Source organism: Diadema antillarum, unplaced genomic scaffold, assembly GCF_040938485.1.
Source record: "Diadema antillarum isolate AM-2024a unplaced genomic scaffold, OU_Dant_1.0 scf00000159, whole genome shotgun sequence".
In the NCBI taxonomy this organism is placed as follows: domain Eukaryota; kingdom Metazoa; phylum Echinodermata; class Echinoidea; order Diadematoida; family Diadematidae; genus Diadema; species Diadema antillarum.
Genome location: NW_027271048.1, coordinates 595,824 through 717,719, shown reverse-complemented (window position 1 = coordinate 717,719; position 121,896 = coordinate 595,824). Strand labels below are relative to the sequence as shown.

Sequence of the window (121,896 nt, the reverse complement as noted above, 5' to 3'; positions counted from 1 at the left end):
TCTGCTTCAAATAAACCAAAGATTTCAGCAATTGTAAAAAAACAAAAACAAAGAACACAGAGAAATCACTTCTTTCCCCATATATCTTATTGAAAGATCTGAGCACATATTATCAGATATGAGATAATCGCAAACAGGACAGTGTCTCGTGTTTGGGAGATGATAGCCATTCTTTCAAATTATCAAAAGGGCGACTTCATGTAATTTAATTACCTGTATGCTGTTGATCCCCCGTCGATTTGTGGTAGATAGATTTAACCCTATCAGTCCTTTTGAGAGAATTGATTGTGAGAGAGTAAACTCCCTCCTTCTAACAGTGAAAAAAAGAATTCAGAGTATTACTATTGCAGAGAGAGAAAAAAAACAACAACGGCAGGAGGCAGAGGAGACACTGGCCTTCATTCAAGACTGATGTGACTTTGACTGTTTTCACAAAGGTCAAGAAATGTGATAGCAATGCTGAATTACACTCACCATTCCAATTACAATTAGAATTATTATCAGTACACACGACCGACGAAGGCTCGCCCATTCTGCAGTTTTGTTTTGTTTTTATTTTAGAGCAGGAAGAGGAGGTGCGGCTTCTTTCCGAGTTCCCATCATAATCACTCTTGGGTGGTAAGGAGCATGGTTTTTCTGCAGAAGTGGTTGAAAGGTCACTGTAAGCTCTGCCCCCCAAGAACATGATTTTAAGGTGAATTCGTACACACGACTGTTCCACATTTCTGGAGAATTGTCTCTGGAAAACACCTCTGGACCGTCATTTACGTAGCGATTTGAATTATGTTTCAAATCACCTTCCACGATTCCAGTTTGCATACACATGGCCAAAATGCGTCGTTTGAATTATGATTCGAGTAATGCATCACTAGAATCATGATTCAAATTACGCACTCTCGGTATGTGTGAAAACAACCTTAATCACACAAATGTGAACACAAACAAAAACCAACACTTTGGACATCTCCCTGACAGCAGTTAGAGAATTGTCAAGTACCACAGTATACTAGCTTAGAGCATTGTATGGAGGTTATTCCACAGCAGTTTTCTTGACCTCTTCACAAACATCCACACAAATGACTTTTCTTGCCTTCCACAATGAACAAGCTACCACTGTACTTCTATCAACAGCTTGCTATTCGTTACACACAGAACACCCATTTGCTTTTTCCGGACGCATAAAAATGCCTACAACAGTTTTCTCCACGCCTAATATGAACCATTGAACTATTCAAGTTTAGTGTTCTGTATACTTTCGGCACAATGACTTCCTGTAAAGATCTACTGCAGTGACATAGAAGCGATAGTGCATCAGAAATTTTGAGGAAAAAAACAGGAAAGTATGGACAAATGTATGACCATTCAATTTTTGTTTTGGCATTTTTTTTTTTGCACAATTATCAAAAATGTAAATTTCTTCACAACAAATAGATGTCCAAAATGTTTCATAGGCCACAATTTCATAACACAGACAAAATTATCACTCATGAAATTGCAATCATCTCAGAGATACTAAATGAACATGTAGAACATGCGTCTGCTTGACTTTTGAATCTAAACTACCAGTATGTATTCATCAAATTTTGATCACAGCTTCACTGAGCTGCACATTTTTCACTGTTTTTCATTTGATTTTTCTGTCGGAAGTTTCTATTTCTGGTGGTCATACCATCCAGGAGGAACTTGGTCCAGCTTTCTACCTCAAGAAGTCGCCAAGCTGTGTGTTACACAATTCAAATTCCACACTTGACACAATCATTTGCAAAAGCCTATTGGTGATTGGTGGACTATGAAGACCTCTCTGAAGGAGAGGGCCACAGGGCAAGGCCTGAATGCAACACCCCAAATCAACCATCAGATCTTGACCTCCCTTTCAAAGACAAGCGTTCCCTCTATGGTACTGTCGTCGTTCTGTTTTTTCACGAGACCTACAAAGCATTCAGGGAGACAACAAGGCACATTGTATCCACACAACGTAGAGATACTGAAGATCGAGACAACTATATTCCTTTCACAATCCAGTACGAACAGCTCCAACTAGTGGAATGAAATCCCACGATGCCACGCACTCGAGACATCATGGACAAACTCCCACAAGACTAACATTCAGAGAAACAACATTTGAATGCAGAATCAATTCTGCACACGGCGAGATGTAACAAATAACAGCTGCACGTCAAACTATATCTGCAGTCTTTGCTGGAATATGTCATTCATCCATACCTACAGTGCCGCTAATAACATCCTTTAAGTAGTGAACATTTCATCATTGAGGGTTCTATTCTTCACACAATCATTTACTGAAAGACTAAAAAGAATCTTCGTCTTCTTCTTTCATTAACCTTGTCGTCACTTTTGGTATTTGCAAATCCATGTTACTTTGAGGGACAGAATTATATAACTGGAAAATCACGGTTTCCACAGGATTGCCTCCATGAAATTACTGAGCGCTGTGTAAAGAAATTCCATTTTCATCAATTTTGTTTTAATACACGCTGTTGCTTTCTTCTTTGGGCATACTTGTAAAAGTCTTTCATAGCAATAGCCCATTTCTAAGACACCACACATGGTGGTTTGGCATTGCATTCTTTTTAGTACAATTTGCACTTACTTCATATTGGCAACACAAATAATGGGCCCCTTACTGCTATGTTTCCCTCTCAAATCGGTAAATTTTGGTACCAGCATTTATTCAATAATATTATATTGATATCCTTGCCTCCATAACAAACAAACGAATGACCAAACAAAACACACAAGCATACTCTTATAAAATAAATAGACGTATGAATGCATGTACACTTTTTACTTTAGTAACAAAGTAAATACAGTGAATGTGACGGGCCGAGTAGTGAAGCAAAGATGAAATGTACACTCGTGTAGAACTCATTCTAACTTGAAGAAAGGGGACACTCTGCCGCCAGTCACAGTCTTCCTTGTGTTACCACGGGCTTGCCACTGTCAGTGAGCATTTCATCTGAGCAGAGGACATCTTACATATCATGCTAACGCCTACTGGTTGCTCATTGGTGTCTTTACGTTGCTCGGGATGAGGACCAACACATCGTGATGCCCCTCGGCTGCACCCCCGTGCCCCAGGAAAAAACAGTCACGTTGGAAGGGATGGAGTGGAGGGTGGGGTGGGGCTCTTCAAAGAGATGGGGAGGTCCATCTTCACTGGATGTAGTGGGAGTAGGAGGCTCTGGAGCTGGGACTTGGTGTGGTTCTGCCCGCAGCCCGGCATCGCCATGACGACATGGATGCTCTCGTGTTCCTGCTTCCATCTCTTCCACACCACACAGTGGTATCGTAGCGACATCTGGAAAAGAAGCAAAAGATAAAAATAAGACAAAGTTCTTCTTTATTATCCGACAAATGATTATCAATATTGGGGAGGTTGATAATAACATGTTAACTCCAGGAAGGATGTTGTTTGTAGAAACGCTTTACTCATCTGGCTTCAGGGATCTAAATGATATGAAAATTTGAATACATCACATATTTTAATCTTAGAAACTTGGATATTTGAAAAAAAAAAAAAAAGGTTATAAAACAAAGTTGGAAGTAAAAAGAAAATGATGAGCCACTTTTCTTATATTTCTTGCAAAACAATTAAGAAAATGTTTGGGACTGAGCATTATGATTTCGCATAACACATACAATGTACAAATATAACTCTTGACCACTTCCACATGCAGTTATTGGTATAATTAGAACTTCATCAGTCTTGATATGCTGATGCTCAATGTCTATTTCATTCTTAGAAACTGAGAGCATACCATAAATGTCAGACATGCTTAAGTTTAAGATATTACTCATTAAAAACAGATGTCTGCACCCATGTAATGTTGTGAAGTCTTGTCGTCTGGCTACCATGAGACTACCTAAGAGTTCTGACCATATGAGATTGGGTCCACTGATTGATGGAGTTCTTGCCATTCTCTGGCAGTGATGCTAAAATTTGCCCATCAAACCCACACATGGTTTTGGCTTCACTGTAATGCTCAAGACCATAGATGGCGCTTTAGCACATTATGTATTTTTTTGCAAGCTCAAGTCTTGAGATTTTGTATTGCAGTACAAAAATCACCACTGTGCAGTCCACAAGGACAAACTGCTGTATGTGTCTGTGGGGGGGGGGGGGGGGGGGGGGAGGGGAGACACAGTCAGGATTTTTGAAAAACAATGAACAACACTATTTTCTACTATCATGAACAACACTATTTTCTACTATCATTCAAAAGGCATTTCATACTGAAAAAAAAATTCAAGTAATATTTGTAAATGATTTCATACAACAATACAATGCTTTAAATAATGCCTCCGGCGACACTTCGTGGCGGAGGCATAAAAACAGGGAAAATAAAATCTACGTAAGATAAGGTGCAAATGTTCATTGCAAAAACTGATGTTAATATAGAAAACTTGACATGAGGAACAAAGTTTTATATCTATTTCATGCTTTGTCCGGTATCATCACCAAACTACTAACATTAAGTCACACTGATAATCTTAATGAAACATTTCCCGAGACGCCAATCAAATTGATTTGCTGCTCATCAAGAATACAACTCACCTTTCCTAGACTACTCAGAAATGCCCTACTACAGGTTATCAAATTACATTTCGGGACAGAAACTTGTGCCTAATTTCCATAGACCATGTGAAACAAACCAAGACATCTGTGTATATCCTGTTGGAACGGGCAGAACTGCTTGTCTGCTAGACGTACAAAAAAAAATAAATGCTTGTTGTTCCTGATTCTTGCTTTCTTTGCAAATAACGGATGCGACAATCTCCTAGATGCTGCAAATCATATTTCGCAAGCAGTAATCCCTTGATTATGGCGAATGCATGGAAGATAGGGGAAAATGACATACTTATTCTAGAATCGAGATCAATTCATTCGGGTGACCACTGAATGAAATCATATTCTTCAGTTCCAATTTATTGACGGCTGAATGCATGCGCGTTGACTCATTTGCTGAGGAAGTGGGGCAGCAAATCAAATGTCTTTTGTTAAAACATCTGTCCAATTGAAATGGAAAGAGGCATCTACAAACCGCAGCCCCTTGGTTAGTGTGCTGGTGTCGGTAACACAGATGCGATTTTCCCATCCCCCACCCCTTCCCGATCTCCACCAACCTCCTTCCCCGGCTCTGCCCGTCTTCCATTATTAGATTCTCTCCCTCCTTTCTCCCCGGCGCAGGCAATTACCATACAATGGGCCGAATGTGACGCACAGACGACTTTTCATGAGATATGGAAATATGTCTCGATCCCTCTCTCCACGTTTATGAGCTGCCTCATTTCGTGGCCTAGATCCCGCCAAGTGATGTTGTTCTACCCACGCATTAAGTCTGATTCCCCTCGCTGTATTCACATTGGCAGCTCTCCGCCAGGTTTAGATGCTTGTCTTGACAGAGAGAGCATCGATAGCTGAGATTTTGTGCCTCTTTAGAGACGAGACACTACAACTGTCCATCCCAATATGAAATAAATCTCCCCAGGTTTAAGGTAGAAATGGCCTTCTGTTTCTTTACAGTAACAAAAACTTCATGATGATTAGACAAACAAACAAAAATTATGGTGCTGCTGCAGGTGCAGTCATGCTCCATTCCTTAAAAATAAAACATATACCGTTATGTGAAAAAAAGAATTAAAAGGAAAATGCTCAGATGCTATAGGTGGGACTTATGATCACGACCAGTTTGCACACTGCATCCTGACAAATAAAATGATGACAATGAATTATGCATATTCTTACCAAAATTGAACCTACATAGACAAAACTTTGATGCAATACACTCATTAACCCATTGAGGACGGGCTGATTTTGCTACAACACGCATTTCCCATAGACACTTGCCCGAGTATACTTGGGACTCGTCCTCAATGGGTTAAAATCTACAAATTAGAACAATTCTGTGCGAACCAAGTGCAGTTAGCTACTCTCTGTGCGGTTAAAACTACTCTCCTGTTTATTCTATAAAGTCTAAACGGAGAGAGATGGCCAAGCCCTTGCGCGCTTTTTATCCGTATGCTAAACCCTCAGCTGTAGGGCCGATGATACATTGTCAGTGTGAACACGCCCCGCCAAGACATGGAGTGAATAACCTGGAAGAGTAGAGCAGCCAGTGCAGAGAGGGCACATGTCATGTATCTATCAGAGTAATGCTATGCCTCTTTCTATCTATATCCACGCATAGAAAATGAGGCATGCAAGAACCCAGCTATCTATCTAGCCACGGTACAACAAAGACGAGGTATGGCTCTATACTGTATACTGCACAGATAGGAAGTAACCTTGTCAGAGTGACAATCTTTAGCCTTTCATCGATTAAGAAATAAAACAAAAGAGAAGAATGCTTGTGAGATAAATATAATTGACTTCCAAGAAGCCCTGTTGTCTGCAGGAGGGAAAACAAGATCTCTTGATATTACTGCACTCGGTCAATGTCAAAAAAAGAAAAACTTGAACATAGAATGACCACACCTTTATCAAGACAACAGTTGCATGCAAAGTAGAGGACTGTGAGATAAACACTTCTCCAGGAAAGACAGATATGTTGTCGATGGACAGATAGATAGATAGGCAGACAGATAAACAGATTGAACAAATGAAAAATGCACACCCACACATGAACTTTATAGTAACTCTTATGCATTTTTAAATGCAGTCATAGGAAGTGGCATTTACAAAGTTGAATACAGCCATAAATATGTACATACATAGGACATGATTATTATTATACAGTCACATATTTATGGGTGAAAAGTGACAGACAAACAAAAATAAACAAAAAAAAAAAACAAAACAATTACACACTGAACAACACCTGGCCTGGTTTTAAGATGTTGAACTATTGGAAAGAACACAACAGGTGTGTAATTGGTAAAGGGAAGAAGAGAGCATGGACGTATCAAATGTCAAACAGTGGAGTGTACACACACCGGTACTTGAAAATGAGGCCAGCTTTGCTTCCTATTGTCTGCCACACGAACGCGATGCAGAATTCAACATCGCGCTCATCTGCTTCTTTTTTTTCCCCATCGCAGGAAAGAAGCAAAATTTGTCCAGGAAAACTAAACAGTTGCACCTTCTTGCACAGGAGAATCTGCTTCATAAATCAAAACAGGACAGCCCAGAATACTTTAACCTTAAAAAGAAATTAAAAAAAAACTAGCACAAAACCTAATGATAACTAAACTGAGAGGCCAACCATGACAGCAAAACACTGCTTCTTATAAAATCTCATCTGTAGCTGTTAATGTAAATGTTAGACTGAAAAGAAAGAGTAGAATTTTACAAGCACAACGGTGAAAATTTGATCAAAATTGGATTAAAAAGAGAAAAATTAAAAATAGTGAAGTTTCACACATTTTCTAAAAACAGTTCTTGAACAGTCAATATGAATAACGTCACTGGGGCGACAAGACCTCGTATTGCTACAAAATGTCAAATGTTCAGGAGAGCAAAAAAACAACAACAAACAAACAAACAAACAAACAAAACATGGCAGCCAAAGCACTATATCAAATGGGATAGACTTTCTTTTGACATGCTGTGGTTGCTTCTTTTTTGGGGTAAGACAACTAGGATTTGGACAGGACGTAAATTAACAGATCATCTGACCATTAATTAAAAAAAAAAACAGTTTTACCAAAATCTGAGATACAAGGTCTTGTCACCCCAGCAATGATATGTAAATGAGTGAGCTGCTGACACCATCACCTCACAATTTTCCATTAATTGTTACATTGACAAAATTCAATTCTTCTGCGACAAAAATGTAAAACATAATGTTACTCCTGGCTGAATTAAGTTCTACAAAATACTGATCAGTCAGATATGATAGGATTAGAGACTGGAGTATAATTGAGTTTGAACAAAAAGGCTAGAAATGTCAAGATTTCATATACAAACTATGTGTATATGGCAAGTTGTGAGGCAACGACATCAACTCACTTATTTCCATATTCATAATGACTGTTCAAGAACTGATTTGTAAAAATTGGCAATTTCACACCTTCCCTAATTTTCATTTAATCTGGATAAAATTTTCACTGTTGTGCATGAAAAATTTCACTCTTTCTTTTAAGACTAACTTTTAACTTGTTCAGAATTCCCATTACAATGACATGCTTAGTTCTGAACATGCACAAAACTTAAATGATATGTGCAACAGGTATGCTAAGGTAAACTTATTGCCATAAATTTTGGGATGTCGGTGCTCTGGTCTTGCAAAAGCCAGTGCAAGAGCCTAATTTGCTAAAATTTTGTCCAATGTGATATTAACAGAGTAATTCAAGTGTCTTGAACTTTTGCCGAACCCTATGGACAGAGAGTAAAGATCATGGTGGATATGGGTTTGTGAATAATGTTAAACTACTTGGTATCAAAACAAAAGTGCAGTCTACTCTTTACTTCAACAGGTATCACCTGATTTCCTTTTTGACAAAATTGTGGCATAGCAGGAATGTACAGTCATTTTCATTTCAGTAGCTGAACAAAAATGATATAAAAACTGATCCAGTTCAATCTATTTTCCTTTCCACACATCTTCCACATCATGTGCTAACTTTTTCTGGAAAATTAAAGGGCAAAGGAGGCATGATGCAAAATTCTTTCCAGTATTTAAACAAAAAAAATCCATTTTATAACTTCACTCAGGTATGCACAAAGGAAATTGAAACACTGTGAAGACATTAAGTGTTCCTTTATGAATGTGTTTGTTTTGTTTGTAATACTGTAAAACGAGGAATATTTGCGTGCATTTTAATTTTGTGAATTTCGCGAGCGCCAAAATTTGCGAAATTAAAATGCACGCGAAAGCTTCTTGCCTACACAATATGCACTGGATGCCAGTGGCAATTCGCGAAAAATTCATGCTGCAAAAAAGGCCGTCAGCTCCAATTCGCGAAATTTTCATGCCGCGAATATATCATGTTTTACAGTATTACTTCTGATGAGTCACTCTCTTTCCCAATATACATGTCATACACTGAAAGAAGAAAGAAGTAGGAATTCTTTCCAGGTATTAGAGGCATGGAAGAAATCCACATGGGCAAAACTGACTATACGACCACTTCCATTCTCCTGTAAGACTGAACAAACTTGTAGATATAATGCTACACACTGAACTACCCTTTGGGGAGAAGCAAAGCAGCTCTCAGCTAACTGATATGAAATTCTTCTCACATGACTATATAGTCACATGACTAGTCACATGAATAGTGACACGTACAGACATTTCCTAGAATTGCTCTTTAATAAAAGTATGTTGCTGGCAGTATCAGTGCGAATCACCCAAATCATGTGTCATACTTGTCCTATAAAGTGGTCACCGTGTCCTGTCCCCTACACGTATCTGCCCTGATGATGACGTACTCCTGTCTGGATTAGGAGTGCCCACGGGTACACTGCATCACCAATCATTGGCAAAGATTATCAGCTGAAGGCTGCAGCTCAATGTGGTCTGACCCCAGAATGATGGGGAATAAGCTACCAGTGTTAAAGAGAACTTTAGCAAAGTGGAGAGCATTGTGAAAATGGATTTGGTGTCATGGAGATGGGCGACCATGACAACGACAGTGATGATGATGATGATGATGACGATGATGATGATGATGATGATAATAATGATGATAATCAGGTCTGTGATGATGATGAAGGTAAGGTGGCTAAGAATAAACCGAGTAAAAGTTAAATCTTCAAAAAAAAAATACCCTTTGTTTTGTTTGTTTGGGTTTTTTTTTAAACTCTTTTAAATCTTTAGAAATTGGTCATTCATACTGTATTAAACAAAAGGTGCATGATTACACTTTTACATAAACTGAATCTCACAGCATATTAATTTGATGATGTGGTTTGCAGAGAAAAAGTGAAAAAAATATCTCTTCCTTGAAATATACATGAGCTTCTACAAAGTTTTTCTTACACACACAAACACATGAATGTATAGCTATATGCTTAGGAGAGATCCCTTTATGCAATTTGGAAGAAATGATGAAATCCTGGCAGTTTGTACGATACATATCAACATGCAATATAAATCATCACGTGTCCTTGGAAATGTATAGGTAAACACTATTACTTTATAGTTTGATTTTCTTCAACTGAACTCCAACTTTTTTATCATTTCATGTCCTTGATCTACTTGTAATTGACTTGTCATTCTTATGAAACATTTATACACCTAAACACAAGTTTCTTTTTATATTTGCGCACGACACACTCATGCACATGTTCGCTAAAATTCCAGCAATTTACAGATGTACTACTGTACCTAGTATTCAAATTCTATTCTGTTTCAAAGCTGTCTATGGAGACTCCTTGGAGCTCACCAAAGGTTTACCTCAGGCTTGCCTGACCTTCTGATGACTGATCGTTTTGGGAGACCTACTTCAACGACAGACGTGGTCTGGAAGGGACCATGTGAAATCGACACCCTGCTTTGCATTCAGACATTTGGGTAAAAAAAACAAGACAGTTTCGATTAACGATGAAATTGTCTTTGTCTAACCTTTTGCACATATCTCCATCTTCCTGTATGTCCACTCACCATTTAAGGAAATAGTCATTCATCAAGAACTCTTATGTTCACACTTATGTCCCTGCTGTGTTATCACACATGCAAAAAATGGGTGGTATCGCAATACTGGGTAAAGATTACACAGTGTGTCTAAAATATGAAGAGATGCACGCATATCCCCCCCCCCCAACACACACACACACACAAACACTATAACGATAATCAATCAGCACCTCTCTTTCTCTTTTTTTTGCCATTTGTGTAGTGAGAGGAATTTTTATGCTGAATAATACAAAAAAGTATGTTTTTATGATTTTCTGTTAGTTTACCATGTAGCTGTATATTTGAAATTACTGCTAGGAGCAATTAGTGTTTTTTCTCTTGTAAACTACATGTTTATCTTACCATTTTGTTATACAATAAACTGTTTGCACGATTTGTCAAAATGCGAGGCTTGCTGCAAATCATAATGGTTAAATGATCCATTAATCCATTCATGGCAAATGTGCACTACTGGTGCATCAATGCTGAAAATCAACTTGTTAAATGCTGACTTGTGCTTCATCGCGATCACTCTGTTGGTTTCATCATTTAACCATTTCAGTGCCGATGAGTAAAATGTGCAGACATTTCACACACATACGTATGGACAAGAAATCAATATGGCATGCCGAGTACTAAAGGAGAAGGAAACCAAATGTGGACTAAGTAATACAGGATTCTTTGATAGTAGAGCACATCAATGAGGTTAGAGGAAAATCACAGTCTGTTCTACGGTTATAAGTTTTTGGAAGATTCAGTGCTGCCATGACTGGATGATAACACTACAACAGTTTGTGATGTCACCACAGGACATCCAGATCATTTAGAAAATATAAAGAGAACTTTATTTTTCATGAAAAGTACACATTCCCTGGACTGTTTATTGTCATACATTACCCCATGCTTTCTAAAAGAGGTACAATGTATTACTAAAATCAAGTGCTCTTTCGTTATGCCTGCAGAGTGAAAATATGTTGAGTTCTCTTTATAGTTTCCTCACATTGTTGTCCAGCAGTGGTATGAGGTCAGTAACAATTGTAGTCTTTTCATCCAGCAATGGCAGCACTGAAATTTTAAAAAATTGAAGCTTTTAAAATCTCCTATTGTACAATCTCCCCAACTGATGAGCTTTCTGCAGCTTTTAAATGGATAGTCTAATTTTCCTCAAATTCCACTGGTGTGTTCTACTAATACTGTATTGCTGCATTCACTCAAGCCACAAATTACACTTGGGTCAAGGAGGTTTTATACATGCGAGTTCCAACTGGCTGTAATTATTCAAACAGTTGTCAGATTTCTATTGATGTACAAAAGAATTCCACAGGTGCACTTGTGCCTTTGATGATCGATGTTCCAAGCCGCCGTCTTGCTGAGCAATCTGAAGATTCATTTTGAACGTTATCATAACGTTGGCCATATTTTGCTTATTTATTAAATGAAATAAAATTTCACTTAATAATAAAGCATGTAAAACATAAGTCAATTCCATTCAGAAATTTGCGCAAAAGTGTAAATCAGAGCTGTATTATGTGAAAATGTTTAAAACTGTACCATCCTGGAAAGCTGGTTTTATCACTTTTCGACTTAATTTCCATAGTGAAACTAACATGTAATAATCTTCAAGTATAATTCTTTATTGATAGATATATCAGATTAGTGCCCGCGTATGCCCAGTCGAGTAATTTTCATCTTCATTTCAGCATTTTTTCCTCAATTTCTGTTCACGCATCCTCGTGTCTGTTCCACCTAGCTTTTATAAGAAGGGATAGCGAAAAGTAATTACCATCACAAAGACATCACTTCCTTTGAAAGTGGCTGGTGATTATGCAATGAGACATGAGTCAATTGTCTTCGTATTGGCGCGGCAGATCCTGTTTGGCACATGCTTCGAATATTTTTGAGCGGCGGCTTCGAACATAGATCAAAGGGAATAACTCTGTTGTTACTCCATCTCTTCAACCTCCTTGCTTGGGTTTGGGCTGACAGTAGCCTTGTGAACGACATTTTAGATCAGCATTTTGGATCACCATTTCACAATGCTAATTCTGCCTTATTCGTAAATTGAGAATAAATGCACCCGGCAACACTTGCTTCTGGAAAAAAGAAAAAAAGGGTGATCTATTGAGAATGCATGCATCATGTCATTCCATCATTGGAACATGCAACAGCTGTTGCGTTTGCGGTGCACACTAAAGGCTGTTTGCACACACAGTGCAAATAACAAGATTGAGAAATCCAGGCATCAGCAGGGTGTGAAAGAAATATTACCACTTGACACAAGGGCTCAATGAACAAGTGTCCAATACATTTGAGCAAGAAACAGCCTACAATTTTGTGTTCCTGAAAGAAAGATTTACTTGTTTTGTAGTACGGAGGTTTATGGCTTAACGGTATCTGCATCAAGAATGTATTTATGTTTTTTTTTTTTTTTTTTTTAGAAAAAACAGGCATGACTTTAAAGACGAGAATGTGGATCTACTTTGGGAAGTGGGCATTGTCACACATGATGTTTACTGTCCCTGCAACGGAAAACAAAAGTTTCTACTGTGTGGTACCAACCATGGCGCTTTCCTATGACTGTCGGATTAGCTGTTTACCTTGTCAGTTGTGCTGAAGTATTATGTATACACATACAGATATTCATATATACAAACAAGCACATTATATTCATTTGATTCAGGCCATCTTGTCAAATACAGTTTGATGAAGAAAGCATGGAGGCCTATATATTGATCCTTAACAAATCAAATGGAGAAGAACCGTTTTTAGGGATATAAATTCAAAGCTAGGATTCTATTAAGAAGTTTGGCCAATTTCCAGACAAGTAAAAACAAATATAAGATGGACATTCAGTTACAATCCACTTATGAATACATGTAGGTCTACCAGTGACTCTCGGCCACTCTCTCTTTATCAGCTCAACATTTGTATTACGTTCATCTGTTTGGTTGGGGTTTTTTTTATTTACTTTAAAGAAAATATAAATGCTACATATTGAACAGTCATATCTCTAAATGAAACCAAAGCTACACATGGTCACACATAAAACGGGTTTCCCTATGAATGCCATCAGTGCACTATCACCATTACTCATGGACAGTTAACCATAGTCTAGGAGACTTTCACAATTACTGTATGTGTCAACACCTTTCAGACATAAGATTCATTTCACAATGTTATCACTTAAAATTGGAGTGACCAAGAATATATTGCACATGGATCTATCATGCACCAGACGAGAATGACAGGTCTACAATATTTAAAAACAAGAAGGTACTGCACTGTGTTGAAAAGAGCGAGGTGCTTTACTCATGACGTTGAATGTCTGATTCCCTTTTCGTTCTTCTGATAGCAATGCAAATGTGATCACTTCATCCTCCATGAATTCCATCACTCATGCCTGTCTGTTACCATGGTTACACATCATCGTCTGCTGCCGATCCAGGCCCCTCTCAAAACTATTGTTCACGGTGTGCTGATGGGAGTGTAGACACCGCACGCGATAGATAAAAAGGGGGGTAATTGACACCATAGCTTTAAGCCTTCACCCACACGCCAGGGTCCGACCACGCTCTCGCAGACACAATCAGCCAGCATGCAGGCGCCAGGCTGCGACATGTATAGCGTTGTGAAACTGGTTTTTAAAGTGTTACCTTGTCTGCACATAATTGCCAACTTGTTTCCAGACATTAAGAGTGCCTCCACCAGTTCTCATTATGCCTGACAAGACACTAAGACCCCCTGAAGGAACTAGACGTATACATTTCAGCGTCATGAAAGTATACCTTTCTGTCAAAACAGTAGCACCACCAACAGGAGACCCCCCTAGAACACCTACACCAGTGTGGGGAAAAACAGAGCCGTCACAACAAACGTCCATCTTACACACAGTAGGACCGGAAATGAGATACAACAGACAGGCAGGGGAGAGAGAGAATAAGAAAGTGTGTGCATATTTTAATGATAGCAATGACTGCATCATTCTGGAGTGATTCTACACCCCAAAATAATTCTCTGGCCGTAGGGTCAAAACTTTATAATCGACTAAATGGGGCTAAGGGGGGTCCTTAGCCCCACCGTTGGTACCGGACTTTCCTTAGCCCACTTTCTGTTTACACTTGTTTTTGCCAAAGTGGGCTAGCCCCACCGATAGTCCCGTACTATCTGGCCCTGCAAAATAGCAGGGTTAGCACCGCAATTGCAGTGCTAACCCCGCAATTGCGGTGCCAAGCAAGCGAGTGTAAACAGAACGAAAAAATAATCCCGGGCTAAGCGACGGAGACGAAGTCCGACCCCCACTGACCAATCAGAAATGAGGTGATCAAGTGCTGCCGGTGCGTGCGTGTACGTGTACAGTGCACAGTGTAATCATGAATATTCATGTGGTTTGGAAAGTACCGGACTAAGAAATACGAGTGTAAAAAGGTCAATTTTCTCCTTAGCCCCGGACAAGAGCTTAGTACGGGACTAATTGGCGAGTGTAAAAAGCTGAAAAACTTGGTACGGGACTAACGATAGTCCTGGGTCAGAGAAAGTACGGGGTTAAGAAACACACGTGTAAAAAGGGCTTAACAGGTAGCAGCCATTCTGGCAGGTATCCTCTTAAACTCACTGATTTCGCATGATGCAACGATCAGACACAAAAACAGAAGTTTCTCTTCAGTAATCGAACTTACTCCACACAAGCCTCACACGTGAGCCAACTTTCAACATCTGAGTTGTGCAGCATAAAAATTGGCTTATATATACCCTTAATTGCATTTTCCAATCTACTGCCATCTCTCCAGCATATTTGCCTAATCAAGTTTCAATTTGTGCTGATCTGTAGTTGCAGAAAAGAAAATTTCTTCCCACTTTCCCTTTCAAAAGTAAGCATTACAAGATCAAATTCAATTTTTATAAGCCTGGAGAACAGCTATTGAACATTTACCACAGGAGCAATCATTTCATTTACAACTGATTCTAGAAAGTACCACGATCACAGTAGCCATCCTCACCACTGCTTACAGAGATAAATGCATAATACTTCATTGATCTTGCAACAACTTAAAAACAAAAATGGGAAAATTATGGAAAAGAAAGAATGCTTTGCCAATGAAGATAAAACCCACAGTTGGGGGATACGAAGTGCTGGAAGGAAAAATGTATTACTGGTATATGTAAATTCTGGCTTATATATTTATATATAAAATATGAAAGAGTCAAAGATATTGTTACATCGTTGTGAAAAAGCAATTCTGCTTTGTGTCTCCTGTTCATCCAGGGTCTGCTTGATCTGTTTCAACTGAACCATCCCCCCTCCCCCCCCCCCCCCCGACCCAAATACACATTATTCATGCGGTCTATTAGAGACGTTACCGTGGGAACCAGACAATCAGGGCTCATAATCATCATTGCTATCCAATTCCATAAATATGTTTCCCCCATGAGCGCCACGCATTCCACATTATGTGTGTGTGTGTGTGTGTGTGTGTATGTGTGAGTATGGCTCTTGTGCATGCAGAGAACATGTACTGTGCACATAACATTAAAAGGGCTCACGACGCGGCAGACGAACAGACAGGCGGGCCAAGGCAGGTACACAACGCCGACAAGACACATGGAACATGACATACAGACAGGGGATAGACAGTGACGCAGTCAACAGATGGATGACAGAGGCTGATAGAACAAACTGACAGACAGAGAGACACGCGCACAGACAAGACGAACCAACATACCATGCAAACCGGGTAAAAAGGAGAAGGCAGAGACAGACAGGCACCACAGACAGACAATACACACAGTGGACAGACAGATATAAACATTTCCAGATGAGCCTCTCAGAAATATAGATTACCCATCAACTATTGAAAGCACTATCACCCCTCAATGCATGGGGGAGCACGCAATGCCAGGGATTGTAAAGCAGCCAGCATCATTAACGTCATCAACTGTTATCGCCTCCAATATCATCGAGGCGATATCTAGCTGCCTAATAAGGCAGGTAATTATTTTGTGGATCCATTAATCACACAGTCTGATGAGCATATGATCAGGTCGAGAGGTTTCCTGACACAGCGTCTGCTGAGGGCGTCTCAAAAGTGATAGAGGTGACCTTGATTGCCGGCGCGTGTTTTATCATTCAAAGGGCCCATTGTCACGACTACTCTGAAACTTTCGGTTTGATTTTGGGTGGATGTGCGACATTAAGACGCATTCAGTACACAACATTGAACAGCAAACAAAGAGAACAATATAGCAATAAAGTGTTTCTCAGTCAAAGGACACATGCCATAAATCTGTCTGTAACGTCTGACCTAATGTTCTGTAATTAATGCCACCCCACCATGTGACACCAGGAGGGACAACTGCAACAACATGGTGATGGGTTATCTCGATACATAATGTTTGCTTTTTCAGAAATATTTTTAAAACTTTTTGTTGAGAGAGCATGCACTGACACTTTTCCAAAATGTATGCATCATTGCTCAGAGACATTACGTGCCACACCCCTTCCTGAACGTTGCGATTTGAAGCGACTAAATTTCAAAACAATATGCTGCAACTCCATTTAGGGACGTGTTGCACAGCAAAGTGGATTAATTGGTGCCGGCAAATCATTTGCTGCTTCCAACAATCTGATCTGTAAAGCATTTCCACTTTCTGCATGTCATTATCATGGCACCATTAACCCGTTGAGGATGAACTGATTTTGCTACAGCACGCATTTCCCGTAGACACGTGCCCATGTATACTTGGGACTTATAGTATGATGCCCTAAGAGAAGCTATGCTCTGACAGAGTATGCTGCGATGACAACGATGAGTGATAGTAAATTGGGATTTATACCTAATTGAGTAAAAGAAAAAAAAAATCACTTAAAGCAGGGGGGAAAAAAAATCTCTGACACCAAACAGATCAAAATGACACTTTTTCAAAGGTATCCTGGTCCCTTCATTATTCAAACTCACTTCACTTCCATGAGCGTTTTCAGTATTCTACTTTAGCATTGCAGACACTACATTTCAGGTTCAGCTATCGTAAAGTTTGACAGGACTAACATATTTTTCACTTTCTACTTCAATGTGCGTAGAACTCTGCTTCGAGCCACCTGCAAGAAGTTCATCGCCAAGGCAGCACGTCAGACTTTCTTGGGAAGATGTCCTGCAGTCGTAACCATGCCATACTGTTCATCGATCCCAAAAGAAATCCTGATGACGTACCTTACTACCACGCTAAACCCCCAGGATCACGGATGACAATGGCAGGACCACTGTGGCATAGCAACAAGTGACGCCACGCACCCATTCTGAATATGAGAGGGTACTGTAAAACCAGAAACACTCGTGGCACGAAACTTTTGCGAATGAGAGCCGATGGCCTTTGTCATGATGGCATGAAACTTTTGCAAATTGCCACTGGCATTCAATGCTTTGTGCAGACAAACATTGTTCACATGTATTTTACTTTCGCGAATCTCGGCTCCTTGTGAAAGTTTCATGCATGCTAAAATTTCTGGTTTTACAGTAGTTGGACGTGATACTGCACCTGACACATACTCACTTTGGAATCCACAGTCAGTGGCTACCGATCAAGTCTTATGAACACATCACATGTCTACTTTCTTTTCACGTGGATGATTCTCCAGTCTCTTACCAGGCTCCAGAAGAGATAGATGAGGATGAGGATAGTTGCCAGGACAACCAGGCCCAGGCCCTCCAGGCCACGCCCTTGGTAGACGTTCAAGTAGTGGTAGGCTCCATTCAAACACAGCCAGGCGGAGATGCACACCAGTGGAGTGAGGAGAGCGAAGCATCCACAATCTGTCAGGATGTTCCTCCGGTCTCTGGTCCTCTCGGGCTGGGTTATCCACTGCAGGACAAGAGATGAGGATAAACAGTGTGAGAGAGAGAGAGATAAAGTGAAATTGAAGGTGAAAGAGACGGATGGAAGAGATTATATAACCAAAAAAAACAAACAAACCAAACAAATCAACAAACCCAGAAACAAAGACCAAAAGCGAAGTCAGTTATACAGTCAGGAAGAGAAAGAGGGATAGAGTTGAAAGTGAAAGATAGAGGCAAGCAGACTCTTAAAGACAGACTGACATGCAGGTAAACATTTATATTGATACTTCAGATAAACAGGAAAAGAGAAGCAACAAAAACAAAAATGAAAGCGAAAGAGAGATAGGAGTGAGGAAAAAGATATTGAAAAAGAGAGACAAAGACCCCAAAATGGAAACAGATGGACAGACACATGCATAAAGAGAGTACCAATAAAACATAAAAAACTAGAAAAGCACTCAGAGAGCGCAGACCTCTGCCAAGCAGCTCATTTCCACCCATGCACCCATGTGGAAATCACCAAATTTTCCAATGATAAAAAAAAAGTTAAGAGGTGTTTACCTCATCAGCTTCCTGCTGCGCGGTTCCTCGAGCAGAGCGTGCGCTTTAGTATGCGTATGCAAACCTCAAATATGCGCAGCTTAAACTCCGAAGTTCATCGATGACCCTATTTGCCAAAAGCAGCGCTGCACACTGGCTCTGGTCCAATGGTCCCTGACCAGCAAAAATCACTGTCGGACCAGTAACTTTTTCAGGAATGTTGAACAGTAAAAAAAGGAAAAATTGGGTACCTACTGGTCCGACAGGCAGGTCAGATCAGTAGAAAATATGGGTTAGTGTGCACCCTGCCAAAATATACAAAATCCTTCAAAATTTCACCCAAAAAAAATTCCTGGATCACCACCAACACTTCATCATCTGTTTGTGTCATTATTAACTTTTCCTGCAAGTTTCATCTCAACGCGTTCACATCTTTTTGAGTTATTTCGCACACAGACAAACTAACCAACACCACGAAAAACATACCCTCCTTGATGGAGGTAAAAAGGTACAATAAAACATGGACAGACAAAAGAGGGAAAGAGAGAGACACACACACACATCTATGATGAGTAAAAGAAAAAAAAAACAGTTCTTCAGACTTTAAGGGTGTTACAGTATTACAAGAGTCTGACAAGATTTCAAGTAATGACTAGTTGAACCTTAACAATCACACATTACTATCACATGATAAACTGTGCATGACACCAATTGCGCAAGATAAAGATGAAACATGTACCAGCAAGAATCTACAAATTGATTCCTTCCTATGTCATCGACTGAATGTTCATGTGACTGTACTGGAAAAGTGAACATTTCATGAGCATGGTTTCCCACTAAAATTTCATGAGCATGGTTTCCCACTAAAGTTTCATTGCAGAAGTAAGTGACTTCACACAGGATCTTGCTTCAGGTCTTTTACACAAGTCTGTAGCATTCTTCTTTGTCTGTTGACACTAAACTTTAATAAATGTTAAAAGGAAAGCCCAAAAAAACTAGAAATGTCGCTACAGCGACTGGTTATACCCCCGCCAAACAACATTTCATAAGCTTTGGTCAAAACAACATTTCATAAGCTTTGGTCAAAAAACTGAGGAAGTAGTTAAATCCGCAAGATCTTTCCTTGATCTTCTGCCATTAATATGCCGTTACCATGGCAACGTACTTTCGGGTACTGTCGAAGAATGCGTCTTGCACATCTACAACCAAAGGCACACATCTGTACCAAGTTTCATGGAAATTGGGCAAAAACTGAGGAAGTAGTTTGCAACACAAAATTTTCCATCATTTTGGCTCATAATATGTGAGCTGTTACCATGGCAATATACTTTTTGTCACTGTCAAGAAATGTGTCATGCTGACCTATATCCTAAGACAAACATTCAATATGAATTCCATGAGAATTGGAAGAACACTGATGAAGCAGTTTTGCCATGAAGCATTTTGCCCTATATTTTACCAATAACATGCCGTTACCATGGCAACGCACTTTTTGCCACTGCGGAAATATGTGTCTTGCACATTAACATATTCAGATGAACATCTGTACCTAATTTCATAAAAATTGATCAAAAACTGTGGGAGGAGTTCGCGACGCAAGATTTGTACCCATTTTTGCCCATAATATGCCGTTACCATGGCAACGTACTTTTGGGTACTGTCAAAAAATACGTCTTGCACATCTACAACCCAAGGCACACATCTGTGCCAAGTTTTATGGGAATCGGTTGAAAACTGAGGAAGTAGTTCGCGACGCAAGATTTGCAATGGACCGACCGCCCGACCGACCGCCCGACCGCCCGACCGCCCGACGATTCCTATATACCCCCTTCAAACTTCGTTTGGCGGGGGTATAAAAAGGAAACATAATCTGTTTTATCTAGCTCAATTCCTCATGCTCAAATGCACTAACTTGATTATGCATTCAATGTTAAAGCTGACTTTATTAAACAGAGTTTTAACATGCATAAAACAGACAGACAGAAGTTTCAATGAAATTGGACCCTAGGAAAGCAATGTGATTTTAAAGTTTTTGTGTTTTCATAAACAGTCACATCATTCATAACACCATAAATGCAACCAAGGCACTGCAGCAATGTCATCCTCCAAAAGACTACCTGGCTGATTGGTTCCCATTCCACCCTCTCCCCTCCAAAAAAAAAAAAAGAGCAAAAAATAAAAAAAATAAAAGAGAAGGTGACTGGTGGTTTTGGTCATTGTCTTTGCAATTACTACCTCTTCCCTATTAGAAGTCATCATTGCAAAATTTACTACATTTCCACAATAGCATAATATAAGGGATGCGATTATTTCTTTCTCATTACATTTCACAAGGATATCTATCATAAATGCAGGCATACATTAAGAGAAGAAACATAATAATCTGTGATGTGCATTTCAATGCTGCCACCCACCATGATGTGGTAAAGACTGCTTTAAAATAAAACTCCCACTTTGCCAATGATTTTGAAGGTTTCAGAATGAAACAAGAATAAAAAATCCCTTTTCAAGGTAAAAATCCCTTTTCACGGTCACAAATCCCCTTTCTGACTTGTCAGAAGGTATTAACAGAGGTGGACCAGCAAGTCATGAAATCTGCAGTGGTCAAGAAGTGGTCAGCCCAGATACCATACCTCCGAGAAGGCCTGCCCTTTGCGCTCGGTGGCGAATTGGAAGTGGCACAGCTCACAAGCACTTCTGCCCGTAGTCTGCAACCATTGCTCCAGACACTTGCGGTGTTGGTAGCTGAGGCTCCCTGCACACCGGCATGGCGCTATGAGGTCATTGCCTGGGAGGGGGCCCTCATGACATATCCTGCACATGGGAGCGTCGTTGACCATGGAGTTAAAACTGAGGAGAAAATGTACAATGTATGAAACATGGGCAGTGAAAAAAAAAAAATCCTAAAATGATATACATTATTGAATAGATGATCTGCTTTTTGTTCTAATTACAATCTAAGCAGTTTTTCTGTACTTCCAATTGTATTTTCACAATTTTCGATCTTTAAGCACGTCAAATATCTTAACAATAATCCTGATGACCATCTGTATGAGGTCTGACGTTTCAGCTTTACACTATCAACTCACTCTCTACAGCATGTCCTCCTTTGACATGGATATGTGCACAAATTGTTTGACCCTCTGGGAAGGAGATGCTTGGGTCAGAAGAAAGACCAGGAAGTAATTGCTTTAGTTTTCTATTAATATGTTAATCTAAATTCAGTAGAGAGCAAAATAAAGATGCATTCTTGCCCTCTTTTATCCACTTCATGCATTCACTGATTTTCCCATCTGCAAATGTCTGATAACCACCAATACGCTGATACACCACAAGGTGGCCTGTACTTTATTGAAAGAAGAAGAAGAAGTCCTCTGAAGGTTAGATTCATTGATTTCTTTCTTTTAAATGGAATCCATACTACTACATGTAAGTCCCCATTTAACAGCTATCATAAAGGCAAGATATCATAAAGGCAAGATGCTCTCTTTATCCCATTAGTAACTGAATTGCCTAAAACCACCGGTCCACTCTTTTTTTAATAGTTCTATGCTTTACCATTTTGATTGTTTTCATATAGAATATATCATGTAATTTGAAAGAGGTCAAAGGTCAAGAAAAGCATGCTAGAATTACTTAAACTATAACACACCTGTCTCTTTGTAAAGTCTTACTAGGCTTTCAAATAAACATAACTTATAATAGACAAGCAGTGAGATATTTTGCATAATTTAGAAAGTTGTCGAAATGAGAGTAATATTGCTGTACCCTCAAGGGAACAACGGGCCATTATGTACAGAATCTTCATTTGCTAAAAGGGTTAAAACGTATACCCCATCTGAGCTTCCCAATCAAGGCTCACACAATACAATCTTTATGAATGTAATTTTTCTGTCTCCACATCGAGCAACTGGTAGAGGGGGAAGTGTGTGTCCTTGAATGTCTGTCCCTCAAGGTCACAGCAAAAAAGATGGGCCTGATGGAAGCCTCCCATCGCAGAGCAGTAACTGCAACTGTGCTCTCTCAAATTTCAAATTGGCCATGATAGTGTATTACGCAAAGTGAGTTAATGCCATTATGACATCAGAAAGTCAACCTTTCAAAACGGAAATCATCTATTATGAGTGTTCAATGAGGGCACAATAATGGACGAGAAATCAATCAGGTTATAATGATGTTTGATTATCTGAATCTGGATCAGATGTGAGTCTATTTTCATGATGTGACCTTGTACAAATACTACCCAGCCAGGAGTGTATCAAACCAACGTACAAAGGTGTTATCTTTATTATATTGTGTGCATTGTGATTTGGTAGCCATGCCTGTTCCACAAGTCAGCAATTTTTGAAAATGCACATAATTATTCCTTGTCTTGACTATGTCTTGGTCATGCCTACATTCATTTTTTTTTTTCATCACAATTGCGATGCACTCCCCGGTACAAGTGTATGTTTAAAAAAAGAAATGATGGAAGAATCGTTTCATCCACCTGGAATACAATAGTATTTATCCATATTATGATCAGCTGCATGTGCACCTTGGCTTATTGCTATAAAGAATTCAGTCGACTCATTTTGCAAGTTGTTCAACATCCACCTCTGAGGGAGGGGATTGTCCCCTAGACAACTTTAATCAAACATTTGTAATAACAGTTTAGCCAGACCCCTTGGTCCTGATGGAGATGTATAATATGGATAAGCTTGGCACAAAATTCATTTCTTTGGTCCTATTTGTTTCAAAGCATTCTGGCAGTAATTATGAAATAGGCTGAGCATATAAGAGTTTGATCTAAAGAGGGGATACATGCCATTTCCAAACTTTTTAAAGTTAGTCCATCAGATAGAGCAAAATATTAAAACCTTTCCAATGATACTTACTTGATGACAAGGAGTATTCTGGAAGTTATGTTAAAAAATGTTCAATATGTCTTATTTTCTTTGTTTTTAGCAGGTTCAATAGCAATTATCTAAATCAGACAAGAGTGGAGTTAGCTCATTTTGCACTCAAACTCTTCACATCTGGTTGCTAGGCTGCGTTTATCTAACTTGAGAGAGAGAATCACGTTTCAAAACGCGTTTGGTACGGTGTTTGCAAACGTGGTTTGAAATGCGATTCTCAGGGTGCTGCGTTTATTTAGCCATCATACAATTCGAGTGGTGTCACTACGCAGCTGCTTTGCGCCGTTTGACCCGGGAAGTAAAGGTCAACTGCATACCACCGCACATGCCTCATCAGTCACACACATATAACGGGTAGAGAGCACAACCGGAAACAGCTGGGTTTGACCTTGAGATATAAACACGTTTCAAAACGGCAATGCGTTCATCTACTCATAGAATGGCGATCGTGGTCTCAAACGTGTTTCAAAATGCCCTTTGAAAGGTGTTTCAAAATGCCCTTTGAAAGGCGTTTCAAAACGGCATTTCTAAACGCGTTTGAAAACACGGTTGCGTTTATCTAACCCCTGAAAATGCCTCAAATGCGTTTAGGATCGTGATTCTGCCTCAGAATTTTTTTAGATAAACGCAGCCTTAGTTTCTGAGGAAGGTTTTCTATGTAGAGAGGGGCAAATCACTGCACAGTCTGAAGAACACACTAATACCTAAATTAGGAGATTAATGTATGACAAAATTATCAGGGTTTCATGGTCAGACAAATATAGTCTACAGTTTAACGAGGGAGAAGATAAGCATGAAGAGGAAGGGAAAGAAAACAGTATGGAAACTGCACACTGGTTGCATATAAGTGCCATTACAAAATGGCAAACGGCCGATTACAGCTCGCTATGCATAAGCATCGACCTTTAATGTGAGACAGACCAGGTTGAAACATCCAAGTTGTGGCTGTAACAACTTCCACTGACTACACTGTAAACTATTGCAATTTGGGAGGGGGGCAGTAAAAGCAAAAGAGCATGATAGTAGGGGCGCTTACATTGCCAAGGAAAAGCCATAATGTTTTACACACTTTTTTTGTGTGTTTTCTACACATTTCTTTTCAGTGGAAGTTGCTGGGCAACTACCTGTAGGCCTATGTGAGTGAAAACTGGAATTCAAAAACCTTCCTCAAAAGTGATTTTTTTTTTTTTTTAACTCTGCAGTTTAATCCCCCCCCCCCTTTTTTTTTGCCAGTATACATGCTCATTCCTTGCATCACCTGTCTAATTCCATTTTTTGGTCAAGTTAATACATCACCACCCCCCCCCCCCCCCCCCCCTTCATGGAAAACTCCAGCCCACCTGTTTACATTCAAAGACAGTGAACGGCAAGTTGCGCATCAAAGTGCGCTATTTCCCCAAAATCTGAATATTCCTCTTTTTCTTGCACGTGTGCATTTCCTGCCAAAACACGGTTAATTTTCTGGTTTTTCTAGCAGTGTGAATGGTACGTACATTGAAACATTCAGGTTTTCTACCATTCCATTTTCCCATATTTTTTTTTTTTTTTTTTGCAATGTAAATGCCCAGAAGTGTGAGCCTGCTAACAGAATTCTGAAAAAGGAAACAAAAACAAAATCACAAACAGAAGATTTAAAAATCATGTCTACATTTTTTTTTTTGGTGTCTGTCTTATTTGTCCACATAATAATGTCATAGTTTGATATATATATTCTATCATAGTTTGATAGTTATTCTACTCCTGTGATGATTTCATCAGAGTCACCAATCATGGCACATGTTTGAGCACATGAACATGCGGGCATCTCCACGTGATACTTGTCAGACCATGTAAAACATTTTTTTTTAATTTCAGTAAAGCGTATTGGTCTGAATGGAGACTATACAGCTGACACCTTGGGCTACAACCTGCCAGACAAGACAATACACTAAAGCCAGGCGAAGCCCTCCCCATTTGGAGGGCAGGAGCTTAATCCACCAGGCTCTTGCGCCAATCAATGGAGATGGCCTCCTTAGTCAGACACAATAGCACCTGACCTCAGACAACCGCCCAATCAACGTGGACTCGCTCTGTCCAAACATCCTGCTGGACTGCATGTGTGTATTTATGCACAAGTTGTAGGCATATGTAGGCAAGTGGGAATTGTCTGCAAGCTGCCGTAATTACACTCATGGAGATAGCCATAATTAAAAACTGTATGCCTTCTCTATCAGACAAGCATAGTATATTATCTTAATTTCCTGACACACAAATCATACTGGATTGGACCATATTTGCATATACAGACATGCATGTTATGTCCATTATGTATTTGTATTTATATTCATATTTAAAATACAAATATTGCACTTAATCTACACTGATCCTTCCTTTACTGATGACATTGGACACAATGAGAATCAGAGAATCACAGCCTTTTGTGTTCAAAGATGGTTTGGGCACTGCACAGTGTCAACAAACTTTTCATCGACTATTTTGTCTGCAGTTGAGTGAAGATAAACCAGGCACACCCAGGATTTGTAAAGAGCTTGTACAAGACAAGTAGGGCTTCTGGTATATGGTGTATCCCGTCTGTTGCCTCACACTATCTTCTTGTCTGGATACTACATCATCATCTTCTATAGATTTCAAGACAGGAGACGGGATGTGTTTGAAGATTGGTTCCACAATACAAAAAGCAGGTGATACACTTTCTCTTGGAACTACCTCTGCCACATATTATACACCGCCAAGATGTAAGAACATCGGCATGTGTTGATGAAAATATTGTTGAGAAAGTTATACACCTTTACCTGACACAAAATTCAAATCACTCTAAAGCTTTGTGAAAGCATTCGGTGTAGAACTAATTTCCTTCCATAAGTTTTGAAGTTAAGATATATAGACATTGATGTACAAATGTGGCAAAAGAAGCAAAGATATACATGTATACTACAAGGATGAGTTATCGATAACATTTTCATTACAGAAAAATTCATTAGATCTATTTATGATCATGAATATTTCAGTCAAAAGCAATTTTTTAAAGCAATTCTTACGTTTGTAAGAATCATTAAAGACCTCAAATATAATATGAGTTTGACAAACTTCCTTTTTGGGGGCATTTCTTAGGAATGCCATGTGACAGACTTATTAACTGACATATCCTTTGTTCTATATTTATATGCATCATGTCTTAACATATATATATATATATATATATATATATATATATATATATATATATAAATTTGAAACCTGCTTGTTTTATTGCATATTTATCCTAAAATGCTCTCTTCATCAAAATGATGCTTTTGCTGTTATGCACTCTTTAATTACAATGCAGCTCACCCCAAATTAAAAACACTGCTCACACAACAGTATAGATTATTAGTGGGGAGAATGAGCTGGACTGAAAAAGGCATCTGTAATTGATTCTACAACACTTGCAATGAATGAATGACCTACGAGGTATTGATCCACCCCCCCCCCCATCCCTGCCAGACAGACCCTGGACAAACAAGGCCTGTATCTTATCACGTGTGGACGAGATCTATTTTTATTTTTTTTGTGTGAGCTTTGGATTTTCATGTCCAATTAAGCTCTGATGAATGGCTGTGGCGTGACAGATTCAGACTCCTTGCAGCGGTGCCACACAGAATCGGTTTCTGAACACAGAGTAATTTGTTTGTTTAGGCCTCTTTCAAGTATTTTCCCCCCATCCAAGTCACACTTTCACTCTCGAGCCAAAAATTTTGTCATTAAGTTTGCATTAGATCATATTGTTTTACTTGGGCTTCCTGCTATTGTGCCACATGTTGTGTAATCATCCTGTTTAAATGCAATTAGAACAATTCATAAATTGCTACAGAGCCCTAGCATAAGAGACTACCATGACACAAAATAGCACTATATGGGTATACTGTACGAGCTGCCATTTTTGCATACAGATGTTTCAGTGAATTGCTACTTGTCAGACATTTTTGAGTGTCTGTTATTTCATTGCCGCGACGGTCTAGTAATCATTCCTTCAACTTTCACGAAATAAACAAGAGTGAGTAAGCAGCAACAATACTAGCACTAAAATGTTTTTGTTTTTTTCGTGGTGATTCTCTGTACATAAACAAGTAGGTCTAGTGTGTTCTGCATTCAAAGCACGTACTAGCAGCATGTCGTTATGCCCCAGACATCATGGCCCATGCAGAATGCTAGACCTACAGCACCGGTAATAATAGTTGCGCATAATCCAGAGCTGGATGGCTTGATTATCATTTTTTTTATATCTATTTATTTGTTGTTGTTTTTTTTTTTGGGGGGGGGGGGGGAGAAATTACATTTGCACGTATTGTCTTTGTGTGTTTGGTTCAAAGTCGATTCCTAAAATAAAAAAAAAAAAATCTGTTGCGAACAAATTTCGGCTCGTACAGTACTTTAATCTCTTTTATAAATCAAGGGTTGAAATACAGTATCCGGTCAATTACCCCCCCCCCCCCCCCCCCCCGGCTAAATACTGGCTAGTGGTAAGATTAGAGTTAGGGTTAAGTTTAGGGTTAGGAGTTTGGGTGTTAGGATTAGGATTAGAGCCAGGGGAAGGGCCCGGGGGTAATTGCCCTAGACCCCTGAAATACCAATATGAACATAGAGGCAAAAAACAAATATGATCCATCACTTGAATGTTAGCAATTGATCACTATCAGTTGCATGTCTGGTTATGGCATCACATTGGAAATGTGAATTCCTTTGAACATTCATATTCCTGTAATTACAGTTCTTTTGTAAAATGTTGATCTTTCTCTCCAAAAATTTACCAACCACATTCATTCTCTTTATCTCATCTAGAATAGGAACACTTGGTTAAAGATGTACCTATAGGCAAAAAAAGTTTTTGCGTGCAAAAATGTTTTAATTTTTGATGGCCATTTGCACAGTATGTTCATACAGTTGCAGTAAAGATAGCTGTAGCAGGGTGAACATTTCAAGACTTTCTACAAAGTATTCACAACAGAATGGGCACTGATGCATGAATGCTATCAAAGATTTGGCAAAAAAGCCCTTTGTAACAAAACTAGACAGAGAGAAAGAGAGATCATGCATGAATTGATACTGGCAAAAAGAAAGAAGGAATAAAGAAATGCAACACAACAAAAGAACAAACAAGCTTCTCCTACGCATTCGCATCCGGAGCTATCTTTTCTTGCAAAACATCTTGTCCTTGAGACAGATTCGTGCATGAAGCTAGCGAATGAGATCATGCTTCTATCAACATGATTCTCACTGAAGATCTAGATCACCACATGCAGATTACAGCAGCAGTAATTAACAACAGTCTATTTCTTTCTTTCTTTTTTTCTTCTTCTTCTTTTTCAAATATTGAATAAAACCTGAGACACTGACTTGGAATGAAGAGTGTCATAAGACTGCACTTATACTAAACAATGAGTTTAGAGGGGCACACATTGTCACAACAGGAAAATTGATAACTAATTTCTGCGGACTTTCATGGAGCAAAAATTCAAGAATGCAATTAAAAAGAAAATCCTTTATTGTAACCAAATTTTAGCTTTCTCTTGACATAGAATATCCGTGAGAGTTCAGAACCTAATTTTGATATGATTGTTCATACTTTGAGCAATTGAGGCAGAGTACACTTTACTAGCATGCTTTATTTGCCTTCGTGCTTTGCTGATATGTATGTATGTGTGAATGTGAATGTGCATGCACATTGATGTTTTGGGTTTTTTCTGTTTTCTTTTTTCCAGCCTAGCAAACATTGGTCATGCCAGTGTCAAGACACAGTCTCGGCTATTCTGTTATTGCAGTGGCAAAGGTCAATGTGGCTACCTACGTGCATATGAAGTAGACTAATTAATAATAGATATAACTAAACTCCACTCAACGATTGCAAAGTTTAATGGCTAGCAAAATTGTTGGGGATTCCCGATTCAACTTTCTAAATCAGACTCACTAAATATAAGGTGTATACAGTATTTCATAGTGAAAAAAAAAAATATCACTGACAAATAATGAATTTAGCTTTCATAAAAAAGAAAAAAAATCAAGAACAAAAAAGAAACAAAAACAATTGCACACATGGGCAACTGTTGTTAAGAAATTCTTTGAGTTCCCCTGTTGATATCTATTTTCTCCATCTTCACTATACTAGTAATCATCAAGGATGACAGAAGGCTAATACAAACTTTGCATTCATCAACATCTAAAAGTTATAGAAAATCCATTGCAACCCTACGGAGAAATCAATTACTTGCTTTTGGTATTGTCACATTTTGAAATCACCTAAGATAACATATGTTTTCACCACAGCAGGAGGAAAATAGTACAAGGGGCTGACTGACCCACAGAACAAACCCAGAGAGAAAAATAAGATTTCTTGATTGTGGAAGTTAGGAAAGAAATCACTAAATGCTTACCTGTTCAGACTTATGCATGCCACTCCGTCCATGCCAGGCTTTCCATAATGCTGGGGTAACTGTGCAAGCTTTAACGAATCTGTCCCAGCAGGAAATGTGTTGGTTTCATTCACTATCAGGAATCGCTCCTTGAGCTCACCATGGCAGCAAGGCACTGGACCAACACAGGTCCTCACCAAAGGGTTGTCTGCATGGCACGGACCTGCCGTGTCTTGGAGAGAAGGGAATGCAGTTGTGGAATGGTAGGGAAGGGATTCCAGTCTGGCCATTTCAGGGCTTCGGTGTCCACTTGTGGGCAGCAAAGAGGGTTGTGAGTGGTGAGAAGGGGAAGGCAAGATGAGGCTGCCAGGTTGAATTGCACATCGAGGCTGGGAGCCAGAGAGGTCTTCGCCATCTTGACAAACACTACGTTGTCCAGGAGTGTCTTTAGAAACTTCTCGAACGTGGTACAGGTCTGTCCTAGAAGATACTGATAAAGATCGTCCCTTGGAGACAGACGCCACTTGAGGATCAGCATTACCATGGCAGGGATCGCTCAATCTTCGCAAGGGTTGTGCTACAGGGTGGTCACAGACTCCACCATCATCCAGTTCATGGGGAAAGTCCCGGAGGAGAAGGGCCATCTCTTCGTCCATGCTGTGAGGAACTCCGTGGCTACTTTCACTTGGCTCTTCAAGATGCGACCTATCTTCCTGAAAAGGAGAGTCTGAATGACCAGAAAGCAATGGTTGACTACTGGTCTGCACATACGCATTTGAACTGCAGCCATCGCTCCCCACTGCAGTCGCCTTGTGCAGACTTGACAAGTGGGAACACGAGATCTGTTCAGCCTCCTTCCTGCTCAACGACACTTTGCTTATCTCCATCTCCTGGCCTTGTGTCCAGTTAGGGTTATCCTGTGTGTCAGAAGGAGAGGATATCATAAATAAAGTGGATTCATTAAAGGCTTGACCACCAACTGACATACATGTCCTATGCAGTGTTAACAAAACATTGACCATGTTTCTTTTATAGTCAGGAAAGTTCAAAGGAAAATTTTTCACTTTGTTTAAAGCATGCAGACCTCGACAGTACTTCACTCCAGAGAAGTTTTGATATATCCATAAGATCAGTCTAAAAGAATCATACGTGTACATCTATTGGCATAACGCATCACAAATTCATAGCTTGAGATGACTAAGATGTTACATTTAGTAGTGTATATTATATGTGTGTGTCTGTCTGTCTGTCTATCTGGTAGTCTGTCTGTCTGTGTGTATGGTTATCTTACACTCCTATATCTTTACATTAAAGCCATAAAAAAATGAAGTATATTATGGAAGCACAAATTTAATGACTGCGCTGCACACATATGGAAAGGCATTTATGCTGTTCACAAAGCAAAAGGTACTGCTGCAGTTGAAAGACTTCTCAATCTTTCAGATTGCTATAAAGAAGGAAAGTTGTTTCTAAAAAATGAAAAAAAAAAGTCTCAGCAACCACTTCTTCATGATGACTAAGTTGGGATGGTCCTTGCTGATGATATTCCAGTACGACTAAGCTGACAGGGAAGACTAACACCAAGTTGGACACACATTGTCGAGGCATTATCATTTAAGTCAGCACGACATTCATTCTCACATGATCATGCTTTCGTAATCTTACAAATGTCCCAAATCTGAGGGCTAAAGGGAAAAGATTTACGAAAATGTGACGTTCAACACTGGTATTAACTACCACTGTTAATTTCCAGACACCCTGAAAGTTTTGCAAAAATGCTATCACAGCTGCTATTGTGCTATCAAACTAATAAAACTATTCCACTGAATCTTTTCTGCAACAAAGCCATTAGAAAACTTTGCAGTTCTTATCATCCGTTGCTGGTTTTGAAATATTAAGACCACCCTAGTACATATTGTATGTCTCTCTCTCGAGAAAGGCAAATAAACAGCAAATGACATACAGTAAGAGTTGGTGAGCACTTTTATTTCTCATTTCTACTCTAAGAGGCAAGTTGACTTCAAGTTGGTATTAAAGAATGCAATGCCCAACACATTCTTCATGATTATTTTTATGAATTCAACAGGTTTGCCAACAAAAATAGCACCTGGCTCTCATCAGCATTCGATGATTTCAAGCAACTTCTTCTGTTGTAGTGCATCATAAACTCTATGATTAAATTTTGTGGTGGCGCACACTTCCCCAACATCAGTATCTCTCCTCAGTTATCAATACTTATTAGATGTAGAGCCAGAATTTTAACAAGCATTCCCTATACATGTCTTCATAATCATACAATCACAAAGTGCCTTTAACAAATTCAAACTCTAAATTGAGTACTGACAGTTTTCCTGTTGTACTCTGTGGCGAAATGACTCGGCGATTTGCAGGGTAAATCAAATTTGGATGTTTTTCGAGAGCTGCGGCCACGCAGACACCTCGAAATGGGTCAAGCATTCTGCTTGGTTGTCAACTTCAATTCGCAAGAAACGTGGTTGAGGTCGTACACTTCGAGCATGAAATCTCCTCAGCCAATGGCTACATCCTCTTCAGCTCTCTCACATTCATTTGCAAAAACAGGCCAACTCACAAATCAACACCTCGAAAACATGTGTTCTCTCCAAATTCAACTATTTTTGGATTGAATTACAAACCGCTCTTTCTGTCTCTTTTCCTCTCATCTCTCCCTCACACACACACACACACAAACACTCACTCTTTTCAAAGGCTTGCATTATAAATGACCTGAAATCTCTTGAAAGCAGACACTATGACATTGGAACCATTCCAGCCTACTCCAAATTGCTCATGAATGCATCACCTGTTGTTCATTAGTCTACTTTCACAGTAATGAGTCAACAAGATGAGACTTAATAATCATTAAATGCGATGTCTGTCTACTCACATTTCTGTTGGCTTGAAATAAGGGGGTTGTTACAATTGGACAAGACATTGCATCAGATTTGCATCTATGGAATCACATTGTAGTCCTAGTTCTAGCCAGCAGTAGTAACCCCAGCAAAACGTTCCATTTTAGTTGACATCAATACAATTCACAAACAAAGCAAATTGGGCTAGAAAGTTGTCATGTGCGAATATTAAAACTACAATGTATAGACTGATTCAGTTTGGGTGCTGGTTATTAATAATGTCTATATCAGCCGTAACTGAGGGGCTTCAGTATGCGCAACAATAGTTAATTTATGCACTGAGACAGCAATGCACCTGACTCATTGCATGACCAATTGAATCACCTTTTAGTCTTATGTCGGAAACCTAAAAGCATAAATGCATAAAAGCCATCATTTTCTTATGTCTAAGCTTGAAAGTGGCAAATTAGGAGCTCAATATTGTAACAGATTTTTTTTTTTTTTTAAAATGTAGAATTTAAGTAACATAGTAGTGGATTTAAATAATCCATCTTTCATTTTAGTTTCATGTGCAGCTACTGCTAGCTATTATTGGTACTCACTTGTGCTAGGCTGGCCCACTGCTGGGACAATGAAAAGGAAAAAGCACTTTTATGTCAAACTACCGGATAGAATCGTCAGTGATGCACAGGGCATTGACATCAGGTCACAAGGGACTACTAGTTATTGCATCAGGCAGGTTCATATGGCAAAATGCAATGTTGAATTATTATTGTTGGCATCATCCAGTACATAATAGTCTTGCTTCTAGACACTTTCACAATTCTATTTGTATGCCTTTACTCTACAGAGTGCAGGACACACTATATTGTCCATTCACCCTTCTCACAGCTCATTGTCACCATTGAAGAAGAAGAAGAAGAAAAAAAAAAACACTTATGAATTATCTTGGTACCTGGGCCAAATATGCAAAATGAAGTGGAGATGCACTCAAAATAGTCCTGTCACGTCAAAGGTCATTGAACTTTGGCTAAAATTTGCAATTTGCAAATTTGCAATTCTTTATAATAAAGTTGCTTTCATTTGAAGGAGTGCACACAAATGGAAAATATCTATTGGATTTTGGGAGGAAGAAAGCAGGACTGAATATTTTGATTAAAATGTCTCACCATGTGAAGCATTTGATACTTGTGACTATTTATTGTGTATACTGATTCATCTCCTTCATGATCATGAGAATTCCTACCCACATATATTGCAATGGTCACCTATTATTCCTGTCCATACACTTTCAAAGAGTTTTAGATGTGTTTTGAAAATATTCCCAATAATATTTTAATGATAAAAAATAGAAAAAAATTTTGCTTTTGCATTTCCTTGATACTCAAGTTCACTGGTATTGACAGTGAACAATAAACAACTTTGATACGCCTTTTGGTAACCAAACACATCAAAACTCTACTTTTTTAATGTAACTCACAAATCAAACAACAATATCATTGTGACACACCTCAGCATGATGCCGGGCATTTTGTAACACTTTGCCCTAGAACTCGACATTAATTTGCGAAATGTGGCACCGCGCCAGCAGGCAATGGGTTTTGGGCACCGATGCTCCTACCTGAAATTCATCTTGGCAGAGACAAAAGGAGGGTGGTTTGTTTTCCAACCCATACAATGTAAGTAATGCTTGCTCCCTTGAGCCCCCAATACTAGAGTGGTTGACATCTTGGGGCTTGTCTTCTTGCACCTTCAAACCGCATTGTAGAAACTGAACTCTTGAGCGCAGTGTACAAGATTGAACTCACATCTACAGTTCCCAGTTACAGAAAAAAAAGGGTAGATCAATCTAACTTCATATGCATTATTGTCACACTTCCTTTCTATCAGGATGTATAAGTAAATTTGAATGTGAAATATGACTACCTATGAGCAAGCAGGCAGAAATGTTTCTATGGCCTTAAAATCTAACTTGGTAGCATTGCCACAAATTGACTATGCGGCTACAACTGTAGGGCTGCGAGTTGAATAAGGCATATGATGGTCATCTCACTACATGGTCAACAAAGACGAGTAGAGAAAAATCAAGCTAGCAGAAAAAATACTGGTGCACTTGAACAAAAAAAAAATAAACAAACTTGTTTTGTTATAATTTTAGAATTGATGACTTTTTTTTTAAAAGTAGGAATTATGAAATTTCTGAATTAATTGATGAAAAACTATAATATTATTTTACTTTCAATTCAGTTTTTTAATCAAATGATAATTTAGATAATGGTAACAAATTGGGGAGACATTATTATATGGGCACTAACAACTTACTTTGGAAACAATACTGGATGTGAATATGCATTGTTTTACTAACAGAAATACAACAGTAGAAACCATACATCACTTGTGTTGAACAGTCACTGGGCCAAGATGCAAGTGTGTGGCATCAAAACTCTAGTGATCTTGTTTTGCATTTCGATATTATCATCATGTTTCTAAACAATTAGCCAATCAAAATCCTGTGCAGCAGTTCCTGCATTATGTGTTCCCTATGATATCAGACACAAACAAATTGCAGTTTTTCTGAGGAATTTCCTACGTTGCTGAAAATGATATGGACAGACACATCTCACATTCATAATAAGCAGAGGAAAATGTTCAAGTAAATGAAAAAGTGGCAATAGCCATAGCTGTTAACATTGTGGTTGAGCTATAAAATCTTTGATGCACTGCAGCATATATGAGTATTACATATATACAGTGTATATGTCCCCTTCTTTCTCAGAGGTTCCAGAGTATGTGGTCACTGATAATGTCAGCTGTAAGAAGCACACAGCATGTCCACAACTTTACAGTGAAATGCCACAATGGTTAATGAGTGCAAAAGAAATCACAGTTACATTCACACGAGATTCGAGTGATCTAGTGTAAATAAAGGATGTAGTATGACAGATGACCTCCATACAAGGCATAACTGTAAATTTCATCACATTTCTGGTCCATTTGAAAAGTTTTTTTTTTCAAATTTGTGCTAAATTCTAAGTTCCACTATATATGACTGCTGGCTACCATTCATCTGCCTTCATACATGAGTAATTCAGAACTCTCCCTGTTATGTTCACATTTATTAATTCCTATCTTTGATTGACGATGGCGCACGTCCCGGTGAGAAACCTACACATCAACTCTGACCCAAGTCTCGCGGAGGGAACACCGTGAATAAAAAATGACTCAGATCACTTGACGCAGCACCCACGAATCCCGCAGTCCAGACAAACAAATGATTTGCCAGCCTGCTAGGCTGTCTGGAATTCAAGAAGTCGGAGACGTCTGGCGTATCACCTAAAGTTCTTCAGACAATCTGACGATCTTTGCACCAGCATCACAGCAGGCATGCAAACAAACTCCTTCTACATAGATACTCAAAGGTATTCTAACCACTGCCCCCGTCAATCAAGTAAACATTGTCTCGACAAATGGAAGAAGAATACGAGACAAAATGATGTATAGCTCTTTTTGTGTTTGCCCGAACTAACATGGCAAATACAATGTGACAATGTGTCTGCTTCACCCTTCCATAGTGTGTGACTTTGGAGCCCGTTGTGCCAACCATAAAAGAATATATTTTCCGCACTCCAGACACAATTAACATTACTCGTTCAATATTTCTGTGACACACATTCACCTCACGTACACATTTACAGCATCACCTTTTTGACGTCTGAATACTGCATCATCTTTAGGAGATGCAGACGTGCATGGGGAAATCAAACAACTTGTAAATCAGATGCACTCTTTTAATTGTATTTCTTGTCTGCTGTTCAAAGATTTATGTCATAGCAGGAACCACACTAAGTGCACATTTGGATTTTGAACTTTAATAATATGTAGATTGAATGGGGAGGGGGGATCGCAGAAGACACTTACACATGCAGCAGCAAGCCAGGTTTGTACACTGATGACTGCTAGAGCCCAGACTGTTTATTCAACACATGATGTTTACACTAATGTGACTGACTGAAGGAGACTCCAGTAATAAGGTTGCATGCAGGATTCACAGGGAGCCGTACAGATAGGGCCTCCTATAAGGTCATCAGTATGGTCTGTTGCCACTTTTTGCACTAGCAAGAAATGAAGTACAGACAGGAGAATGTGCATCTATTTTGCCCTGTTTGGCATCAAACATGTTTGTAATCTGATAATCATCGATAATGAAGAAAGAGAGATTTGGAATTTCATGCAAAAGGCAAATGGAAGGTGAGCTCACATATGCCACATCACAGAGTTACCAATTTGATCACGATTAAAACAAAAAAAAAATCATAACTTTCTCAGTTTTTATCAAAATTTGCTCAAATTCTCACCAGTACTGTTGTTCCTCTGTTTCTCCTGCTTATTCACAGAAAACTAATTTTCAGATTAAAATTAATCTAGTATTCATTCTGATGCATATTTTTGTCATGACAACTTTTTTCTGTTCTCTCCTAACATGAATCCACTGATCTTCATTTCATATAACACCTCACATGCACAGACTTTATCTGATTGATCAATGAAACACAATATAACTAACTATACTCAATCAGCTGGACAGAGCAATCTTTGTCCAGGCCCTTCTTCACATTTAGCTGATATATATCTTTTCAGTTCCTGTCTGTAATTCTCATTTTTAAAAGTCAATTTCAAAGCAAATAGCAAATTTGCTCTGAAACTTTACCATGTTACAATAAAATGACATCACGGCAAAATTAAAGGGTGTGTACAGTTCTGGTCGAGGTAAAGATTTAGCTTTTAACGTTTGTGAGATATTCAGAAACCACTCTATGAGATGTCAAAGAGCATGCGGTTCTAAGGGGTATCAAAAGTTTATTCGATGAAAATCGGTTTTGAAATGGCTGAGATATCCAAAAACATGGTGAAACAAAGAGATACTAATAAAGTTGGGGCATGTCGCCTTTTATTGTTAGCACTTTTTTGGATATCTCAGCCATTTGAAAACCAATTTTCATCAAATAAACGTTGAATCCTTCTTAGAATTACATGCTCTTTCATATTTCATAAGAGGCTTTTCATTATCACACTTAGGAATGTTCAAAACATGAATCCCTACCTCAACCAGTACTGTACAGTCCCTTTAAGCTACATCTCAGGAGAAATTCATTGACACTAGTTACATTCACACACAGTTGCCAAACTCGAAGTTTAGGTTGAAAACATAACTGTCGATGATTAGCTCCACTCATGCATTTACGACGCAGGTTCACACGCGCACCTAAACTGTAAGTTACAACTTATGAGCAAATTCCACTTGATGATTACACCGGAAGTGCAGAGTCTTCGCTAGATGACCTTATGCCCATTCAAATAGCGCAGCTGGAGGTTGACCCGGATGCGAACGAGAAGCAAGGGTCACGCTTACTCACAGACTTGTTGATTATAGTGTCCACACAGAGCGAAACTATGAGTGGGGAACCACCCTGACTTGTGGAGAGAGCGTAAACCCTAAGATGTCTCGCAGTTCTAATCATTGACTAAATTTAAGATTGCTAACTTTTGAGTGCGTCCACATGGTGCTAAACTACAAGCTAATCATAGACAGAACTATAGTTTTCGACAGGAACAGTGTGTGAACCTACCTACTGTTAAAGACCCCATAGCGTGGGGGAGACTTTGTGATGGGAAGGTTGACACGATTGCATCAATCTTCACTCGCTGCCCAATGGGATACATTCCAAATCTGCGATTAGCATAGGCCTGCTAGAACAGAATTGCTCGTCAGCAAATATGTGCACTGAAGCATACGCTCATCAGTAATATATTCGACTCCAGTTGAGATTCTTTGGCTGTGTTTGTGCTGCATATCAAGCTATACAAAATTCGTTACGAGAATTCCCGAATATATTTGAGTAAGACCAACCTTCACAATAGCCTTGCCACGCTAACGTAGTAGTTTATGGGTTAAACTACACATTAGTGTCTGAGGTGTTTAAATATGGAGGCTTTTATACAAAGCAGAATACCAAATTCAGATCCATAGAATTTTAGATGAAATTTCAAACATCAAAGGAAGAGTAGTTTTTAGAAACATCATGTTTGATGTCTTGGCTTCACAGTACTTTCATAGTGATATCATGTATGAATTAGGCCTACTATGTGTGTCAATTAAGTAATTATGAACAAGGATATTGCAGTAAATCAATAAAAGAAAAAAGTTTTTTTTTATTATCTAGGTTCACATTTCATAACGGAGTAAAAGGATCGCTTAGCTCATCAATTTCTTTATTCCCTTTACCCTCCCAAAGGTGATAGATATCTATGCATCCAGTTTTATACACATTACATTCAAGAAGGACATCAACAAGGTCACACATTTATTCACATTCTCCAATGTAGCTTTGTGGAAACTGATTACAGAGGAGAGCCCATGGCTGACAAAACCTCATCTAACCACAGAGCATACAATTTTACTCTCATTTTGGGCAGGCTGCCCCCCCCCCCCCCCACCCCCAACCTTGGCAGCCGTTCTGGATGAATACCAGAATTCCTTGTCCCCCAGGAGTGCCACATTTTGACATTTACAAGGCATGCTTCATGCAAAATATATGTACATATTGTATATCAAATGTACCTTGATGTATAAACAAGTTGATGACTATTTCACAGTATTCTTATGTGCCATTCATGCTGAGTGAATAAACTTCAAGGAAAATTATGGACCAGTTAAAAGATGTCTAAAAAGAAAAAGAGTAAAATTGTACAAGTACAACAGTCAGAATTTGATCAAGATCAGATAAAGATTACCAAAGTTATGAAATTGTGATGTTTTGCTAAATTTCCCAAAACAGTTCTTGAACAATTGATATGAATATGTAAGGAGTTGATGTGACTGTCATCGCCTCACAACTTGCAATAAACGTTGTATAAAAATTTGGAAATTTCTAGTTTTTTGTCCAAACAAAATTATGCTTAAGTCTCAAATCCTACTACAACTGACCGATCATTATTTTGAAATTTAGCCAGGAATAACAATGTTTTACACTTTTACAGCAAAGACTTCAATTTTGTCAATTTTTTTTTGCACACAATTAATGGAAAATTGTGAGACAGTGCATCAGCTCAGTCATTTACAAAGTCATATCAACTGTTAGAGAACTGTTTTGCAAAAATTAGCATACATTCAAATTTTCATAACTTCCTTGCTTTTAATCAGATTTTGGTCAATTTTTCACTTTTGTGGTTGTAGAATTTTACTCTTTCTTCTCAGACTAAATCATAACTGGTCTGGAATTCCCCTGTAATCCTGAAAAGAAATTCATATGACACGGACATGAGGAAAGAAGATCTGCAGATCAATGCAACTTTGAATAGAAAGGAGTTGGAAAAATCATAAAAAGTCACAGGGGGAGTGTGACAATGTATAGGCCTACAAATATACATTACACCTTGTTCATAGCACATTCTAGTTTGCCTGAACTCTGCATGATTGCTTTGATTTTGCAAATTCAATTCATGGTACATTTTCACCTGATTAGCCTCCCTTCCCCCTTATACCTCCTCCCTCCCCTCCCCCCCCCCCCCCCCCCCCCCCCCCCATACACCATGCAACCACTGAATCTTGTTCCCTAGGCTTTTAATACACAAATCTTAATAGAGACTACCCTGGTAATATACCTGATTATAACAGAAAGTCATGAGCAGACATCGAGATCTTAAGAGGAAGAGCCTCTCCTCAAGACTGATATAGAGATCAAGACGGAAAGAAGAGCAACAACACGAAAATGTGAGTTTCGGAGAAGAAGATACCAAACGGATATCATGACTGGAAGCAAGGCTAAGTCACTGTACACATAATGGGTCTACCAGTGGGAGAAAAATGAGCCCACCTGAGACAAGGTATCGCCACAACCTGATAATGTAATTGACCCACATACAATTTATGCATCTCCGGAAGAAGATAGCTGTGCCGAGAAGAGGTGGGATCTGAGAACTGGTTTTACTATGTGCCCTTTACACGTCCCCCGCTTCTTTTTATTTATTTTTTCCCTTCTGTTTTTCTCTTCTCTCTCTTTCTCTCTGCGTCTCTCTCCTCGCTGAAGTCATTACTCTAATTTCTCTGCATGGTCGGAAGCACCCAGCCCTACAGAAGCGCCCCAAGTATAGTGCGATGCCCCGGTTACTAACGGCCAGCATACATTCATGTCTGGCAAAATTTCCACATGCAAAGCGAGTCGGCGTTCCACATTGTAAACATGCTTGACCAATTTGCGATTTCCGCATAGACTGTGCAAGACTCCATCGACATCTCTCTCTCTCTTTTCCTTATTCATTTTCCCCCCGATAGCAATCTGTAACCATGTAAAATGTATGAAAGGTGCCAGCTAGTAAGGCTCTACGACTATATGCTACGTTTTGTAGGTTCACTGGTTTTGCACTGAGCAACACTATATAAACCTGTACTTCTGACCAAAGCATGAGTGTGCAATAGTAGAGAATCACACATACACACATACAGAGCCTAGAATAGATTTTTATATTTCTTTGTAACCTCTATGGTGCTAATAAAAGTTTTTGTTGCTTTTTTTGTTTGTTTTTTCTTTTATCTCCTTGTGTTACCTTCATTTGTATCGCTTTCCTACACTCACTTCTGTCACCTCATACTTTCTCTTTCTGCATGAGATTATATTCGACTATCGTAAAACTGACTCTTGCACAACTTTTATTTGTACTGATCACTTCAGCTCATTTTCATTGATGTCTGTCTAACTACAAAATTTACCATGAAAATAATATTAGCATGATACTGTCAGCCTTCACTTTGATATGTAATCACACGTTTAATTCTCAGCCTTAATATACAATGTCTTTTTTGTTTCACCTTCATATTGATTCATAGTATTACCTAGTGTATCTATTCACCATTGTGTAATTTACTTTTTTTTACCTTTGAACGGGTAATACTACCACAGTCTCAATACATTAAAGGATATAAAAAACATCACTGTAAATTCAAGTTGTTGTTTTTTCCAGTTGAATGTGAAAAGCAAATAACAGTTTACATAAATTTATTCAAAGTATAAGCATAGACCAAATCTTCCCAGATGATTTAACAAAAAGTTAACAGATGAATGTGAAATCCGTAGGCTGTAGCAAAATGAAATTGATGACTTTTCTTGTAAATCAAAGCAATTCATAAAGTGTGAAAAATGTGAAGACCCACTATTTAAAACACCTTAAATTTCAGTAATTTAGTGAAAAGACATGCCAAGTATCAGTTTTAAGAGAAAGTATGCAAATCTATGATTTTTTTGTGCATTAAAATCACATATATCATTGATAGCTGCAAATGATTCAGCACGCGGTAACCCGAGGTACGGCATTGTGTAGCGCCATCTCATGTCCACTATCATACAGTTATGCAATGCTGTCATGGTGACATTTTTCTCATCATCAGCGCCAGCATAAATCAGCAAGGCGATGACGATCCCAATGCCAATTTCCCTTCCATGTGAACTTGCGTAATCTAATTAGTTATTATTTGCATGCATTAATTGTTGCATAATCACAAACAAGAAAACATTTTTGTGCATAATGATCCCAAAAATTATTATTACACATTTTTGGGTAACCAAGGGTACAGCACTGGAAAAAAAAAAAGCAATTCAACAAAATGACCAATTTTCATTTGGTACCCCTGGGTACCAAATATTGCATCAAATTTCATTGTCTCTACAGGAAATTAGCAATCACATGACCTTATCACAACCAATAGAATAGGCCAGTTTACTGATGGATGCATTCAAAGTTATGGTTCTATTTTTTTTTTTTCTCTCTCTCCCCTAGGACCTGCTAATGAGCTGGTCCATTCACCTATAACTCTATCTGGTTGTTAAACACAACCTTTTTCTCAAAGGTAAATATGCATAAAATTTGAATGTTGCATGTGTGTGTGTGTGTGTGTGTGTGTGTGACAAGCCAGTCAATAGCAACTCTGCAGGTGGAATTAAGAGGACCTTATGTCAAGGGATCTTATCCCTTGTTTCAGACTTTGGGGAAAATCATGGCATCAGCATGTTCATTGCCATGGCAACACATAGCTGTGGAAGCATGCTTTATATCTGTGGATGACAAGTCACATGGTATACTGTGTATAACTTTGTCAGTCCTCCAAATTCACAATATTTCGACATATGAATAACATTTACTGAAAATCCACTAGAATTTTACAATGAATAGGTGTGCTGGAGTAATAGGCTTAACAACTGATATTTGAAGTTTATGCATACCTTTATACAAAGAGTTGTTCATGACAAGTAAAAAACTTGCAAGATGCTTGCTTGATATAGACCTGTTCAATTGGGTGCAGTTTCTTCTATGCTGATCTTGATATTAGCCACAACTTGGCACTTCAGTATTTCTAAAAATAGTTCAGTTAAGCACTGACATAGCAGTGCACCTGACTCATTCCATAACCAAAAGAATCATCTTATCTTCTTCTTTTGGAAACCAGGCTGTTTCTCTGTGTATTTCTGCAAATGGAATAAGGAATTTAAAAAGAAGCAACCTTTACATGCTGTGGACTCATTATTTAGAGCATTTTAACAGTTAGATTAGTCAAGGCATGGGAGGAAAATCCTTACCATTTTATTTGAAATACAGTAGGGTCCTCTATCAACTTCACATAAAATGTGGTACACTCAGACATAATAGCCAGAATTCATGTAGGACTTTAAAATGAATCTATAAGAAGTAAAACGATCATGCAAATTTTGATTGTTGCTATATGCATTACACATCATATACACAAAACAGGCATCAAATAATGAGGACTTGTTTTATACGGGCATGTATAAGGTCCACCTAAAATGTACAAGTTTTTTGGTTAAGTCCATACAAAATTCGGGTCAAAGCCTCTTACATAGTTCCTCACAAAATATATCTCATAAGCATTCAGCAAAATGAATAGTGATACAAAATTGACGGAATAACCTATGAGGAAATATAACCAGCAATGTCATCAATATCACACCACTGAGATCTCATAACCAACAGATCACATGACTACCTTCTGATCCAGTTGCAGATACAGGGGGAAATGGAAGAAAAATAGGAAAATGGAGCCACATTTGATTTGACCTAGATATACAATATGTGAAGTTTCATAGTTAAAGAGTGAAGAGTAAGTAAATATTATGTCAACAGATCCTTGCTTCACTAAATATAAACATATAGAATACTAATGAATGGGTTAACACATTTGTCTTCTTTTTTTACCTCCGCCAGGGGAGGAGGTTATGTTTTCGTTACCATTGGTTTGTTTGTTTTTTTTGTTTGTTAGTTAGTTTGTCCGTGTGCAAAATAACTCAAAAAGTAGTTAATGGATTTGGATGAAACTTGCAGGAAAGGTTTAGAATGATACAAGTAACAGATGATAAATTTTGGTAGTGATCCGAGAATTTTGGGGGAATTTATGAAGGATTTTTGACATTTTGGCAGGTAAGGTCAATGAACTTGGGAGTTCAGGCTGCGCATATTTGAGGTTTGCATGCGCGCACTAAAGTGCGTGCTCTAGTTTCTGCTAGGGCGAGGCGCGCTGTGCAGCCGAGGGTTTATGACGTAACAAAGGCTTCTATATTGGGAAATCGGGCGACTTTCAGCACACAATGCTACGTATGGGTGGAAATCACTGATATCTCTATGGAAGAACAAGATCAGTGGTGGAAATGAGCTGCATGCTTGGCGGAGGTCTGCGCTCTCAGAGTGCTTCTCTAGTTTTCTATTGTATTTTTACTTTTCATATCCATATGTCAATACAGGATTACAGGTAGATATGGAGCTACTTGGATGTTCATGTGTCTCCAAGTCGTCTAATCTTTGAGGCACTGGCAAGTCTATCTCCGATCCTAGAACAAAACCAAAACCAAAAACCTTGTTTCAGGCGATTAAACATGTTTGTTACTCTAACTACAGCTTAATATATACTTTTCATGCATTAGCTATTGCTATGCCAGGCAAGGCTCAAGTACATGTAGCCTTCTGGTTGTCAGGAAATAATCTTTGTTCATAAAGTGCATAAAAATTTGAATGTGATTGTGTAATGGTGCATTCAATTAATTTTACCTGATCTTGGGAGACTCTCCATGACAAGTCTAGTGACTTACAACCTCTAAATGTTTGAGGGAAAAGTCATTTTTGGGCATTTTTGCAAAAGAGGCTGCCATCAACGTAGGAGCTTCAGTAAAGAGCATAAAAAGGGGGGGGGGGGGGGTGAGAGGGAGTCTGAAATGAGCAGGGTGGGGGAAGGAGGGGAGGTGGTATCAAACAGGAAATGTTCTGAGGCTAGAGGTAATACCATTTCAGACATTCATGTAAGAGAGGCTGCCCAGATCTTAAGAGCTTGGGGAGGGGGCAAATGAGAAGGAAGAGGGAAGGGGGAGGGGACATCGCAGAAGGGAGGGGGTTGGTGGTGTCAAACAGGAGCATGTTCGTGAATGTTCTCTCTCCAACAGAGTCATGTGATACACAAATGAAACCAGAGCGCCGGGAGACAGACCTCTTTTTTTTCCCCCCATCTTGCACCATACACACCTCTGTATTATTCGTGCAAAAATTCTCCTGTCACCCTGGTGAACTAACACGCAAACATGAGGTGGGCTGCAGCAGTCTACGTGCCTCTGTGGCATGGGGATAGTTGTAGGCATGGTAAAACGTGCACCATCTGTCAGTGACATCTTAAAACATGGCATACAACCTATTACACTCAAAGATACACACACACACAGTGCACACACACACATCCTATCATCAACAAATACATGTACACACTCACACATACATAAATGATAGTGTTCAACATAAATTTCTGTTAGTTAAGTATACATTGCGACTCACCCTCATATAAATAAATTGATTTTTCGTGGTGACATATAGTACTCAAGTTCCATTTCTCTGACAAAAATATCTAAATTAAATATGTCTCCAACCCTGTTAATATGGAGGAATTAACAACAATTAGTGTTTAAATCCTCTCACTGACAGGGTAAAAATGTACCTTAAATGCATTTCTATAGAGAATAAAAATTACCATATCTTACATCCCGTGAAACATTTTCAGTCCCTCCCTTACACAGTGGAAATAAATATCCTGTAAAAAATTATCATACTGTTTGAATGAAATGAGTGATGAATGCACAGTGGTACAAATAAATGAGTGGCAGCACTGTATATTATTGAATGAATTGATGTGGTATCAAAAGGCTACAAATATTTCATACACTTAGATAAAAGAAAATGACTCATCAAATGACTGGCCGAATATGTTACAGCCGCATGGAAAATGAAGTCAAGAAAATGTTTGCAAAGCAGGTAGAATCATTTAATGTTTTGCCAGAAATGAAGAGTCATTGACCATTGAATTCTCCATGAAATCATTCCTGATGAAAATGTCCAATATTGTGGGTGAAATTATACAGCATTTGACCTTCACATAATTGAGAAGGGCGTTTCCAGTCACCCTGTATCTTTCTCAAACTGAATGTCACCAGTGCTAGTTGCTGCATCGCAATCACAGATGTAAGACACAGGGTGCTATGCATTTTTATGTATGCGGCATATATTTTGCAAGTACAACACAAATATCTTCATGAATGAGGACTTGTAAGGCAATTTCGCAAGTGATTGAATTTGTGATCAAGTACTACAGTGGCAGAATGAGAAAGAAAAATCGCCCCTTTTCAACAATAAAGTTAGCAATATCCCACCTTGGAAATAAAAGCAGTGGTGTTAAAGGAGGCAATAGTTTCACTGGATGATTTCTTTTTTTTAAATAATATTGTCAACTCGCCAAATGTGGGAAATATACCTTGTATACAGTTTTCTTTTCCAAGAGTAAATACTCAAATGTTTTAGCCCTCCTTTTAATCTTTCTCAGTATCAATGAACATGGAAACTATGAAAAACAAAAGGTTCAAAAACACCTCAATGCTGACTGAATGCAATCAGTGGCTGCTATGAGAAGAGTATGTAAAGTGCTCTGATAGTTAAGAGGGAGTTCACATGAGCCAGCGTCCATTATCATCAGCACAAAGCTCTCATGTTTGGTTAGAATATACCACATGGGAACAAAGCAGGAAACTTGGGGTTTATTTTTAGAAAAATTGTGAGAGAAACCCACATTTCATGGGTTTGAAACGAAAACACCCCATGAATGAGGAAGCAGACTGAACAGGGAATATGTCTTTGGGTCAAGGTAAATTTATTTTATTTTTGTTCTTGTTGTTTTAATCACAAATGAGAAGACTGGGGAGGAAGTTGGGCTGGTATATGAGTAAACAAACATACTGTTTTAACATGGAGGTTCTCACTGTGGTGGCTTTGTACACATTAACCCTTGTGCCCAGGCACTTAACTATAACACTAATAATGCTTTGTCATGACCATTTACTTGAACCCCAAAACTTGGCCTTATTCAATTCTCCCCATCACAGATAAATGAAAACATTTCGTCGCTAGCAGTCGGGTCCTCATACGCGTGTTGTACACTACCTACAAATGAATGAGGTGATCTTACGCATCCACGTGCAACACAAGGAAATCAAGCAGGGTTACACTTTCATTGTTCACTCGTGCACATCCCGTAATGTGGAGTTACAGTGCTGATCACGTTAAACTTACCTACGCGTTACCCCAAAAACGCGTCGGTACGTGTACTTCCGCGTTGCGTTTCGCCATACGCGATCGCAACGCGTACACATTGTACAGCAAAATATTCCCTTCCCTTTCACTATTGTGGAATAGCGCCATCTCGCGGGCAACATTTCATTATCTGTACTTGTGTTCGCGCCCGCGCTCCCACCGCAATGCGATCCATATCGGGCCGCGCCATGATATTGACTCAAAGTGAAAGAGCTTTATAACTGACTGTGAATTGAAGAAAAAGAAGAAAACATGTGTGCTTTTATAGTTTTTATGTGTCACTGAGAAGGGGTGATGTATTCAAAAATGAATAAACACGTATTTTCGGCGTTGACTTGCTCATTTTTACCTGTCGGTACTGAATATTGCTTTAGCTTGAGTTTCATTTTTATGGCATGCTTGCTCTTCATGTTGATGTTTCTTTCATTCCTTGGTGGTTGGTGTTGTTTTTTTTTTCTGTGAGGTGACCTACTAAGTATCTTGTTTTAGTGTACGGGCTGAAATTTTCGCGGTGGATTTATTTTCGCGAATTCCGCGAATTTCGCGAATTCCGCGAATTTCGCGAATCGCCTTTGAACCGCGAAAATAACACGCGAAAATAACAACGCGCGAATAACTAAGTTTAGTTTACTTAGGCCCTCGCGACCGCGAAATTAATAACACGCGAAAACGTCCCCCCAAATAGCAATTTGCAAAAATATCTGTACGCGAAAATTTCAGCTCGTACAGTAATTCCTATCGTTCCGAACGCATACAATCGCGTTAAATCACAAAAAAAAAACGTAATGAATAAACACGTATTTTCGGCACTGGCTTGCTCATTTTTGCCTGTCGGTGCTGAATTTCGTTAGCTTGATTTTCTTTTTCATGGCATGCTTGTTCTTCATGTTGATGTCTCTTTCATTCCTTGGGGGTTGGTGTTTTGTTTTTGTTTTTTCGTGTGAGGTGACCTATTTTGTTTTAATTCTTATCGTTCCGAACGCATAAAACCGCGTTAAATTAAGAAAAAAAAAAACACGTAATGAATAAACACGTTTTCACGGCGCTGCCTTGCTCAGAGTCATTTTGCCTGTCGATGCTGAATTTCTTCAGCTTTAGTTTCATCTTTATGGCATTCTTGTTCTTCATGTTGATGTCTATTTCATTCCTTGGGGATTCGTGTTTTGTTTTTTAATTCTTATCGTTCCGAACGCATACAACCGCGTTAAATCACAAAAACGTAACGAACAAACACGTTTTCATGGCGCTGACTTGCCCTTCTTTTGCCTGTCGGTGCTGAATTTCTTTAGCTTGAGTTTCATTTTTATGGTATGCTTGTTCTTCATGTTGATGTTTCTTTCATTCCTTTGGGTTCATGTTGATGTTTCTTTCATTCCTTTGGGGTTGTCGATTTTCTTTTTCTTTTCTTTTTTTCGTGTGAGGCGACCCATTTTGTTTTAATTCCGCCTGTCGTTCCGAACGCATACAACCGCGTTAAATCACAAAAACGTAATGAATAAACACGTTTTCACGGCGCTGCCTTGCTCAGAGTCATTTTGCCTGTCGGTGCTGAATTTCTTCAGCTTGAGTTTCATTTTTATGGTATGCTTGTTCTTCATGTTGATGTTTCTTTCATTCCTTGGGGGTTGATGATTTTTTTTTTTTTTTCGTGTGAGTTGACCTATTTTGTTTTAATTCTTATCGTTCCGAACGCATACAACCGCGTTAAATCACAAAAACGTAACGAACAAACACGTTTTCACGGCGCTGACTTGCCATTCTTTTGCCTGTCGGTGCTGAATTTCTTTAGCTTGAGTTTCATTTTTATGGTATGCTTGTTCTTCATGTTGATGTCTATTTCATTCCTTGGGGATTCGTGTTTTGTTTTTTAATTCTTATCGTTCCGAACGCATACAACCGCGTTAAATCACAAAAACGTAACGAACAAACACGTTTTCACGGCGCTGACTTGCCCTTCTTTTGCCTGTCGGTGCTGAATTTCTTTAGCTTGAGTTTCATTTTTATGGTATGCTTGTTCTTCATGTTGATGTTTCTTTCATTCCTTTGGGGTTGTCGATTTTCTTTTTCTTTTTTTTTTCGTGTGAGGCGACCCATTTTGTTTTAATTCCGCCTGTCGTTCCGAACGCATACAACCGCGTTAAATCACAAAAACGTAATGAATAAACACGTTTTCACGGCGCTGCCTTGCTCAGAGTCATTTTGCCTGTCGGTGCTGAATTTCTTCAGCTTGAGTTTCATTTTTATGGTATGCTTGTTCTTCATGTTGATGTTTCTTTCATTCCTTGGGGGTTGATGATTTTTTTTTTTTTTTTCGTGTGAGTTGACCTATTTTGTTTTAATTCTTATCGTTCCGAACGCATACAACCGCGTTAAATCACAATAACGTAACGAACAAACACGTTTTCACGGCGCTGACTTGCCATTCTTTTGCCTGTCGGTGCTGAATTTCTTTAGCTTGAGTTTCATTTTTATGGTATGCTTGTTCTTCATGTTGATTTTTCTTTCATTCCTTTGGGGTTGGTGATTTTTTTTTTCCGTGTGAGGTGACATCTTTTGTTTTAATTCCTGATACTCGTTCCGATCAACGCATACAACCACGTTAAATTAAAAAAAAAAAACGAACAAACAACATAATGAATAAACACGTATTTTCGGCGTTGACTTGCTCATTTTTACTTGTCGGTGCTGAATTTCTTCAGCTTGAGTTTCATTTTTATGGCATGCTTGTTCTTCATGTTGATGTTTCTTTCATTCCATGGAGGTTGGTGATTCTTTTCGTTGTTTGTGTGAGGTGACCTACATGTATTTTGTTTGAATTCTTATCGTTCCAAACGCATACAACCGCGTAAAATCACACACAAAAAAAAAAAACAAAACACGTAATGAATAAACACGTATTTTTGGCGTTGACTTGCTCATTTTTACATGTCGGTGCTGAATTTCTTTAGCGTAAGTTTCATTTTTATGGCATGCTAATTCTACATGTTGATGTTTCTTTCATTCCTTGAGGGTTTGTGATTTTTTTTTTTGTGTGTGTGTGTGTGTGAGGTGACCTTTTTTGTTTTAATCTCTATCATTCCGAAAGCATACAACCGCGTTAAATCACAAAAACGTAACGAACTTTACACGTTTCCACGGCGCTGACTTGCCCTTCTTTTGCCTGTCGGTGCTGAATTTCTTCAGCTTGAGTTTCATTTTTATGGCATGCTTGTTCTTCATGTTGATGTTTCTTTCATTCCTCGGGGGTTGGTGATTTTTTTTTCGTGTGTGTGTGTGTGTGTGTGTGTGTGTGTGTGTTAATTAGGTGATCTACCAATACTAGTATTTAGTTTTAATTTCTATTGTTCCGGACGCTATGTCCAGAGCGTCTATACACATTGGAACTCGGGGACTTTTTGTAGCAGAATACTAGTATCCGATGCGCGTACCGAAGTTTGGATACGAAATCGCGGTAGAGTGCATTCTTCTTCACAAATTTTCACCACAGCCAGTTTTACAAAATGTACGCATCTTAACACGTAACGCTATATCATGAATATCATGGAGTATGTTTATATGACAGAAATAAATCGAAGTGATAACAGAGTACACGAAATATGTTCAGTTTCGGGAAATAAAATAAGATTTACTTTCTGAGATTGCATCATCGAATGATTAATCGTGAAAAAGCTTTTTATTCCCTTTCGACAAAGTAAATGCAGGAGACTAAAGCTGTGATTGTTGTTTTATGAACTGTGTACTAGTATTGGCATTCAGTGCTTGTGCAGCAGTGAAACAAAAATTTTATTCCAACCCATTTGTTCACACATCTTTGCCATATGCCACACGCAATTTATCGAAGCGTCCACATCGTCCTCTGATAGCGGAAATGGGCTCCGGGACATTCCATTCAATGACGGGGTTTTTATTTTGCAACGTTGTCAACTAACTCTCGTGTAAGCAAGTTCTTGCTACGGCTAATCTATTTTATGATGCATCATAATCTATTTATGCTTAGATAACCTAAATTTGCAGAGACATAGAAAAAGATTTGACATTCAATCGTGATACGTTTAACTACTCATTCACCCTGTACTGTAATCCGCATGAGATTGTCTGCTCCGCACGTGTTTTCGCTATACTGAGTACTGGTAACTAAAAGTTCGATCGCGATGGTACGCTGTGTGTGTGTACCATAGAGCTGTATTACCGATTCTCTACGGTGTGTACTGGCTGTGAAGGGTGTACGTAGTATACTGTATGTACGGCGCAGCACGTGACTTTTAATGGTACCAAGGCACAAACAAATTGGACATACGAAGTCGTACATTCAAGAGCTAAAACAAACAAATGGCGAAATCAAACTCCACCACTGAAATGGTATTGACACTTTAATGTAATGAGTATATTCCACGCTCATGTTTGACCGAGTTTTGAGAAGAAATTCTATACTTTGTAAGTTTTCCTCGCATGAGATAAGGAATGTGATCGGTGAGATAGCTACCCATACAACAGTAGTGTGTATGTGTACTGCACGCATGAAGAACGGTCCCTTTCCCTATAATATCCCATACATACCAAAGAGTACTGCAGTATACCAAAATGAGGCAAGAACGTTAGGAATGCACCACGGTGTGCTGCACATTCTTGGGCGAAATTTGCCTTTATTAAAGCCCTTCTGGTATTTTATATTTTATATTTTATATTTCATATTTAATTCTTATTCTTCATAAAATCACAAATAAAACTACTTCATACATTTACAATATATTTTGTGTTTCTTTTTTTTCAGTCTAAGAAATCTGGTTTCGGATTAAAAAAAAATAATATGTACAGTTCTTGACTCAAGTCTAAATTCCATGCACCTTCTTGCAGTTACCCATGGATAAGATGCATTTACGTAATCAGCTGTTACGGAGTTGTTATATAGGCCTACGGTACTACGGTACCTACAGCCCTTGCATGTTAGACTGTAATTGTGACTGTCATTTTATCGGTGGCGTTTATGATTTTATAATCTTACCCGTTCAAAAAAAAAAAAAAAAAGAAGAGGCAAATTCGAACATTATGGAATGGAGTAAGTTTTGTCAGAATTCCTTATCAATATCAATTGTTTCCATGACAGTTTTCAGATTTCACTTGCTTCATTATCAAAGCTGTTGTACATCTTGGTTGCTTCATAAGAAATCACCTTTGATTTATGATTTTACAAACGAATTTTCATCGTTCACCTATTTTTTCTTAATTTCATGTTATAATATTTCACGATGGTATGTGCATGCAGGGCTGCCAACTCTCACTCATTTTGGTCCTTTCTCACTCTATAACTTTATTTCATTTGCATCTCACTCATTTTGACTCCTGTCCTAAATTATAGCATTGGCCTATGGGAGTCCCACTCTCAACTAGTTTCCAATGTTGGCAGCCCTGTATGTGTTGTCTTCCCATGGCAAGATATGGCATTTTTTTTCATCCAGGCTCAAAGAAGAAACCGACAGGAAGGAAATGAAAAAGGATAGAATGAAACACCAGCTCAGCAGGCTCTTTTTATCGATATGACACAAATAGTGAACGTACGTAGCTGCATTAGAAATTCGATAAAGTTCTGAATAGTGTGATATTAGTGGAAAAATGAGCAACAAATTTGGGGGATTCCATCGGTTCGAGATCAAGAACTAAATAGAAACTAAGTACATTACAGCAGTCTGGACTTGATGCAAACCTACTGTCTAGCTATGATTATAGTATTATGGTCTATAGACTCTATCTAACGTTAGATAATTCTCTAACATAAAGATGTAATGAACTGAGAACACGTGGATCATTGACGTGCGTGACATCGAAGATCCTATGTTACGATCTGTATTAGACTAGTTGTGCGTTGACCTCTAAGCTAGCTGGATATGAGCACGGATGATGAGCCGCAACCACAAAAGTGGCCGCAACACACAGACACATACACATACTGCGTTCATCTGCAGCACACTGGGCATTTTGCCTGATATGGTAGGAGACTCTGCTGTTTTGGTAGGGGTAGGTGCGCGCGCTACCTATCACGCCTACATAATCATACGGTGTATGTACACACACACCATAGAGCTAGCTGTACGTATAATACAGTACACACACGTCACACTTGCTTTCCCCCCACGATGAGATGAGCGAGCATGCTGCATGCTGCTAGCTAGCATGCTGCATGAAAACTGGCGGGTAGCTCGCGGCGCGGTACGGTACGCAACAGTTACTGTAGTACTTTGTATAGCGTGTTAGGCTATGTCGCCGGTAATGTACATGAACAACAGCTGGGGGGCGTTTCATCAACGAGTTCGTCGGAGTTTTCACCGACAAATTTGCTATCAGCCAAGCAGACCAAGGATTTCATTAGCTTTTAACAGTTGTCAGTGTAAATCCTTGCGTCTGATTGGCTGATAGCAAATTTGTCGGTGAAAACTCCGACGAACTCGTTGATGAAACGCCCCCCAGGGGGGCGTTTCATCAACGAGTTCGTCGGGGGTTTTCACCGACGAATTTGCTATCAGCCAATCAGACGCAAGGATTTACACTGACAACTGTTAAAAGCTAATGAAATCCTTGGTCTGATTGGCTGATAGCAAATTCGTCGGTGAAAACCCCCGACGAACTCGTTGATGAAACGCCCCCCTGGTCTACTACATACTGGTACTCGTATACTACAATGTAGTAGTACGTCGGTGTCCAAGACTGCATGCATTGTAACCAAAGTCACTGGCGAAAATCTCTTTGATTGTAACGTTTATAACCGACACCCCATTACTACCAAGCTATAAATAGATCAAAGAGATTTTTGTCCTCCCCACCACTGCAGTGTAGCATTGGGGGTACCACCTATCGTCACCCTAAGGATCTGTAGCTTGTTTATTCTAAAAATTAATATAACACAAATTCGCCTAATTCGTACCTCAAATATGCCATAAATAGTGCAGTTTTGAATGTCGTGACCGTCTCGTTGATTATGAATCTCCGTTTTAAAATAGCGCAATTTTAGTGCGTGCGTTCCGTTTTCTTAGCGCAGCTTAAAAGGGTACCTAGCGATCGGCACCACTGTACCCCCTCCCCTCCATAGGTAATACTCAGTACACGTGAATTTCACAGCCATGCGTCGTTACTGAGCGGATGTGTATTGAAACGTTTAGTTTGGTTTGTTGGTTTGTTTTTGAGTTTGATTTTCGTTTCTTCATTTTTATTGTTTTTATAGCTCATGACACTAAGGAGACTACTAGAGGTTATGACGTATGAGTGGACTACAGTATAAAGAAAATATGAAAGGAATTTCACAAAAATGCACTTTTCTAGCAAAATGAAAGAGAACTTGACTAAACTGCTTTCAGAAAGCAGGGGAATAAGCGCTAACCCTAACATATGTCAGTATCAAGTTGATGGAATGTGTAATTTTCATGAAAAATGAATTTTTATTGAATTTCCTTTATATTTTCTTTATATTGTAGTCCACTCATACGTCAGAACCTCTAGTAGACTCCTTACCCAGCAGTTCCAACACCAAAACTTCAAAAATTCATAACTTTTGCATCGATTGCCCTATTTTCCTCAAACTTTCACTGATATGTGTTCTACTAATGTTCCTGCTTTCACTCAATCCACAGTGTTCTTTGGGTTTACATTCCCTTTAAGAACTGATCACTAGTCGGTCTTAAGTCCTTCTTAACTTTAAGAACGGCTTTGTGACACCCTCCCCCCCCCCCCCCCCCCCCCGCCCCCAGGCCACGCGTCGACCATGGCCATCGACTTGACGTGCGTTTTGCGCATGCTCAGAACATGTTATTTCCCCTAGCCAGCTAGCTCTGAGCGTCCCCGTCGCGAAAATCATAACGGCGCAACTGACTGCATCGAAATATTAACCCACGGGTATGCGCTCGAAGCAGTTATATTCGAGTTATAATGCCGTAAAATAGCAATTTTTTTTTTTTTTTTTTTTTTTTTACTTGTGAGCATTATTTTTGTTTGCTGTTGGTTTTATGAATAAATTGACTTAAGCATGTTGAAAAATAATGTATTTATCATTCTGGATAGTCACCATAATTTTATATGTTTCAATGACAATACAGACTGTAGGGCCTATACTGCCTTAAGGTGTTTGGTTCAGAGGTAATTTTGTTCAACAGATTCTAAGCTGTTGACATTACAAAGATACATTTTACCTATCTTTCTAAATGATGTGAAGAGTGCCTGTCAGTTATGCATGTTAGTCATTTTTTAGAGTAATTAGTAAAAGATTAAAAAGACAATAGTTCATGATGTTAAAATATGACTATTTTGCAAAACTTCATTGATTTATCTATCATAGCTGTAACTTTCATACGTTAGCGCTTTTCTTCTTCTTTTTTTAGTTCTTACAAGGTTGTCTTCGCGAATACTTCCATTCTTTCATAATGGATGGTTCCCAGTTTGCTTTACATTGTTATTCGGACTAATCACTACCAGGTTTTTACAGTTTTGTTGAGACAACGCAGTTTGTGTTTCCCAGCTGAAGAAAGCAGCGTTAAGCTTTTCTGTGAACTTGAAGGGAAAATTTTGTTTACAGGTGTTTTGTCCGATAATTTTCCAAATCAATTTCACAGAAGGTCCCGGACACAAATTGGTCTCAAATAACCCTATAAGGGACCGAAACTGGAAAAGAAATTTAAGAAAGGAAATTCTTTACTTGAAATTTGGGCGGTAATAACCACATTCTGTGTAAACACCAATTAAAATTCAATGGGGATAGAACTGCAAAATTAATCGTGCTTTCGAATTTTTCCTTTTCCAGTACTGGGGACTTAAAGTTCCTCTGTTTACTTAATTTGGTTGTTCTTGTTACATTTTCGCGTAGTTTTTCTCTTTATGATGTTGTAATGTATGGTCCATTATAGTTTGCTTCATATTGCAATTCGTACTAAATCACTACCAGTTTTTTAAAGTTTTGTTGAGACAACGCAGTTTGTGTTTCCCAGCTGAAGAAAGCAGCGTTAAGCTTTTCTGTGAACCTGAAGGGAAAATTTTGTTTACAGGTGTTTTGTTCGATAATTTTCCACATCAATTTCACAGAAGGTCCCGGACACAAATTAGTCTCAAATAACCCTATAAGGGACCGAAACTGGAAAAGGAAATTTAAGAAAGGAAATTCTTTACTTGAAATGTGAGCGGTAATAACGACATTCTATGTACACACCTAATCAAAATTCATTGGGGATAGAACTGCAAATCATGCTTTCGAATTTTTCCTTTTCCAGTACTGGGGACTTAAAGTTCCTCTGTTTACTTACTTTAGTTGTTATTGCTACATTTCGCTTAGTTTTTCTCTTTATGATAGTGTATGGTCCATAGTTTGCTTTATATTGCAATTCGTACTAAATCACTACTAGTTTTTTACAGTTTTGTTCAGACAAGGCAGTTTGTGTTTCCCAGCTGAAGAGAGCAGCGTTAAGCTTTTCTGTGTGAACTTGAAGGGAAAATTTTGTTTACAGGTGTTTTGTTCGATAATTTTCCCAATCGATGATTTCACAGAAGGTCCCGGACACAAATTGGTCGCAAATAACCCTATAAAACAAGGGACCGAAACTGGAAAAAAAATTAAGAAAGGAAATTATTTCCTTGACATTTGAGCGCTGATAACCACATTATGTGTAAACCCCTTATCATAATGAATGGGGATTGAACTGCAAATAATGTTCTTGAATTTTTCCTTTTCCAGTACTGGGGACTTAAAGTTCCTCTGTTTACTTACTTTAGTTGGTGTTGTTACATTTCGCGTAGTTTTTCTTATAGCAGTTTGCTTTATATTGCAATTCGTACTAAATCACTACCAGTTTTTTACAGTTTTGTTGAGACAACGCAGTTTGTGTTTTCCCAGCTGAAGAAAGCAGCGTTAAGCTTTTCTGTGAACTTGAAGGGAAAATTTTGTTTACAGGTGTTTTGTTCGATAATTTTCCAAATCAATTTCACAGAAGGTCCCGGACACAAATTAGTCTCAAATAACCCTATAAGGGACCGAAACTGGAAAAGAAATTTAAGAAAGGAAATTCTTTACTTGAAATTTGGGCGGTAATAACCACATTCTGTGTAAACACCAAATTAAAATTCAATGGCGATAGAACTGCAAAATTAATCGTGCTTTCGAATTTTTCCTTTTCCAGTACTGGGGACTTAAAGTTCCTCTGTTTACTTACTTTGGTTATTGTTACATTTCGCGTAGTTTTTCTCTTTCATGATAATGCATGCTTCATGATTTGCTTTACATTGCAATTAAATTGCAAGTCGATATGAGAAGAAGGATGGGGCCTCATGGGGCCCATGTCTCCCGCCACGCGAGCCAGAGAGTCATCATGCAGTCTTCTATACAAGAAAAACTAGCGGAGGAGGTATCACTGGGAGCCGGCAAGCGATATTATCTGTTTTAATTCCTGAAGCAGTCACTATACGAGTCAACGGGCTCCACAAGAGTGAAGAAGATTACTGTAAAAATAACCTCGAAGCTCGAAGACTTCCGTATATACCATAATCTACAACCTGTGAGGTCCTTTTAACGACGAGCTCTGAGTAGGGACATTCAACTTGCCACAGACTATACCATCTTGATCTATGGACGCGTCTTGCTCTATACCATCAGGCGGGGTGCAGGCAAGGCCTAGGCTTGGCCCCTGAAACAACGGCTCTTTTTAGAGCCACCAGAGATTCAAGAAAGAACAAAGAGATATGCTCTCATGATTGAACATAATATCACTTTCTCAACTTTCTTCCCTATCTTTTCCTACCCTATATTTATACGAATAGCATGCTCCCTATATAATTGCATGCATATGAAACTGTTTTTCATCCCTCTTTTCCCTTGCCTCCAATGTAAGAAATGACTATTAGAGTGATTGTGTGCTATTGACAATGTTATTACATCATTTCTCTGCAAGTGGGAGGTGAGTTTCTGTTCGTGTGTTGATGTGCACTGCAGTTGAAAAGCGTTCGAAATTCCTTTCCCGTGTATCGTGGAAACTCGATAGATCTAGGCCTACTACAGGAGATCTCATATACAAGGAATACATACATCAAAATATTTTTTCCGTTCCCAATGAATTCACTTCCTTTTTTTTTTTGGTCGTTTATTGACAGTCGATTCCATAAGAATGTTGTGGCCTATATGTTTAAGTTACCAAATAATTCTTTATATTATGTTCACAAATTCACTCTAATAGTTTGCAATTATACTGTCGATCAGGGACACTTCCCATTCCAGTAACTATGGACGGCGTGTATCAAGCCAGAAACAGATAGGTCCAGTATTATTATATATCATTCCCTGTTGACCAGGTTATATTTACATTGGTATATATACATCCGAACACAAACAGGCTTTCTATGATAGCGGTTATATAAGACAAGCATATACGCATGTATTCATTGTCTTTTGCTGTTGTAAACCGAATGTCTGCCTTTTGAAATGAATATGCAAGTAGTATGCCTTAGAGTGAATTTGTCAACATTATAAAACATTTTTGGTAACTATATAGGGCACATACACCCCCCCCCCCCCCGCCTCACCGAGGGACATTTCCCATTCCCGTTACTTCGGCGATGTCATTTCTATTGAGCATGTGTATCTACACGTTTGGTGGTTATTACGCATAAAAATGCGTTCATTCGATACCTTTACTTGCAATAATGCGAATCTACACGTTCTATACGTATACACGTTTCAAACACAGGAGGGCGGTTTTTTGATGCACAAAATATCGTGCGTACTAAGGACTTTCACGATTTTATAGAGACTATTAAAGCTCACATTATCCTAATGAATCATGTAAACATTTAAGACATCAAGCCAGATACAGATAGGTCCAGTAGGTCTATCATTCCCTGCAGACCAGGTTTATTTACATCGGTATATACATCCGAACACAAACGGGCTTTCTAGCGGTTATTGAAGAGAAGCGTATACGCATTTATTCATTGTCTTTTGCTGTTCTAAAAACCGAATGTCTGCCTTTAGAAATGAATATGCAAGTATTCCATTACAAAAGGGATCTGCCACATTAATTTCTTTCTAACCCTAACCCTAGTCCTAATCCTAACCCTAACCCTAGCCCTTTTCAACAGCAAAAAGTAAGGATAATAAATGCGTATGCATTACAGTGAATTTGTCAACACTATAATGCATTTTTGGTAACAATATAGGCCACATACACCCTCCCCCCCCCCCCCCCCCCGCCTCGCCCAAGGACACTTCCCATTCCTGTTACTTCGGCGATGTCATTTCTATTGAGCATGTGTATCTACACGTTTGGTGGTTATTACGCATACAAATGCGTTCATTCGATAATTTACTTGCAATAACGCGAATCTACACGTTCTATGCGTATACATGTATTTAAACACAGGAGGGTGGTTTTTTGATGCACAAATATCGTGCGTACTAAGGACTTTCACGATTTTTTAGAGACTATAAAAGCTCACATTATCCTAATGAATCATGTAAACATTTAAGACATCAAGCCAGATACAGATAGGTCCAGTAGGTCTATCATTCCCTGCAGACCAGGTTTATTTACATCGGTATATACATCCGAACACAAACGGGCTTTCTAGCGGTTATTGAAGAGAAGCGTATACGCATTTATTCATTGTCTTTTGCTGTTCTAAACCGAATGTCTGCCTTTAGAAATGAATATGCAAGTATTCCATTACAAAAGGGATCTGACACATTAATTTCTTTCTAACCCTAACCCTAACCCTAACCCTAGTCCTAATCCTAACCCTAACCCTAGCCCTTTTCAACAGCAAAAAGTAAGGATAATAAATGCGTATGGATTACAGTGAATTTGTCAACATTATAATGCATTTTTGGTAACAATATAGGCCACATACACCCCCCCCTCCCCCCCCCCCCCCCCGCCTCGCCCAAGGACACTTCCCATTCCTGTTACTTCGGCGATGTCATTCCTATTGAGCATGTGTATCTACACCTTTGGTGGTTATTACGCATACAAATGCGTTCATTCGATGATTTACTTGCAATAACGCGAATTTACACGTTCTATACCTATACATGTATCTAAACACAGGAGGGTGGCTTTTTGATGCACAAAATCGTGCGTACTAAGGACTTTCACGATTTTTTAGAGACTATAAAAGCTCACATTATCCTAATGAATCATGTAAACATTTAAGACATCAAGCCAGATACAGATAGGTCCAGTAGGTCTATCATTCCCTGTTGACCTGGTTTATTCACATCGGTATCTGAACACAAACGGGCTTTCTAGCGGTTATATAAGAGAAGCATATTATATACGCATTTATTCATTGTTTTTTGCTGTTGTAAAACAAATGTCTGCTTTTTGAAATGAATATGCAAGTATTCCATTACAAAAGGGATCTGCCACATCAATTTCTTTCTAACCCTAACCCTAACCCTAGCCCTAACTCTAACCCTTTTCAACAGCAAAAAGTAAAGATAGATTATGCGTATGCTTTAGAGTGAATTTGTCAACGCTATAATGCATTTTTGGTAACAATATAGGCCACATAGTCATATACACCCTCCCCCCCCCCCCCCCCTCCCCCGCCTCGCCCAGGGACACTTCCCATTCCTGTTACTTCGGCGATGTCATTTCTATTGAGCATGTGTATCTACACGTTTGGTGGTTATTACGCATACAAATGCGTTCATTCGATGATTTACTTGCAATAACGCGAATTTACACGTTCTATACCTATACATGTATCTAAACACAGGAGGGTGGCTTTTTGATGCACAAAATCGTGCGTACTAAGGACTTTCACGATTTTTTAGAGACTATAAAAGCTCACATTATCCTAATGAATCATGCAAGCATCAAGACATCAAACCAGATACAGATATGTCCAGTATAGGTCTATCTATCCCTGTTGACGAGGTTTATTTACATTGGTATATTCATCCGAAAGCAAACAGACTTTCTAGCGGTTATGAAGCATACGCATTTATTCATTATCTTTTGCTGTTTTAAAACGAATATCTGCCTGTATTATGCAAGTATTCCATTACAAAAGGGATTTGCTACATTAATATCTTTCTAACCCAAACCCTAGCCCTAACCCTAATCCTTTATACAACAGCAAAGTATAATAAATGGGCTCTGTGAGTTAAGTTACCAAATAATGCTTTTTAGTGTTGACAAATTCACTCTAATATAATTTATGGCAATTATATTTCAATCATTACTAATCCAAGGACATCTTCCATTCCTGTAACTTCGGCGATGTCATTTCTATTGATCATGTGTATCTCCACGTTATGATTGTAACTACGCATATTTATGCGTTCATTTGATATCTTTACTTGCGATAATGCGAATCTACACGTTCTGTATACATGTATTTAGACACAAGAGGGCGGTTATTTATTTATTTTTTTATGCACGAAAATAATCATCTATCGTGCGTACTATAGATCTTTCGCCATTTTTAAGAGACCATAAAAGCTCACATTATCCTAATGAATCATGTAAACATTTAAGACATCAAGCCAGATACAGATAGGTCCAGTAGGTCTATCATTCCCTGTTGACCTGGTTTATTCACATCGGTATATACATCTGAACACAAACGGGCTTTCTAGCGGTTATATAAGAGAAGCATATTATATACGCATTTATTCATTGTTTTTTGCTGTTGTAAAACAAATGTCTGCTTTTTGAAATGAATATGCAAGTATTCCATTACAAAAGGGATCTGCCACATCAATTTCTTTCTAACCCTAACCCTAACCCTAACCCTAGCCCTAACTCTAACCCTTTTCAACAGCAAAAAGTAAAGATAGATTATGCGTATGCTTTAGAGTGAATTTGTCAACGCTATAATGCATTTTTGGTAACAATATAGGCCACATAGTCATATACACCCTCCCCCCCCCCCCCCCTCCCCCGCCTCGCCCAGGGACACTTCCCATTCCTGTTACTTCGGCGATGTCATTTCTATTGAGCATGTGTATCTACACGTTTGGTGGTTATTACGCATTCAAATGCGTTCATTCGATAATTTACTTGCAATAACGCGAATCTACACGTTCTATACCTATACATGTATTTAAACACAGAAGGGTGGTTTTTTTTTTGATGCACAAATATCGTGCGTACTTAGGACTTTCACGATTTTTTAGAGACTATAAAAGCTCACATTATCCTAAAAAATCATGCAAGCATCAAGACATCAAACCAGATACAGATCCAGTATAGGTCTATCTATCCCTGTTGACGAGGTTTATTTACATTGGTATATTCATTCGAACACAAACAGACTTTCTATCAGTTATGAAGCATACGCATCTATTCATTATCTTTTGCTGTTTTAAAACGAATATCTGCCTGTATTATGCAAGTATTCCATTAGAAAAGGGATTTGCTACATTAATATCTTTCTAACCCAAACCCTAGCCCTAACCCTAATCCTTAACAACAGCAAAGTATAATAAATGGGCTCTATGAGTTAAGTTACCAAATAATGCTTTTTAGTGTTGACAAATTCACTCTAATATAATTTATGGCAATTATATTTCAATCATTACTAATCCAAGGACATCTTCCATTCCTGTAACTTCGGCGATGTCATTTCTATTGATCATGTGTATCTCCACGTTATGATTGTAACTACGCATATTTATGCGTTCATTTGATACCTTTACTCGCAATAATGCGAATCTACACGTTCTGTACATGTATTTAGACACAAGAGGGCGGTTATTTATTTATTGATTTTTTTGATGCACAAAAATAATCATCTGTCGTGCGTACTATAGATCTTTCGCCATTTTGTAGAGACTATAAAAGCTCACATCCTAATGAATCATGTAAGCATTTGAGACATCAAGCCAGATACAGAAAGGTCCAGTAGGTCTATCATTCCCTGCAGAGAAGGTTTATATACATCGGTATACATCCGAACACAAACGGGCTTTCTAGCGGTTATATAAGAGAAGCATAATATACGCATTTATTCATTGTCTTTTGCTATTGTAAACCGAATGTCTGCCTTTTGAAATGAATATGCAAGTATTCCATTACAAAAGGGATCTGCCACATTAATTTTCTTCTGAACCCTAACCCTAGCCCTAACCCTAACCCTTTTCAACACCAAATGATAATACAGTAAATGCGTATGCTTTAGAGTGAATTTGTCAACACTACAAGTATAAAGCATTTTTGGTAACTATATAGGCCACATACACCCTCCCCCCCCCCCGACTCGACCAGGGACACTTCCTATTCCTGTTACTTCGGCGATGTCGTTTCTATTGAGCATGTGTATCTACACGTTTGGTGGTTATTACGCATAAATATTTAATATGCGTTCATTCGCAAGCCAGACAAAGATAGGTCCAGTATAGGTCTATCATTCCCTGTTAGGTTTATTTACATCGGTATATTCATCCGAACACAAACAGGCTATCTAGCGGCTATAAGATACAGTAAGAGAAGTACAGCTGTATATGCATTAATTCATTATCTGATGCTGCTATAAACCGAATGTGCGCCTTTTAAAATGTATATACAAGAGTATTCTATTACGGGTTCTGCCCAGCATGCAGTTTCCAGTTCATAGTGGTACAAAAACAGATGTCATAAATTAAGTATTGCCACATTAATTTCTTTCAGTAGCCTATTCTGAGCATCAATCTTGACACAATCATATTTCGCTCAGCAAAAATCATTCCAGAAGTAGGTTATTGAGGGACCAAAATGCTCTTGTTCGTATTAGGCGGGGGGGGGGGGGGTGTTTGTGGCCTATGAATTCAGTTACCAAAAATGCTTTATATTGTTGGCAAATTCACTCTGATAGATGGGAATTATATTTCAATCATTTATTACTGAACAAGGAAAACTTCCCATTCCTTTTACTACTGCGATGTCATTTCTATTGAGCATGTCGATCCACACGTTTTGGTGGTTATTACGCATACAAAATAAAATGCGTTCATTCGATACCTTAACTTGCAATAATGCGAATCTACGCGTTCTACGTATACATGTATTTAGACACAAGAGGGCGGTTATTTATTTATTTTTTTTTTGCACAAATAATAATGTATCGTGCTAACTATAGTCTTCAAGATATTTTAGAGACTATAGAAAAAGTTCACATTATCCTAATGAATCATTAAACATTTAAGACGTCAAGCCAGGTACAGGAAGGTCTACTAGGTCTATTATTCACTGCTGACCAGGTTTATTCACATTGGTACATGTATATTTATCAGAACACAAACATTCTTTCTAGTGGTTATAAGAGACATCATAATTATTCAATATCTTTTGCTGCTGTAAACCGTATGTCCGCCTTTTGAAATGTATATTCCATTACGAAAGGATTCTGCCCCGGCAGTTTCTATTGAAAGTGGTAGAAAAACATGTTATCAAGAGATTATTGCCTCATTAATGTCTCTCAGTGGCCTATTCTGAGCATCAATCTCGACACAATATTATTTCGCTCAGCAAAAATTATTCCAGAGGTAGCTTATTTAGGGACTGGAATGTTCTTGTCTGTGTCAAGGGAGGGAGGGAGTTGTTGCGGCCTTTGTGTTATAAGTTAGCAAATAATGCGTTATATTGTTGACAAATTCACTCTAATAGATGGCAATAATCTTTCAATCATATTAACTACTGAATTAGGAATACTTCCCATTTCTGTACTACTGCGATGTTATTTCTGTCGAGTATGTTAATTCACACGTTTTGGTGGTTAATAAGCATATTGGTTCATTCGATACCTTTACTGGAAATAATGCGAATGTACGCGTTTTGCGTATATTTAAACAGAAGATGGCGCTTATTCGATGCGCAGATAATCAATTAGGTGTACTACAGATCTTTCATGATTCTGTAGAGAGTATAAAGGGTCACATTAATGTTTACAAGATTATTAGGACTATGTGAGCCTTTAAAATGCTTCAAAATCTCCCGCTACAGAACGATAGCGAGCTGCTGTTTTTTTTTTCCTTCTATATAGTGCGTACATGGTATAAGAGCCATTTTCATTGGTATAAGTTTTATATTAAGGTTAGCAACTAATGCTTTATAGTGTTTACAAATTTACTCTAATAGCTGGCAATTATCCTTCACTCATTTATTACTGAATCAGAGACCCTTCCCATCCCTATTACTATAACTGCGATGTCAGTTCTATTGAGCATATGTATCTACACGTTTTGGTGTTTATCACGCATATATACGCGTTCATTCGATACCTTTGATGGTTACAATGCGAATGTATGCGTTTTACGTACGTTCTAACAAAAGTGGGTGGTTCTTCGACGAACAAAATAACCTATAAAACGTGCAAATAATAGAACTTTCATGATTGTCTTAATAGTAATATTTGCCTAAATAATCGTAACGGATTTCATGAACACTTAAGACATCAAGCCAGACACACGTAGGCCCAGTAGGTGTTTTACACTCAGTTGAGCATATTTATTCACATTTTGTCCATTCAAACTCTGTGGTGGTTACAACGGAAATATATTCATTTTTTATTACCTTTTCTGGTTATGATGCGAATATACGGGCTTCACCTACATAATCTATATTAAACACAAGTGGACGTTTATTCAATGCAGACGTTTTTTTTTTTTTATTTAACGTCATACGATAGATTTTTTCACGATCGTTTATAACGAGGGAAAAAACATATAGGGTCGTTTTGATGATTACAGCGAGAATGCATGCGTCTGAAATGCATAAGAACCAATACAAGATTCGTAGGTGATATCCAACGTTATGTTTAGACCAATCTAAAATAATTGTCAACATAATAACAAACACTATCAACATAATAACAAACACTACCATCCATGATTGATTTTTCACGTCGCTACCCTGCTTTGGACTTTCCAGGTATCCTTAGATATATAATTATCAGTATACCTGGGGATGGACTCGTCAAACCATCATTGTTGGTACTAATGTGACGTAGATATACACAGCGCGATTAAATGAAATGCCTAAAATATATATGTACACGAGGTACATTATCTTATTATCACTTTATGTTGACTTATATGTTTCAGTTTAAATGTGGACACCTTCATCCAAATGAAAAAAAAGTATTTGAATATGATCTTACATGTACGTACAATCTGATTGTAATCTATGTTATGAAAGAAGTGTTATGCATAATTAGCATAATAACAGAGAAAATTAATTAAAGTGCACATTCTATATTATATGATCGTACTGAAAATATTCACCCTGTAACCATATTATCATACATTTTACATGATATCATAGGTACACTGTGTAATAATTACGAATACATGTATCTATCATGTTACACCGATAATGATTTCTCAATTACTCTTAATCATATCATGGAAGCTGGAAATATGCAGATGTCAGTTGAATCAGTACTGTCAAAAGAAACCAATTAAATGGAAGAAGTGACAGATAAGCATTGAACCAAAATCATTCATAACGCAGTCATAATTATGCCTCATTCACTTTGTCAAAACGTCGGGAAGAACCTCAATCAACATTAAGCACTTCAAATTCTGTCATTCAGAAGTTGTGCATAACTTTATGAACAGTTTAAAGAAAAATACTTGGTATCCCGGATTACGTAGTCTCCGTTTTATAAAGGGCTAGTTGTAACATATACCTTTAAAGGTACGTATAAAATGCAATATAGTCATGACCGTAATTTCATGTTCACCTGTCTGCTGATAATAAACGCTTAGTTGCAATAAGCATATCTAACAACGCAAAGGATTACATGGAACTTAATAATAAACGCGTACGGCAGGCTGTCATACGAGATGTATACATGGATACTTTAGCCATAATTCTTTTAAATAAAATTTCATAGAGCAATTGAAATATCAAAAAAGCTGAAACAATACGAAAAGTATTCAGTGATACAAGTGGTATATTATCAACGCCTTTTCAGCTGCATGAGGATTCATAGCCTTTCTAATTGTTCTTGAATTTCTAATGTATAAGCTAAGCAAAATGTGGAAAGGTTACAAATTCGAAAAGGAATTACTTGACTAGGGGCAAAACAATCGAAACACATAATAGAAACTAATATTCACTATCTATTTCATCTCAGAAAAGGTAGGACTCTGACAGGAAACAGATTATAGATTGTGGTCATCAGAAATACGTAAGTTGCTTATCGCACATTTCCAGCTATGAGGAGAAAAATAATACATCACCACTATCAGAATGGACAGTTGGTTTTCTTATAAACATGACCACTTAGACATACTAAGTGTGTATACATTAACAGACATTCACCAGGAGAAAATATGCAATAAAATACAGTCTGTCAAAAGATAAAAAAAAAACCACAGAAAGACACCGTTGCAGGGTAATTGGGTTTTCTGAACCAGGACGGGAACTTTCCTGGACACAGGGTTTGAGAACATGTGAATAGTAATAATAATAATACGTTCTGTACTAAACCCAATCGAATTCTCCAATGAAAGTTGTAAAACTACTGCACCCATGTCCCTGTTTTCATGACATCATTTACACGAAATAGCTTTGAACAAAAATTGTCGACAATTGCAAGTATTTGTATGAGATTGGGTGTGTATGCTCTATTGGTTTCCGTTGTTCACAGACCCGCTGGCCGGAACGTTCCCCCTCTGTTTTTAAAAGTCCATAAAAAACAAGCGTGGAATTCTTGTTGTTGCGCATGCCAGTGTAGCAGACGTTTGTGCCAGTGTCAGTAAGTATGTCGAGTGAGGGTCTCGAATGTGGACACCAAAGCCTGGAAGATAACTGAAAGAGAAACGGTGAGAATATGAACGGGTTTTTTTTTCTAATAACGCATAGTAATGACGAAAATAAACTGCCACTTTGGGCTCGCTGCACGAGTACTCGACTCTGAGATCAACCCGATTTTGATAAACCTAACCTGACCAAGCAAAATAAGTGAAAAATTAATCACACTTGAAAGAAAGGTCATGGACTTTTAATTTCTCTATAATATTTGGAAATTTTGATTTGTATTCTGCAAATGAGTGAGACTCAGTCAGCTAATTACGACATAAATCTACTTTTTTTTTGTTATTAAAGTGAATTGAATCGGAAACATTTCAAGTCTTTTAGACGTACATGAATAATTGCAAAATGTACATAAGATAAGCTACAGTGAACCGAGATATAAAAATTTATTACAATAATGGTTTATGTCTACATTTCTATTGACAGCTGAATAATATTTAAACGAACATTACGTTAAAAACAATTCAATTTCGTTGTAGTCATATCAAACGGTTGAATGTAAAGAAGGTATAAATTCCTATTCATAAAATTAACAGCACTACAAAAGTTTTGCATTTCTTTATAGCTGATTTTAGAGAGCTTAACATAATTAGAACAAGAAAAAACAAAACAATATAACAAAGACATCCATGCTTAACTTTATTTGAAATAGATTTGAATAGATAATTACAGAGTACTACGCTTTACACTAACAAATCATCAGTTGCTGGAATGGGCGCAACCCAAATGAAACAGCGTTGTCATATCAAGGCGGAAAAAATATCAGAATATACGAAATGTGCAATTTCAAATATCTACATGACACTAAAAAAATAAGTATTCCAAGTAACACAAACACAAATTCAGTAAAGTATAGAATTCAAAACCAACGGAAAATTATTATTTGAATAATAAATTTCGAACAGTAAAAACAATGTAAAAAAAAACAACTTACGTGTATAAGTACATAACGGGTACAAGTTCGGCCGTAACAGGAACAGTGACAGCAACTGCTCATGGCATCACAAATTAATAGCAAAACAAAAACCAAACCAAACAAAAATAAAACAAGATTTTATAAAATAATCTGACGAACGAAAAAAACAAACAAAATGCCACAAGCGTCAAGAGTTGACAGAGGCGCCAATTTAATGCTTGCCCCGGCGTAAAACATTTGAACGTGCACTCCTGGATAGCTGTTGCCCCGGCGTCAGAATTTCGAAGGCGTTCGCTTTCAGCGCTTTCTCCGGGTATTGTTTTTTCGCTTTCAGTTCGTTATTCCGAGTGTTCGTTACTTCAAAGGTTCTCCGAATGCTCGTTATTTCAAAGGTTCGCTTATTCCGGCTATTCATTAGTCGGAAAATAAGGGATGGTTTGTTAATCTAGAATAACGAAACTCCAACGAAACGACTAACGAAACGACAATCGACCTTCGGAATAACATACGCCACATACTAAAATTGTGTTTGAATGAAGCAAGCTTTCCCATTTTCGACCTAAGGAATATAACTATCGGTATTCGCAATTTGCGTGTTTCGGAATAACGAACCCTCGCAAATATAAACCTTTCGAAACTAACATCATCCGGAAACAGAGATCAATGAGATAATTTAAAAAAAAAGAATGACTGATCGCATAATTATCGTAACACGATAGTTATCGTAACACGATAAAAATCAGATAAACGTCAACACCATTTGTTGAAAAAAGTAAACGAGATAAATTTCACCTCAACGTGTTCAAAACAAAAATACAACGAATTTCACCGCCATGTTATGTTAATAAACTAGGAAGTTATAGCTAAGTGATAAATCATTTCACTTGGCTAATATTTTTTACAACCAGCCTTATTTATTTTTTTTCACTGTTGACTTTTTTTTTTTAGTCGGGAAGATGTTCATCATCGTGGTAGAAACTGAAGGAAATAAAGCTGATCTGCTGTCTCACGAAGTGAGGTAAACACGAAAAAATAAATACTACTTTGCCAGACAAAGGCGAGACGAAGGCGTAAAACGTTTGAACGTGTCATGCACTCCTGGATAGCTGTCGGCATCAAAAGTCAAGGCGTTCGCTTTCAGCGCTTTCTCCGGGTACTGTTTTTCCGCTTTCAGTTCGTTATTCCGAATGTTCGTTATTTCAAAGGTTCTCCGAATGCTCGTTATTTCAAAGGTTCGCTTATTCCGGATATTCATTAGTCGGAAAATTAGGGAAGGTTTGTTAATGTAGAATATCGAAACTCCATCGAAACGACTAACGAAACGACAATCGACCTTCGGAATAACAAACGCCACAAACTAAAATTGTGTTCGAATGAAGCAAGCCTTTTCCATTTTCGAACGAATGAATACAAATAATGGTATTCGCAATTTGTGTGTTTCGGAATAACGAACCCTCGGAATAATAAACCTTTCGAAACTAACATCACCCGGAAACAGAGATTAACGAGATTATTTAAAAAAAATGATTAATCGCATCATTGTCGTAACACGACAAAAATGAGATAAACGTCAACACCATTTGCTAAAAAGAAAACGAGATATATTTCAACTCAACGCGTTCAAAGCAAAAATACAACGAATTCGAACGTCATATAAGGTTAATAAACTAAGAAGTAAGTTATAGCCAAGAGATAAATCATTTCACATGGATAACATTTCACGACCAGTCTTTTTTTTTTTCATTGTTGACTTTTTTTTTTAGTCGGGAAGGTGTCCATCATCGTGTAGAAACTGAAGGAATTAAAGCTGATCTCCTGTCTCACGAAGCGAGGTTAAAAAAAAATAAAAATGAATAGTACTTTGCCAGCCGACGGCTATCTATAGCAGACTTCGCGGCCGAAACGTCGTATTAATTTTGTCGCGTTTACCTCGCTTCGTGGGACAGAAGATCAGCTTTATTTCCTTCAAACTTTTTTTTTTGTATGAAAAGGAGGTGCCGCAATTTAGTTTCAATGTTTGAGAAATAATGTATCAGCGGAAAAATAAGCAAAGAAAATGGGATTCTATCGTGATAGCGTCCGATTTTCTGTGCTCATTTACCACTGATAAAATATATCAATTTCTGGGCAGTTTCCTTCTGTTTGCGTTTTAGAAAAAAAAATACAGATGTGTAACGATTTACTGACGGACATAATAAAACAGTTCTGACACCTCATTTTCATAACTTTGAGAATCATTAATGAAGGATAAATTCGGTAGATCGTTTGGAACAGCAATATAAAGGGCTAATTAACGAGTGCAAAACGTCTTTAAATCGAGATAGACCAACAACGAATCAACAGGTCATTAAAATGAAAGTCCCGACTATCTGTATTACCAGACACTTATTTTCTGTTGCCGTGAATTCCGTCCTCAGAGGCTGAAAAGCGAGCGAAAAGAAAAGGCACCAATTATTCACAAAGATCTTAACATTACGAGTGTAAAGAACTAAGTGAATCACTCTCTTCTGTTCCGCTGCAAAATATACAAATATTGTGTTTCAATGCGACATTTTGCGCGGCGCAAAATCGCATTGCAGCTACGCGCGATACTTTCACTTAGGCGCCGTAGATGGCGCTAGACACTTTGACCGGCGGAGCTCCGTCGGTCGATGCGTTCGCGTTGAAACGTGTTTGTGAACGCGTTACCGATGCGCGGTTCTACGCGTAGTAAGTTTAACGCGATCAGCACTGTACTTTGCATCCAGGAACGGGCAGAGAATGTATGCAGTAATCGCATCTAATTTTCTCTTTTATGACTGAAAACATTGTAAATGCTATTTTCAGATTTTATCACTTGATACTTCTTTTATAATCATGTAACAAATGCTGAGAAAATCTACAAAACTATGGTAGTTTGGAGATAGAGATAGTGCTCCATGCTTTTCGTGTATGATCAAATAGAGCTTGCATCGGCAGAGTGTGGTAAACAAATTGTTATGGAAATTAAATAACACTGCTGCCACTTGAGTTTTTAGATTTGCCACAGCTTAAAGAGACTTGTGACAAAAATCCTGTTTACACCACAGCTTGGGCCGTGCTAATGCACCCGGCTCGGCTCAAGCTTGGTATGAATGGTAATGCGAGGCGTTGTTCTCTAACGCAACTAGTAACAGAAACTGGTATGTGTGACACTGTCCATGTAAAATTTCATGCTTCCCTTAATTCTAGGATGAATGATATATGATATCAGGATAACTGGTCTGGTAGTGAACGCAGTGACGTTCACATCATGAAGCAAGAATCAAAATGGGCTCAAACTATGTGGACAGGCAAGCGGACAGCATCAAAGGCATCAAAGCAATGCGTGGGCAGGTCCACATTTACAGGAACAATTTCCCCTATCATCGCTGGGAAGATAACCATCAACAACAAAACGACTGTGTGTAAATAGCTATTATGATGCAGGCGAAATGTGATCCAGAACATCTTTCCATAAGAGATGAAATGACGGCTCACCAACCAGCCACATAATATATGCAAGTTAACCTTGCGATTCTTCAGGTACAAACACTCAATTCCACTTTTCATGTCGTTAATACACCGAGCAATCCATTCTTTATATAACTCTCCACAAAGAAGAGATGATCAGCGAGAAATACAAGAATGGCCAAACTGCACTCTAAGCTACTAAATTTTGGTATTTGTTATGCTAAAATGTAAGAAATGCACAGTTTGATGTTTGCAGTAATGAATGTCTGTCAATGATAAGAAACCCAGGGGTCTCAAACTCACCTGAGTATTGCCTTCCACGCATTCTTCCAGACTATTACTGAAGAACATAGCAAAGTTAGAGGTGGGGACAGCTTTAAGGGTTCCCCAGGGGGGCTTGGGATCCATTTGAACAAATTGAGATCCTGTCCCCCTCGGGATACTACCTGCCAAGTTCAGTGAAAATCCGTCATGGGATTTTCAAGAAGAAGATGAAAATGTAAAAAAGTTTATGCATGATGGACGACACACGACGGACACCGGACGATGAGTGATCGCAATAGCTCACTTGAGCCTTTGCTCAGGGTGAGCTAAAAAATGGATATTGTACAGAAACGTTCGTAGCATGAAACCTTTTTTGCCGCATGAAACTTTTGCAAATTGCCAACCATGAAAAAATTACTAGTAGGCCTATACTACGTGTACCAGATTTTGCAGACAAAAACTTTCGCATGCGTACTTTCACGAATTTGCTCCTTGCAAAATTCATGAAAGTTTCACGCACACAAAATTTCTGGCTTTATAGTATCTCCTACAAACCTTTCAAGGCCAAGTCAACAATATGTACGTACTATGACAACTAAGACATTGGGAACACGACACTTTGGGTCTAATAACAAGATAATCATTTCAATGGCACATAGATGTCAATGCAGTGCATTTCCCAAATATAACATAGACCCTTCAAGTACATGTAAAGTTTGATGATAATGTTCAACAGTATGGATTTGACACATAAGTCTATGAATTTTACAGACGTACGAATCTCATTATAACAATGACAATTAATGAAATCAAAAGCCTAATCACAAAATATAGATAAGTGCAGTCTGGAAAGGAACTACAGCAAGTTTGACTAAAGTTTAGGCCTACAATGTAGACCTACAGATATAGGCCTATATTGTCAGATTTCTACACAAAAATGTTTAAAACCACAGAAATGACATTTGGTTCTGCAGTACAGTATGTCCCAAAAAAAATTACAACGGGGCCCTCCGCAATGATATCTTTAAAAATAGTGAATCAATCTAAATACAAATTCAGGGTATGAAACTATAACTCATTGCCCACATCTTACAGAAAACCCCATTTGATTTGCTTCAGTGGTCAAAGAGAAATACGGAATTTTGTAGAGGATGTCGGGAATCTCTTCTGTCCAAGTTCTGCCTATTGTTCACACACAAGATCATCGAAATGCTTCAGTGGTCAAAGAGAAATACGGAATTTTGTAGAGGATGTCGGGAATCTCTTCTGTCCAAGTTCTGCCTATTGTTCACACACAAGATCATCGAAATGCTAAACTCGGAAGAATCTGATTCATGACATGCTTTACAACAATCCACATTTCTCTGTGACCGCTTAACCAAATCGAATGGGGATTTCTGCAAAATAGAGCTAAAATGTTATATTTCAAGACCCTGAAGTAGCATTTGAAAAATTTAATCATATTGGGCATTATCAATGCGAAAATCTTATTGTAATTTTTTGGGGGACATACTGCAGTAAGTCGCCCCAAAAATTACAATCAGATTTTCGAATTGATAACACCCATTATGATCAACCTGTGTACGTGCTACTTCAGAGTCTTAAGGTATAACATCTTAGCTCTATTTTGCAGAAAACCCCATTCAATTTGGTTAAGCGGTCACAGAGAAATGTGAATTGTTGTAAAGCATGTCATGAATCGGATTCTTCCGAGTTTAGCATTTCGATGATCTTGTGTGTGAACAATAGACAGAACTTGGACAGAAGAGATTCCCGATATCCTCTACAAAATTCCGTATTTCTCTTTGACCACAGAAGCAAATCGAATGGGGTTTTCTGTAAGATGTGGGCAATGAGTTTATAGTCTCATACCCTGAATTTTCATTAAGATTCATTCACTATTTTTCAAGATATCATTGCGGAAGGCCGCGTTGTAATTTTTTTCGGGACATACTGTATAGTAGCATCCATACATTTATACCAAAGCATGACAGCTATGATGGAACCCCGCAGCTTAGGATTTAACCCTCTGTACGCTATGGGTGTTGACTGGTGCAGAAAACCCCACAGCCTTGGACATACTGTCCACCCTCCTTTGCACAGGGAGGGGTTAGTAGAGTGGAGTTACACTGCACCATGCCCTTCTACTCAGATAAACCCTCTTTAAAATGAGACATACTGCCTTTCTGGTTAGAGCATGAACCAGGCAAGCCTCTGGTTCATTACAGCTCAAAGCCATGAGTCATCACATCATACTTCTGCATTCACAAACACCATGATAAAATGTGGAATATAATGCATGAATTATAATGCTCTTACCATGATAACCTAATGATGTACTAAAGATAAAGACATTCTAGAAAAATGCCCCCCCCCCCATGTATAGGCCCTATATGGTTGTCTTTGAAGGAAACATTGTCATAACTAGATCGTATTCCTTAAAAATGGAGTCAAACCATACTCTAAACAGGTCTACTTACTGCAAAGAGAGTTATTCCAGTGACATTTTAATGACATAATTTTGATAGAACTTTCATGTATAGCTTGTAACTTATGGTCTACTATTTTTGTTGGGAATGGCAACTTTTACTTCAGAATTTCTTCTCCAAAATTTGTCTGCAACCTCTATGAAATCTCCCTTCATAGGTTTTTAAAAGGCTCTGTTCAGCACAAATATTTGACAGAGTTGGCATTGACAGCAGGATGGTAACGATGGCAGGATCTGAGGAACACCACACACCATCCTGAATGAGCGCAGGTGATATCAGAAGGCAAAGTCCATTTCACTTGTTTTGAATCATTCCTGACTACAACGTTTCTCATCCGTCCATAACCTTTCACACAATTGTGCACGTACACAGATGTGTATCATCGACTGAAGAAAGTATATTTATGAATATAATACAAAAACCTAGACACAACAAGGTTTGGTAAATGCACTAATATATGTGCATTGACTGGCCTCCTCTAGGTCTAAACATTTATTCTCTTCTTTTGATTCGTATTCAATCTCTCTCACTTCATCCATATCTTGAGCAATCTCACAGATAAGTACAAATCTATGGAGACAATCTTATCCAGCACTAATGATAATTCCTCTCTTGTGGTGCTGATGAAATAGATAAGATCCTCTGCTAATCCTCCACTAATGATGACTGAGGGGAAAACATTTGTGACCCGCTACAACAAGAGGATCCGAAAGTTGGGGGAGGTTGATTTCCTGAAAATGACACAACATTATTCCCTTATTCTTCCACTTTTAATCTCATACATAACACGACTCATGAAAGTACTTGCGGAGACATCAATGATTTAATGAGAGCATACCGAGTGGTCTAGGAAATCAGCATTTTTGAGAAAACTGCCTTCAAAGTTTTCCTTCCGTCGCAATCGTGCTCAAAGGGTGGTAACACAGTTTTCACCTCCTACCAATAGAAGACACGCTCTTAGCAACCTCCACGATGTTCATTCAAGCTTAGTGCCAGTGGTCTACGCATAACAAATCAGTAACCAGGATGCCACGCACTGACCAATAAGATAACTCCCTCGTTGCTAGTCGTTGCTAGGGGTGGAGTCTATCCGCAGCGCTAAAACCAAATCGTCAGACACATAATTCTGTTCCGTTGGAAGTCAGAAAATCATGGCCCAGAAAAACGCTAAATTCTTGCCTTTCCTTTGATCATTTAGCTTCGAAATTTCGGCAGATGATAGACGAAACATTAGACTACAAAATTATGCCAAAAACAGAAACTTGATGGTTTTGACTGATTTTCATGATCTCACTTCAAACTCGATATTCTCGGTTCAGGCATCCCCAACTGTCGGATCTTTTTGATGTGGCAGGTCACATATTTACTCTAGATGGGAGTGATACAAATTTAATCCATGTTCACATGAAAGGTGAGGGAGTAAAAAAAGAAGCCAACAGCCTGGATACGAGGCCACATAGCACTGACTAAAGTTATGAGGTATAGATAACCTTGTCTAATCGAGCAGACTCTACTAAAACATGTGTAAATTGCACCTTGTCTTCCCGTCTTGCCTTGTATCAACATAAACGTGATAGCTTCCATGTATCTGAACATAAATGTTGATGGTCCCGTTCATCACGCACAGACTCCCACCATCAAGCAGCGTTTGGGGGGGAAGGAAAAAAAAAGTTTCAGAAATGAAAACAAAGTCCTTTCTCTTCTTTTTCCTCTCAATGCTGTCACGTCTACAGTATGTGACGGGTCAGATTAGGTTGCCTGTCTCTCTCAATTTCCCCACACAGCAACTAAGCCCGGAACTCAACATGCCTACACAGTGACTCAGAAATTTTAGGTTATGATCATTTCTCTGCAAGAACAAAACGTAGGTTACAGATAAGGTTTGTTTGGCCTTTTGTGTTTCTACAAGCATGTCTCAACTACACCTCGTGTATATGTAGTAGTAACTAATGTGCCACCTATTTACTAACCTGGATCTATCACATACCAATGTCCCGTAAATATGTTTATCTGTGTGAGTGTGCTATCTATGCAGCACATCAGCATTATGTATGCATGAACATAGAATTGTATGTCTTTGTGTATACAGTATTTATGTATTCATGTATGAATGGGTAGGCCCACATATATGCATGTGTTACATAGGCCTATCAATAGCCAAAAATAAAGCACTGAATAAGAAATATCCAGCCAAACTTGTCATGCTTTGTCTATAAAAAGAAAGTTGAAAAAGAAAAAATAATGCCACTTTCACTTGCTAAATATGCTGCAATGATTCATTTTGACACACTTTCATTATACTACCCCTTACTGGCCTCTGACACAGTTTACAGGAATGTGTTTTGTGTTGGTAACTTGTAATATGCAGCAGAAAGCTCCATGCCTTTTCTCAGTGAAACAAATGCCCGTATCTCACACTCGACCCCTCCCCCCTCGACCCTCCTCACCTCCCCCCCCCCCCAAAAAAAAAAAATTAATAAATCAGTATGTTCTGCTGCCTCTTGTCTCTCTCGTCACTTGCTTGTCAGCTAAACTCCATTGATAATCAAAACTATCTACAAACCACGGCTCAGTAAATTCCTATCCCTCAAGGATGAGTCCTACCTCATTTGGTTACATGGTTCAAATCTATAGTAATTATAATATAGTACTAGCAATAATAGTACATCCTACGCCCCGCCCCCCACCAAAAGAAAGACAAAACATATGACATATGAGGCGAAAATAAACAATGGCAACTGATTGTGTTGTGTCTCCAGAGAGCAGGTAGGGTGGAAATCTTGGTGGGTAGCACATATTCCCAGAAACTAGCACAAATTTCTGCATGTGGTACAGTACTATGCACTTTTATTTTACTTTCACTTTTACTTTTTGCCAGTACTTGATTTATAGATTATGATAATGACAATAATAATTTTTAAGGACTGTCAGGTCATTAGGCGACTTGTCCTCTTTACCTTCACAGAAGACATATCTGTCTTCAGTGTAATAAGTTTGAAATAAAGCAGGAAAATACAACATTCTACTAAATTTTGAAATTGATTCAAGTATCTAAGTAGGCCTAATTGTTGCCACGTTATCACAAGGCTACATCACATCAAGCAAAGGATACATGATCATATCGTATTGACTTCACTCTCTTAAAGGAAATTCATTGAAGACTTGTGTGGAGGCTAATGATCTCAATCAACTGGCCTATATATGGTTGAGACTCATACCTCTATCAAGTGAAATATATAAAAATTTCATAGATACATTTCCTACTCCATTTCTTCATGATGAAATTCAAATCATTCCGTTCATCTGATTGCACACTTTTTACAATAATCAACTTGATCTTGGCATGGAATTGCACTTGAATATCATTTTAGAAAATGGCCCGAAACTACCGTATATATGCTTTAAAGGGTGTGTACAGTTCTGGTAGAGGTGAGGATTTAGCTTTTAACTTTTTGTGAGATATTCAGAAACCACTGTATGAGATGTCACAGAGCATGCAATTCTAAGGGGTATCAAAAGTTTATTTGATGAAAATCAGTTTTGAAGTGGCCGAGATATCCAAAAACCAGGTGAAACAAAGAGATCCTAATAAAGTTGGGGCATGTAGTATTTTATTATTATCACTTTTTTGGATATCTCAGCCATTTGAAAACCAATTTTCATCAAATAAACGTTGAATCCTTCTTAAAATTACATGCTCTTTCATATTTCATAAGAGGTTTTTCATTATCTCACTTAGAAATGTTAAAACCATGAATCCCCACCTCAACCAGTACTGTACAGCCCCTTTTAAGGGATAGTATGGTTTTGGTTTAGACAGGGATTCAGATTTATAAGATAATTTGAAACCATTTATGTGAAGTTCATATTAAAGAGCATACAATTCTCAGAAGAACTAAAAATCTATTTGATGAAAATGAAATGGCTGAGATATCTACAAACAAAGAGGTTCTATTAAAAGGTGGGGCCCACCTTTTATTAGAATCAATTCATTTTGCTTTGTTTTTTAATATCTCAGCCATTTCAAAACAAATTTTCATGAAATAAACTTTTGTTCTATATTTCAAATAAGTGGTTTCTAATTATCTAGCAAAAAGTTAAAACCTGAATCCCCATCTCAACCAAAACTATACCATCCCTTTAACTACAAAAACAATTTATATCTAGCATTTGTATCCAAGCTGATGCCAGACAGAAACTAACTGACCATGTGTGATCAAACGATCTTCTTTCCATTAGACAATCAATGAATGAATGCATGCATGCATGAATAGGCAATCCATGTCAGCACCATACAAGTTTTAACAGAAAACAGAAACATGCTGGACGTGTGTGACCAAACTATCTTCTTTGCATTGAACAGTGCATGAATGCTTGCATGAATGAAAGAATGACATGAAGAGCCAATCAATTTATTAGAGAATGCATGAGTAGATAACACATGAATAATGAATGCGTGAATGATGAATGAATTACTTAGTCAATGAATGAATGAATGCATGCATGAATGAATGACTAAGAAAATGACAAATGGGTGAATGAATAATGAATGAGTTGATGCGTGAATGAGTGATGAATGACAGATTGACTGTCGGATGAATGAATGAATGAATGAATGACCATATGAACAAATACAGAGTGCCCATAGATCAAGAAGTAAAAGAGTTGGACAGAGCATTCTAAAACTACAAATGGATACTTCATAGGACCCTACCTGAATTTTGTGTGTGCTCTGGGTTGTCTTCATGAATGTTTGTGTGTGAACTTGTAGATGCAAATGTTTAATTGGAAATCTCGGCAGAATATGCAAAATGGCTCTCTCATTGTTGATGGGAGCACAGCATTTGAATACAATCCACTGAATTCAATCAGTCCAAGAGTTTCATAAATACCTTCAAATATGCGCATGTTTGTTTGTTTAAGAAAATTCCTCTTACCCCCCTTATACAATGATTTCATACCTGTTACATGCATTGGAAGTTCTCTTGACAAAATTCACCTGAATGCACATTAGCTGCTGCTCGGCAAGGCATATCACTGGCAAGCCCAGCAGTTTTCATGGGTGAACTTATCACAAAAATATGCATAAGATTTGAATGCATCATGAGACTGGTCCATTCTTGGCCTGGCACATGGGGTAATGTGACATCTATCACTGGCACTGGCCAACGCGACGACTTATAGTTCGAAATATCAGTGAATCACCATAGTCTATCTGCTCTGCGCATGCTACATGTCCTTGCTACTCAATCAATGCATGCACTTGCAGCTATCACAAATCAATGAGGACACATGCAGTGGATGTTTGTGCAAGCATGTCATGACACAGTGATGGAATAACCACATCTTCCAATAATTCAGTTAAATGTGAATGTATATGATGATGATGGCGATGTTGAGGAAGAGAATGATGTTGTTGTTTTCAGATTACCTTTGCAAAACCAAGGAGTTATTGACTCCTTGGCAAAAATAACCAAGTGCCTGTATGGGTAACTTTAACTCATTTTGTGTTTTAGCCTGCCCAGACCAATCAAGCTCGTAGGTTTGTTAAACCATGTAATGCAGCTATGTTTACACTTGTACCAAAGGAGCAAGGGTTCATAAGTCTCCACTTCGTCCCAACTGGAGCTTATGTGCCTTACATTAACTCCAAGGGGGAAGACTGCCTTTGCTTGAAGACATAAAGGTAAGAGGATTCTAGTGAATTGAGACAGTGGAGACAATATTGTGAGGCTGTCCTTTGATCAGGTAATCATTTAAAGGCACTATACCTGTAAGTGAGCCAGTAATGTCAAGACAACAAGAACACTTATGTCTACAAAGCTCTGTACTGGGAGTACAACTAATACCTGTCGCTTAAGCCTATCATCTAATCTTCGAGAGAACTTGTTCTGTGAAAACCCATTGAGGACAACTAACACATACATGTATCTCCCATAGATGGTCTGTCTGAGTATACTAGTACTTGGGTCTAGTCTTCAACAGGTTAACATTTAGAAGATTTGTCATCTACCTGTTCTGAGCACAAGTTTTTAACTCTATGAAAGCCTGTAAAATTTTTGTCATTCGTGAAATTTTTGTTATATTAAGGCCTTAATGTAAGCCGACCCATTTGGTGGTTTGTTTTTTTTTCATTAAAAACAAAAATGAGGGAGGCTGCAAGTGGCACTGTTTTACTCTTGGCTGAGCGAAAGTACTGTTCAATGTAAAGCTATTTCTTTATTAAGATATGTTTAAATACCTACAAAATCAGACAGAGGCAGCTATTCCAGAGACTTATGTCTCATATGTCAATCTAATTGAATGAATGGAAATATACTACATACACCTCAAGGAAGATGGAGAAATGTAAGGCTAAGATAGTCTCTGTTAATTCTTATCTCCATCAGTGTTTGTCTATCCAGATCTCCTTCCCCCCCCCCCCATTGCCCCCCCCCCTATCTCACTCCCTCTCTCTATTTCCATCATATATAGGTTTTACTTTTAATAGCCTCTTTGAAATAACCTCTTGAGAGATGAAGGTTCTCCATAGAAATGGTGAAAAAGAGGCCACACGGTGTCAAGAAAATCTTTGTACCAAGCTCACAAATGCATGTGATTTACATGCCTAACGAAGCTGCCAAGCATCGATTTCATGATATTGCCATTTGAACGTCACTAGACTCTGGGCTTTTCAAAAGTACATAATTTTGTCCTACTTCAAATCCAAAACTCTACAATAGTACAAGAGAAGCAGCAATTTAAATTTGATTAAAAATTTCTCCATGACTCGAAGGGTTCATTGCACTCGATATTCCTTGTAAGTTTGTAGTTTGTATCTATTCCACAGCCCCCCTCCCCACCTGCTCTATCAAGTTTTCAAAAAAAGAATAGTGACATCATGCATTATTTAATACTGCAAACACAAACTCTGGGTGGAAATGGGGGGAGGTGAGATGGATGGCCTGAACATACAGACACTAGGGTATCGTGGTATTTTCATTAATATTTGAGGTATATCACAGAGTGATTTCGTCACTCGCCATGAGTGTACTGTCTGCCCCGATCGCATCTACTGATAAGCAACACAGATTCTCTGATTGACTTTCACATCAACTTGTTACGCACAGTTTGCAGCAACTGTTGCACTTATAGTACAAGAAATACGAAATTGGAAATAGATGAACGCAATGAGCAATTAACCTGAATCCATGGGAAGTTCTAGTTGTGCCAGTCACGCTAATTCATACACACACACACAAAAACAAACAAACAGAGACAAAAGACTCAAAGGTAAGGTACGAGAATCCAGCAAATTTGGGCAAGTTAAATTTAAGCATACCGTCAAGTGCAGTGTATTTCAGTGCATTCACCATCGAAACCCACAGGAGTCATAGTATTACACAAGATGATGCCCATGGAAACACCTCTGCTACAAGCTGCACCGTATCTGAACTATAATCTACTGAGGTCAGTACTATTATATTACCTCCATGCAGCTATGTGTAGTCACACATGCTGATAAAGTGATATTATGTTGGCCCCATATGCTAAAATTCTGATATTTTCCTATAACAATGGCACATAATTGAAAGCATGCAAATATTTTTTCCCTAGATTTTTATCCACTTCCATGTAAAACAGCACCAGCAACGAGTTGCCAATCAGCAAAATCCAAAATGTGCAAAATTAATTTCATTGACTGATTGTGAAAACCCACTTTAAATTTTTAAAAAAATCCACATTTACAGAACCAAAAAACCCACAGACAATACAAATTTCTTGTAGATCTTTATAGACTGTTTTCCCTGGCGCTCACCTGAAATCACACTAGTGATTTCCCCTGTCATGGTTTATGATTGCAACAAGTTTGACCGAACTTCATCAAACAAGTCCTGAATCACGACACTTGAGAAAAATTGCAGCATGCTAGCAATTTTACTTTGACCTTCAAACCTCACATCTATCCTCAAGTTAGAGGCAAATCGTTTGTGACAGCTTACCTTGGGATACAGCATGCTTACTGGCAAGCTGACCTGACCCAAAGTCTAATCAAGGAGGTATCATACCTCCATGGTCTAATCCACTCATTTGTGTTTGGTCCATTCACACCAAATTTCATGACGACATTGACAAAAGTTGTTACGATATCTTATTGAAAAACAACAAAGTAATAAGGCATGCATCCGAAGTCTGGCATGTGGACAAAACAGATACACTGTAGACTCACGCTCCCTCTGGTGGCAGAAGCATTACATATGACAAGATGAAAAACCTTTGAACACTTTTCACAAAGTGAAATGCCAAAATGTGGATTAATACTATCACATAGAGGATTGATGGAAGATTGAACCAACGTGGGAAATACACTTGTATGCCAAGCCAGTATCTACTAGTATTAAAGGACAAGTTCACCTTCATAGACATGTGGGCTGAGTGAATGCAGCAATATTAGTAGAACACATCAGTGAGAGTTTGAGCAAAATCGGACAATCCGTTAAAGAGTTATGAATTTTTGAAGTTTCTGCTCAGTCACGGCTGGATCAGAAGACTACTATAGCTTGTGATGTCACATGAGTACAACGATATAAAGAAAGAATAAAGAAAATTCAACATATTTCCATTTTTCTCGCATAACAAAAGAACACCCGACTTCTCTCTTTCAGAAGGCTGGGCGAAATAATATTTCCCTTCCCATACGTCAGTAGCAAGTCGAAGAACTGTGCACTTTATTAAAAAAGTAAAGTTTTGTGAAATTCTCTTTTTATTTTCTTTATGTAGTTGTACGCATGTGACATCATACACTGTAGTAGTCTTCTCTTCCAGCAGTGACTGCGCAGATACTTAAAATATTCATAACTTTTGAACGGATTGTTCAATTTTCCTCAAACTTTCACTGATGTGTTCTACTAATATTGCTGCATTCTCTCAATCCTTATGTATATGAAGGTGGACTTGTTCTTTAAGTTCATCTACTTTTATCAAAATATTTTGCAGATGAAACAAAAGCCCAGCATCAGTGCCTCAAAATAGTTCTTAAATGTGAGTTAGGGAGAGAAACAACCAATGTAACAATTTGAACCAGTATAATCGATGTAAAGTATTGTTAAATACAAAATGTGAACAATAGTTATAATGAAAAAGTTTTCAGACTAAACCTTCTATAGTTATGGTTTAATGAGAAAAATAGTGATATCTCCTTACATTTTAGGCTTTATGGCAAAAATTTTATATGGTAGGATGTTTTGTGATACAACTAACCCACATATTATGCATCAAATGTGATATCTTGAACATTTTTAAATCCCTGCTCCAAAAGGTAAACATGACCTTTAAGAAACCAGAGTCTACTTTTGCTATTTTATTATTATTTGTTGTTTTTTTTTCATTATATGCATAGAACATTTTTCTCCCCAACCTCCTTTATCAGGTCAATTTGTATAAAACACAGCAATATACAATGCACAGTATTACAGTATTCTTGTAGAACAGTAAACAGTTTAGTTTTTCAGACTAAAGGAGAAATAAGTAAAGGGACGTTAACACAGATGTAAATTGGATGGCAGATCCACCAACATTTTTTGCATAATGTTTAGTCTACCACAGCATGTACACTGTGATACACAGATAACAGATTGTCACTGCTATAGATGTGATTACAAAGATCTAATTTGTTCTAACTACACATTAGCATGGATGATGCCTTTGGCAAGCAGTTTGCGGGCATATGCTTGGAGCAGTCGGGCCAGACAAAGTCTGAAAGAGTAGACTATCACAAACCACCATATTCTTGGCCGTCTGTCCTCTGGTCTCCCAGCAGGCTTTTTAGCAGTTGGGCAGCTGACCAATTACAGAGTGACCTGACCCTGCAGGGCAGTGGACAAAGCCATCATACCAATGTCCAGGGCACATTGTCCAGGCCGTGTCCAGGCCACTACTGACCTCAGCTGAGGTCAGTTTCAGCTGCCAAATTACCTCTTGCGCTTGGGTAGGGGCAGGCTCGTTATGGGGCACACTCACTTTGTGAGCTTGTCTGGCAAATTTAGCTCACCCTTTCATTTTCTCCCCAATTGATTGAGCAAAGAAAAATCTCAAGCACAGTTCTGGCAATAGCATTATACCACTGGGTTGGTTAAGGTCAGAACAAAGCCATGGATGCAAATAGGAGATTATCATTGCATACATATGCTGACCACAGGAATGGTTTTTAGCTGATCATTGTGAATGCTGTATGGATACATTCAACATTACTGTGAAAGTGGCATTTTTTTGTCAGCATCCCCTCAGCCATGGAATAATCTACCTGAATGTACATAAAACAAACTGACTCAACAGAAAACTTCAAATCAATGTTAAAAACTTGTCAGTTCACTTAATAATAGTCTCATGCCTCAACATGTGCAGCTGGTAATTGTTATCTCTGAACATTCTGAAACTGTTTCTTCTTCTTTCCTTTTTCTCTTTCTTCTTCTTTCCTTTTTCTCTTTCTTCTGAGCACTTACAAACATTTTAATGTGATAGGCCTACGTGCTTTCCAAATATTGTAAATCATCATTATTACTATTAATATTATTGTTTTAAATTGGGCAATCAATGCTTTATTAAAGAAGAAAAGATAAAGCACATTTTACATGATAAAAAGATCATAATGAAATAAAATGTCCTCGGACATACACATTTGAGGGGAAATTTTGAGCTTAGCTTTTTATCAACAGCATGTCGTTACACAAGAAATTGTGTCTTTCAATTCACTTTACTCAATGTCACAACTTCTTGATAAGGCCATTAAAACATAGGACCTACTGTACATCAAAATTTGGATATGATTAGGCCTACCTTCATAAAATGTAAAATTCCAACTTGGGTGAATTAACTCATATCATCATAATGTTTGTAGCATTAACTAACAGACAGAGCGCAAGCTCTCCAGAAACCTTGGATGAATGCAGGAAGCGTTCAACAATGCTCACAGAAAATAATGACATATTTAGCAAGAGGTCTCCTGATTAATAACTTTAATATTTGAGTTCATATGAAGGTTGCTTGATTAAGCTTTGCAGTTCCCCACTTAGTTTCACACCTTTGAGTATCAACCTCAATCATATTTCCCGCATACTGAAAGGATGTGCTGTAGTTTGCAAAGCATGCCTCAATGAACAAAGAATACCAGTAAGCAGTACAGACATAAACTTAATAGAGTGCAATATTGTGAAAAGGGCCAGACCTTTACTTGAAAAGTCTACACTGAATGCAAAATATGACCATATGTTACACTATTTTCATTTTCATTTTTCCCCCTAAAAGAAAAGAAGCACACAAAAACCCATGTCTGTGTTGCCATGTTCTAACCCACAAAATGTTGAGTGTGTTCATAGTATTATGGTCTCTCGTTCACTTGCTTCAGGAGTCCTTGTGATTATTCAAGGGTGTCGAGAATTTGTATATCAAACATTTTAGCATAAGTCCCCCCCAAAAAAAAAACCAACCAAACAAACAAACAAACAAACAAAACAGCAACTTCATCATTGAAACTGCTGTATGCTCCATTTATTTCATCGTCATTATATTTTAACGAATTTCACAAGTCTGCTGATATATGTGTAATGAACATCACTCCAACATATTCCCTTTCATCAAACAAGTCCAATGTGTACCATCACAAGGGTGGGTAACCACTAACATTTTACGATGAAAAAAAGGACAATATGTACTTGCTTCTTATTCCAGAGCTGTGGTTTTCAATCATAAATTCAACCACTCGTGAAATTGTTTTAATATTCCTGATTCATGAGATATGATTGGGGGGGGGGGGGATACCTCTACTGTATGCTCGGGAATACTGCTGTATAACACAAAGAGTAGAACATCTCACCTGAAAAATACTGCCACCTAAATGATATACGGTTGTAGACAGATAGCTTTACCAAGCCATACCTTTACATCAAAAAATTCAACAAACTAACAAAGGAAAGGAAATTAGCAAAAATAAAAGAAAAAGACGAAAAGTCTGTGAATTTCATATCTAGAACTCTTTCTCTGGGTCATGGCTACAATGAAACAGAGATTTTCAAACTTTGCTCTTTGGTAGTTCCATCTAAGTTAAAGAGTCCATACTTAACACCTATGCATTCATCAGGAGAGTTGCCTAGCAACATAAGACCTAATTTGCCAGGGGGATTTACTAGTACGCCATGACATCAAACCAAACGATTCTCATTGACAGAAGGGAAATAGATGTAATATCATGAATTGCGTGACCATGAAATTGTATACGCTGTCTCTTTTAGCAAATAAAGCAAATTAGGGTATCGGGGGGGGGGGGGGGGGGGGTGTGTGCATCCCATTATTCTCGTCTTGTCACTTGCATATTGGAAAGTTTATGAATGTCATGTAACTGCACGCCAGAGAGCCATGGGTGGGGAAAACACTTGAAGTGTATCTAGATTGTACCTAGATTGATTACTTGATTACTTCTCCACTCCCCCCCCCCCCCCCCCCCCAACCTGGTCAGAGGCATGGCTGTAGACGTGGGAACCAAATTTACTGTTTGATACTGCATTTGTCCATGCCACCCCTTCACCCTGCAGAATTTAGTTCAAGACAATGAAATAATAATAGTAGCAAATAGTAATATCAAAGAAGAGAGTAATATTACTAGTAGTATCTGTGATGATTGTATATACTAGAAGTATACATTTGAAAGCTTACACCATAGTTACATTGTATTCTCTTTTTCTCTCATTTTTTTTTTTTTTTTTGGGGGGGGGCAGGGTGGGGATAGGATCAATTACAGTTGAAGTGAACTGAAAGGATACAGGTGGCTAAAATGACATGGAGTTTGACTACTACTTGCTTTTTCTTTATTTCCACTGTCTAGGCCTATATGACTTCATTCATGAGCAATTAAGAAATACTAGAAGCACTCACAGAAACCACTCCACTGTCTTGGGGACTTTTTTCATGAGCAATGATTGAAGGAAAAACTAGAAGCACCATGAGAGATACATACCATAGAGTCACTAATGCCCCAGAACTGTACAAGCATTCCTTAACAAAAAAATAAACAGATAAATAACAGTAAAAATCTGGATTCGGATTAACACCAAACACTAATCACCTGTCTCTTAATAACCAACCTATCCTGAAAATTTCATAAAACATTTGTTCAGGCTTTTTGAGTGGTAATGCTTACAGACAGACAAGCAAACATTGGCAAAAGCATAGCCTACTTGGCAAAATAAGCTACCACACAAGTAGGCTGTATGGTATGGGATAACAAAATAGCAGTTAGGAAGGGTTGAATATTTTCAGAGACTATGAAAATTATTGGTGCCATAGGATGTCTTGTGATCGTCTAACCAAAGTATGGTTCTGGTAATGCTCTGACAACTTGGTGTGTGAACCTTACACTGCAGCATGCAAACATGCCGACTGCCAAAGACCAGAATTAATGCGGCTTTTAACATAGTTTTCCTGCCCTCTTCCATGCATTTATAGCAAGCTGAGTAATCATTTCTGTGGTGGATGGCAGCTGTTGCTACATTGTAAATGAGCATGCACTCATCACCATACAATTAATCAACAAAGGCACAATTCTAATACATGCTATCATTTCTAAAGAAAACAAAAATTATAATCGGTATGCTGTTCGCCTGACATGAGATGACAAGTTATATCAGCTAAAAATATGTAAAGATGAATCGATCAAAATTTTGATCACCCTCGTTGGAAGTATAGGAAGACACTGCACAAAGTTTGCACGATCATAACTGGATAGACTAGCCCACAAGATGATCTCCTTTCACCTTCTTCAGCTACGCATTATTTGTCCTGTTTTGTGGTTTCCATAGTGATTACAACATTTGGCTGCTTCATGGGAAATATCAGTGAGCTTGTTATTAATGTGCAGACACAGAAAACCATACAGTGACTTCAAAAGACCAGGGACAATGCATGCTCGCAAAGCTCATTACATCTGGTATCTGGCAAAGTGACTGCTTTCTTTGGCAACGGGTAACAGACATTGGCACACATACATTTTAACTTGACATAGGGTACTGGTACATTTATTTTCACTGTCTGCATGAGATTAACTGAGACATTCATGCAGCAATTTAACATATTAACTTATGCTTCTCATAGTCTACCACTTTTGTAGTCTACAGGAACAAAAACTAGAGAGCATGATATGCTCATAGAGCAAAACTACTTGACACTATTTACAGTCTTAAGTGGACGTACAGAAGTGATGAATGATAAACGAGCTTTTCCAATGCAACCACAGCCTGAGCCTCAAACAACATGCATGGGAACCTCAAGGGAAATACATGTCGAGTGATTGTAATGTGTATAGTTCAGCACCATCTGGGGTCACTTAAGGTCATGCATAACCCTGGTGCTTTATAGCTAGCCGGCAAGCTAACGGGAGGGTATACAGGGAAGAAGAAAGAGCTGACATCTTTCGAGTAATATGTTCACATACTCTGGAATGGATTTTTTTTTTTTTAATCATCTCGTGTCTAATTACCAGTCCAAGATCTACTGTATTACAGTTGTACATGTAAGTAGTGTCAGGGAGTCAATCAAATCATACACGTATGATCCATAACTGCTAAAAATCATGATGCTAATATAAGGTGCAGTAGAAAATTTACAACTTACTGCCAATGTAATGTCATGACCTTTACACAGTGTTGGTTGTCCAACTTCACACAAATCTTCAGTTGCCCTTGTGTTCCCCTATTTTGACATAAATTACAAGCTAACTATTAGGGCTACCATATGGAATGATTTTTTTTACTTCAGTTTAATCCTTTTTATCATCATGAATCAACAAAAATGTAAATAAATGAATAGCTAAATAACTATAACAAATTCTTACCTACCAGTCTTTAATGAGAAAGGAATATATAGCAAGCTGCTTTATGAAAGAAATATTTTGGGAAACGCTGCCCGTTGCATCTTCAGAAAAGCAGCACAAAAACAATACAGCATACGGATCCACATGGGCAGAAGAAAAATAAAACAAAAACAAAACACATTCATACAAAAATTAAGTTATGACAGGTGTGGGAGGGATATAATCTTCAAAAATCTTTGGTGATGCATTGGACTTTAGGTAGTTTTAAAAACCAAAGCTCAAACCACAGGGACATCACATAGATTCCTGGTCAATATATCTCAAGTACGCTCTGCTTTAATGAGCATGATAAAAAAAAAGCAGCATTTCATGATCTATTCCTCAAAGAAACATTCTATTATGACAATAACTATACCGAATAAGTTATTCATATAAAGGAAGTCTATATTGGTGTTAACTTTATCAGACAATAAATAATAAAAAAAAAACAACAACTGCACACTCATACTCATCTACATAAACTGTAAATGTGATAGATCTATATAATATTCTCTCGGTCTGTTTTTGTTTTTGTTTTTTCTTTCTTTCTTTTTTCGGTACATACATCACAGCCATTGGCTGCTATGTTTAAAAATAAACTAATACCAAAAGTAGATCTTTGACTTGCGTAAGGATGCCTTTTCTGATGACAAGAGTGGTAAAAATTGTGTGAGGGTGAGCATTCTGGAAAAATAAAGAAGAAGAAGCACTATTGTGAAAGTGGTACATGTACTTTACACACATAATTTTTTCGAGTTGGGCTGGGTAAGATAGATTTTGCATGTTTTTCATTCCGCAGAAACAAAATCTATATAAAATAGTGATATAACAAGCAAAAAATTTACATTTCATGTTGCACAAAATGTGCAAAATATCTACTTTTGCTCTACCATATCATGCCAAACCCACATAATGGTCACTGGATAAACAGAGAAGACATACTAGTAAACCATTCAAGTAAGCAGCTTTCAGTACCCCTTTCCATACAACAGATTTTGGACAGTGTATGCAACCCTATGGGGTTTTCTGGGTGTACTGTTGGCTGTGACGATGCATTATACATTAAAATTGTATCTGTTGCAAAAAAAAGAAAAAAAAGTTTTGATGTGATAACCTAGCATTGATGACTTTTACAGGGCACAGGAATGTAGCTGCTACATTATCTCCCAAGTGCTAAGAATTTTATTATGGTATTTTCTATGCAAACCAATGAGAGAATTGTGAGCAGATGACATCATTTCAGTTAATTTGCAAATATTATGCATTTTGCTAATATACCTTTTTAGTAAAAACTTAATGCAAGACTTAAAATGTCTATTAACTTTCATTTTTTCTGATGGGGGGGGGGGGGGGACATCACGTTTCATCTTTACTATGCAGTATACCAGATGTCATTTTACCACCACAGGTGCATCAATTAAAACCTTGCAACACTAACCATTCAAAAGGAAAACCCTTCGAATATCATATTCAAGAGTGCACTTTGTCTCAGCTCTGTGAATAAAAAAAATGGGAATCATGATAAAACTAGTGCACGATGTCCCCCTTTCATAACATGAATGCAGTAGAACAGCCACATCACAGGAACTTTAGCCCACGTGGGACATTACCGTGTACATGCTTGATTCTGAAGTTCATCTTGACTCTAACTTTCACTGGCATGCTCATGGTTCTACAATCAACATAATCATGAGCGCACACGTGGAATTGGGATCTATACCAAAGCAGGGGTTGTCTTGTGACAGCCACTATGAATGGATATTCAGCAAATCATGAATATCTTTTTGCAAAGTGAAGAAGTCCTACATTTCTAGTATGGTACCATTTCTGCTAATTCTTCTCTCTTTATTTTTTTTTTTCAGGCCAAATGTAGGCCTACTCTTTAAAGTTCCTCTGTATTATCAGGGAGGTGGGAAGAGATCCAACCTCCCTGGTATTATGCAACCATAAGATATGTTCATGGCAAGTAAGAGCTGCTACATGTTGGTTTCATCATTTATTCATGTGAAATATGCTTCAGCTCACAGCAAAAAATCCAGGCATGTTTTACAAACAAGACTTTTCTTACATATAGCTTGTCTTAAGCCCCGCCCCAGAAAAATATGAATTCATGGTATGCTACTTGGGAAACAAGCAGCTTGTTCTGTTCATTGTTTACTAACTGTTGCTGAACGCAAAGATGTTTGCACCATTCACTATGTACAACACATGTGCTATTTTCCCTGCAACTAATGTCTCCTAGTTCTCTATTTTGCACGTACATCTTTACCAGACACAGAAATTACTTAACACTCTGTGACCTTTGAACAGTCTTCAGACAAAGGGATTTTTCTGCTTTAAAAGCTTCACTCTGAATTCACTGCCCCACTGACTGAGACATCATCAAAGAAATAGGCACCTGATTCAGGAAGAATATTCTTTGTAACTTGTTCATTCAGTGCCAAGTCCAATCAAATCATAGTCAACTATTTGTGTTTGCAGACCATGGCAAGTGTGTTCATTGCTGTAATAGCTGCTGGTCTACTACATTTACCGCATTACTAAATTAAAAATGTATTTAACACGAGACCTAATATCATCAGCATCAATCTACGACAAATCAAATCCAACCTGTATATAATCATTATGTACTTCAACAACATTGCCATTGGCAGATAATGTAACATGGGGTTTCATGAGTTTTTCCACTAGGCTAATGAAAGTCTTTGGTGTGTTTTTTGTGTGTGTGTGTGTGTGTTTTTTTACAGTCATGTCATGGCTGGGCACAAAAATACATAGAACCCTACATTCTGAGAAAAAAAAAAAAAAAAAAAACTTGTTTTGTATCAGATGGTCATGTAATGTTTGTTCTCTAAGTCAGGAAGAAATTTGTGAAAAGTTAAAGGCAATATCAAGAATAAACTGATCACACTCCTGGGAGGCGTTTCATGAAGGAACTTGTTGGATAAAATATCTGACAAGTCTCTTTTATCCGACAAGTCTTGAGAAATTCTTTAGTCTGATCGGCTGATTTCTCTGAACTTGTCGGATATAATTTACTTGTCGGACATTTTATCCGACAAGTTCCTTCATGAAATGCCCCCCAGATACCTCAATGAGTACAAATTGGGCCTTCAACTTCTACATAGTCAATCATCTTGATCAAAGTCAGAGATTCAAGATATTCATGTTTTCAACATTACAACTAGTTTGTACAGCATTTTTTCTGTTCCCAAAAAGAAAATAAAGAAGGTTTGACCATCTTCCCTCTCTTCGGAACACATTTCTAAAAGGCCAAAAGAATTAGGTAAAAGACAACATATCATGTTAGCATCAAATACAAAGCAAACACAGACAAGCTGAAATTACCCACCTTTTCAGATGTCTTTGCTGTATGAAGCAAACCTAGTATGAAGCGCATCGTGCTCGACTGACAATATCCAAGATTTAATGAGAGAACACGCCCAAACAGATGCTCAAATTCCAAAGTCTACTGTGTCTGCGTAGAGAAAGGGTTAATAAGACTACACGTGGGCAGAAGCAGTGAAAGGTTGGGGAGTTTTTCGCTCAGATTTCTGCTCATCAAAACTCACGGCAGACAGGAAACAAGAGAACTCAGTATAGAATCTGCTGGTCGACAAGTTTCTGCAAAGAGGAACGGCAACAAAAGACCGGGTGCCAAGATTGGTGAGGGTTGACTGGTCAACTTGTAAGCAGGATCAATAACATTTGATTGGACTGAATGCACACTGTGCCATGGTAGTGTCTAATCAATAATCAATAAATTATCCCTCTCCTGCTCACAGAATCAGCTGATCACGGATCACGGAGCAGCGCACAACTGCAGGAATGGAATGAGAGCCGAAAGCTGCTTTCCCAGGGAGACTTGAGGATGAGAGGGTGATAATCAGCTGACTTGGGGTCTATCGAGCCGCTCTCGTCAACAGGACGGAGTAGCAGGCGGTGTCGAGAGGTAAGAGCCAGCAAACAGCAGACGAACCGACAGACAGACTGTGATGTCGCCGCCTCGAGCCGACAATATCAGGACTTGATGATCCACAATCGCTGGCCATGTACTTCATCCCTTGCGAAGAGGGAGGCCAGACGCACGAATGTCACACAGTACACACTAATGTTCCCCGCACAGAGAGGGCGCAGCTATTTAGTGCAGCAGTGCAGTGCATTGGCTGGGCTTGACATCTCGGGGGCGGGCTCGCAAAGCACATTCATTCCCCATCCAGACACTTCGTCTGCTAGGCAGCACCGTCTGCTAGCTGACTGCACACACATACAGGTGACCTTGCACAGATGGCAACACGAATGCATGGCTGCCTTCGGGATCCCTGCCTACCCTCCTGTCCATGCATACACACTGTGCACACACAGCCCTCACCATTGCTGTGTGTGTGTATTATAATGCCCCACTGCTAAAAATACAGGTTTAGGAGGGGAAAAAAAAGGATAATAATATATCAGACATAAGACATGCTTGAGTGAATGCAGGCCAGACAGTGTTGGTCACTGGGCTTAGTGGAGGAGAAAGAGATGTCTGGATACAGGTCAGGACAACCTTGTGTTAGTCTTACCTCAAGACAACATCGACAAAATCACAGCAGACATTGAATAGATATAAACACTATACAGCACATCAGAATAGCTACTGTAATACTGAAGGAACAAATGGTCGGTACAAATTAAGAAGCTGGGTGCAAAAATGAAGAAAGCATTAATTTCTAGCTACTGTGGGTAGGCTATGCCGCTATTCTGAGCAAATTCATATTTGGCAATTAATCAAAACAATGACTATTCCAGATCAACAAATTTCTCATCCTGGGGGTTTGTTTGCAATGGTGCCTCTATATTACCGAGGCATGGCATGTTTAATAAAGAAATTACATGTAGCTTTGCGATAAGAATGTCAGCAGGGCAAGGGCAGCGGAAGCAGTTGCTCCCACATCTCTTTCCTCCAATACTTTCAGAGTATTCTGCAGAATGAAAGAGAAACGAGACAAAAAGGACATCTTCGATGATTAAGTAAATCACCTTATATAAAGATACAAGCAACTGAAAAACAAAATGGGCCAATGGGAACATAAGGGGAAATTACCTACATATGGTTTCCAGATAAAAATGACAGGGAAAAAGAAGCTAAAATCATGTATCAACTCTAAACAACAGTCCCATTGTAATGTTGTTCATCTTCTTCTTTTTTTTAAGTGATTGGCCAGTCATTGGCCAGTCTGATGAAATTAGCCAAATCACAATTATCAATGATAAAGAAATAACATCAACATTTGATGAAACATTGCCATAGAATTATATAGGGCCTAATTTTACTGCAAATCATCCAGTCTATTTTTTTTTCCAACAAAAAAAAAAAATGACTACCAGTAGCTCAGGTACATCTCTCCTTCTCTTTCTTCTCTCTTTTCTCCTTCCTCCATCTCCCCCATCCCCCCCCCCCCCCATCTTTCTCTCTCCCTCTCTCTCTCTCTTGGAAAAGGATTTTCTTTCTGATAGTGATATCGTAATCTTATATGATAATAATGGGGTCTAGTTGAATAGACTACTCTTTGACCAACTGTCCAGACAGTCAATAACACATGCCCCAGGATGATGATTATGCAATCACCTTCTCAAGGTCAGTAGTACAGCTTCTTTAGGTCAGGCTTGGGCTGTGATAGTCTATGTTTATAGACTCTCTTATTTTAGCAGTCATTTGTAAATGAAGTAGGGAAATTCCAGATCATTTAATAGTTGTCTGGAAATAATTGAGTAAGATATGACAAGCACAACAGTGAAAATTGGGTCTAAATCTGATTAAGGGTAACAAAGAACTATGAAATATCAAAAATTTGCTAATTTTTGCAAAACAGTTCTTGAACAGTTGATATGATAGCCCTATGTAAATGAGTGAGCTAATGATCTCATCACCTCACAATTTTACATTGATTGTGTGAAAAAAATATCTATTTTTCTGATATAAACGTGTAAAACAAAGTGTTATTTCTGGTTGAATAGCTTCAAAATAATGATCAGTCAGATTTATCAGGATTTAAGAGAATAATGATAATAAAAGACATTTATATTGCGTAGCTAGTATAATAATATACTCTACTGCGCATCACAAAGTAATAATCACAACATATATAATTCAAACATGAAATGCATTGTTCAAATGATGAGTTGGGGAAAAGTTGCATTTGAACAAAAGAAAGGAAAAATGTTATGTACAAATTTTAGTGCAAGTTTTGAGAAGATGACATCACCAATTTACTGATTGCATATTCATATTGACTGTTCAAGAACTGTTTCGCAAATTAAAGCGAAACTTCACAATTTCATAACTTTCTTAATTTTCATCTTATACTTTGCCAATAGATTTCTTATTTGTTATTTCTTCAGAATGACTCGTCGTGCGCATGGCAGTTGGTTGTTAACGCACTTTCCTGCGCATGGCAGATTGTCGCTAGGCTGTGGGAGTGCGCATAGGGTTAACAACATTCTGCTATGCACAAGAAAGCGTGTTAACAACATTCTGCCATGCGCACAACAGACTCGCCTTTTTTCATTTTCAGATTAACAAGCCGTTGGAATAATGAACCTTGCTTTGTTTTCAGATTAACAAGGTACGAAACCATAGGAATAGGAAAACAGAAAAATGAGCTGTAACCACAATATCCACATTATACATTGTAAATAACAAGAGACTTGTAAGTCGAGCACTCACTTGAGCATTGCACTTAACCTTGATGGTACTCCACCTGAGGCAAACTATTTCAAAAAGCTTGACATTCAGAGATTGCTGAAGGCCCTCTCTGGGCAATACCTTTCTAATTGTAAGTATGTATTTGGGACCCTGCCTAGGAAGCCCAGTGGGGCACATGGAGCTAGATCCATGGGAGCACCATCACCACTTCTACAAACTATGATCCACTCTCCCCACTGATGATTCCTGCTAAGTTTGGTCAAAATCCAACCACAAGTTTTCAATTAGAGGATAACAAAAGTGAAAAATTAATGGAGGACAGACAAGGCAAAATGGACATCGGACACTACGCAATATCAATAGCTCACTTGAGCCATTCAGCTCAGGTGAATAACTAGACTGATTTTTTTTTTTTAAGATTGTCTATCTTAGGCTGGGGTGGGGGAAGGGATGGGGTGCCCACCTTGGGTCATGGTGCTCATTTGTGTAAACAGTAATTCCATATTCCTCGCAATTATAATTGAGGACTTTGAGTAATATTTGATGATGTATTTTCAAGAAGGAGATGAAAATGTTATATACAGCCCCCATTTTTCGTCCCCTCCCCCCCAATACAGCCCCCAAATCTGCTGTAAACAAATTTAAAACTACATCCACCAATCTATTTACTCATGCATTAGCTTAGCCTATCACTTCTGGAAATAAACATTTTTTTTTTTATTTTTTTTATTGCCGATTTTGGGGCCGGGGTGGCCAAGGGGGTCATGGTGCACATTTGCACAAATTTTACACCATTGCGATAATGGTTACAGTTCGTATTCCAAAGGTTCACCATTCCAAGAGTTCGTCTCTCAGGAGGTTCGTTATGATTGCAAAAATGTAATAAGGTTCATAATTCCGAAGGTCTGTCAATCTGAAAAAGATATAAAGTTTGTTATTCAAAAACTTTGCTAATCCAAATATGATAAAAAGCTTGTCATTCTGAAGGTTTATTTAATCCGAAAACATCATCAGATTTGTAATACTGAAGGTTCATTACTATGCACCTTCTTTTCATTTTCGTATTGATAAATTTTTGAAATAACAAACCTTACATTATTTGTGGACTAACAAAATAAATGGAGTAATGAATTTATTCTGTTTTTGGAATAACAAACTCTATTGCACTTTTAGAATTACGAACCTATGGAATAATGCCACAAATATTTGGATTAATGAACACTTTTTTTTTTCATTTTTCGATTTATAAACAAACATCTAGTATTTTTATGTGTTTAAGAATAATGACCTTTGGAATAACAAACCTTATTTCTTTTTCAGATTAATGAACCTTTGGAATAACAAACTTCATGTGTGATAATAACTGCCAAGTTTAGTGAAAATTTGACAATGTTTTCTCAAAGACAACATGCAAATGTGAAAACTGGCCCCAATTTTAGTACACGTGTCAAAATCTCACCCCAAGTGGATCCCCCCCCCCCCCTCAATCTGCCATGAACAAACTTTAAACTACACTTGCTAATATACTTAACCACAGCAACAACAGATCTCAGTCACTTCTAGTTCCACAGAAGATTTTGAACAAACTGAGATCTTATCACCCTATAAAGGACACTACCTGTCAAGTTTGGTTTACAAATCTTGAGATTTGCATTGTGATCCAAATGTTAAGATGTTTGCCTGTGTGGACATAAGAATCCCACTAAATAGTGCAATTAGCACCATGATCCATATCCCAAGTATTCTTGAGATTATTTCAAAATGATTGTTATAACCTGAGATACAGCGTGATAATTTGCACCTTGGCAAGTGCAGTTTGGTCGCCGAACTATCGCAACCAGCAACTGAATTAGTGCCCTCTCGATCTGTCTGTATGAATGGGCTAAAAAAATATCTTGTATTTGGATCATGATTGCTATCCCACTATTTTGTTTCTGTGAATGCGACTCTGACATCCCTATTCACATAGCACAAACAGTAATTAATGGGAGCTCCCTTTACAGTACTGTACTTTGGGTTCATTCCCCAGGTGGACAGAGCAAAAATGGTAGTAGTACACCATTGTGTTATCTCATGTTACATGTCTCAAGGTCAAAGCTGTCATTAATGCACAAAGGTGTACAGCTGCAGATTATTGGTGTCTTCCACAACATTTTACCATTAAGTCTCAGTCAGTTTTCAGACTGCAAAACTTGTTTATGATAACATCTAATTGAAAACATAAAGTACACAGCGGCAGATTATTGATGTCTTCCACAACATTTTACCAGTACTGGTAATCTCAGTCAGTTTTTTGACTGAAAAAAAAAAAATCTTGTTTGTAATAAAGTCTAATTGAAAACATGTTTCTAATAGACTGTTTCTATAATGTTTCTTTTCCTACAACCTGGCAATATAGCATTTCATTGACCAGCTCCTTACAATTAAGCTTCCCAAGACAGGAATTCACCTAAATCACATTATACTTGTTGCTAGGTAGGGCAAGCCTACAGCAAACTTTGTGGTTGTTAAGGACTACTTTTTATGAACTAATCATGCATAGAATTTCAATTTATCACCAAAACAGTCTATTCCATTCTGTAGTTCAGCCACTAAAAGGAGTTTCCCTGCCCACTGCAGAACTACAGTTGAACCTCTCGTATCCGGACAAGTCGGGACCGGGGCTCATCCGGATAAGGGACTTGGCCGGATACAGGAGACTCAATGCTTTATACATGTACATAATATACATACACATGTACAGTAGCCCATTGTAGTACCACATGTAGTACTACAGTAATGTGTATACTGCAACCTTTTCATTGTTACACTCAGTAACAGACCCCAAAATAGAGGTTCGTGTTTGCATGAATGAAATCATTTTCTTTTATAAATTCTTGGGATTATTTACCTAAATAACTATTAAGAAATGTATCAAGTATATGTAATTCATGTGTGTTTGTGTAGGAGTTCTCAAGGAGTTGGGAATCCCCCTTTCCACCCGTAATTGTTTAAAAAAAATCATGGCGAGATTGCGTCCGTATAATAGAGAGATCCGGATAAAGGGAGGCCGGATAAGAGAGGTTCAACTGTACAAGCAGTATTCCACTGGACAGCTGTGATGCAAAGTCCATGGCCTGTCCATCAGACATACAGTTCCAAGGACACATGCATGCAAAAGTATGTCAATGAAGGTCAAGTCCAGCTAAGCTCTGCCTACTCAAACATGTTTTGGATGCCAAACCATTCAAATTGAAGATACACACCTATAACACAGCAAAACTCAACTGGCAGACACACAGATCAACCAGCAAAAAGTGATTTGAGAATGTGTTTGGGAGACAAACATGTTTTAAGTTTGCCTACAGGCCTGCAAAACTGAATTACGGTATTAAATTTTATGTGAAACTTTAAACACATCAATTCTCAATAATGAACTTTTTGGTGCTCCAAAAGGACTCTTTGTTCTGGCTTGAACAGTCGAACGTATTGTCAAGAAAGTCAACGGTAGGTCAAGCCAGGGTTAATATACATGATGATAACATATTGGTTATAATGCAGTCAATACTACGATTTGTAAATATGAAGTTGTTAAGTGTTTTACAAGGACTGACACTGTAAGAATTAAGAAAAGGAACACAGAGTTAGTGTAATTTGATTAATCATAAGTGATTTCCTGCAATGGCCCTCTCTATCTTTGAGGTTTTGTGGTTTTTGGTTTGTTCCTATTATGGGCCAAATTGTTCAACATCTGATTTCCTTTCTCTTCTCATCTCTTTAACCTTATTTTATTACTTATTTTCATCTGTACGTCACATTAAAGCATTTATTAAAGTACATGGCATAGTTTGCATGAACTCTGTATATAAAAGGTTTGTTAAGAGTTAAACTCCTAAAGGTTTGTGCAAAAAAAAAAAAAAAGATTATAAAGTCACGACTTCAGTTAATTATTAAGCACCCGCAGCCCCAAAACCTTTACTCTATACTGTAAAGCAAGATATTTTCGCGCCATGATATTTTCGTGAATTACCTCTGGCATTCAATGCATTATAGTGTAGACCAGAACTTTTGCATGCCGTTTAATTTCGCAAATCTTGGCTCTCACAACATTTGCAAAATTAAATGCGAGTGAACATTCCTTATTTTACAGTATGTGAACCTCCATAACCAACTCTGAAAAAAAAAAACAATTAAATGCCAGACAAGATTTAGTTGGTTACAGTGAAGTGTAGAGAGAGTAGATTCTCAGCTGTAAAATGTATAACTCATCAAGCTATTATATATGTCCCTAAACCAAAAAAAAAAAAAAACGATAAAAATAATGATGGTAATATAGACCTGTAGAAATGCTACATTTGAGAAAAGGTGCTTTAAAGGACAAGTTCACCTTCATAAACATAAGGATTGAGAAAATGCAACAATATTAGTAGAACACATCAGTGAAAGTTTGAGGAAAATTGGACAATCGATGCAAAAGTTATGAATTTTTAAAATTTTTGTGTTGGAACCGCTGGATGAGGAGACTACTACAGCTTGTGAGTCATATGCGTACAACAGAATAAAGAAAATGTAAAGAAAATTCAACATATTTTCACTTTTTTCGCATAATAAAAGAGCACTTGACTTGTCTCTTTCTAAAAGCAGGGGGAATAATATTACCCCTAACATATGTCGGTAACGAGTCAAGGGAATATGTACTTTTTTCAAAAGATGGAATTTTGTGAAATTCTCTTTATATTTTCCTTATATTATTGTACGCATGTGACATCTAAGTTATTCATACACTGCAGTAGTCTTCTCATCCAGCGGTTACTACACAAAAACTTCAAAAATTCATAACTTTTGAACGGGTTGTCCGATTTTCCTCAAACTTTCAATGACGTGTTCTCCTAATATTGCTACATTCTCTCAATCCTTATGTTTATGAGGGTGAACTTGTCCTTTCAGTTGGGGGTCTATTAACATGAAATTAGTGTCAGTGCTATGGATAGGTGGTATTATTTAAGTCTTCATGTCATGAACCATACATCAGGTCATCCTTATTGTTTTCCTGTCTGATAAAATCATGAGAATTTCACACTTCAGGAAGTTGCTCATTCTATGTGAATGCCATGAGATGGTGTAGGCAGGTAGTGCTGAGTCTCTGGTGCTATTACAGCAACTTGTCATGCGTTATTTAGTAATCACCGAGTAAAGTTTTTCTTCAATTTGCGTCTTTGAAAATTGTGAAGAGTGTGTGATTTGCACGTTACAGTGCATAGGGACTGTGTGGAAGTGGAAGTCGTATGCGAAGTATTCGTTAACTTGCTTGGCTGCGATCTTGGGGAGGAAGCATGGTATCAGATGTACTGGCGTGTTGTGCAAGTTATGTTCTCATTGATAAAAGTGTAGGGTATGTACACCTGGATGCAGAGATTGGTAGTGTTTTTGTGTTGTGATGATACACACATCCAATAGTCATTTGATTTTGTATTGTTATTTGACAGATATGGTTGATAGAAGGTTTTTATCACTAGAAAACAAGTTCATAAATAAAGAACATTCAATAGAGACAATCAGTTCATAATTACAGAACTATACAGGTGGATTCAAGTGACATTTAAAAGGAAATATTAGCCTTTGGCTACTGGCAATAACTAGAAATGTCGCTACAGCGACTGGTTATACCCCCGTCAAACAACATTTCATAAGCTTTGGTAAAAAAACTGAGGAAGTAGTTAAATCCGCAAGATCTTTCCTTGATCTTCTGCCATTAATATGCCGTTACCATGGCAACGTACTTTCGGGTACTGTCGAAAAATGCGTCTTGCACATCTACAACCAAAGGCACACATCTGTACCAAGTTTCATGGAAATTGGGCAAAAACTGAGGAAGTAGTTTGCAACACAAAATTTTCCATCATTTTGGCTCATAATATGTGAGCTGTTACCATGGCAACATACTTTTTGTCACTGTCAAGAAATGTGTCATGCTGACCTATATCCTAAGACAAACATTCAATATGAATTCCATGAGAATTGGAAGAACACTGATGAAGCAGTTTTGCCATGAAGCATTTTGCCCTATATTTTACCAATAACATGCCGTTACCATGGCAACGCACTTTTTGCCACTGCGGAAATATGTGTCTTGCACATTAACATATTCAGATGAACATCTGTACCTAATTTCATAAAAATTGATCAAAAACTGTGGGACGAGTTCGCGACGCAAGATTTGTACCCATTTTTGCCCATAATATGCCGTTACCATGGCAACGTACTTTTGGGTACTGTCAAAAAATACGTCTTGCACATCTACAACCCAAGGCACACATCTGTGCCAAGTTTTATGGGAATCGGTTGAAAACTGAGGAAGTAGTTCGCGACGCAAGATTTGTACCCATTTTTGCCCATAATATGCCGTTACCATGGCAACGTACTTTTGGGTACTGTCAAAAAATACGTCTTGCACATCTACAACCCAAGGCACACATCTGTGCCAAGTTTTATGGGAATCGGTTGAAAACTGAGGAAGTAGTTCGCGACGCAAGATTTGCAACGGACCGACCGCCCGACCGACCGCCCGACCGCCCGACCGACCGCCCGACCGACCGCCCGACCGACCGTCCGCTGATTCCTATATACCCCCTTCAAACTTCGTTTGGTGGGGGTATAATAACATGTCTTGAGTTTACAGAGATGGGGGGGGGGGGAAAGGCATTTGAACCTGACCTCTTGCATACCCCGCCCTTCATAGGCACCCTTAATATCAAAGTGATAGGTACATTGTAACATGTTGAGGTCAGATGTCCCTCACCCACAAAAACAATGAAAATGATGATGAAAACATAGATGAACACATTTGTAACATAAAGAGGCAATCTTTGTTGTTGATTTAACAAATATCAGTCAACATCCAACTAAGAAATAATCACCGTATAGTACGGCATACACACAACAGTAGTGTGAAAGATGAGAAAAGATAGCTATTACCTGGTATGTGTGCTGAAAAGGATACAGATTTTCTATCTCCTTGATCATGTGGGTTTTTACTACAAGTACACTTTGTAAAGGGGATATCATTCAAGTATACTCAATATTTTGTGGGCTGGAACATGCCAGTAACACTGATATGACTGTTTTTGTCATTATATGCATTTCAGGTCAAAGAAATTAATATAAATTCTCAGCAACATGATGATGAAAACTCATGTCTCAACCCAACCTTCAAAAGTTATTATTTTTTTTCTACACACAAATAATGCGAATAACATTTGTCTATCATTGCAAGAGAAATGTTCCATGTACATCTGTAAGGATAATCTGTTTTTTCTGCTGGTTTTCTGATATCATGCTTTTTGCTACATCTGCTAAACTTTTGACTTTACATCATGACTCCAGGGATCCTCTGCCTTTTACCCGCATCTTAACTACTCACTTGCTCCATTGCTGATCTTGCTTCTTTCCTTTCTGGCTGCAATTATTCTTGATGACTTGAGTTCTTTCTCCCATATTCTAACAACAACAAAAAAAGTAACAAACAGAACAAAACTGATTATGTAGTGCAAGATCTCGTAAAGGAGCAAAACAGACATGTGAGAGCCAGATGAAACAAACTAATAAAACAGTGAAGTGTAACTGCTCAGCAATTTCTAATATATCCAAATGCATTTTGTTTGTTTGTTTGTTTGTTTGTTTGTGTCTGTGTGTGTGTATGTGTGTGTACAAGACTACTATGCACAAGTTGTCATAGTCACACCACCACAACAACCATTGTCTACAGCTCATGGGACACTCTGGTGATCAAGGAACCATAAAATGGTGCCAACAATTTTTTTCTTACTCATTTTAATGAGCTGATAAAAGGATAATGATTGCTTTACCAGCACCTCAATTGAAACACTTCTGAAGGCACTTTCAAACAATTTTCCTGTAGTTTGAATAGTCTGAGCTGCAATGATCCTACGTGCAACCAACACCTCTGATTTCATGAGAATGAAGCTATGCTTCAAAGTAGTGAAATTCTGCAAGTAACTTAATTTGCAATTGCCATTTTTTCTCATAGATGGCTGTGCCAACAGAGTAAACCTTTTCGTAACAGTTTATTTCCATGCTGATATTTGTTTTCAAATATCTTGACAGTCAGAGCATATTTCTTCTCTCTTTTTTTTTTTTTTTTCTTATTTAGGTAGGCTTGAGTCTTTCTTCAGCCATTTGAACATAATTATACAGTCAAGAAAGTGTGACAATTTCTATGATTAGACTGCCAAATACTGAATATTGCTTTTGAAGGAAAAACTGCACCCTTACCTTCCAAATGAGAAAAGAGTAAACAAGTATATGGAAAGAAATACAAATTACATTAGGGCATTATGAGAGGTGATGTACATGTAATTTGTAATATGACTGACACATTTAAATGAACCACCACGATATGATAATCTACAGAAATTTTATAAGGTCCTAGCTATTTAAATTCTTCATCAAATTGCCTCAGAGTTTCACCACTATCTTTCTCCTGCTTTCTTAGCTTGCATTCGAGACAATTAGCTCTTCAATATGAATTTCACTAAAAGCCAATGGGACATGTCAACCAGATGCTATTACAGATGTGCTTATGATACCAATATGACTGCTGCACATTATATGCTACATCAGCCACCGTTAACCGTGGGCACCAGCCGGAACGTTATAGTGAGGTTAAAAGGCAGAGTGACTAATCACATCGATCCTTGATAGCAGCTCACTCTGAGAACAGCACTAATTACTGCACGATGTAATGACAGATTACAGAAGGGCAATGGCCTTTCTGAGCAGCTGCCAAGTGGGGGCCTGCTCAGACTTTCCAGGTTTCAAACACATTTAGCCTACCAAGTCCTGGGGAAATTTTGCCGAAAATCCTATCATACTGCCCTCACTAAATTGGCAACTCTGAATTCTACTGCCTATCCTATATCACAGAAACATCATATGGAACTGGGTAAAATTTATGAAATCTACACAAAATCAAAAGGAAATTCATAACATTTTGCCATTATTGGGAGAGCAACAAATTTTCTAACATTTTTTAAATGTGATGCCAATTTAGCAATCAGTTGTAGATATACATTTGTACATGCCTATTATGAGGATTTTAAAACTTATGCAACCAAAACAATTTATGTAAATAACAAACGGCTTACGTAAAATATAATTTTGTACTCGATCTTGTGAAACACAAAAGATAACAGCAGCAACTGCATGTACATATAGAATAAACAGTACCAAACCATAAAAATGTGGTTTTGGGGATTTTATGACTTAAATGATGGCAACTACAGCAGCAGTTGGCCCTTCTTTGTCCACCTGAAATTAGTTTTCATTGATGCTTTTGAGTGCAGTATACAAATTTCATGCAGTACTGCTGATCTGTGAAGCAATAAATTACGCGCCGAACAAATGGTTGCGCTCCTCTGCTTAAGCAATGAAAATCAATAAAACAGCAAGAGAAGCATGCCATGTGTTGTAAAAAAAAAGAATGAAAATGATGGCTAGCCCAGAATAAGTTTTCATAACATAAATTGATAGGCTCTGGCAATTATTCATTACCATCATCAGTAGTGGAAACTAAAAAGACTGTACTTTTTCCTTTTAATGAACATTCATTTGACTGCAATGCTCCCATGTAGACATTTCCATCTATCAAAGATTTACATGACAATGGCAGATATCTTGACTCACAATGGAACATCCCTTGCATAATTACAGAGACATGTATTGATACACTGACATCCTGCCATTGCAAGTGCAAAGGAGACTCTGGTAATTGGCTACGGTATATTTTATCATATGATGACATAAATGGTATCCCAGGGCACCAAATAAAAATCAGCCATTTTCTTGAATTATTTATGTTTTTTTTAAAAGGTTGTACACTGGGTTGCCAAAAAGTGGAAATCATTCTGGTGCGGGAGCACTGAAGCACATGCTATTGCTAGCACAGCATGCTATGCAGTGGCATGGGAATGACTATGTACACGCACACACAGTGCATGCATTTCTCTGCGGCTGTCCTCGAGTGGATGCGAGGTGGCGCTACACAACATGGTACCCCGGGGTACTACGGTACCCCGGGGTAATGCGTGATGCATTATATCTATCTATGATCTACAGGGGCCACAGAACATTTATCAGGGTGGATTTTTTTTTTTTTTTTTTTGGGGGGGGGGGTCCAGGAAGGGGAGGGGTCAGGGTAATTCCCCATAAACAGGAAGGATCTAAGGCTGGAACCTTTGGAAGTTCATGGGTGTTGTCATTTTTTTTTTCTGATTCTTTTCTTTCTTTCTTTTGTGACAAGCCAAAAGAGTGGAGCACAATCACAACAACAGAAGTGTTGGTAACATTGTCTCTTCCAGTTTGTATTTGGGGTTGAGACCAATATCATAAAGATATGTGAACTTGGAATCCCTTTAGTTTTCTTATTCTATATCTGATTCTAATAAAGCTGCAACCAAAAATGTCTGTTTGACCTTACTGTATTCATTGACGTCAACTTGATTAGGGAGCAATGGTGGGCTTTAAAACTGGGGCCCAGTGAATTGTGAGGCATAATTACCTCTGTCAAGGAAAGAGGTTACTGTAAAACACGATATTTTAGCGGCATGAAATTCTCGCGAATGGGAGCCGATGGCCTTATTCACAGCATGAAATTTTCGCGAGTTGCCTCTGACATTCAGTGCTAAGTGTAGACAAGATCTTTAGCGTGCATTTTAATTTTGCGAATCTTCTCTCTCGCGAAATTCGCAAAATTAAAATGCATGCGAACATTCTTTGTTTTACAGTATGTTTTTGGTTTGTTGGTTTGTTTGTTTGCAAAATAACTCAAAAAGTTGTAAATGGATTAAATGAAACTTGCAGGAAAAGTTGATAATGACAGAAGGAACAGAAGATTAAATTTTGGTAGTGATCTGGGAATTTTAATAGATTTTTGAAGGATTTTTTATCTTTTGGCAGATAGGGTCAATGAACTAGGGAGTTCAAGCTGCGCATATCTGAGGTTTACATATCATGCACTTGGGTTACATGGTGCAATTCATTCCCTTGTTTGAGTGTGTCTGTGTGTGTGTGTGCGTGTGTGTGTGTATGCATTTCATTGCTAACCAGGACATTTAAACACTGGCTCTGCTAGTTCTAAATTTGTTTTTTTTTAAAAAGTTTGAAAATTCAAGATCAAACAGTTCCAAGAAGCTCCCATCAAAGTTTTCCTGTGGGTGCGTTCGAGCGCTCTCCCAAAGCGAACCGTACCATACCGTACCCGCACCAGAGGAGCGCTTGAACGCTCCTAAAGTGTATCGTACCATACTGTACCGAGCCAAAAGTGGACCACTTCCTGATGTGCTCCAAAAGCGTACCAAAAGCGTACCAAAAGTTCGCAGGTGATAATGCACGTATCATGCACAGTCACAATGCAAAGACATCATTCTCTTTGTTCGGGACAGCTGTAAGTAGTTCAAGTGCCAGGTGAATGACATTCTTGCTACAAAAATGCATGACCTTTCTTAAAAATAACTTATGAGGTACGCTTTCTCAACAGAGCTTTCGAACGCTTTAAATCTGGCACAGTTCGGTACGGTACGCTTTGGTTCAGTTCGCTTTGGTTCGCTTTAGAGCGCTCGAACGCACCCATTGTTTTCCAACTGTGATCACAACCCTTCCACTCCTGACTTAACCTGTTGAGGATGGGCTGATATTGCTACAACACGCATTTTCCATAGACACTTGCCCGAGTTTACATGGCACTCGTCCTCAAAGGGTCAAACGAGAATGAAATCCAAACACGTAAATTGAGGGAATGTATGCAGCAGTATTAGTTGAACACATTAGTAAAGCCTGAGGAAAATTGGACTGTTCAAAGTTGTGACCTTCTTTTCATGTTTATGTGCAGCCATTGCTAGATGAGAAGACTGCAACAGTTTGCAATGTTGAGTATGGACAATGTAGAGAAAATGTAAGGAAAATTCAGCAAATTATTACATACCAGGTATAACATAGCCAGTAACAAGTCAAGAGACTGCATACTTTTCTTTCTTTTTTAAATGGCATTTTGTGGAATTCTCTTTATATTTCTTTACATCCATGTGGATATGTGACATCACAAACTGTAGTAGTCTCCTCATCCAGCAATGGCTGCACCAAAACTTTTAAAATCTAAAATATTTCAACGGTGTGTCTGATTTTCCTAAACCTTCCCTGATGTGTCCCAGTAATATCAGGGAGGTGCAAGACACACCTCCCTGGTAATGTTGCTGCATTCACTCAATCCACATCATGTATTGGGGTTTCATTCCTCTTTAAATTTGCACTTTTCCCCAGTGATTAATTATTACTCAGATATAATGTATCTATGGCACAAGTTTGTTGAATTTCAATTGTCATACTTTTGCAGTCAAGGAGGAAGAAATGAAACAACCTAAAACTATATCTATTGTATCCTTGGTGTGGATTCACAAACATATTGGACAAGTAATGTAAATTGTGTTAAGATTTACTGAAAAAAGTGAATATGAAATTGTGTGTCTTCCCATTGAGCCACATTATAAATATTTGTAACAAGGGCTCAAAGTGTAATACCATTAAAACCAATATGAAGTTGAAGCATGAAACAGACCAGGAGAAAAAAAAAGACAAATCTATATCTACATTAGATATGAACTTATCTACAGGTTTTAAACTATTTTCTGTTAAGATATTTTTGTTATGATAATACACATTTCATATCTAGTCAATTTATTCACTTTTAGTAGCTGTAGCTCTGATGGTTGGCATTAAATCCACTCTTTCTGTGAAAAGGATTTTTGGCTAGTTTTTATTCATTTATGATACCACTAATGTCGTGTATCTCATCACTTGCAGAGTTTGTAGGATTCAGTATGCTGGGGAAACCAAGACAACACTCAAAAGACGCTTCTATGGACACAGATCTACTGTCAACACAGCCAAGCTCGATACTCTAGTGGGCCACCATTTCAATCTTCCCAATCATTCCATCACTGATATGACTCTACAGGGCATTGAATCTTTAGGCACTCGTCCAGACACAGTCCGAACCAGCAGAGAGAAGCTCTGGATGAAATGACTTCACACCATCCAACCCCATGGCCTCAATATCCAGGAGGGAAATGACTAACCACCTTTATTTTATATATATTAGATTTTTTTTTTCATTACTATTAGTTTTTCTATTTTTAATTTCATTTTGTTCTTTCTTTGCACCTTTTCCAATTGCAGACCCTTCTATTCCCGATTGATTCCTTCCTCTTGTCAGAGTCTCTTTTATACAACCATTTTTCCACCTACACTGTTGAATACACACACTTGTTTTTGTTTATGTTTATACATATTTGTGCTTACTATGCCCATTTATGTTTGCTTATCAACTCTCTCTTGGATTTTGTGTCCCCCCCCCCCCTTTTTCATATGTGCTTTAATTATGATTATTCTAATTTCTTTTATCAATATCATTATCATTTTTGCTATCATTATTGTCATTATTGTGTATATATACTTTGATATGTTTGATTACTTGCATTTGTTGGTTGACTCTCACTTTCATTTTGCCTGCTCTTGGTACACCTTTTTTGGGCTCACTGTTTGCTCAGCAACCCCCCCCCCCCCCCTTCCCCTTGCTGATGCTATTTCACTCTTTTCCTTTCTTTATCCCTGTTGTTCCTTATCTTGTTTGATGTTGCCTCCCTATTCATCCTTTTCCTTCAATGGCTGCCCCCATGGTCCTCAGGATCATTACTGACCCTCCTCTGCCTTTTGTCTGTCCACCCTCCTGCTCTAATCCCCCTCCCTTTACCTGTTGGGCTCCTTGCCCATGACCTCCTACCCTCTCCTATTGTTTTCTTTGTTCTGTGTCCCTAGCCTACCCCTGACTGTTCTTGTTGTGTGAAGTCCTCATATGTGATCGCTTTCCCTGCCTGTTTGTTATTTTCCCTCTGACGAAGATTCTGCTAGGATCGAAACCTCAGGCCCCTTTTCACTCCATTATACTCCTTTGGCTCGCCACTATTGGATAAGCAGTTTTCAGTCAGCTTTTTTTTTTTGCTACATTTATGATACCATAAGCATTGCTATGAAAATAGGGTTACTGATCAGTCCATGAAATAGTCACAGGTCATGTACACTTGTTACCTCCTGTAGAGATTTCTATGATCATATTACATTCAGTTTCTATTTTTCTGCCAACAAGATTGCTTTAAGTACAGTCCAGGTATAAGATTGCACGCTATCAACATGGTATGAATGCAGAACATATGAATATCCTAATTACTTAACCTATCAAGTCCCAAACGCTGCATTTCTGTCTTTGGTGCTATATCTGTATGCCAGTAAAACACATCAGGTTTGTAGTATTCATTGTTGGAGTTCCAAAAGGCAAAATTTCCCAAGACCTGGTGAGTATAAAGGGGAATTAAACCAAAATATGCAATGTACACACTGTACATGTGGATTGAGTAAATTAGCAAAATTAGCAATTAGCAACCAGGAAATCAGTTGAAAAGCTATGAATCTTTTAAGTTGCTGTGCAGCCATTGTTTGATTAGAAGAGTAATACAGTTTGTGTACATTAAAGTATAATGTAAAGAAAATACAAAGAATTTTTTTTTAAATTTCATTTCTATAAATCTATACATACCCTTCATTTGTTACCGACATATTGAAAGGGTAATATCATTTTCCAGCTTTCTGAAAGAGGCAAGTGAAGTGTTCTTTCATCATGCTTGAAAAGAAAAAAAAAAGTTGAATTTTCTGATTCATTTTAAAAAAGTAAAAACCTCCTACATACCACCATCACATTGCATCACACCGAGAAAAAAAAAATTACACGGACAGTACCGCTCTAAAAAAAATATTGAAATACTTTTTATACATTCTCACACTCTGCCATCAAAAAATTCTTCCTTGTCACTGTCTAGACAGGTAATCTCATCAGACATCACACAAATCATCAACTTGCTGCAAAACTGCCAAAAATGACCCCCCCCCTTACCCCTAACCAACAACACCCTCTCTGATCCCGAACAGAATTCAAAGCCACTTGATACAGTAAGATGCTCGTCTCGTTTACACTGTTACCTGACTTTTGTCAAACCAGGGAGGTGTTGTAAGATGGAGAAGGAACTACTGCTCTCCTTTGAAGTCATGCTCAACACCTCCTAGAAGTTATGCACTTTAATAGTTACAGTTCATGCCTAGCTGCTTTGACAAAAGAGAGGCACCAGTGATCAAGACTAGCACTCTCACAGAAAAAAAAAGGCCTCCCTCTGGTGCAGTTAACTCTTTCTTTCAATGTGCCGCCAACCACAAATGTGTGTGCAAGGAGGTTCAAGGGCTGGATTTCCAACTGGTTATGATTATTTGAGCAGCTGTCAGTTTTATACTAAGGGACAAAAGAATTCTCCAGGTGCATTTGTGCCTTTGATGATTATGGTTTGAAGCCGCTGTCTTTCTTAGGAATCAAGATTCATTTTGAACTCTAACATGACATTGGGTATATAGGTCCTATTGCTTCTTTATACGTTTAATAAAATAAGATTTCACTTGATGCTAAAAACATATAAACAACAGTCCATTCCATCCAGAAATATGTGCAAAAGTGCAAATCAGAGCCGTATGCTGTGAAAGTGTTTGAAACTGTACCCCCTTGGAAAGCCAATTTTATCATTTTTCTACCTTCATGGTATAATCTTTATGTATATAAATCAGCATAAAGATTAGTGCAGAGATATGTCCATGAATTTACCATTATGTATCACTCATCTTTTATTATTCACGGCCTATTGTGTATCTTCCCTATATAGATAGAGAGTGGCTGTGCATTATGCAATGAGACATGAATCAAGTGTCTTCTTTTATCTGTGGGGCATATCCAATTTGGCACACACTTCAAATATTTTGCCTAGTGGCTTGGAACATGGGTTCAAAGGGAATATTAAAGATAGTTGTGACTCCATCTTTTGAAATTCTTTGGTGAGTGCTTTGGATTGCAGTAGCGAATTAAAATTCAGTATAAAGATTACACTTTTAAATGCAAAAAGTTAGGGAAATATGCTGGAATGCACTTCTGCAGAATTCTTTTGATACTTGAACAATCAAATATGGCAGATTAAAAGACAGGAAACTAATATGCAAATGTGTGCATCACGGATAAATTGTTTCTACGAAGAACTCATTTTCATTTCATTTCAATTTGCAAGCTATGATGAGATAAGAAATACATGTGTATAACTTTGAAATCTTTCCTAAACTTTTCTAAATAAATTCTTTCATTTCATTCAAAAATTTGCATTGAAAAACAGCCTGTAATCCAATGAAATGAGACACTATTTCTTAATTTCAAATTTTGCCTTGGAACCAGAACTTCAAAGTGTATCATAGGAATGTTAGACATTACATTGCAATACATCTGAACTCAGATATGTGTTTGCATGGATTTCAAAAAGTTGCTGCTCTACCTATAGCACCTCCATGGTTGAACTACAGATGTCCGGCAGTTTGCGCTGTAACCTGTGCTGATATCCAATAACACATCATGCTACAAATTAAAGAACAAAACAAACAAATGGATGCTCTTCATGGTGAGGTATTGAAAGCTTTTTGATGGATGGCAGAGGTGGCTATCAGAGTTTGCACCTGTTACTGTTACAACCTCAGTAGATAAACGGGACTGCCTGAAATGTTTCCAATCATCACCTACCAAGTTCAATCTGAGGTAAACTTCTTCAAGCAGAAAGAAAGAAAAAAACAACATGCAAATCCTATTTCTGTGAAAATTCTACGGTCTCTATTAAGGAAAAACTCTTATTTACATAAAGATACATAGAGCCAATCTCATCTGTACGTTTGCTGGGAGTTTTTTAAACTGTGATTTAATGACAAGAGAAAAGAGGTGATAGGACATGTTATTAACATCTGCAGCAAGTTAAGACTGTCAGTTCCAAACATCATATCAATACACTCAAACAGATCCCAATTTTCTTATGAAATCTGTCTTTTCCTATCACCTTTTTCCAGGCTACTATGTTCCCCTACAACTCATTTGCATAGAAAACAAGGTCACCATCAAAAACATTTCATAAAAAGTCTCTTTTTTCCATTCATGAAAATTTTCTACTTCCCTAGCAGTAATGCATTGCAACAGGAAATCAATCCATCAGAGTTGATAAATGACCTAGTTCCAAGATAAAAGCTAAGACTGCGTCCAAAATAGGTCTCTCTCCCTTTTTCAGTCTCAATCACATGGCAATGTTCTGCAAGATGCAAACAAATATATGTCTTGGCAAGTATTGGGCTCACAGGTGATGCTGTCTACAAAGTCTCACCAAAATCTTTGCTAGCATATATAGACATGTATATAAAACAAGAAAATATTTACGTGAGATAACATTTCAATCACCCCCCCCCCCATCACACACACACACACACACACACACACCAAGTTTATTATCAACTAATCTTGCAAGAGCAGAACAGCCCCTCTAAGAAAAGACAATTATATAAAATCTAGATACATAAGTTTGATCTAACTTTGTGAAATTTGTGGCAACTGCTCACATCACGTTCGTGGCACCTTCTCACAGCAAAATACTGTATCTATAAAAGTTAGTGTTGGTTAAACATTAATGCAAAGACAAAGGAATGATATTCACAGGCCAGTTTCAAACAGAATATTATCTGCAATACAAGTATATCAATGTAACATCATTGTCAAATCTCAGGTATCATGGAGATTTAAAAAAAAAATGGATGAAAGTAAAAGAAGACACATATTTGTATACTGTTTATATTCATGCTACTTTGAAAAAGTCACTTCTAACAAAGAATACATGCTATGAACATAAGCCCCAGCACATTCTTGGATTTAAACCACACCCCTGAAATGCTATGTTGCATAACCTTTGTCATTTACCTAGTGTGAGGGACAATGCCACTCACTAAAAAGAAAAAGAAAAATTAAATATATATAAACCAGGGGATCTGCTATTAAAAAAAAAAGATGCCTTTTGATAAAACATTATTGATTCATCATAACATACATTCTTTCTGTAAACAACAACAACAAAAAAACAATATCAATTATCTCACCTCTAAACAAAGGCTGAAAAAAAATACTGATAGGATTATTGGTGCGTAAAGATTTGAAGAAGGCTCTGTCAGAAGGTGTGACATTTTGGTTTGCCTTAGTTGGAACAGGGGATCACAATTAGAAAATTGAGGTTTATACAACTCAGTTTTCTGGCAACTCCTTCTGAATGCCTTGCCATCAAAAAGTTCTTCGTTGTCATTGTCTAGACAGGTGACCTTATCAGACACCACACAAATCATGAAAATGCTGCCAATCTACCTAACAATGCCCCCCCCCCCCTTTCCCTAACAAGCAATGATCCACTCTGCTAAGATCCAGAACAAAATGTAATGGCACTTGATAAGACAGTTGTCTCATTAACATTGTCACAGGTCATATGCTAAAGGATAATGAAACCAAATACATGAGTTGAGAGAATGCAGCAATATTAGTGCAACACATCAGCAAAGTTTGCGGAAAATCAGACAATCAGTTCAACGTTATGAATTTCTAAAGTTTTGGTGCTAGAAGCTGGATGAGGAACAACACTTGTGACATTATGTATGGAAAACAATATTAAAGAAAATGTAAAGAAAAATTCAACATATTTTAACTTTTCTAGTAGCACTTGAATAACATCTTTCAGAAAGCAGGGGGAATAATATTACCTTTATCATATGTCAGCAACAAGTCAAGGGAATGTATACTTTTCATTTTTGAAAATGAAATCTTGTGGAATTCTCTTTATAACCGTAGTACATACACGTACTGTAAAAGTGGAAATTTTCACGGTGTTGAAATTTTCACGCATTTCGCGCAACCAAAAACAAGCGCGAAAATAAAAGCACGCGAATATTTTTGCATGCCGTATGTTCCAGTGGTTGATGTCTTGATTCCGCGGAATTAAAAACATGCGAAACTCTTTTCGTCTGGCCAAGCGCGAAAAATTAGTCGCGCGAAAAATTAGTCACGCGAAAATATCCACTTTTACAGTACGTGACATCATTTACTGTAGTACTTAGTCTTCTCATCCAGTGATGGCTGTACCAAAACTTGTAGAATTCATAACTTTTCATAACAGATTTTTAAATTTTCCTCAAACTTTGCTGATGCGTTCAACTAGTATTGCTGTACTAGTATTCACTTAATCCACATGAATATTTGCATTTCATTCCCCAGATCTCCGCTTGTTCGGTAACCTGTACTATCTACCCCGACACCATGCTTAACAATAAAGACACACAAAAAAAATGAACGAATTGATGCTCTTCATGGTGAGGTATTGAAAGCTATTTGATGGATGGCTGAGGTAGATATCAGAGTCACGCACCTGTCACTATTACAAACTCAGAGCAGATAAACGGAAGCCAAGAAGGATCGCCTGGAATCTATCCAATCTTCACTCACCGAGTTGAATCTAAGGTTAACTTCTTATAGCAGAAAGAAAAAAAAAGGCATATAAACCCTATCTCTTGTAAAAAGAAAAACAAAACAAAACAAACACCAGCCAACTAAATCAAATTAAAGCTCCTTTTAAAAGTACTTAGGAGAACCAATCAACTCTGAATTTTTGCTGTTTAATTGTGATTTAGAGAATTAAAACAAAAAGAAGAGAGATACACATGTACAAATTGTAGGAGGTGTTATAACTGCAGCAAGTTTAGTCAGACAGACAGTTCCGAAATTCATATCACAACAGGGGTCCTTTTCATGAAAGTCTTATCAGAGACTTTTCCCTCATAAGCCACATCTTTGAGAAACTTCATGAAATGGATAATTTATCATATTATACTTCTTTTTGAAAGTCTCTCATAGCTACATATGAGCAACTTTGGACATTCTGCAATTTATGTAAAGACTTTTATGGGATGACTTCATGAAACAGACCCTGGATCCACATTTTCTCGATACATTTCTTTTCCTATCACTTTTTTTTTCAGACTACTATAAATCTGTACCACTCACTTGCATAAGAAACAAGCTCACCAACTAAAAATATTTCATAAGGATACTTTTCCCCCATTCATAGAACCTTTTCCACTCCCTAAACAGTCCTTGTACAGACTGCAACCACACTGAGCAACTCAAAATATCATCATCAAGAACTGCGCCCAGTTTAAAATTTGTGGTTTCAAGTTTAGTATCAAACTTAGTGTATGAAGGATTCAAGACTTGACCTGGATGATGTCAAGTAAATACCAAGCACACATTGTTATTGTGGAGCCTGAGTGTAATGGAAAAGGCAAAGCTGTATTCTGTTCTGTTCATATGGTGTACTTTGTGGTGTTTCAAATTCCATGCAAAGTACAATACACTTACATGTTGTAAATGACTGCCCATGCAGTACTCTGCTAATGTGAAGAGGAGGAATGTTTAACAATATTACTGACTGTCCAGCCACATTTTGCTATTTAACATAATAGCTGTCATCAAAGGAACAAGAGGAGGACACTAGTGTTACCTCCAGCACTCAGACAACACATTTCTTGATTACTGCACTCTAAAGAGTAATTTACACTTTACTGATATCATTTTGGAACTACATTTCACTGATGGAAATGTGTATCAAATTCAATGCCTTGAATCATGTGTGACATCTGGAGGGTCTTCCAATTACACTCATGAACTCACTGGTATTTCACCTCATGATAAAGAAGCTGTCCCAGACAAAAGTCAAGATTAAATGATACAGCTCTGAGGCATGTGAATGGTGACATCAAGTAAGCATCGATAGATTATAAAATGACAACAGCACTTGGCAAAGACCTCCACCAAGCAGCTCATTTCCACATATTGGTAATTAATATACTGAAAATGGCTCTTTTCCCCAATGATAGATAATCCTTTCCAGTGTCTCCACCATAGCTTCCTGCTGCGCCTCAAGTGCACGCTCATAGTGGGCATGTGCGCACATCAAAATAAAATACACGCAGCTTGAATTCCCTGGTTTGTAGGCCCCATTTGCCAATGTAAAGAAAGAGATTCCTCAAAAAATATAAAAATAACAGTTCCTGGTTCTAGACAGAATTTGATCTGTTCCTGAAGTCATTATCCACTACTTCTGTAAATTTCATTAAAATCTATTCACAACTTTGAGTTATTTTGCAAGCTGACAAACAAACAACTGAACAAAATAAACCATCGCAACTAAAAACACGACCTCCTTGTTGGAGGTAATGAGAAATGGTTGATGCAATACAACAGGAAATCAATCTATCAGAATTGATACATGACACTTACTTTCCAAGATAAAAGCTGAATGGACTTCTAAAATGGGCCCTTTTAACTTTAAAGCACAGCAGAGTAATACTAGTCTTTAAGATGCAAAACAAATATCAAATGTCTAGGCAAATAGCTCTCACAGCTGCTGCTGTCTACAAAGTCTTATTAAACGCTTTGTCAGCAAATATATCAAACGAGAAAATTTTTCAGTGAGATAGCATTTAAATACCCTGTTCCCCAAGTATGTTTTCAATTTTTGTCTTAAACATACAGAGCAGCCCTTGTAGGAAAAGATATTCCATTAGATATCAAATCTAGATTACATAGATTTGATTGAAGTCTGTCAAATTTGTCAACTGTTTACATCAAAGTATAACACTTTGTATAAATACAAATTTATACAAATTATTTTATGTTGGGCATATATGTTATACAAACACAAAGAAATAATATCTTAAATCCAGTTTCACACAGAAGTGCATTATTTGCAATATAGGTATATCAATACCATTGGTATATCAATGTAATATCTCTGCCATACTTATGAGGGATGGCATCTTCTAGAGTAATTCACAAAATTTACAAACTATGCTTCTCTTGTGAATCCCTCTTTTCCAAAGAGTTACAAAATAAAATTGTACTGCTTACTTGTCTATTCATCTTAAAAACAAAGTTGATATTATTACAATTGTATCCATGTTTTGTTGAAACTTATGTGATTCAAAGTTCCTTGAAATATTATGTACTCATGTAAGCGTTATGTACATTGCTTTGTATTACTTTATGTGGAAATAAAATCACTTGAATTGAAAAAGGTATGACTGCAAGTTCAAAAAAAAAGGCAAAGAGGAGTAAAAATAACAAAAACAAATAACAAATACACAAATGAGACATGCTACTTTGAAAAAAAAAACAAAAAAAAAACTGTCTAATGGATAATACAAGCTGTGAACACTAGCCCCAGCACATTCTTGAATTTATATCACTCTTGAAATGCCTGTGGCATTGTACATGAACACATTGAACATTACATCAACCTACTTCCAAATCTGGATGTGAAAGTTCTTCAGTGAAAGCCTAAATTTGTTCCCACAAATGCAATCTAAGGGTAGAAATTAGCACTAGAGTAGCATGGGTCAATTTCTTATGCTGAAAATGTCTTTGTTGTTTGCCACTTTTTGTTGTTACTTCTGTTAGCATCATCTGTTGACAACTGAGAGAAAACTGACTTTCACATAAAAAAACTTGGATAAACAGTGTTTGGTTATTCTTTACTAAAGCCCTACGACAGCTTGTCTGCAAAATTTAAAAAAAAAAAGATCTCTTCTGGACCTCTTGATAAATACACATGCATGGACATTGCATAGAAGCTATCTTAATATTAGATTTCTACAGTCCAACAATAAGAATGTCAGAGAATATTCAACTTCATACTAAATTTTGATTGCTTATTAAGTAATATCCTTTTGACGCGATAAAATGATGAGCTGCATTGCATTTCTTGGTAGCTGTGACAAAATAGTCAAAAATCAAGCATGATACATGCCCGTTTAGTGAATGAGTAATAAGGCTTCAGCTAGATTGAGACTTGTTTTTCCTATTTGGGATTTCTTTCAATACTTTGTAAATCATTTTGCAACTTCATTTGTTAGGCCTAGCTAGATTATGAATTATAGAACTTAAACCTGAAGCCTTAGGCCAGCATGTTTGATCATTAGCGGAATATATGCCGTGTCTGGTGTGCTCAAGATAGATTTTTTTTTTTTAATAGTTGGCCTTGTCTGGCACTACAAAAGTTACTGAATGGCCTCCCTGACAAATACTGGTAGGCCCTACTCTCCTTATGTTGAAGTTATGCTCTCCTTTTGGCAAAGATTTATCTAGTGATCTATAAACATTCAGCATGTTCTCCTAGATGGGAGAGGAACGCTCTATCAAATATGCCATGAACAATTGTATTGGGCTTTGTTATGAAAGCAAGTGACTCAACTTAGGACCTATCAAAATACATTGTAAGATCTAGACAAGAATGTCTATGAGGTGTAAACATAAAATTGAAATCAGAATTTAAAATTGTGCTGAATATAGATCTAGTGGCATGCAAAAACTATATTCATATTATTATTATCATTTTCCTTCCATCACAACTAGAACATTAGCACAACCTTAAAAAAATGGTCAAAAAGCATGTTTTGTTACAAATAAATAAAATAGAGGATCTAGATCTACAATGTTTAAGATGTTTCAGACTATCAAAGGATCAAACTTTCATATTATTAAACCTGTATTTGGGTATCCATATAATGTAGGATTTGGGCTACTAGGATGTGGAATTAGTCTAGATTCTAGTTTTAATCTTGGAATATTTTCCAAGAAGTGGCAACATTAAAATAAAAACTTGCCATTAATTGTCAATAAAACAAACCTGTGTCAGTTGAGATCAACAAGGTATGATTCCTAGCTAAAATCAATGTTGATTTGATTTGATGTAGGCTTAGGCTAGGGGCAGGGCCCATCATCTGAACGGGGCTGACCATACATGTCCCAACGTATAGAAGCCCACCGTGAAAAGACAGATACCATCGCGGTATATCTCGGTCTATAGACATCTAGTTAGACCTGTCTTTGTCATCATCAATTTGAAGGTGATAGCACGGATATTTAGCACTTTAATATGGCCTGCATACTTTGATGGTGAGGGGGCCAAAACAAGTGACTTAAGTTAGGTTCACACGCTGTTCCTAAACTTAAAGTTGTTATTAGGTCGAAAACTTAACTCTTGATGATTAGCTTGTAGATCTAGTTTAGCACCATGTGGACGCACTCGAAAGTTAGCAATCTCAAAGTTTAGTCGATGATTAGAACCACAAGACATCTATTCTTAGGGTTTACACTTTCTCCATGAGCCACAGGGGGTCCCCACTCTTGCGGTTTCGCTCCATGTGGACACAACAATCAACGAGCTTGTGAGTTAGCACGAACCTTGCGTGTCGTTCGCTGCGCTATTTTGTATGGGCACAAGGTCATTGAATTCATCAAGTGGGGCTTGCTCGTAAGTTGTAACTTAAAGTTTAGGTGCACATGTGAACCCGTGTCATGAATTCAGGAGTGGAGGTAACAACTGTTATTGTTGGACTAACACTCAGATAATCATCAGCAGTTAAGTTTTCGACCTAAACTTCTGTGGCAACTCAACTTATTCACTGCATCGGCACGTACGGAGATTTTGTTTTTCTTTTGTGTTTTTGAGGATACCATCACACTCTAAGCTTGCGATAAGTGAAAAATCTCGCAACAGAACGGCATAATTTTTCAATTTTTAGCGCTTTTTCGGCGACCCCAATTCTTTAC

At 38.0% G+C, this 121,896-nt stretch overlaps 1 protein-coding gene across 1 annotated transcript; it reads right to left on the bottom strand.

The window, feature by feature from the left end:
- Nucleotides 1-3,101: 3,101 nt before the first annotated feature.
- LOC139722169 (uncharacterized) lies at nt 3,102-94,610 on the bottom strand. The gene is made up of 5 exons (XM_071633485.1): nt 93,918-94,610; nt 30,252-31,147; nt 21,580-21,796; nt 18,216-18,431; nt 3,102-3,319 (listed from the first exon to the last, which is right to left on the bottom strand). The coding sequence occupies exons 1-5, from the start codon at nt 93,963-93,965 to the stop codon at nt 3,110-3,112; spliced, it is 1,587 nt and encodes a 528-aa protein (XP_071489586.1). The 5' UTR covers nt 93,966-94,610; the 3' UTR covers nt 3,102-3,109.
- Between the last annotated feature and the right edge of the window lie 27,286 nt (nt 94,611-121,896).

Coding starts and splice junctions, on each gene's coding strand:
- LOC139722169 (XM_071633485.1), bottom strand. CDS start 93,965: ATGCGCTTCATACTAGGTTTGCTTCATACAGCAAAGACATCTGAAAAG. Junction 21,797..30,251: donor GCATGCATAAGTCTGAACAG/GTAAGCATTTAG, acceptor TTTTCTCCTCAG/TTTTAACTCCATGGTCAACG. Junction 3,320..18,215: donor TCTATCTCTTCTGGAGCCTG/GTAAGAGACTGG, acceptor CTTCTTTTCCAG/ATGTCGCTACGATACCACTG.